The following is a 144,179-nucleotide window of genomic DNA, read 5'->3' as shown; positions in this document are numbered from 1 at the left end:
TGCCTTTTTTTGAAGTATTTTTATTTATTGTTTAGAATCTATTAAGAATAGTAACTCAAATCCATTTCCTACTAAAATATGTTTAAATTAAATATACTTGATTAAAAATGTCAATTTTATTTATGACGTAGATCTATTAGATTCATTAGATTGTTTATTTAAAACTATATTATTATTTTATTATAATTATCAAATATTTAATATTCTAAATGGTAATTTTTAATTATTAAAATTATAAACGTACCAGATGAGGTGGCACATATGTTTCCAGAATAACTGGTGTAATTTTTTTTTACATTTAACTCATTAGTATTATAAACTATATGTTTCTACGTTTTTAATAGATTAAAAAGTAAAAGGCAAATACGTCTAAAAGTGATCCGTCCGTTAGACACACTTAAGCGTCTTTATATGATAGCGCTGTTAACGTTTTAATCGTTAAACATAGTCTGTAATTGGATATTTATGTATATAAATATACTCTATTTAATTACTCTTTTTTCAGGAATATAATAAATAAAATACAATCATGATAATAATTGTTGTACCAGTACACAGTAATTATCACGAGACATTTATTTCCATGTGTATTATTCGCCTTTTATTAATAGATGATAAAAATAATGAAATGATAGAAATACAAAAATAATGAAATGCTGTAGAATTTCAAAATACATTAAGATTTCACAGAAATACAAAGAAAACCGAGAACCTATAAAAATACAAAGGCATTAAGTAGCTACAGAGTCGTTTTTGACTAAATGTTTTTTAGAAAATGTTATTTGTTAAATGTATTTTTCCATCATAAGCATTTAATTAAAAAATATTCTTAAAAAAATATTTAGTTCATTTTTTTTTTCAAATACTTTAATTTTCGTAATAATCTACAAAATAATATTCCCGTTTCTAAAAATATACTCTGGAGATGTAACGGAAGAATATATTCGTTCATTACATAACTTCCCCTAACTCATAAATATGATATTATCATTTTATAGTATTTAATTACTTATTACTTTTTCACCATGAAACAGCTGATTAATCGTACGCCATTATGATTTCTCCCGACAAATATAATCGTGATAATAATATAATTAATCACAGTGACTTAGTTTATAATTGATTTTAAAAACCTTTCAATGAATTGATTTTTGGTAAGATTTGTAATTTAAAGGGTCTTTACACAAATAATTTGAAGATCCAGTTAAATTCTCAGTTTCTTTTTTGAAAGGTTCCAACCCATGTTTGTGTATATTATTTTTGAAAATTAGATATGTGTTTTATAAACTGTCATTGTATAATTATAATAATATAGTTATGTAGCCAAGAGTTACGGGGGCTCGGCTCCGCCCATCAACAAAAATATTAATCACTAAAATGAAGTGATGATAAAAAATAAGCCCAAACAATTATTTTACTATGCCCCTCCTATAATCCTAGATAGAACACTATAATAATATGTCAATACTAATGTAAAGCCTTCGCGGCAACCAACATGACGAGATGATATCAAGCAGTTGTCATTAATAACACTCGTGGCAACGACGAAAGCAACTATGTGTCATTAATAAACGTAGTTTTTTAGAAGAATAGAATGTAGGGGTTCACGACTATGCCAGGATGAATATGATTCTGTTACTTGGGTCAACGTCAATTGATGGAGAAAAGCTCGAACAGATACATAGAGCAATAGGAAGGAATTTTAAATTGCATAGGCGGAAGGTCACGTTCTCGTTATTTGCTATTATGTAATCTAAGCATGTCATATTCATTTGACTTATACATACTGACTAGTGTATCCAATATTTTTAATAATAACCAATAATAATTGTTGGAACTAGTGTGTAATTATATTTGATTAATTATTTATGTCTACACGTAATGCATATCAGTCTTACTAAAACCATTTAATTTGTTAACCTACCCTAAAACATTACTTTTGTAATTATATAACAAATATAAAATTTATACGGTAACTATAATTTAATTACTTATTACTCATTAAAGTTTTTCTCTATTTATCATAACATTTAAATGGTAGAAAAACTGTCCTATTAAACATCAATAGAAACTATGAACTGAAACCGTTTTGTTTGTTTACGGTTTCAATTTTTTAAACAGATTTTGAGTATTACGTGGTTTTAGGTTGGGTTTCGGTTAGAAATTATCATATCTGAACACATATACCATAAATCAATCAATATAACGGTTTGATAAATGAATGCCTCGGCTGATTTTAAGTGATATTAAATAAAATAAATTCATTTTCACTTGCGTCATTTCGTTTTAAATTTCCATAATGAACATTACAATGATTTACAATAGTAAAGAATATCCAATCCATTGACTATGATGAAGAAATTTTGTATCTAGTTCATATTTTACAACCTAGGGTGGATAAATCTACTGTAAACCGTAATTTATCCTGGTAGCTATGTTTTTGGAGCCTTCATATTTTATTTTGATCTGGTTTAAGAATGATTAAGAATCCAAAACAATTAAATAAAAGTATGCTAAACCATGCGATTTATTTTAACAATAATTATTTAAAATATCTCTAGAAGCAATAAACAACAAATAAAGCAATTAGGTTTATTTTTAAACGTTAACACTTGATCAAGGAAACCTCTTCTAATATTCCTTGGTAAGAAAAAAATCACCTAATCAACATATATCCAACTAGATCACCTAATGATCTAGTAATAAACATATATTTTTCCATTATTTTATTTTATTTTAAATTGAAGTTTTATGCAGTTTAAGTTTATATTCCGTAGCAAAATAGCTTTCTTGTATTTGTACTTTTTAAAATTACATCCAAGTATCAAGCATATTGTACTTGTAAAATAATATGATGCAGTCCATGCAGCTGTCGTATTGTATAAAGAAGACAATTCCTATGTGTATAGTATAACAATTTTCTTTTTTTCTGAAGAACTTTTGAAGAGGCAAAAGGAAGCGCAGAATAATTGATTAAACGAACATTATTTTCGCATTTATCACACGATTCTGGCCTTTCAAATGATAGTAAAGAGGGTTTCTCGCAAAGGAAGCGAGATGAATCGTTAAAAATTTTTGTCTGGAATTCTCGCGTACTAAACTGCGCCTATTATAGCCAGTGCACGTAAAAGATATAAAATAGTGTGTCAGATCAATGTGTTAATAAATCAATTTGAAATTAAAGAAAACAATGCAAGTCTTACTCCACCGGAACTCAAGAATAAAATAATAATGATACTATATTCTATAAAAATATAAATAGTTTAAGAATTAAACTTATTAGATCCCAAACACTAGTAATAATAAAGTATACATTTTATAGTGTAATAGTTCATATTTATTTCATATAAGTGTATTAAAAGTATACTTATTTACTTTAATATTAATACCAATAAAATAAAAAAACAAAAGATATTAATAAAAGTTTTTGAGGTATATCTCGTAAAACATTTAAACATAAAGAAGATTCTCATATACATCTATGAATATAAATCCTCGCATATTCATAAAAATAAAGTTACACAAAAATATGTTTGTTAAAAAACATATTTTATGCATAAATTTATTTTACCCTATAAGGTTCATCTACAAAATAATAACAATTATTTCCATAACTAATAAGTGAAGTATAAGTAAATTAATTTTTAATAAATTTAAGTTAATAAAATAATAGGCCTGTAAAAAATACTTTGAAAATATAATTTAAACACAAATACAGAAACTTTGTTGAAAATTATTTAAAATACTTAAAAATATTTTTATATTTGATGCGTGAAGCCGTGAAGATATTAATGTTACTATAATGTGCTTATTTTTTTTTGTATCTGTCACTTATTTTCAGCTCTTACTAGACCGATTTTTTTTAACGTTACGTCAAAAGATCACGAATTGTATCTAGTTGAAGATATTAATCTCATTAGTTAACATAATTTTCCTCATTCTCTGTAAGAGTATGAAATTCTCCAAAAAATTACGATTTTGAAATTTTTAAAACTATTTTTCATAAAACTGTCATAACTTTTAGAAGAATGAACAAATTAAAACAATTTTTTTTATATTAACACCTTAAACATTTTTCTTGCATTTCATAAAATTTTGACTCGTTAAATACGGCAGCCATTTGGCTTCCGTAGATTTTTGTTAAGTGTGACTATTTACTTTTATACAGAGGGGGTTGACTTTTGAAAATGTTCCAGAAATATTCAGTCTTTTAAAGATATTTTAAAAATAAGTTTTTGTTACTTACAATAGGTAAAAAAAAATTTGTCCTTTACGACTTATCTTCTATATGTAAACAGTCTCTGATGTTAGACAAAAAATATTATTTTGGTGTAAAAATCATCGCTTTTCAAGTTGTTATTTTTCCTTTCATTTAGAATAAATTTTTTTGAAAATCTAACCATTTACCTGCCCACAAGGAAAAAAATTACATATAAATTGAAATAATACACGTTTATTTTATAAGAGTGTTAACTTTTTTTTTGTAAATGGCAACATACATATTTGACTAGCTTATAATATAAAATGTTCTAATTAGAAAAATGACGGATAAGGCTTTATCTTATTATATATCTTAACCAGACAAATGGGAATCCTGTTACTTTTTCACCATAATAAACATATATAATGAAAATGCAAATTGTTAATAAATTAAATTATTTATTTAATGTTAACAAGCTAGGCCTATTTATTCATTATATATGTATGTCAGTGTATGTTACATTAAACAATACATATATTATCTAATAGAAGAAATATAATATAAACGATTGCATTAATTAAGTTCAAATTAAATTTAATAGCTAAATGCGAGGTCCTAATTAGCATTTGGTATTAAACGCTTGTTTACAAATAAATATAATATATTATATAAAAAAAAAATTACTCCACCAACTCTTAACCCAGATAGTTGATGCATCACAACTGCCTGGTTACAACACACTGAAATGTATTATATTTTATAAAACGTCTGTTTTTCATGGAATTGAGTTCCCGCGCCGCTCGATACAACAAAACCCCTTTTTCGTTAACAGCTGATCGTTTATTGGATATTTGATAAGCAAAGGCGCGACCATAACATTCCATGAGCAATAACAAAAATAATTTAAAATAAACATTTCAACTTTTACTACAAACCTTAACAAAAGCATAATAAATATTAAATAAAATTATTATAAACATATATGATATTATATATGTTTAAATTTTAAGATTCCAACAAAATAGCTAAACAAATAGAATTATTGTGATTGCCAGTGAAATCTAAGAGGAAAAAGGACATAATGAATATAAGCTTATCTCATTACGAGAATAATAATTTGATCGCAGTTAGGGCACTTATATTTTCCTGGACTTAGGTATTCCGAAGACGCGTGTGAAACATTATAATTATTAATCAAGACGGGAATAGCCATTCTAATAGCACAATGTTTATTATTGCAAATAGTTATGTATAAATATGTGATATTTTAATATTTCATTGCAGCTAAATAAACTACCGATTGACCTTTATCTACAAATCATATTAGTAGCGCTTCTTCCGATTTAGAAAAAGTGAAATAATGAATGAATTGCCCAAAAAAATATTTTAGCTTCGATGCGAAACTGAGAAGGTATTAATTTTACTATAATGTGTTTTTTATTTTTTATGTCTGTTACAATTTTTTTTTAGCTCACATTGGACCGACTTTTTTCTTGTGCAAATTGCTGCCGTAGTTAAAAAACATGCTATTTTTATGTTAAAATATTTTATTTTTTTTTGTTTATTTTAAAATATCTTACGTGGATTTTTCATAGTAATGAGTCAACCAATTTTTATAAAATTTACATGAGCCCAACTTACATTAAACATAAATTTAAACTTATTATGTCTCACTTATGTCAAGAAAAAAAGCTGTATTAAATTTTTAACTAGTTTAAATTTTCATTTTTAGCTACAAATTCATGTAATACACAATGGTTACATTTAATATATTGCATACTTCTACACTCGGAAACAAAGTTCGAACCCCACCCGTCAAAATAACTTTTATGAATTTTTTTTAAATTTTTTTTTGAAGTGAAAATAAAATTCCAAATTCATTTGATTTTTATCTCATTTAGATTGTATAACTTTATTGAATATCAAGAACATGACCACTGCAGTCTCCCTTTATGAAAAGGAATTTTTTATTCATATTAAAATATTTTACTATATGATTTTTCTTTTTGGCTTTCATTCATTTTTCTTATCTCATTCTCACTTGAGAATTTTTTTATGCAATACGTCTAATGTTCACAACTAGTGTCTAATTAAATATATTACCTTGCTTGCTTTTGGAATAATTCACCAATTTCTTAAAATTAAACACTATCTATAGATATGCATAGAAGCGTTCTTATGATAATGATTTTAATCACTGTCAGATATCATCTATACTTGTCCCAACTATGCTACGACCCCACTATGCTACCATTATTTGTTATATAATTTAAGACTAGTTTTTAATGTTATAATGATGACATTTAACACCTTACATCTTAAGATCCTAATATAATGTACAGTGCAATATGCCTGTCCATTGATAATTTTAAACTATTAAATCTCTTTTGCGAGACGGCACGTATTCGCAAATAATAATGGGATTTTTACTTCATTGTGTATCATCCCCTTATATCTCTTGAACGTGTGTAACATTATTTAAACTAATATGAGTATAGTCACGCACTTAGGGTTTACCCTACATTTTTTAAATCCCAGAATGGGTTGGTATTATCCGCACCGTGTAACATGCACAGGTTGACTTTTTTTTTTGGGGGAGGGGGGATAGCGATTTACTGACATGATTTTATTATTATATAACAAATTATTATTATTTAACGTTTTAGAAATAGTTTACTTTTGTTGCAGGAGTTAACAATATAATAAGAGAATTATGGAGTAGATCTTTATCCATGACATATATTGTATACGAGTATGATAAATGCATTCATACTTATAATAAATATATTGTCGGGAGTAATATTAAATGTGATAACGATGCTTCTGGGTTTTTAAACTTAAATTCCAGTAACCTTTGAAGGATATTCATTATTTTTTATACAACATTAAAGCCGTTACCGGCATCGTATTAATAAATATTACCAAAATCAGCAGCAAAGTAATGGACTGACTGAAGATTTCAGTTCAAGTAAATTGGAAAGCTGCAAAGATTTCAATCGATGACAATCAACGGGTTACTGAAGAAAAGACTGGGGAAAGAGGGAATATAGGATTAATAAAAGCATAAGGCAAATGCACGATAAACTACATAATTAAAAAAAAAATTAATTCTCTACTTCTACCCGATAATGTTCCAACATTCCACGTACATATTCTTTCATTGTATCTATCATTCTCCCTTATACAGGAGTCCAGCCTAGAAGTGAGTGACGATATCCCTTAAACCGTTGACACTACAAGCGTTGGGTAGGCCTGTACATATGACTGATTGAACAGCTACCACACAAGTTGTCCATCTGGTATCAAACACTTTATTTTTTAAACCTTCGCCATCTCTAACTACTTATTAACTATCACCTATTTTCCCCGTGTACATTCAAAATGGAACAATGTGCCTAAGTTCTAGTCAGGACTCCTCTTTCTTTTTACAAAATTTTACATAAACTGTCAACCTGACTCAACTTTATTAATTGCCTCTTACGACTGACAGAAGGAAGTTTTCTTCAGGGATATACCCAATTCTTTATAGAATGAATAAAACAATAGAAAATATTTTTTAATTGAAATGTATTAAAAAAATTACCTCTACGCACATTTAGAAAAATAATATTGATTAAGTACAATTTTGAATTATTGAATACTGATTTTATTTTAAATAAATGTTTTCTTAATATTATTAACCTTTAAAGTACAGATTAATGCTGTGTGGAAAATTGAAATATGACGTCATTAGTGTATACGAAAGTAAAATTATAGTAACCATGTTTACCTTTGATGTTAAAGCTGACTAAATAAATAATATTTCTACTAGCTCCATAAAAAGAGTCCGCCGATACTCTTTCCGTACTGCGGTAAGCGATATGGTAACTCAATAATTTTAAACAAACCATAAAACTCGTTTTATACAATTTTGTAACGAACAATATTATTTTTATTTATCTAAATTATAAACATTTAAAAATATCTTCAGTGTTTATTTTATTTTAAGGTTATACATGGCAGTTATTCGATAATGGATATAAGGATATAAAGTATAGTCAATTTCAAATATTCATATCTTAATAGTTTATTACTTATTTAATCCAAACGATGAATTGAATGGGTTTTTATAACGCATAAATATTTATCTAGGTGTTACCATACGAACAACAAAAGAAGAAAAAACAATGAGAGATTAAGTTGAACACGTAAATCCTTACCTTAAAAAACTCATGAACACGTCATTGTTATATTAATATATCTATAAAGTATATAGAAATAAAATTTTAATTCTATATTTGAACATTGAATAACTTTTCTTAAAAATTGTAATACTACAAAGTTGCAATTTTCAATAACTATTAAAAAAGTAACACATATTATAATTAACGTTTCTAATACTGTTATATGATAAGTTTTATAAAATTACTATCGTCTGTTTCATTAAAATGTTAATTCAAAATAATAATTCAAGTAGTATATTAAGAGTAGCTGTGATGTTATTTTTATTGCAAGCTAATCGTGGTGATTCACTTAATACTGGATACAAAGATAACCAACTAAAGTGTGTTGAAAATGTTAAGCTTTAAAAATATTCTTATTTATTATACTCTTTGAACTATATGCAAATATCTAGATAAGAAATACATCATCCAAATTTTAAATATAATAAAGCATTTTATAAAAATTTAAGTAATTATACTGTTATTCAAGAAATTATGAGTACGTTGTATGATTTCGAAGGTGTTGAAATAGGTTCTTTGTGGTTATTAAACATTTAATTAGGCATAGTTTGTCGCCACTTTAAGAAATTCCATCAATCGTGTGAGTATTTAAACACTCATCTTAGAGATACTCATTATTATGTAATAGATGCATTAAAATATGAGGCTTCATCTATGAAATGTAATAACGAAGAAAATAAAATTGATGTATATGAAGATGAATTAATACAATTATATATATATATATATATATATATAATTACATGTTTTTTATCATGTTTTTTTTAGATAATTATCTAATACAACGTGAAAGTTAATTGTGAAGTAATTTAAAAGTACTATGCTGCAATTGCATGAAAATTACGAAAATGCACATAAAATTAATTGGAAGAAAAACCAATTTAAAGGTATTCAAATATACTACGAGTTAGTTTTTAGCCTGTTAAAAGTCTTAATGTTAAAAGTAACATGAAATCATTTCTTATACGTTAAAAAACAAAAAAATCAATCTATTAAGAAAGATTTGATTAATATATGATTAGTCATACTTATTGATTTTGGGAAGTTCTTACATTTAAGTGACGATGATTTTGTTTATAAGATAAAAGAAAAACAATTGAAAAACAGAAAGACATTGATGATCACTTACTCAAATCATATTTAAATACTTTATGTTGCAATTGAGGGTGCAATGCATTAGAAGAAATGAAATTGGATGGCAAAGAATTCTGCTTTAAAAAATCCAACCAAACTCAAACAGTTCACAACGTAACAAAGTTGAATACTGTTAACTATTATAGTTTAAACGCTGCTGAAAATTTTATTATTGATATAATAAAATTATTTGTAAATGTTTGTTTAAATTATTTAAACCATTTAAAATAGTATTCATTCAATATAACTATAAATTTTTATATTATTTATTAATAAAAGCAAAAGAAAAATAGATATTTGCATAATATTAAACTTTTAATTATTATAAGTAATTTTTTAGCTTCGATGCTAAAAAGGTATTAATTTTACTATGATGTGTTTTTTGTTGTTTTTCATTTTTTTTTTGAAGATCCATGAGGTATTGACCTATCATTTTGTATATAATTTTTTATAAATATTACTCTTTACATGCCCACAGGGAGAATTCAAAATGACATCTTTTTTACAAAAAAAGTTAACTTTGAAAGTGTTCCAGAAATACTGACTCTTTTTTATATATCTTAAATTAAAGCTAATGTAATATAATTTATTATGGAAAAAAAATTTCAGACTTCATTTTGTCTTTACGGTAAAAATCACTGTTTTTCAAGTTGCTATTTTTCCTTAATTTGACATAATTTTTTGAAAAATAATTAAATCATAATAACTCTAGACTAGTTATAAAAGACTAGTATAGATAAAATTATTTAAATTTTTTTCCGAAAAAGTGTTGTATAAAGTTATTCAAATTTTATAGACGTTCGTCATAGAAGTGACGAAATACACAACTACTTCATTATTATATAATAAAAATTGATCACTTGTGGCTAATATTATTTAAAATTAAAACTATATTAAAATATTAATTTAAAACTAAAAAATATTTAACTCAAAAAGTCGCAAAAAAACGTAGTATATCTGTAACGTTAATATGTATTTAGCGTTGATAATCTTTAACATTGTTCCCAAATACGTATTCCTGATTTTTAGTAATTTTTTTTTTTTTGACTTAAATATTTTTTATTTTTAAATTAATTTTGTTAATATAATTTTAATTTTCATTATTTCATTATTTTTTGTAATTTCTCCATAAGATTTACAATATTGAATTTTTGAATATCAGTTTTATGCTAACAAGTAAGTTTGATTATTATAATTAACACTATAAATTATTAAATATTTATTCATATAGCGTACTTAGAAGTAAAAGAATTATTAAACAGGATATAATTAAGGGGATAGGAATTGATTTTACTTTAGAGATATTTTACCAATATCATAACATTTTACACTATGTACAGATTTGAATCAAGCATTTATTATGACAATGCTTTACAAACTATCAGATATCGTCTATACTTATCCCAACTATGCCACTTCCTCACTGAACCGCGGCCCCATTTTGCTACTGTTTTATTTTAAAATTCCATCTATGAATATTACATATCCACACAAAATAAGCTCAACTTACCCAATACTTCTCGAAAATATGCATAAAAAATTTATCACCTTAAACTTGAAAACCACAATAGTAAATTACAGTTTACTAAAACCAAGATAATGTAATTATCAAAAAAAAACCAAGAATACGTATTTCAACAACTAGCATCAAACACAAATTGTCATTGTTTTTCAACCTTAGTATAAAAGTTCACAATAAATTTTGAAACTATCTAACGGTAAAACATATTCATCATGTATTTCTCTTCCAAACTTCAATTTTAAATTATAAAAACAATAAAAAATTTGTTAAGTCGATAATGATATTAACTCATTATTATTATAAGACATTAAAAATTCTGTTAAAATTTATACATCATAAAAAAACCTTATATTAGACAATGTAAAAGGTGTTGCTAATGGGTCATTTATGATATTCGTAACAATAAATTTTATGAAATAAAAAGATTTAGTTTAATAGTAGAATTTAAATTATTGATCTTACTGAAAAGATAAAATACGTTGTTCTTGAAAATCATAGTAGAAAATAATTAGAAAGAAGTAGTATAGAAAACATTAAAAATATCAATATCATTGTTAACAATCGTTGTATCCAGTAAAAGAGATTAAGATAGAACATTTTTCTGTTATAACTTTTTTGGACGAATGTCCAAAAATATTTAGTACTATTTTTTATGAAATATTGCATTTTAATTATATAATTTTTATAACTAGTTATAATTGGTTTCTTACATTCATCTATAAAATGAAATAAATTAATATAATCGAAAAAATTATTATATTTCTTGTAAATAAATTGGGGATTTTTTCAAATCCTAACCAGCTGGTACACTAGCGCAGAGGCACTAAAAGTAATTTGGTCACACATTTTGAATTGTTCGGGTATTTTAAATAGACTATTTACAAATTTAATATCTAAGAGTAATTTTTTAAAAGATGTATAAAGTAACCCGAAAAATAATATAGACGAAGGGGGAAATCGAGCAATTATAAAATTGTAAAAATTTTGATAAATTTTTTGTTAACAAACAAAAAAAAAACATAGAAGTCAGGTTTAAAAAAAAATATATAAAATATTAATAACCAGGAACTTAATCATTTCCTATGGCTGAAAATTTATTTATACAAAATCACATCATTAAAACTATAAAATTTATTAGAAGTGTAAATAATTCTTAAGAGCTTAATATAATAGAAGCAATAGAAATGTATAAAAATAAGAATAATTTAATTAATTGGGATCATTGCGAAATTCATTATTAAACTTGTATAAACTGTCAAAGTGTGACAAACGACTAGATGACAACATCACAAAATGATAACGACACTTTGTGATGAGACAACTAGGGGTATATAAGGGAGTATTTTTCGGTACGGGTATTCGTATGTGCTGATGTTATGATTAACTATATGAAAATATATAAAATAAAATGAAAATATATTTTCATATGGTCTGTTGTAACGATTAAAAAGATGAAGTAGTATAGTATCCTGAAATATATATACGTAAATTTATAGTAATTTATACATATATTTTAGTTTTAAATTAATAATTGGAATATATTTTTTAATTTTTAATATTAGTCACAAATGATAGATTAATATTATTTTGAAAAAAAATTATTATAATCATGTTTCTTTGGTGCAAAAATATTTATAATTTCATAGTATATGATAGAATAAAAAACGATTAACTACATCGTATATGTCAGAGTAGTTAAAATTAAAGCAGAAGAATATGAGTCGCCTATACTTGTAACAATTTTGATATATCACAATTATTGAGCTCATGAATTAATCATAATGAGTTGGAGATATATTAAATTGTTCATATTTTAGTGAAATATTAAGTGCGGGTTGATTTTTATTAATAGATACTAATTACTCAGGGTCACAGGAGACTAGAATATGGATTAGACAAGATTAAATCAAGAGATTAATATTTTTGAGATGACATACTAATATATATGTGTTAAAGATTATTAACAAGTTAAATCAATACAAATTTATTTTGATTTCAAATATAGTCTAAACCAATTAAGATAATTACAATATTTAGGAAAAACGATTTTTTTTAGAAAAACGGAAGTTTAATTTGTCCAAGTCCATTAAAATTTAGTATATAGAAAGAAAAATGAAAAGTTCACTTACATTTTTTATTGCGTCAACAATAATAAATCTTATCTAGTATTTACATAGATAAGCAAAGAAAAATGAGATTATAACACGAAGGATACGTGGGTACACTTAATTCACCGCTAGAGTACGACACATAGTTGCTAATTTATAAACCTTGCTATTAATTTTAAATCAATTTGCATGTTATAAAATTATCAACATATTATTTCTATGTTAAAATAACCCGATTATTACAATTCAATTGTCGATTTTATATTGCTACAATTACCAGGCAAATATATTATTTATTTAATGAAACCCTAAAAACAGTAAATTATACATATAGTAACTTCAACAATAATATTAACACATAATTTAAAAATTTATTTTCATTTCAATTAAAAATTCAAATTCAATAAATTCATTTCAAAAATGATAACTTACTATTAAGAGGACAATTTATAATATAATTTTTAATGCTAAAAAGTCTAGTAGGTTTTGAAGTTTATTTGCTTCAAGAGACGATCAATTTTGTTGTTATTAGCTTATATATAAATGATATAACGCATACTTACGTCCTAATTCTAGTGAAAGAATTTTTAGAAAATGACAAATTTTTTTTTATTTTTATCTAGATAAATTTTTCTATGAATATCTTTATTATTTTTTGTTATCTAGTACCAACACTGTTCACCAATGACTATATAAGTCATAAAAATACGATAAACTGTACACAATATCATGTTGTAAACCAGTAGTACTTATCAATTTACGACCCAATAAACATGCTGTGTTTTAAAAATAAATACATACTGTTTTCGATCTTCTCTAAACTGTATACAGGTGTAACTCTTTAAAAATCGAATTATATAAAAATAATTACTAAACAAAAAATTATTTTTCAATTAAATAAATGTGATGATATCAAAAAATTGGTGCATTTGATTATTAAAATTTGATAGTTTAGGGTACAAGAGATGGTAGTAAAAAAATTAATTTGTTTGGTAAAACAGCTAAACAAAGAACCATTATTGATAAACTGATATAATAAACTAAAATAATGATTAGTTCTAATATTTTCGAAGGTATTTCGTAAGATATAGGAATCACTCTGTATAACTGGGACAACCAAAAGAGATAATTATAAATATTATTTACTGATATTATATGTTTCAAATATATTTTTAACATACGGAATATAAACTATAGTTTATATTCCGTATAGTTTCCAGTCATATTATTAAATAAAGGTCACGCAATCGGGGCGCATCAATTGAACAATAATTTAACATGTTTAAAAATCAGTTTCGGTTATGTGTTCATTTAAAGTTTTATTGCATACATGCTTTTATTCAATCAAAATGTCGGGTTCCGTTATGGTGTATTATTAAGTACATTTCTTTATTACAATATCTCTATTAGTTAATTTTGCTGGAACACTAGTTAATTAGTGAACAACATTTGTAGATTGTTAAACTTATGATCATTCACATTTGACATATATTAAAAATATTTAAAATCCAAATATACAAGTATCAATAAATAATACTAAAAAATGAACAAGGATGGACTTTAACTAGTTAATAAACTAAAAATTAAACTTAATTTAAGTTAAATAACTTTTTTTTTTTTGGTGAATATAAATTTCAATTTAATTACTTAATTTTTAACCCGAATAACATATTCAATTTAAGCATATCAAATAAATTAAAAAACTTTATACTTTTAACTTTTTTATAGTTACTTTTATCTCAACTACGTTAAAAAGTATACATAAGTTAGCTTATAACTCAACGTAGTACTCTCAAAATTAACTCATCTATAACGAGCTAAAAAATGTGTTAACTTGACCAGAATTGCAAAAGAAAAAGTACTTAATCGCTGTAAATTTCATAGTAATAACACTTATGTCGTGGCATATATAATTTTAGTAATTCGTATACGTTTGTTTTCCATTGAAATAGTTTAAAAGTTGATACATTTACAGTTGTACTGCTCATTTGTATTAAAGAACTTCAAGAGACATTTTGTTTAATTAAATTTAACCTCATTATTCATCTTTGAGTAACAACATATTATTATAAAATAATGTTTCTCGACAAATATTTTTTGTACCTAAATTTTATTCATAGCTTTTAAATGAAATTTAATTTTTACAAAACTAAAGTATTAAGTTTTTTTTTTGTTTGTAATAAAAGAAAGAAAACAGTTCTGATATAATTTTATCTCATTATTTTTAAATTATAATTGCGCATTTTTCTAAAGAACCTTTCAAAGTTATACTTTCACAAATAATCTACTAATGCTAATGTACTTAATGATACAAACTATATGTATTGTAATAATTTATTGTTATTTATAACTCATATCTTTCTGAGAACTATCACAAATAGTCGCATATTACGAAGAAAAATTATCACATAAAATATTGCTTCACGTTTTTCATCAAATTATATAATAGGTATGCCAAGCCTTTCTTAATCCTAGAAATATATATAAAGAGCAAACTACTGTGAGCTTAATGTCGTTCGGTCTAAGATACATCTACGTATTATATACTGAGGTAAAATGAATTGATTAATTGCCAAGCCGTAGTTAGTAAAGGTGGACGTGGCAGTTCATAGTTATCCAGCGTGCAAAATCCCAAAGACGTTTCTAAATTGGATAAAGATTGATGTGAATCAGGCAACGACTTGTGTTAGAAATAAAAAATTAAAGTAAATCTTCTCATACGACCAAGACAAAGTAAAACAGCAACGCATAAGCCCTATTAACTCTCTGATGGGAAAAACCTGAATAGAATAAAACAATATTTGATCTAATTTATTATGAATCATTTCAGCTGTGATGTTTAGTCGAAAGCATAGTAAGTTTTACGTGACTTAAATTTCTAATTAAATTCCCTGGAAAATATGAGATAATAAAAGTTCTCTATTTTTTTTTTTTTTTTGAAAAATTTAATAAGCTTTAAAAATAATACTATTTTTTTATCTCTATTATGGATATATTATTGACTCTTTCGTGAATTAAATGATTTGAAATTTTATATCTTGGAACATTTATTCCAATAATTTTAATGTTATAACAAAGTTAGCACGAATAAAAATTGAAACTAATTAAAGTATAATTATGCATTAAGTATAAATCCTTCCTCATTTTGAGACATAATGAGGTTCTAAGTATGAGCTTAATAATTATTGTTATAAGCATGAACAAGTTCAATATCAATTACTTTTTTCCCAAATACCTAAACATTCGTTTTAAATACCATTACGTAACAGTCGAACTTGTAAATATTTTCATGTAAGTGTCGTTATTAGATCATTGAAAAGTAATTTTATTTTTACTTTGTTATCTAAACTCAGTTTCACTAAAATTGATTTAATAGTGATATAGCTCTAACTTACACATTTTTAATCATAAGAGAATTTTTATTTGGTCATTTTGTTACTTCAAAAATCATCACTGACATTCCTTTACCTATTGTACTAAATAAAATTATATGTTTTTTTTTTCTATGACCTAGACATTTACAAAGGTTTTATTTAATAAGTATAATTAATCTATTTTAAAATAGTTATTGATGTACTTAAATTACTGTTGAATGTTAATCAAAATAGAACTATTATTGTTACTTATATCGATTGCTATGTCTAAAAACCTTGAGTATAAATGTTCAATATACTAAATAAATAAACGAAAAAAGAATATGATAATTAAAACAGCCTCTAACTATTGAATCTGATGACAGTTAATTGAAAATCAATTTATTAAAGTAGTTTTTTTAAAATTGAAACTATAGACGCAATTTCAAGAAAACTTTTAGAGGGTCTCTCTATATATAATTTACCCTTCGTTGAGTATATATTTTTAACTATATACAATAGTATATTAATTACTATGATATGAATTGTTAATATCGATCAAAATTTCTCTTAAGTAGCATTATTCGACACAATGAAATCAAAATTTGGGTTAAATTAATATAAATAAGAAGACCACGTATTAGTAAAACGTGTTTTTCATGAGGGTGTCGTAATATTTTTTGATAATTGTATTTAAATTTAACATTTTCAAGAAACTTAAATTACTCGACAGATTTCTTTGGCACACATTTTTTAAACATTTAAGTAAACTAATTCAATAAATTATTTTTGTTTATTCGGCAGTTAAAGTTCATACCGGCATTCGAAATCAAAACGACTTAAAAACATTCGAGCTCAATCAGTAACTGATCGTATAGTAAGCTAATAAAGTGGTGGCATATTTTTTTGCCATCGTATATTATAAAAAGTATATTCACTCGCCTACAGATATGAGTTGCATGAAAAATATTTGAAAACAAAACTTTGTGTAGCACAAAAAGTTTTCAGCATCGAATACGATGAGTTTTTAATGCGATAACACACTATGGCGAGAGAACGTGTAATATTGCGTTTATATCTCGGCTTTAAAGGGTAAGAAGTACATAATTCATTTGAATAAATATCACGGGTGACGACTTTAATACTAGCGCGATTTTATTTCATTCTACTCGAATACATAAAAGTATTGTACGTGTGTTATAAACAGCACAAAAAGTTAGCTCATATTATCATTATTATTGTTATATTTTGTTTTCGGTGTATGACGATCACGCCTACGTGTGTAAAATTCGATTGCCGCCGTCTTTTTGCACTTTCTACGTTTTATATTTTTTTATCGGTTTCTGTGTATAATTTATTGACTAGAAAGGAAAAAAACGATCAGACGAAAACATTTCAACGGCTTTAAGCTTAAAGAAAAACTCCTAACTGAGTTCGTTGGTACGCACAGTATTATCCGCTGACGGTAGACGTTTGAACGTTTCACTTAGAGTCTTAAAGGATTGCACTTTTTCTTTTTTTCTTCGCTTCGATCGCCTGTTTTATTGAGTACTAAGTTAGAACTCGATAAAACTGTATTAGAGCTTTGTTTATGTGCCATTACTACGCGCCTATTTTATTATATTTCTCATGAAATCTTTGGGAAATCTATTTGCTTTAAATTCTACTATATTTATTTTACATTTTTTGTAATTCGTTGTGCAAGATCAACAGAAGATTTAAAGGACCTTCATCTCTGAACACTAAATATAAATATTATGTTACCAATATTTTGTTGTCAGACAAAAAGATGTTTTTTTTCAGATAAAAACATAGTTTCTTTTTAAAGCAAACATTCTAAGAATTCTATGACTTAATAAATGCATTTCTCATGGTAGGCGCTTGAATATCTCCAATAGTGTTTCACAAAGAAACATAACATAAGTTTTGTCTTTCCAGTTTAGAAGTGAGCTTTTCTATGTAGTTACTCAGGTTTGTATATGGCGTGATATATTTTGAAAGGTATCTAATTTTGAACAAAAACGTATGTTGTTACAAACATTGTGTAGTTTTTAATTTTTTTAATTTTAATTAAAAATTTTAAACATCGTTTTTATATTTAATATAATAGTGATAAGTTACATCCTGAGAACGTATTTTTTTAATTACACTACAATCCGATTATAATAATTCAGTAATTTCACATGAAAAAGAGTCGCCTTCATTAATGTGCCTAGGCACAAATATTTTTATTGCAGTTATATCCAATTTTTTTAGTTCGCCTTTTCGGTAAGGTTGTTTTAATTATTATTACACTAGTAGTTATACATGCAATTATTTATTTACATTTTTATTTATTATGAATTGTATGAAATTGAACTACAATATGATGATATACTATTTAAGATGACATAATCATTAAGTTCACATTTTTGTGTGCAAAAACACGTCGTCAATTTTAGTCGTCACTCTGAAACATATGAAAATTACAATGACTTTTCTAAGATAACCGTGGAATGCTTAACTAGGGAACTTAGTGTTTTGTGAAATTACCTAAATCCTTTCTTGTACACGTCACTATGATACCACTATAGTACATCTAATAGAGACCTAATACTTCTATGTAAAATGATTGAAAATCTATGTTTATTTTAAGTTCATATTATTTATATTGTTAACCTCACTCAATGTGAATACATACACGTCTATGGTGCAAAGTTACATAGCATTCTGATTGTGATATATTTCTTTCAAAGTTCATTTAAAAACGCATACTTACAATAAAAATGTTCTGAAACTTTGATAATGAAATCAGACGTTACAGTGATATTGACACATTTTTATGCACACTTTGTACGATATCCGAAAATTTTAAATAAAAATTTGGGTAGAACTTTTTCTGTATGAAATGAAAAATAACAAGTCTTCAAAAGAGTCGAATGTGTGTATAATCTGGCCATGTTGTGTTTAGGCCCCGAAAATTACGTCCGGTATTACGACCTTTTTTTTTCTTCTTTTTGTGTTCTCAAAGCTATAACGCCTTTTTAATGGTAACGTTTTTACAGTTTCTTGCCCTTTTATAACATCATTGGGTTCCTTCAACCGTACTTGAACATTTTTCTACATAAAACGAAAATACATTGTTATACTGGATTACAGCCATTCTACGCTGGCTATCCAACCTTATAATGCATTATTGCACTTAATATACAAGCCAACTAAATAATACGCACATTTCGAAGAATATGCTCCATTTGACTCATTGCTTTTACATTTCCCGATATTTTTGCAATTAGATAAGATATTTGAGCAAAGAAAAAAAAACGGGGTTAAAATTATACCTACTAAGTACACTGAATAAAAAACGATTATATAATACAATTTATACATATAAAATGTGATTATTTTAACACTAGCCACTCGATTTCTCTTGAGATAACAATAATTAAGCTAAAAAAAAAATATTTGGTACTTTTTAGTTTTCATATAATTATTGATTTTACAGTTATTAATTCATCCCTTATACCTTATACGGGTGTAAACTTCATTATTATAAATGACAATATATCAAGCTTATAAAATAAAAAATGGTCTAATTAAGATAATAACTGGTCGGCAATAACTTATTAGTCATTATATTGAAAATTATTGTCATTTTAAAATATAGATTAAGGGCGAGGTAAGAGGATATGACAATATTTATCATTAGTAATTTCTCGGCCTTACCTTTCTTCTTGCCTAAGTATATAAATGCTAAAAACTTGTAAAGCACTGATCCAAATGTTGTTATCAATCAGTCATTTTCTTAATAAGATCATTTTCTATTTTATAAGCTAATTTAATATATATGTTGTCGAAAAAAAAAATAATTATAATACTCTTATAAAGTATAAGGAATAAATTAAAAAAGTCATTAACAGGGCTCGGAACTTTATGCAATTATAATTTATTTTTTAAACCTTTAAGCCGATATCCATAAGGCCGACAAAATTAGGGGTGACAACATAAAAAACTAATAGTATATTTAGATAAAATATAAAAAAATATTAATATAATATAGTGTAGCATATTATGTTAACATACTGCAAAATTTAGGTAATAACTGTAATTTTGAATTCTATATAGTTATAAACGTTAAATAATGTGACTTTATTCATCGAAAAAAATATTGATCTAAAAAGTTTCTGTTTTCAATGTTTGGTTGTTTATACCCTATTAGTAATGTTTTTCAAGATGTCTCAAACTATATTATTTATATTTTTCCATAACCAGATAAACAATACAGTAATCGATCACATTTCACCAGATGCCCAGTCAACAAGCGGCTTAAACACACAACGTCTAAAGTTGTTTTTATAATTTCTATTATACAGCTTAAAAGCATATAACAATAGCAACGTAATTCAGCAAACGTCTGAAGGGGTGGTGAGTTGATGTTTAAAAATGAATTTCGACGTCTGGACGCGCAATTATTATGTCACGCGAAATAAAAATACACAAAATTTGATCACGCCGTCACGAATCGTAAATGTCAAACTATATTTCCGAAACATTTACTCGCCTTTTCTCTACAAAAACAACACAACTTGTTTAAATTTTATTATCCTCCATCAGCCATCTCGCCCGATTCGAATTAAATGCATGTCTTTTGTCATTTAATTTGGACTGTGTAATAGACTTAAAATATTTGAGAAATGTAAAAAGACAAATTACCATAACGAATTTCGTCACGCCCCAGTAATATCTGGATATTTTTAAATATCTTTTCTACCCTACCTTTATTGACATAGGGCGTCTATTAAAATAATAAAAAAATTTTCCAAAGCCAAAATGGTGTAGAAACCTCCTCCGGGGAAGTTCCCACCAGGATGATCTCCATTGTTAAATGTTACTACAAGATCTAGAAAATATTTATTAAGTTCAAATAAACATTACATATGTATAAATGATATTTTTTTAATAATCATGCAACATCGAGTGAAAAGTTAAACAATCTAATATACTCTTAGTACAATCAATAGTTATAATTTAATATTTTATTTAAACCTTTTATCAATATAACAATGTTATAAGAGACTGGACTCTGCAGTCATTTTTTCTTTACTGTAATAATTGTCAGAGTAACGAAATTAAAGTCAATTATTTTAATACAATTTAAAATAAATACTTACTATATATTATTTAGTTTAATTTAAAATGTTGCGTTGTTAAACTTACGTTTTCTATTTACATACACGAGTGAACTTGCACAAAATTAATTAAATTTTACTGTTAAAAGTTATATTTAATAACTCAAATAAAAATACATCGCATTTCTTTGATAGAAGCTAAAAGAGTACTAAGCTGTTGATGACATTTCAATTTCAAACTAAAAAGTTTTTTGCATAAATTAATAATAACCTTGTTATTAATAACTTAGATAATCTTATTAATAATAAAATTAATTTATTATTATATTGCATATCAGTATTAATGGATGTTATTTAGTGAACACAAAAAGAAAATACTTAATTTATCGATATTTTCATGAAGTAATAAATCAAAAATGCACACTTTACATACTCTTTATTTATTTTTATGATCGTACATCTACTATAGTAAACTCTAATAAATAGATTTATCAGTATAAACCGTTGTGAAAAAATCACAATAACTTAACCAATATAAAGTATTCAAATTTCTTTTCGGAGTCATTTGTATTGTTTCAGCAAAACAGATCTAAGTAACAACTCTTATAACTTTTAATACAACTAACATTTTGTAGTAATTTGTTCAAAAATAATTTATGCATTCGTAGACTACGTTAATGTCCTAAAAATTTTCTAGTAAACTGTTTTTGTTTAAGTTAACTGATAATAATTATCAGTCTACAGAAGAAAAAAGATGTAACTATTTGTGTAATTAAATTTAAATAATTTACTCTGTTTTTACTTCTGAGAATATAAATTTTATTGAATTTTACAGAGTTATTGTTTTATAAGATAAGCGTAATTACAGTATCAACAATTTTCATGGTTATTTTTATGGCGGTATGATTTTATTTTATGAAAGTACACAAAACGTGTACTTTCGAAGCAAAATGTGTCTGTTATCGCACAAGTTCATAGAGTTCTTAAAATTGTAATAACTACAGCGCAAAACTCTCTCTAAATATGATACGTGTACGTCCATCTATATGAATGAGCGTTAGTTTTCTTTTAATTGGTTTAGTAGCAAATGAAGTGTTTCGTTAACTTTTAATTATAAACATTTTCAAGTTTCACGACGACCAACCCTTTTTATCGTTTACTAAGGGTGGCTCACTAAATCCCTTTTATTCTCAAACTTTTGCGATTCTTGACTCTCTAAATGAATGTATACATACATTTTAAAGAACTGTAAAATACTTAAAAATATAGTTATATTGTTTTAGTTTCAGATTTTGTTTGACTATTATTATTTTGGGTAACCCGGGGTACACAAAAAGTTGAACTCTGTGTACCGAACCCAATTTAGCCTTTTTCAAATAATAATTAAATTTAAGACATTTTATACTAAAAAAATCTTTTATTGTTTATTATTTATAAAATATTTATTTATGTATTTAAATAAATATTAACATAATTGTATGTAATAAAATATTGCCGTTAATAATTTCATATATGTACAAATCTATTCTGCTGGACATGTTTTGATAGCAATTAGTTTAAATTTTAATATTATTGTTTTGAATTTTGAGTAAAATATTTTTCAAGTATACTTATAAATAATAAAAAAAGTTCGTAAATAATTTTAGTATTTCCATACTACTGTAAAATTAATTTATCCATTTTAATTTATTGTTTATGAATTAATTGCATTAAATTAAGAAAATATAAATGATTTCTAATTATGATAAATACACTTGGGTAAAAATAATATTGTCCCATAACACCCCAAGCAGCATATTTCTAAAATTATTTCTATTCAGTGAAATAATTTAATTAGCCTTACTGCAAAAAAGAAAGGCTTTATTTTCTTACTTCACTAAGCTTTGTGTATTTAAAACGCCATAACACTTTTTCCCCTCATTTGGCCGTTTATAATTAAAACACCATTGGATTTAGAAAATTACCGAGGACAAATGTTGAAGAAAACCCAAAAATAATAATTAAAAATCAGAAATTTTTTATCATGAAATTCGTTGAATATATTATAAAAGTACTAAAATCCTGTTTTAATTACAGAACTATAAAGTTTCGATTTTATTAAATTGTAAATACCAAAAATAAAATCCAAACATATTATTTCTTTATTTAAATACTTCCAATAAGTATCATTATCCTAACTGACAAAGGTTACATAGTTAAGTCAATTATTCGTTTTGGACTATGATTGTATAAACTATATAATCAGATGAATTGTTCAGTACTACAATTACTTGATCTATAGTTCGATCTTAGTTGAACATTGAATTATTAAACACAACGATGATAACGCAGTCGCCAAAATATGAAGTTGATATAATAAATTAATGTCTGAACAATTGTCCGTTAAATTGTCAGCAAACTTTTGAAATTTCATATCACTTGGCAAGAAGTCATCTACAAAACGTGTGCCACCATTGTCGGCCATCGCCGCAAACGGGTATATGGTAGTTTACTGACCAATCAGTTAGACTGATCAACACCGCGTGCCATACGTCATGGTACAATGTCCAGCAAGTGCCGCGCGATCGACTACGACCGGCCGCAAATATATGTTGAGTCTTCTTTGCGTCGTCGAGGATGCACGCCACCGGCTCCGGATGTGTCGCTCGACCGGACACGACGAACCGATACGGCACCAGCGCATCGTCACTATCGATACTGATCCAACTTTTGACGTCCGAATACCATGCCGGACAGCGCGTCGTCAATGCCAGCGAAAGTGCAGCGAACATTATTATTGAATGCGTTCGTCTTATCGGTTTCTTTTTAAAAAAACAATCTGTCGTTGCTCATTAATAATAAACCACCTCTACAATCTAAACCATTGCCGACTACATTATTGCGACGTAATTCGTGTCAAACAAAACTCATTTACTGAATATTCATTTACATAAATATTAAACTTGATTTAAATAAGAAACAATTTTTTAATGAATGAGTTAATTGAGTAACACTAATAAAAAACAAGTTTTATTTACTTATCAGTTATCTTAGTCAAATAAAAATAAATAAAATATTTTAGCCCACTTGAAATATTATTATCAATTTCTGATAACAATGAATGCGTCATTTAATAATACCAGTGTTACATAATTATACCTATTCACTTTATTCAGAAGCCATATAATAAAAATGTTATTGCTTGTCTTGATATTATACACAACATATTTTAAATATTTTTAATAAAACAATAACGGATATTTTAGTAAAAAATTTACTACGGACGTCTTTTACAACCATTGTGTTTTTAGATTTTTTGTATTTCCCTATTATTTTATGGATTTTTTCTAAATGACATTTAAATAGTTCACTTTCTGATTAGAGAACTTAGAATAAATTTATTTCAATTACAATATGATTCATAAAAATGTAATTTTTCAATATATTTTAACTATAATGCATTAAAACAAAGTAAAATAATCAATTCAAATATAGTTGTTATGTTCACAGAAATCTATTATTTTCATAGAATTTGTACAAAAAAATAACACAGAAAAGGTGAAAAAACAGATAAAATATTTTTTTGTTCTTAAAACAATAACTATGTTTTTTTATGACTTGAAATGAAAATGTAATAAAATGTTGACTTTAATCTCCATGAACTTTAAAACTGACCAACGTTATTATTGTTCATATTTAATGATTTATTAAATTATTATCATTAAATAACAAAGTATATATATCCTATTTTCAACCCTTAAGTTTAATTTAATATTGTAATTCTTATAAGTTATCTTTATGGTACAGAGTATTTAATTTATACTATTAAAAGTAAAACATTTTATTAAAATTAAAAATTATTACTATTATTTAATTATAAAGCAATAATAAAAAACAAAAAAAAAAAAACATGAAATTTATCTAATGACAATTTTTATATTTAGTTATTTATGATGGTGTTTTATTATAAGATTTTTTTACAATTTATAATTTTAATTAACAAATAGGACATAAAATATTCGGAAATGCATTTTATATCATAAGTAATTAATTTATAAAAAAATACCTAAATTTCATAAATTAGAAATATATTTTATGAAAATTAAACAACAAACATTATAGTGTATCATTTATAGGAACAAAAATATTTAATTTTTAAACAAAAAAATTGATAAATTAACTAATTGGTGTATTAATTAATATTAAATGATAATAATAGGAACAGTTAGTGTGATGTTTTTCTTTATAATTACTAATTCTCTTCTCACGAACACATCGCACAACTATTTATCAAAAAACTCAGAATTACCAATTATTTTAATTGATTTATTTTTATTTTCATTAACGAAAGCATATAACGCATGATAGTCCAGAACATGAGACTAGTAAATAGACACTAGTAATTAGTCGTGGACAGACACAGCAGAAATTATTAAACAACATGTTTAAAGTTAATTAAAAACAAATGTATATTAAATACCTAATTATATTTATGTTTATTAACGTTATACCCCTTCTTGGAACTAACATTATTTATGAACATATTCTTAAATATGTATACAATTTATTAAATTAAATTTTAAAGTAATTTTTATGAATAAATTATACTACTGAGTATATAAAATTATGTGTAGTTTATAATTATTACAAATCGTTTTACATTTATATGGGTTTGTTTTTTAAAATAAATTTAAACTTGTTCTTTAAGATCATATTACCAGATGAAGAGGTTAAATAAAATCGAAAGCGTTCAGTCAAATTACGTGGTATTTTATTATACTTACGACAAACATAGTTCTTAATTCATTAATTATCGATATATAGATGAATTATGTAATTAACGTTGGAATGGCGTGTATGTATCATTGCAACTGTGTTATACACAGTGTTTAGTGATCAGCATAATTTAGTGTTGCCGCAGGCTAAGACGGCGATGAGTATAGGCAAAAAACGTAGCTATTCGTTCCGAAATGAGTTTTATGACCCCAACGAGATATTCTATAACCCGTTCGCTTAGGTTATAAAAATTAATAAAATATTTATATATTATTCATATTAGATACATGAATTGCTAAAGTAAAATATTTTCTACGGGTTCTATTAAACTTACGGCACACCAACAGCGCTCAACAGAGAACTGTTTGTCAACAATACTCGATTTCGTTTCTCATTTGGCAATTAAATGTTTAGAGTTATTAATATGCACACAATTGTAATGGAGAGGAAATAGAGTTTTTTATGAATGAAATTTCAAGGCCCCTACTTTCATCTCGATTGCACTATGGAATGAATAGAATTAATAAAATTTGTTTTTCTTTTTATATGAATTTATAAATAAATTTATAAAATACGTTTAAAAAATAATTATAAAATAAAATCTACAACACATATTATTATTATAGTCTTCGTATAGTATTGTAATTTACATTGGCGACGTCATTATAAACTTAATTCTAAAAATCATAAAATATTTAAATAATTTTAGGTTTTTAAAAAAATTAATTGTTGTATAGAACATAATATAATAACACAGTATAGTAAATTGATAAATTTTTAATCAGAAATATCTTGAATTAATTAGTATAAGTTAAAATATCAAATACAGATTTGTTTTAAGTAAAAGTATTTTATTAAAAAAAAATAAAAAGCAATTTGTTTTTCTTAATTTTAAAATTAAAAGAAAATAAATCATTGGATTTAAAATAAAATAATATTACAAATTTGGTATACACCATAATTTATCTACAAGAAATTTAAAGAAAGTAAAGAAAAATAAAATTAGCCAATTATTATATAAATTAAATAATTAATTAGTTGTGTTTGTGTTTATGTAACAAATTAAAATTCTCTTTGGAGTTGGCACAATATTTTATTGAATTTTTTTTTTTTTCATTTTATAATGAATTCGATAAGTTGGTACTTTGGTTTGAATGTTGATTCACCTCCAACACCTCCTTTAAGAGTGCCTCTGGATTAATTATTCAATTAACATATTTTATTTACTAAAAATAACAGAGAATTTATTATAGAAAATATTAATAGGAATTAAGTTTGAAAAAATACTTGTAATATTTATTAATTATAAAAAAAACAATTTTTATTTGCCAATTTAAAATTGTAAAGTTGAATTATTTTTATTTGTCAATCATTGAAATTTTTTCAATTCATATTGTTATTGTTAGGACTTTTTCTGAATACTTCTTGTGTTTATGACCACTAGAGTGTATTTGATTACAACAATTTAAATCTACTAAATATAAATTGTAAATTGATATTCTTGAATTCCATACATTTTTACAAAGTGTTTAATAGGCTCTGAATCTTATTAATTTTATATAAATATCTACAATCAAATAAAAAATGATCTAATGGGCTTTTGTTAAAAATGTTAAATATTTTATAGTTTTTTAATTAACATTAACCTTATTTAACTCGTTAACCAAATAACTTTGAGAATATTTTATCTTTGTTAATATTTTTCAGCTTTAAACAATGGTTATTTTATAAAATTGTTGATCAAGAATATGAGGGGTCGGCCTGGCCAAGTGGGTGGGTAGAATTGTATGTTTCGGTTCACGGGGTCCCGGGTTCGATTCCCAGGGCGCCAACAAGATTTTTCTTGTGATTTTTTCATAGATGTTGTCTGGTCTCTGTGATAATTGAGCCACCACTTCTGTAACATGTTCAAAAAATAGTAGGATGTAAAACTGATTATTATTATTCATCAAGAGTAGTAAGAGTATTAAGATTCATTAAGAGTACTTTGTTAAACATTTTTCTTAATTATTAAAAAAAGTAAAATGTAGTTTATTTATAGATAAAATGTTTAATTATCTATTTAATCTCGTTTATTTAATAATTAAAATAAATTACTTATTGAAATAATGTATAAGTAAATATACGTTTTATTATTCCAAATAATAAGCGTTTTGTGTAAAATGGTACTATTTTATATTCAAATTATTAATTTACACTTTATTAAATCTATAGTAGAACACATATATAATATATGATGTATTCATCTTTGCGGATTTTAAATTACTACAATTGGGGTATAGTTATATGTATCACCTGAGACGATCAAAATATAAAGTAATAATAATCCTTATAATCTTTATGTGTGTCATTTGTTTGCCCGTAATTTTATCCAAAGACACAGATTGCTCGTTAATAACCTACATAATATTTCTAATCAAGAAGTAATATTTTGCGTTTTGGTGGTAATCTAGAATTATAATATATTTGGCAGTAAAATATACCCGACAGTTGGGCCGCTTTTCTGATAACATTTCATATTGTTGTGTCTTTTTAATTAGAAGAAAGTATTACTTGAGTCATACCCCGAAACTATCTAAAAAGAGATTGCGTCGTCAATAAAACTTTTTCTATGTCGTTTTATTCATCTCATTTGGTGATTCATTTTTTTACTTTTGAAATTGCTGCAGATAACGCATTTTAAATACTTAGTAAACCCATTAATGTGAACTCTCTGCTCTAAATAGCTATTAGTCATTGGAGATAATACTATCAGCATGTTGGTTCTATAAGCATTTGCTAGTATATACCCTTAATAATAATAATAATACAAATATTTACTTGAAGAATTGTTAATTAGTTATTTTAATACTCGGATTTTTGTAACAACTTTATTTTAAATTAGATGATAGAATTTTAATTGTATTATGCAAGAACCTAATTGCAGAAATAACTAATTCTAACATAATAATTTTAAGTTTTAACCACCTCAAAAAAAAGTTATGTAATACGTATAATTATTCCTATTGTAAAAAAACTATAGTAATGTTTTGATCGAAAATCTTATCACAAAAATTTAACGAAGTAGTGTCATCAGCACATATTTTAAATACTTTCACTCTCATTAGTGTTCTATTTTTATAGGCTACACGAAACTTAAACAATGTAATCGCATGTATAGTTTATTGATCTTTGTCTCTATGATTTTTCTGTGCCAAAGGAAAGTTAATGACATGTCAAATATGTATAATTCAGAAACACTTTTTTGAAATCATGCCACTTTAGATTTGATAAAGTGGTGATAAAACTTTTTTTTTTTTGCTTTGCAAATTTATATGATTACCATTATTTCTTAAACACCAGAGTAATTTATGACTACAACGAACATTACACGTCGCGTTTTGTAGAAATAATATAAAATAAAAAACTTTTAAAGATAAAGTCTTATTTAATAAAATAACACTTAATAGATAAGGTTATTGTTTTATTCATAAACAGATCTGTATTATATATTGGCTTGCGCAGGAATTTAAGTTGAGGGTAGGAAAACTTCTACCAACCAATGCCTTTCTTAAACTGTCCATATTTTATGGAAGAATTAAGTAACTTGTTATGGATTTAGCTTTGTACACCCATTTTTTAAATTAATATTTAAAATGTTATGCAAAAATGTATAATAATCCTTCTTTAAATTCTAAGGAAGTTGACATTTCATCTATTGAATATCAATTAATAACGGCACGATTCAAATAATTTCGACTAGTCAAGAGCAAAAAAAAACATTCTATGTTGTTTCTGATGCAGTATCACCGATCACTAATAATAATTAGGGCACTCGCACAAACTCCAAAAGGGGTCAATGGTTGGTAATGTACGCCATATAAATCGATCATTAAAAATAATAAAAATATTAATGAATTTATACTTAAGACTTTATAAATTTTAAGACTTAATAATCTATTTAAGTCGTGTTAGGTTTAAATGTGTAATGTTGATAAAACATAATAAGCTAAATAATAATTTTTATTTAGTAGAATTGGTCATAAAAGTTATCAAATATTTGATATGTACAATAAACGAACCTGCCAAGATATTGATATCCCAACAAAAAAGTTACCCAACAATGAACAACCTGGTTAGGTAAGGAATAGGCCACTATTCATTTTTTTGAAGAATGAATTTTAGAAATTAAGAGCAAATAGAAAGTCATGTAATTTTTGAAAAATGGGTAACGATATTACAATTTTTAAAAATGTTTGCTCTATCAATTATTATTGATTTTAGCGCTATTGCTTGTATGCACTTTTTTGGTAACATTATATTTGCCAAGTCGTACAATATAAATTACTGTATTGTTCAGTTGTATTATAATAATTGTACCAACAAAAAAGTGATAACAGTTATTTTTAAAATATTTTTGTAGTATCATACAACCTCGTGATTTTTAATTTATTTAAACAAACTTAGAAATTATCCAAATTTAATTTCTCCAAACTAAATTAAAAAATTTAACAATAATTAACAGCTTAGACATATTATCGTTTAAGGCATAACAACTCACTCATACATAAAAACCCAACTCATTCTTTGATCGAAATGAGTTAGCTACACTTTTGAACTAACAATTAAATTAATTTTAATTTTTTAATTAAACCGATTACTTCTCTGAAAAATTAGAAAAATGAGATGTCAAGTGTTGTGCTTTAAAGGGCGATATATTAACGTGACTGTGGATTGATTTATTTTGAATATTGTAGCAGTTTGGCTTTTTAATTTGTTGAAAAGGATCTATAGTAAATTTTTGAGGAATAAAAATTTAGTTAATATTTTTTAATTTTTTTTTTTAGATAATTTTAGCTAAAGTAGTATTATGATGTCTCCTAAAGCCAATAATAGTTACTTAAACTCGGGGATGTTATATGTGGTAACATTTCCGAGTTTAAATAAACAATTCTTCTTCTTTATCTTGATTAGAATATTTGCTTCACGAAATCAAATCAAGTAATAAATATAAGTAACCACAGAGCTCTTTCATTGTTCATTTGACACATATTTTGATTATTTATGTTATGTTAAATTCGTTTATCATTGAGATTAAAATGTGTTATTAAAATATTGTTTTTGCATACATTCATCATTTTTATAGTTTTATTCAATATTTGATAAAGTTATTTTCGTCTGGACAAAATATTTATCTCTATTAATTTATGATATTAAATTAGTAAAATTAATATTGTATTTTATAAAAGTATATGATTTTAATTCAAAGTGTTATAATCATCAATACGAATTTGTTGTTATATTATTATAAAAAAATTTACAAAAATACAAAATATAAGTGTTAGAGCAAGGGGTATGTGAAGTATACTACCCCACACGAGGTACTTTGATGGTCGCCGCAATTATTACATATTACATAGAATGAAACAATTGTCTCGACATACTGTGTGATTTGTTCGTAAATATGATAATATCATGATGATACTACAATGAGACAGTTCAAAAGCATAGTAATTATATAACCGGTCAGGGTAATTTCGTTAACATTATTACTCTGATATTATTTCGGCCAGCCTACCATACGGTTAAATTTATAGTACTATTAACTCATTAGTATTAAGTATCGGTGTTACTAAAGTTGCCGGCGTTCTTGAGCGTGTTTACATCTGAACCGGGTCTGCCGTCAGTAGATGGCGCTAGAGTCAACAAAGCAATTCTATACGGTGGTTTTTGTAGTGTGTGTGTGTGTGTGTGTATTGGTGTGTGCGCGCGCGAACGGGTACACTGGCCGAGCCGGCACCGGCGAAATTACCAGCAGACTAGTGTTCAGTCGCGAGCCAGAACACGGGCCACTGCTTGCCCATCGCTCACGCCGTGCTCGCGTATTTTATTTCAAAATTGTTTTAGAAATATTTAATAATAATATTACCATAATTGTTGTTACACGTTCAATACCCGTGTGTATTTTAAACTGATAATTTATAGTGTAATATATTTATTTTTTATCGCCTGTCGAGTAGTGAATACCGTTGACGATTGTTTACATCCCATCGCATTTTGGTGTCGTTTTTCGCTTTTGGTTATATTTTTGCTATCGACAAAAATGACTCACACGCATATGATTTGATAAAATTCATGATAATAATTGGTATACACATTCGGTAGACGACACACTGCCGCCGTTACGTCATACGTGACGACAAAAATAATTGTATAAATTAGCAAAACTTTTAAGGAATCCCTTCAATCTCTGCCAACATGGACGTATTACCGAGTGGGAACATATTCAGAGAGTTGCAGGACATACACGATACTGGCTACTTTTCTGCTCACGTATCATTAGAGGATCATTGGCAACAGGTAAAGAAAAAAAGTCTTAATTTTAAACTATTTTCGAAAAATGTTAATGTAAAAAATTTGATAAGTGAACAATTGATCACTTTCATGTGTCGGATACTGTATAACACAAAATTTTGTTGGTTAAATTTGATGATGAGTTTAGAATTTCCCTTTCAAATCCGTTAAAATAACATAGTCCAGAAAACGTTGTTTCTTATCAAGTTCATTTTTTGGCGCCCAACTGTATGACCGACTGGCAGTGTTGCTACAGTAGCAATATCACGTGTGTCGTACCTCTACCTACACCTATAATCACCGACTTAATGATTATCTTGCATTTTGTAGAACAAATTTTTTGTAATTAGGAACACTTAAATTTGGCTATTACTTAGTATGATCACTTTATTTATTTTTTGCTTTCTAGTGAACGATTACTTTAGTTGATAATAAGTAAAAGCGACAAAACTATTTTAACTCAATGGTTTATTTTTATATAACTATGTATATAATTAATTATTAAAATATTTAAGCACTTTTATCTCATTTATTTTTTTATATTGTTCGATGATCTCTATATTTTAAGTAAAGTTACTACTTTATCTTAGAAATCGTTTCTACTATGTTTTATAACAAGTGGGATAGGTGATTTTTACCCACTAAGAAATATTAGATGGGGTCTCAAATGCAAAAATAATGATTGTCTAGGTTTATTTTAACAAAAAAAAAAATGTTTAAATATGTTTAACACACATTTTTGATCTTTTATGATTTATAAGATAATGAAAAATATAAAACATATTGTAATACGTTCAAGGAGCTCACCGGGAAAATCCCGTTTTATCGGTAAGTCTATCCGCATTCATATTAGTCAATTAATTAATTCTTTTTTTGACTGCGATCATCAAATATGAAAAGAAAATCAGTAACAATTATGCCAGCATTTGAGACTTTAATGTATTAAAAGCGTCTCATTAAAATATTATCAATCAATAAAAAAAGCTCACAAAAATTGCTATTACTTAAAAAAAAATCCTTAAAAAATATTCATTAACACATTAGTATTGATTGAAATACTTTCAATATATGACAGATTACTAAACAGTAAAAACTACATAGGGCTATTTTAATTTTTCCGGTCTCCCTTTTTTACTGTAAATCATCCTATACGATTTATTATGTGAAACTATAGGCGGTGTTCATTCCACCGTTAACGTTATCAGGACCACAACCAGTCATGCAAAGTAATAATAATAATTGCACACACAAGTACAAAAAAATATTATGTCGAACAAATAGAACATAAACAAATGAGAGTAGAAAAATGTAAGTTGTTCACCTCATTGTAAATATCCACTAGGCATAAATTGTATTTATCTGTTATTTTTATTATATATCATAGACAATATTAAGCAATACAAATGCCATATAGTTATCCAAATAAAATTAAAAAAATGAATTTTACATTCATAGATACTCTCATACAGTCAATTTGTAAATTATTTTTGCATTTTATATGTGGGGGATACGTTTGTTTAAGAATTTTATTATTTAATTTGTTTCATTGAGATTTCCTTTAAAGGGGTAATATATTCTCGTAGAATAAAAATAAACTTGAAAATTTAGTATTTTACTTGCAAATAATATATATTTTTAATGTTTCTTTAGATTTTATGATTACGATAACCTAATAAAAAAATGTGTGTCTGGAGGAATGCTAGCTTTATATTTTTATTATTATTACTATAAAGTAATGCTGTGACATCTGACACCGTCGTAGACTTTAGACGACCGTCAGTGGTTGAAGGTGCAATGTAAAAAACTGATAACAATCATTGCCGGCGCATTATATCCAACAACCGTTTTCTCTAGAACACTCGCTGTATAAAAACGTTATCGCCGTATGAAGTATACGATAGCGCGTATCAGCGTGGGTGTGATGATTATACATATACTATTTAAATAGTGTGTATGTTTTGCACTTGTACGACCGTTAACGTGATGAACTCTTTGATTTTAATACATTTATTAAATTATATATGCGCTACCTTCGGATGGCGTATAACTTTATATTTTATTACAATAGTAATCATCTAACTACGTTACTAGGGAAAAGATAACTGGGTGAAACGCGCACCTGTTGTGGTTCCACTCTAACCGACTGATTGGGGGAACGGGGTGTATTGATTTTTGTCTGTTAATAGCATTTTGATTGTGCTTTGGCCACTTGGTGTATTCTATATTTTCGAATTAACTCTTAATGATTGAACCATTTAAGTGTAAACCAAATTTATTGCTTTTCTGCGCTTTTAATGTAAAAATATTGGGGTAAAACCAGCAATTATAGTTATTATGTGCCTTTTTCTTTCGAATTCTGTGCACTTTCACGGCAATGTACAAATATAATGTTTTCCCCTTCGCTCATTTTGCCTCGGTAGACGATAATTTGATAAATGACAAATATACGCCACGATGTGTTCGAAATCCTCGAGAAAATATATAACACATTCGGTTCATTTCCGCAATTGTCAGAAACTCATCGTACGCTCTCCGCGTTTGTCGAAAAATCTCAGCTCCGTGTACCCAACACGTACTTTACAACCCTGTAACGTAATTATCATTAACGATGACGCGACCAACTGTTTTTCCACTCGACGGAAAAAATCTTTTACTTTAAACGCAACTGTGTACTTAAAATTAAATTTACATAAAATTATCATTGAATAACGGAACACATTTTCGTCTCGCGGAGTATTGGAGCGAACAAATAGGCAGGTTCACTATTATATTGCCGAGTACTATTATTACTAATTTCATTGTCGAATCGTTAGAAACACATTAGTTAATGATACATACGCGTTATGTTCATCGGCGGCCTATCGCCGTGCGTTTAATGAATGACATTATTCAGGTGTTGTGAACGCCGCATTCCTTCAATGGAAATCATATATTGGATCCTAACGACGATGCTGAGACTTTTAAAGGGGTTCGACTGGCGTCGTCGCATACGCTTCAATATAAATAATGTGTACTATGCAGATCGCACATTCATATGTTAAAATAATAGCTGTCGATATTTACAAGTGAAACATTTGTCAGAGAGTGCATTTAAAATAGTTTGAAACGCCTACAATCAAACTGGAAAGTTGTTATTATAACGTGCAAAAATAATCATAGGAATAACTATTACGTTACAATCTGTACATTTTATTTTCGATTTATAAGATTTTCTCCGATTGAAAATCATTTAAATACGAATAAATAGTTATTCATTTACAAACGTTATTTATGTGCTGTTACAATCAGAGTCGTATTTAGTTGGGAGTTCAGAGACGCCCCGAAAATTCTTATAGGCGAATGTCAATATTAAAAACCTACAAATATTGTATAATGTTATATGTTATTGTACAGTATATGTTATTATAGTGCATATATTATGATGTTCTATATTAATGAAGGGGCGATTCTAAAGGAATTCGAGGGCGCCGAAATCATTTAGCCATCCACAACAAAATATCGAATAAAATCCTGGTTACTATACGTTGGCCTTTTACCGCAATCGAGTGTACTTGGTGCATGTGCTAAATACTTTTTACAACAGTTAATTTTTATTTTGTAGTCAATCGTAACGCGATAATTATATCGTCATAGTGTATTATTATGTTATGTGTACATGTATAAACGTAACATCAAAACCCATGCTGAACACACGGTCGGTGCGTGAGAGTTGGCAAAAACGACGGGAGCCGAACCTTTAAGGGGTGGAGGAGTAGGTGGTGACGATCGATGGTGGTGTAGCAGTGCCGCCGGTCGACACTGGGTCACAAAATTCGGTCTAGCCAAGTGCTCGCTGGCCTTATAACACGGCGCGGTCGATTCAATTTCATCATTATTATTAATAACACTAGTAGGGTTAGCTTTATTACACTCCTACGCGGCAATAACGGTAGTAAAGTACACTGTGACCACCATTGCAATAGCTCCCGTACCTTATCTCGCCGCGGTCTTGTGTAATAGCAATTTTAGGGTAAACAATAGTAACAATAACAGTAAGTGTAAGCTCTGCACGGAGGCTACGCCACAGCCGCTCTTCTCGCGTGTTCGGGACAATCATTGCCGTCATTAATAACAAAACGTTTTGGCGACTTACAATAAATAAATAAGTATAATAAATATCGCCTTCTGCGGCCTATACGTCGCTCGGGGCACCCTTTTCCGCACGCGGATATCGCATTCACTAACTGGGCCGTAGCCGCCACTATTTTTCTAATTTTCCACTCGTACATGTATATACGCAAGTATTGTGTATCTCTGTGCATTATTTTCGGTAAAGATTTAAACCGTCCCGTTTTCGCCATCGCGGTATGCGTTTGCATTCGTATTGTTGTCGTCGTCGTCACCCCTACCATCAGCTTTAGAACTTAAATGGCTCGCCTAGAATATTATCACGTGGGAACCATACATCATCCGCGTGACAAAGTGATAAATGGTTGTATGCAGTACGTTTATATGAACGCTCGCCAGGGATAAATCGCCGGTAGCTCGATTGTATTGTGTTTGTATAGTGCACAGAGAAGACGACAGGTGGGGGCGCAGGTGGTAGTAGTGACGGTTTCGGTTGTATGCGTGTAGACCGATCGGCGGAAAACCGGTAAATGTCTTTCATTCTCTACCGTTTTGAGTCTCTTAGCGGTGCACTTTATGTGTACCACAAAACGGAGCCATTTGTCTGCCGCTCCGGTCGACTGTACGAGGAGGTGACGAAAAACGAAGGGACAAACGGGTAAATTCGTTCGCAGGCCGTTTGTCAACATTCAACGTGTCCTTAGCGCATTTGATATTGTTGATGAAGAGAAAATGTTTCCATTGCTAAAAGTTTGACTTGTAAAAAAAGACCTTGTAAATAACCGGATGAATATTTTTTCATCCCCTTGCCAAAACTCATTACGGTTTTTTGCATCTGATATCCTGCCAACAACGAAAATATTTAATAAATACACAAAGTTATTTTTTATTTTTTTTTTGCATCTAAAAGGTCTAGAATTTCAGATTTTTTTGGTTTACCATCTTTGATTATGAACTTTATTTATATATTTTATAACGCAGTCTTTCACTGTCTAGTAAAACCGCCGGCTATTAAGATTTATCGATTATTACGTTCTTATAGTACAAGAATAATTTTATATTATTAAATGCTGAACAAAATTCGTCGTTTCCGTTTCTTCCGATCAGCCCACATATTGTGTACTTAAAGTATTATTTGAAATTTACTCGGTGTATGATCCTTTTACGAAGGATTTCGTCGTACGCTCATATCGCAGCAACTGTTTTATTGAGAACGAACAGATCTTAACCGAGACTTTGTAGTCTTTCTCGGATTATCTTAGGAAAACGATTGGGCTGTCTGGCGTTGACCCTTTTTATCCAGCTTTTGGAACACGCACTGGTTTTTGTGTAAATTCAGCGTACGCTAACATTTATAAGTCTGCGTGTTGCTGCGAAAGAGAATGTCTTTTAAACTTACGGTTTTCTTAGGGAAAACGGAAGAGTAATTGACGGCATTAGAGTGGCCACTTGAAAAGGTTGAAAACCAGAATAATAAATGATAAGTAATGTAGCAGAATGTGCAAGCACTTTTGACGCGTTCCTAAAACGAAAGAGACGAGATAGTACATCTTCCTTATTTTTATTAAATAAAGCAGATTGTATACACACACGCGCGTTATAATATGCGCTATTTGCATTATCGTTGACTTAACCTCCGCTTAGATCTGTTAAATGTCATTTATATAAATGTTTAAAAAGCGCCACGTATAAAAAAAAAAAACGTTCACGGTTAAAATGCGTTATTTTTGGTACAAGGATAAAAACACACGCAAAACGCGAATCGTTGACCTCTCTTTTTCCATCAAACGTTTAAATTAGTATATTTTATTTATAAGGGTTGAATTCGTTGCTCTAATTCAGTGTTCATTTAATTTGTTTACTAAACAATTATATTAATATCGTTTAATGATTTCAGTCTGGCATTATGTTTCTCTAAAATCCGACAAGTTGTATCTCTTCCTCCAACGTTCCGTGTTATCAAGCATTTCTAATTACAATAGCCATACGATAATAATTTTATTTCCATAACGTTAAAACATTTCTTTAATCTATTATGTGATACAATTATAATATTATTATATGGACGCGTTAAGAAATACATTCGTTTTCATAATTACGTTATAACTTTTGATTGCTACACCCGCTTAGTTGTATATTGACAAATATTNAAAACGCGAATCGTTGACCTCTCTTTTTCCATCAAACGTTTAAATTAGTATATTTTATTCATAAGGGTTGAATTCGTTGCTCTAATTCAGTGTTCATTTAATTTGTTTACTAAACAATTATATTAATATCGTTCAATGATTTCAGTCTGGCATTATGTTTCTCTAAAATCCGACAAGTTGTATCTCTTCCTCCAACGTTCCGTGTTATCCAGCATTTCTAATTACGATAGCCATACGATAATAATTTTATTTCCACAACGTTAAAACATTTCTTTAATCTATTATGTGATACAATTATAATATTATTATATGGGCGCGTTAAGAAATACATTCGTTTTCATAATTACGTTATAACTTTTGATTGCTACACCCGCTTAGTTGTATATTGACAAATATTTAATTATTCTGAGCGTTAAAATAGTCTTTTCGTATTTTCAAGAGTGTAATTTATAAATTCGTATTTAAATGAATTATTCCAAGTGCTTTAAAAACATTTTAAACGACAAAATTGAATATATATTAAATCTTTAAAAATTAGTAATGTGAACTAATTATTTTAATACCGTGTTTGCCTTCGAAATTTTTCGATACACATAATTTCAAGAATTTAGTGGTTTCGAAATTCCATGGAAAAGTAATTTGATAATATTGTTGTTGGTAGTTTCTGCGATTAGTATAAATCGTTTAGTAACAATAATATTCGTTATTTAGGACAACTTTACGGTTAACGCGATTGTTATATTAGAGCGAAATAATTGGAGGTAGCACACTAGATTTGGATTTAATGCAATTATTGCAGTGAAACAATATTGTTGGTTATTGCCATTGGACCTTCTACAATAGAGGAATCGGCGGTATTAAGTACAGCAGTTTTCGAAAACATTGTATGAGCGCATTGCCATGTGCGCGAAACTCGTTTACGAGCGCGTTTAAATAATAGCGTTGGTTTTTTGTTATTCTAGGCCATATTGATTATGAATTTATTTCAAGCGCCTCCTTTTCTATTGCTAAACAATAAATCAATCTGTGAGCGGATCGCAGTCGGAGATTAATCTCGAGAATGTCGTTAAACGGTTTCGATAATACAACAAAACACAAGTGAACTTATTTTGAAAGTAAACTCTTGCGGTTCTTCGGTACCCTTTCTCTTTCTATCTCTCTCGTGTTTCTGGCGGTCAATCGCGTCACCGTGCCGATCCTATCAGCCTGGTCGTCTCGTTGTAATAATAAGTCATTATTAGATATTAACAAAATTATGATCTTCGGCTTTAATGTGCGGTTCTTTAAAAACAAAGCTGTTATCCGACGCACTGGGTACGTGTTCGCCGTTTAATGGAATTCTGTCGGTATTATACGACTGACTCATCAACGAGATAACCTCGTGGCTTCCCGAAAATTTTTTTCATTTAATATCGTATTACAAATGGGCGACAGCGATCCAATCTAATGGTTTCATTGTACAACGTAATGAAAATACAAAATATTTCGTTTTTCTTTCCTGTTTCTAAAAAAAATATTACAGACCGTTATTAAAATTTTCAATTGAATTTTTTTGCAAAAATTGTTTATTTATTTCTCAAATAACTTATTCTCGTGTAACAATTTTAAGTCAAGAACGAATTTGTTAAACTGCACTTACTTAATTCCATTTATTTCAATACTCAAACATCAATAAATATGTGTTTTTATGCAACTGTTAACATTTGTGGTACATAGTTTACTTTTGATTTTATTAATAAGAGGGGAAAATATTTTAAATAAATTAAATTGAAAACGATGGGATATAATATATTGCAGAAAAACAAATAATATCTGCAGGCTTAATATTATGCATCGACGAGTTGATTACGTAACACAGTTTATGTCTTCATCGCGTTGTACTTCAACTGTGCAACGTTTATTAACTAATAGAATTTAGATAAAATCGATTTAATTATTTTATGCCAGAATCTTTGCGTATCATTCAAATCCTAGTGCATTGTTATCTTTTAATTGAAAACCAAACACTGTTAAAATGAAATAGAATCATTTTGTAGGCATTAGCAAAATATCAAGTAGTAATTTTTTTTAGTGTGTCGTGACAAAGAGCAACAAACGAGACCTCTGTTTGGAATCTATTTCGCATGAAGCTACTGACAGTATTTGTTTAAGCCATCTGCTATTTTCAATGCCCTATAATAATAAAAATTATTTGAATCGTCCAGAATTATGTAAATCAGTCGCATGATATTATATAACAGCATTAGTTACTCACATTGTGCAACATAAACATGACACATAAAAATGTACACACAGTTTCAGAAGATTGTACCGCGACGATGTAAATTATCAGTTTCGTCTGAGAAACAATTATAGACGATGCCGTTCAGCCAATGTGTTATTATGTATAATTGATTATTCTGTGAGATTGGTCTCGTCTCGTTTGGTCTAATGATCTACAGTTCATGCCACTGCACAAAACTCGTGGTGGTCCCCTTTAATCTGTATTATAGTCTCATCGTAAACGTTTATGAGCGCATATAAAAAATGTCAACGACAACCAACAGTAGTGTTTGATATGATTGGTCTGGAGGAAACGTCCGGCGACATTAATTTCAATCAAAAACGCTATCGAGACGAGATAATTGTGTCATCATTGCTCGGCGGCTCTCCTCAATTGAGTACGGCTACGAACATAATAATAGTACATGTGTTTATGTGACGATCGTATAATCAGAATAATATCAAGTAAAGATATATTAGTCATGCGGTAATTATTGTCGAGCTATACAAATTGTAAAACTGGCGTACGCCTTCGATCAAGCGGTAACTGCATAGTCTTACAAGTGGCTACAATTATTTTATAATTATATTGTTTTACAGTTCTATTAGAAGCTAATGAATGCATTAAAAGTTAACCGTGAAACATTTATTTTTAATTTTCCTGTCCGTTAGACTTGTTCTATTTTGAGTTTCGGGAGTTATTCAAAAAGGTCAGCGAGAGCGAATCACGTGCACCGACAAAAGGGTTTTAAAAATATGTAAGTTTTAAAAACGTTGACCTTTTGTGTCGCGTGACAGTTACAAAATCAAAACAAAACGAATAAGGGTTTATCATACTGTATTTGTTTGAAAAACCATGAAATGGAATAAACGATTATTACTACACGAGTCGATGACAGTAATAATAGAGACATGTAACCCAATAAAAATAATTTAATATTTATTCAAGTTCATATATTTATTTAAATTATTTTTTAATAGTTGTGTTTTTAGCTTCGTTCATCTAATTTTTAACGAGTGTTACTTTGGAAAATTCTTGATGGTTAATTAAAGCAAAACTATAGCAAAAAATAACTAATTACTCAAGGCGAATTAAAAATGTTCTAAGTATTTGGTTTACTTGGTATGCCATAGTAATATTGCATATTACAAATTATAAATACCTATTTGTAAGTTCTCTGTTGTCAGCTACTCATCGATTTGTTTAAACACAAACTGGAGAAAAATAAGAGAGTTATCATTTATGTCTACCGTCTCTTTCGGTAAAAAATGTTGTTAGAAAATAAGGTAATCAACCTTTAATATTCATTATTTTTGTATGTTGAAAATAAATGAATAATTTATTTGACATAGAAACACAGACAGAATTTTTTCCATATGAGTGACAAATCAAATAAAGTGGAAGTAATGAGCTATTTTTTGCTTTTGTAAAAAACGCAAATTTCAGCCACACATTGTTTCATATCACTCTGACATGCTGCAACTACTCCATTGCATGTACTGTTTTTTTACCTTAGCATGTTGTGTATAAAAATAACTGGCAGTGATGGTTATGTACTTTGACTACGACTACAGCGTTATAATATATATTATTAATATTGTGTATAGTAGCCATGATGAAAATATAACGCACCAACTATATTGTGTATCTTGATCCGCGGCCTATTCAAGGAAACATGAACCGCAGCGGAGTGAGGAGATTTTTTTCTTTTCAGCTCGATCGGCGCACGTATATTAATATTTCACGGTGTCCAAAAAGTGAAAAAGTAAAATATTATGTATACGGTCACATATTATGCTGCACTGTGTTGGCGTTTCGTACCTACACACATTATTATTATTATTATTATTATGATCATCGTTTGCTCATGTAAGCATACCGTCACGACGGCAGCGGAAGATGCGACATTACATCCGAGTATAGTGGCATTTTTTTCCCCTTTCTCTCTCTCTCTCTCGAGTGTTTGGTTATAAATAAAATTAAAAGATCATAGACCTGTACGTATTTCGCCGAAGAATGCGACCGCGATGGATAAAATATAACGTGTAACTCATAATGGCGTGAACTTAAAAAACAACAATACCCTATATGTACATAAGGTATTGTATGCAGCGCCCCTGCTATACGACACAACTATGTGTCTTACCTATTTCATTATTACTTATTTATTGTTATAATAATATTATTATTATGATCATTTTTTTATGCGTGCCACGCGCTTCTTTCCTTCGACATAATGTTAAAAAAACTCTCCTGTTGTTTTCTCGTACGGGCTATACACAACGACGGTCGCTCGCGCATAATAATATAATGTACTACACCTTCTCTTATTAACCCGACGACGGTGTGTCTATTATTTTACATAGTACATTTGGAAGTATTGTAATACAACGTGTAAAACCTTGTGTTGTAGTGTACAATATCAAACGAGCCGAATCACTACACTAATTCTTTTGATTGATTGAACCGAACTAGTGATGCGGTTGCAAGACATCGGAGAGAAACAGCGTTTTATATCTAGCGCATTGTGTTTTAATACTCTCAAATTCAAAAAAAGCATGCATTCAAAAGGGTTTGAATCATATTTTTAGTAAAAAAAAAAAATTGATATTCTGTGAGTCTACCGTGATAATGCCAATCGACTTAAATATCGCTCATAATTTTATCAAAGTAAATTTGGACAAAATACTTCTGGTAAATTCTACCTTACTAGCAAAAGTTTTAATTAGCTTTATGAAAATTCTCTCTCTGTATAGGTATGTTGTGCTTTCATGATAATTTCTATTGGACGGGGCTATGTACTTGTAACATTATTATCGTTGTTGTATTCTAACACAATAAGATTCATCGAAATTCTACGTGGAGGGCAATTGTGACGATCATTTGACTATTTGAAGTCTTAATGGCCAAAACAACTACGCTGGTGGTCTTTTTCTTATCAATAAATATTACATTATTATCAATACTGGACACCTTGAGCTGTTTTTCTTTAAATTGTAGCTATTAAACAATCGCGGATACACTTATACTTTTAGACATTTCCACGAATGAATGGCCGTATTAAGCTGACGCGCATGTCGTGTACTCATTGAGAAATCGTTTAATAATAGTTCTATATTAATTCTTGACGGGCTTGCACATTTTTTCTTACTATTAAACGCGTGCGCTGCAATTATTCGACGAATAAACCGTTTGTTCGTTACAATTTAAGTACTTTACTGCAAACACACAAACGAACAGTTGGTGTTGTACAAATTAAAAAAATAAAGTTGTATTACTGACTCAACGAGAGACTGTGGAGTAGTGTTTTTATATTAAGTAATACAAAAAAAGTAGTGTTATAGTTGTATCTCGAATAGGTAAAACCATTTATATATAAGCGCTGTAATAAGATCACGTTTCTGAAACTTGTAATATTGTTTTCTCTCTTTAGTCTCATTATTCAAAACAATTGAAAAAGTATTAATTGATTTAAACGTCTCTAAGTATGGTTTATAAAAATCATGTGTTATTAAAACTATTAACTGTAATCGGCTTAGTTCAAAAAATATTTTATGTTGTACTGAAGGAACCTTGTAGGTGGTACTCGTTTAACATTATAACTTGCATGTATTACTAAGTATAGTAATAACTTTAGTGTATAGCCAACTATTATAACGTTAGATTAGTATAATTTGTGAATTGGGTGTGCTATAGGTGTTGGAAGTGTAAATCGTGTATAAACTGAGATATTGTTTTTATTTCCAATAATAACGTCGTGACGCCTTTTTAATGCCGTGCCACTGAAAAAATGTGTTGAAAAACAATTGATCTTTCGTCAAATTCTACGAATGGTTTGCTACGTTATACGTTATGAATTTCCAATTAGTATTTTAAAAAGTATTTCAATTGACGTTCTGGGTACCGTATTTTTACTGAAATATTATTAAATATCATTTTTATTATATCATGATAGTATTGTTTAAGTGAACGGTAAATATAGTTTAGTTGTGCTTATAAAATGATTATAAGGGTCATCGGCTAAGGGTCCGTAAAGGTCCATGGAAACTGATCCTCTTTTTTTTTTCCAGTAGCTATTATCGATACTATTCTTTGAGAATCGCTGTGATGGTTTGTGTAATAAAAAATTTCACTCGTTTTACAGTGGATAAATGGAAATATTTTAAGAGTCGAGCGTGTATTTCGGGGTGATCAGAAGTGGGAGACCAGACGTTGTTATGTCTCGGTCTCCTCTCGCACTCTTTAGTGTTGGCTATGTATATTTAAATGTAATAAATGTGTATACACACTCACACACATACACACACACTCACACACATACACATACACACACACTCACACACACACACACTCACACACACACACACATACACACACACACACACCATGGCGTGGGTATTGCCGGCAGACCCCCAGCGAACGCGTTTACTGCACGCACGTCAGTCGCATCCATCCAGCCGGCGACCAGATGTTGCCTCGCGCCAAAAACTGCCACCGACGGTCTATTTCCGTACACACTACAAGTTATACACATTGCACGCATACACACCGGAAGTGAACGTGGCGGGGAATTTATTTAAATTACACGGGGTACAAGAGGGTACAAACGTCCTATCCACACTGACGCCTATGGGGTACGGAATAATAAACTGTTATCATCGATGTGAATAGTCGTGTGTGTACAGACACGCACGCCACTCGCTCTTCAAACTTCGTACGCCGACTAAAAAATGCATTTCTCGTTCCAACACAATAATACTCAACAAACGTCTAAAAATACCATCGCGTACGATATTATTAATGTGGACGATTTCTTATACGGGACGTACACGCGCTGTCAGTGTCTAAACAACGCATACCAAATTTGCGTTTATACTTTTATTTTCTTCGTATAAATAGTTACGTTTTTTAAGCGATTGCCTATGAAGTTTGTATGCAAAACAAAAAGGTTTCTTAATGGTGGTTTTAATTACATTTGAGATTAGACCGCATAGCGATAACCGACAAAAGAAAGTTGTAACGTGTCTGTGACGTTACATAAATACACATTTATTTGATATACACTACAAAGGATTTGATTTGGCTTTCTTCCCTTAACGTTAAGCGTACACTATACGCAATGCCTACAGTTAATTTTTACACATTCGGTCGATATACCATATCGTCGACTTAAGTCGTTAAAAACATTAAGGTTGTAAAGTAAAACTTGCTGAGATAAAACAGCGGTGTACAGTTTTCTCTGAAGCTTTTTTATTAGTCAAAGATAAGGACTGAATACACGGTTGCGTTCAGGTTTTAATAATAATAATAATCACTTTTGATATTTAGTGAGTTTATGCGAGTTAATTTTTTATTATGGTTTGAATTTTCGCTTCTTTATTTGCTCGTGTTACAGAATAAATACGTTCTAGTAATAACTGCAGTGAAAAAAGTGACGTTTTCTTTACACGTCATCTTTTTTTTTTTTTTGACAACGCCGGCCAATTCAATAATAACTTTTGCCTGTCAGACAGCGTTGTGTGAACTCGGTGATAATATTATTATTAGTTGTACATTACCGGAGAAACCAATTCTTTTGTAGGTGTATAGTCTTATCGGCCGTTGTATAAAGCCATCACTAGAATTAGAAGTGTGTGTGTGTGTGTAATCAAATTGTCGCTCAAGTTTTACTTAGGTCGTTGTATATATACTACGTGCATTATATGAAGCAGCCTCTGTCTTTTCTTCTGTCCGCCGATCCTGTCTCGTTCGGGCGTTTTGTATTACTAGCAGGAAATTAGATCGGATGAGTGTTCATTGGTGCCGCCGCCATCGCCGTCGAGGGTGAGCCTTATTGAGTTACCGAGTTATGGTCGGATGGATTCGGTATTCGCGCCCTCATATACATAGATACAAGCGCGACGATGACGACGACATCGTATATAGTAAATGTGTTAGTGTAAAAGCAAAGTAGTAAGATCGTATACGGTGCAACGTTTATATACATAGAAGATACACACTTGGGGCTTGTGTGCTTTCTGGTGGAAAGGAGAAGACAGGGATGCATGAATAAGCCTACACGGCCCATAATTGTTTTAAAACCTTTGAACAGTTATATTGTAGGAAGTTTTGGATGACAGTATACAACAATGACTTTCCTCGTCACCTAAATTACCGACTTGAAATTATTGTTCACTATTATTCTAAAACACATTAGGTAAAAAACAAAGTACTACAGGTGTCATATAAATAAAAAAAATTAAGTCAACTTAATTTAATTAAATTTATAGGTTTACAAGTCTTTATAAATCAACTAATTTCAGGATAACACCGACTCTTTATATATAGTTTATCTAAATATATGTTTTTTTTTACTAAATATGGCAAATGTCTGTAATATGAAGTATGGATTTCTGTAACTATTGTACAAGTACAAACTAATAAAAATGTCATCATAAACATAACAAGTTTGTATTCACAGAGTATATCATCACCAATTTTTTAAAAATAATTTTTGTAGTTTTGAATTACGTTAAAAACATTTTTTTTTTTTTATTATTTATCTCTCGTAAAAAAAAAAAATTCAAAATTGCTATTTTCTAGTCCTTTCGTAGGTACAATTGACTGGTGTATGTATACTTTGCCCGCGCTATATATATATACACCTTATGTATTAAAGTGCTTGTAACTCAATAAGTACTTATTCTAAAGTTACTATCGACCCATCAATTCTTTTTATAAGAGTTGGCTGTTTCAAAAAAAAAATTATTTAATTTTTTTCCTATTAGAAACAAATAATAAAAGTATAATTTTAGAGCAGTTCTAAATTGTAAAAATTGTTAAAAAAAAAAAGTACTGCAAGATATTCGTTGGATCAATAGTTATTAAATATGTCTAAACATGATGGGACACTCTGTATACTTATAATACTAATCTGTTTCGTAAAGCTTCTTTTTGATGGAAATTTTTATCTCTGAAAATAATGAAATCTCTATACATAAATATTTATATACATATTCGTTTATAGTAAAGTATACTCGTGGAAGTATTTTTTAAATATAATTTTATTGAATTTCCTTTATTTGAGTTATATTCAACTAATAAAAACAATTTGAATAGCTATTCTTAGTCTTGTAAATTTTATTAGTAATCAATAATGTCTAAGTATTTTTTTTTTTTTGTATGACCTTTATATATCTAACACTTGAAACGATGCGAGATTTTGCACGTAAGTTCCGCTTTTTTATTTTGTAGACCATTACGGTTACCTTATACTAATAAATCATAGTCTCCGCGACAACGGGCGGCCGTTAAAAACTCACCAATTACTCTCAAGAGAGCTGTTGGCTGGTGCTGTCCGTTTACTGCCGTTTTCCGCGCGTGCATATAAGAAGCTACGAGTTTTGGGCACCTAGCTCAAGCTGGGGGGCAAATAAGAAGGGGCAAATAAATTACACGTGTTCTTTACTCTGTAAAAAGTACTATAATAGGTAATATGCGTGTATATAAAATGTATGAGACAAATTTAAACTCCTACGTTTTTTATAGTGGTTATTTCTTTTTTTTGGCTAAGCAGTTATGTTGCACTTTTCTCGTATCTATGTTGTAGATCGTTATAGCGACCTGTTTGTTACTGTTCGCCATTGTATTTTAAGTAATAAAAGAAAAAAATCTTTAACGTTAATTTTGTATTTTTATTCAAATCGATAAATTTTAAAATGTCTTCATCGGAACACTGCAAAGACATGTGCAACCCTTTAGAATGCGCATCAGTTTCTGACAATGAAGCCTGTGCGCTGAAAACTCTTTATAACCGGATACTGGACGACGAGGGACCTTGTGAGATGGCGGCTGTCAACTGTGGCACCAAGAAGCTCGTGCCACCTTCGCCGGTTACTGCGCAGACATTTGACCGAGCAAACATGTGTTCCAAAGAACCATCAGTGTTGAAAAGGTTTGACTCTAACATAACACTACTGTTAAACAGCCGCGAAAAGAACGACGAGAAACTGCCAACTCTACCTGGCGATCCATTGCTGTTTAAACGTTGCGAGCAAACGCCTGCCGGGTCTGTAAACGCATCTGTGTTCGGGTTGGACATCGAGAGAGCCGTACTAGGTACGCCGGCTGAAATTAATCAGCTGCTGGAAGCTGCCAATGAGTTAGTTATGGCCGAAGCTTTGTGTAAGCACAGCGGAGCTGTCCGGGCCGCCGAACACGCTGCTAGAGCTCAGCCCGAGTCAAAATATGCCGAGGATGCAGCTCGTATTGGCGCCAAGACGTTCAACGCGGCCGTCTCTGGTGGTAAAAAACCGGGCACCAAGTTCATTGGCGAAACTCCTATCGAAGTAGTTGGTTATGTGGGGTGTACTAAGCCTCCATCAAATAAATCAGAAAATTTTTAAAATTTTCACAATAAAAAATTATTTTTAACTATATGCAGTTTTAATTCACCTTAAATAGTACTTACGAACAGATAGATAATACTTACAAAAAAATGTATAATCATTATGTTTCATTCGAGTATAACGTTTCACACGGTTCACATAAAAATGTTAGGTAGATATAATTGTGGGATTCAAATTATTGTACGTCAACTGCTTTCGTTTTTACAGTAAACATAATACTCGCTTTAAAACGGATCTCGTGCACAGTGTTTCAGTTGAAGTTATCTATAGAATAATGATAGGTTAACAACTTAAAAAAGTATAGAATGGACATTAAATTATATTTAAACCGAAATTAAAATGACTGTTAAATCGCCGAATATTATTGTTGCGACAAAAGTATTATTTGATTTTCACGTTGATTATTTTTATGCAAAATTATTATAATATTGTTCAGTATTTTTTCATTCGTTTTATAATTTTTGCTTTTAATATTTACAATGAAAATCATATTGTCATAGAACGGATGGTCCGAGCAGGTTCTAAACACGTTAATTACACTATGTCGGAAAAATTGTCCCAATGAAATAATTATTGTTTTTTACTTGGATCCTTGAAGCGTATCGTTGCATAACATTATTTTATGAGAACTCCAGCAATGTCTCCAGTATATTACTGTAAACAATTATAGTTATTTTATGACATTTGAATGGTGTATGGCAAAACAAAAAACGCACATGCAGCTGTAATAACATACAGATTTGACTATCAAATAACTAGGTGAACAATGCAACTGCGAAATATGTGTAAGAGCGCGCGCTTTGGACTAGTGAATCGAAATTAATGACGAATACGTCAACTGTGAAATGTTTATAGAACACACTTGAAACTGTCCGTCGCCTGATGCTTTTTTTTTCAATTTTTATTCAGTTAATTCAAAATTTACATTTTTATTTAATTTAATCGCTCGTTTAAACGGAAGTATGCATGCTTATACACGGTTATTCAGCGCTGTTTTCTCGGATTTACTGCATTCGACCCGTTTATTATATGTTTTCCCGTACACGTGTGAGAATATATTCTTTATCGCACATTTTAATTTCAAGTAAAAGAAAATTAGGACACGTATCTTTCCAGACATTTCGTAAAATATTTTCTCTCGTCTTCGAAATTTTTTATCGTTGGCGACTCGTAGCAAGTTATTCTCAACGACGTATTTTCTTTAAATGTAAAAATAACATTTTACATAAAACGCATATTATTATTAATCACTAGCCATCGCGTTGATTACACAACTTGTGTTGACGAAAACACGAGAAGTGGTTAGACGCAAGTCATTTTCCCTTCGAATTAGGAGACTATAAAATTTTTTAAATTGGTTCCATTAAACATAAAAAGTGTTGGGTTCAATATTAATATTTTTCACCGATTAACTTGTGTTCCTATACACATAGAATGATTACATAACAGGTGGCATTAAATACGACGATGTGTATACATATATAACGGCGCGAGCTCGAGTATCATTACACTGTACAACATTTTGTCGTCAGTTTTCATAATGATAACAATTATCTTCTCTTCGGCGCACTTTTTCGGGAGCGCCGTCGATAATAACAATAATTTTCAATTATTTACCATCGTAGCGCGCAGGGGCCACAATTACTTACTATAATAATATTATTATGCATAGATAGGCACTTTCCCAGTACAGTGCATATTATTATTACAAACGAAACAAAGTAACGTATTAGTTGTATTGGTTTGCCGCTAAATGCATTGCCTAATAACAAACGTCCGTATAATTCGTTTACGTGTAGGATTTATCGGTCCTCATACGTATGTGTTCAGTATGAGTGAGGTGGTCGGTAGTGGAGCGGTGAAAACCGGCGAGCACATTAACCCCTGGCAGCGAAAACACGTTAGATCTCATGTTGTCGTTTTTCGTTTACCTCGAGAACTCCACGGGCGGCCTTATTACCGAGTAACCCCAAAACTTACTCTGACGTGTATTTTTATAAGTAATATGAAATAATAAAAAGCTTCTCGAGCTGCTTAAGAGAGTTATTAGAATTTCTCATTGCGTTGTCGTGCGCTTTTCAATCCTGTTTTGGATATTAATATTTTTTAACTCTTGACGGCCCAATTTTTTTTCGGTAATCGCTCATTAAAAGTCATTATTGTTATCGGGGGTACTCGAGTTCAATCGTAAACATTATCAAGAGATTATAAGGAATTCTACATTAATTTTTAATAATTAGGCGATACCGAACATGAACGAGTAGGTATTATAATGTTTGTTCGGTTTCACAATATTGTTATCATGTAATCCTTTAGCGTCTCGGCGGCTATAGCGTTCACTATCAATGTTATTATTAATTTCAATATAGCATAGAATAATAATTAACTTTATGGTGCCCGAGTGTCTTATTTATCTAGCACCGAACGAATTAACGCTATTTTTTAAGTTCCGTGTAATTTTTGTTATTTCCTAATTACTTCAAGATAGGGCGGATAACCTATAGTTGGTAAAACTATATAAGTGAATGTTACTTTTCATTTTATGTAGTGCGCATTAGAATTATAATATGATCATTAATGTATTAAAGAATGAAAACGATTTTTTTTTTTTTCAAGAACAACACACTTGCTCCGTTAATGTATAAAAAATTAATGCGTACAATTCTCGGCACTCATTTCAAAACCAAACCCTTACATATTTATTTGGAGTAGTGTAATACTAGTTTGTTCATCATTTATTTATAACATGTTTTTAAAATTTGTTTGGTTTAACAATGCTGTGTGCCATTCTTTTACCATTCAGCTTATTCGACACAAATTTTTTCAAACAATATAGTTGATGATATTTTAAATACAGTGACAAATGAAGGCAGTTAATTAAAATCCATAAGAATATTTAAAGTTATTTACTGGTAGTGACTAAAACGTTAATAAATCGAATAAAAATATATATGTAGAAAATCTTTGCATTACAAATTACCGTTTAATACATTTATATTCCATGTGATATTTTTTTAGTATTAGTGGTGGGTAGCATAATTGTCATGCTTCATGAATAACGTATTTTTATCGAATGTATCAAGAACAGGTTAAACGGGACTGATAATCGCTTATGTGTATACCTGTATGGATTACACAGAAAGAAACCCTTGGATAAGCTTAACACGTGCTTGTGTGATATTGTTTTGATCCTGAGTTTCGACTTAGTGCTCATATAAGCTGTCGGATTAGAGTGACTGCCAACTTATTGTTATTTACCAGAAACGGGGGTTATTCAAACAAGTCTTTTCGTTTCTGTAATATGCACTTCCAACTGGAGGCAGTCATAAAGGGTGCACGATAAATATTATTTTCATTTGATGCTTTTGTATATGCATTCCAAATGTTTGAAATCGACTAAAATAGCAATACATATTGTACTATTTAAAGACGAAATAAATAAAACGCCTACATGATATATCAAATTAAATCATTTTATTCATGTTGTTTAGTGTTTCCGTTTCAGTTTGAAACTTTTGAACTTAACGTAGTCGTTATAAAGTACACTTAACAGATATTGAATGTTTATTGATGGTCTTGGCTTATATTAAATTCGGTTTTAACTCGTTTTAAAATACTCGAGGGACCACTTTATGGTAAAAAGTTATCAAATGTTTTTGATATTTTATTTTTAAATAAATATTTTTCCACTTAATGTGATATTGTGTATTTGAATTCCTATCTTTCCTTAGTTTCATCAAAATTTGTTATTGTTATTAAAACTTGAACGCTTCATTATTATTGTGATTTGTTATAAACTGTAATAATAACAAAAACACGCGATAATTCACCAAATAATAAAATAAAAGTGTTAATCTTAATTGTTGCTATATAAGCTACTAAACAAATAGAAATAATTACATTTGTATATTTAAAAAAATTCGCAAAACGTCTCTGTGTGCTCAAATGAATTTTTAGTGTTGAGCAAAGACATTGATATTTTGATACAATATCGACATCAGGAAAAGAGTTCGATATCAAAATTGAAATTTAATGGTTTGATACAACGTTATATTCAAATATCATAACACAAAGTATTTTTTTTTATAAATTTTCAATTTAATGTCACTATGGCAAAATATTATACTCTCCTTTAGTAAAATAATTTCAATTGTTTATCTGAACTCATTTGAATAATTCATTAGCTTTATATTAAAAAATGCGTTACATTATTGTTTTATATTAAATATATATATGAATAAAATTTCTAAAAGCTTAAGATGAAAACTATTGGTAACTATCACTTTAAAATTTAAAAAAGATTTTGAGCCTTTTCACGACTTGAAAGTTGTTAGAAAAACTATGTTTTTAACATAACGATATCGTTCAAATCCAACAAATATCGATGTGCGAAATGAAATCGTTGCTCATCACTAATAATTTTATCTCTGATTAATAAATAGTATTTGCATGTGTGGAAAAATAGCTGTTCATTTAAATTATTACTCGTGACATTTGCTGTACAATAGAACATTTTGGAGTTGTCAAAATTTTGACCAGTGTTGTTTTTGGAATTATTTCATTTACAAGAGGATCGATGTAGGATAAAGATCATATATGATCTATACTCAAATGTATCTTGTGCACAAGATCAATGGACTAGGATATTGCTGCAATAAAGACTACTATGAATAATGTTATCATGGATCATGACATGTATCTATGCTATATGCTGGTTGTTAATCGCGTGTCAATTTTAATTTCCAACTTTGCTCCTCTGATCAGCATTAATGGGATGAAACAACACGGACTCGTGTACTGGGAACATCGCTTTATGAGGGAAACCACTGTCCCAACATTGCCAAACACAATAATAAATCCCTTTGGCCCAGAAACGTCCTAGCTACCACAAAAGTAACCCTACCGCGACGCGTTATCACATTAGATTTGTAGCTTTCCCCTACCAATCACTCCCCGCAAACGTATATTCCTTCGTCTTACGTTACTTGCTTAGGGGGAAAAAAAGACAATAAATCACAATCATGCCGCTCCATTGGTTGGTATGCTATGTACAACGAAATCAAAGGTTCTACAATCGGTGACATTAGATGTATTTGTTTTTTGTTCTATATTGGAGAGTTATCTGTACGTTTCCATCGAAACCTATAGCGAATAAGTATAGGTAACGCTATGCAATTTTCAAAGCTCAAACAAAATCGAATATATATCAGATAAGAGCTTTGCAATCGACGTTCGAATATTAATAGCTTTATTTTTTACATAAAAATACAGTGTAGATGTAAACACCGTTTAGTTTTCTTTTTTTTTTTTGACATTACAAAATCATATTCTCTATAATATCAAAAAAATTTGGTTGTATTGTTCACAGTGTTTTGGTTAATATTCGTGATTAAGCTGACTTGTGTAGACATTTTTTGTGTATTTTGTACTTACAGTTTACACATAAATTATAACGCTATCATGACTTATATATTTTTTATTTTATTCTAAACATAAAACTTAATATAACTTTTATAGTTATAGTTTTAAGTCAAATTTATATAGATATTTTTATACTTTGTAAAACAACGTTTATATGAAAAATCAAAATTAGATTGAATTACTTCTAAAATTCTATCGATAATCGATGAGCTAAAACTTAAAAAGGCCACATGCTATTATTAATTGCCATTGTATAATAAGGAATTTGGTTATCAAAAAGAGATTAATTATAGTTTAATGAAAGTATATTAATTTTAATTTTTTGAATTGATTGTGAAAGAATGATCTAATAGTTGAATAGTCCAATTCATTGACCCAGTATTTTTCAAAGAAATTATTTTAATTCAACTCTAAAGATTGCATAGCTTATCTATTAATGTTTTTATTCAATAAATATCTAAGTAAAACAATAATATAATTTTTTTTTACATTTTAACTGAAACTATTTTTGTCTTTATTATTAAAAATGATAAAATATTATTATTATAATTTTAGATCTCCAAACTTTTAATACATTTAAAATTAATAATATTAAAAAATACAGGAATGTAAAAATTTAGTTTTGTTTGTTTATAGTAAACAATATCTAATAAAGTAGATTATGATAACTATGTTGAATTTCGAACTTTGAACAAAAAACGGCTAATTACAATTTTGTTATGTGATAGGGTCAAATGATTCATCATGTAGGAAATAAACTAACTATATAGAAGACGAAAGACCAAGTTGAAGCAAATTATGAGCTATATTAATATAGTCGTTATACTGATGTACTGTATGATTTCACTCAATATTATAGTTTGGACTTTTAGTTAAATATATCAATTAGGAAATTAGTGTTTTATGTGTAATTCCAATGGTACAATTTGCTATATCATATAATAAAATGTATACATTTCAATATAAATTTTAGATAATTGAACATGTTAGAAAACATTATTTACATAGAATTTTCCAATCAAAAAGGCCATAAACTACATTTTAGTAAATTGAAAATAGAGGTGTATGTTGTTGAATTTAAATCGTTAAGCAGCGAGAGTTATTTTTAAAAAAACTTAATTATAAAAATAAAAATACGATAATCCGCTCTTTTTTATAGAAAATTGTCATTTTGACATTTAAATATTCTTAACTCATTTTCGACAATAATGTCATATAAACCTTTTTATTTATAAGCATCAACTTCACCATGATAATTATGCATATATAATTGTTAAAAAGCATTATATTTTTAAACATTCCATTTTTGTAATGTTCTATTTTCAAAATATAAAACTGAAATATCAATTTTTTAGCACGATATTAGTATTAATTTTTTTCTTTTTTTGTACCTTTTTACGTTAACAACTTAAATGGCGTACTAATGACAGACGTGTGTTACTCTTGAAAAGTTCAATTTAGACAATATAGGAAATATGTTTTTGAACACGTTATAGTGTAGTGTATATCATTACTAGGAAAACGTGACATTTTAAGATATCTGAAACATCGCACAAGTGAATAAGAATAAATAAAAAGTGAAAATGTTAAAGCTCATACATTTCTATAAAAAAGTTATAAAAATAACTGCTATAAATCAAAAATTGACAATATATTGATGAACTAGAATTTTTTTTAAATATAATAGGGCAAATGAAATCATTACGTTCAAAAGTTCAGAGCGTGTGTCATGTAATATAATATATTTAATACTAAGTAAACTAACTTTTATATTTGTCGAACAAAGGGAAACTATACATTATTACGGATTCCGGTGTTTTCATATGTGATTTTTAACACAAAATTCCTAAAATTCAAAATATCAATTCCACAGGACTTATCCAATTAAAATGCAGTCTTTACAATAATATTTATATGTATACGTATAGAAAAAAGTCGTGTGGCGATTGTACTTTGTTTGGTCTACAGATTACATTTACTTCGACAAAAACTCTCATTCAAACATTGCGTTCTCAAGGGGCAGCCGCGGGTATGTTTTAGATCTACTGCTTCAGTGTATGTGTGGTGGCATAGAGACATCATTGTTTACCGATTGTTACCTTGGGGAAGCCATTGTCGTCATTCGCAAGCCTCAGACTATTCCAATCAAATAAATTTATATTAAATTTACTCTTCCGTTTATACGATTGCATACAGCCAAAGGCTACAGTAACGTCAGCAGACTGTAATGAAAAAAAAAAACAAAACGGTTATCGGGAAATAGCTGTTGTCTATATATTAAATATTACTTGGTGAATTTGGCTTTTTGAATCTTATGGTATGTATGGTTTTTAAGAAAATAGATTGCACACTAATTTAGCTTTAACTACGTCGTCGATTTTGTGTTCAATGATTTTTTTTATGGTTCTTGAAATACTTAGTCATACTCCACGCAAAGTTAAAAAAAAAATCATTTCAATGATAAGACTGTTTACTGTGGCTAAGCATAAAATGTAACTTGGCAGTATAATCTCATAATTTATTTTTAACGCGGTGTATCATATCGTTTCAAAAAATTTTCTGTGAAAAATCATCAATATTACACAAACAATAACTATGTACTGTAAAAACTACGACAAGAAGATTACGTTGTATTATTCCTATTTTCTAGTGTTTTGTTGATTACGAACTCGTCTACTCATTAAAGTTTTTTGTCTGTACACAAGTGTCTTTTGACGATACAGTATAATATTTTCATTCATTATAATCCATATCTCTCGTGTCGCCACGCATTGCTACAGGTTTATATTAGAATATTTATAAGATAATATCATGTATGTTGCATACTCACAGCTAACACGAATTGAGCGTTTTATGTCTTAATGATACTTCAGTGGTATGCCGTGTACTTATTGCAATGCCTACGCGACTATAAAAGCTTCTTATTCTAGATTAATAATAATGTTTGTTTTTATAATACACGACAAACAAATTGTTTTACAATCGGCCCAATTTCTCTATTGTTTAAAAAGTATTTAGCAATTTTGTTTGCAAGTAAAATGTGGTTAGACTCTTTTATGTAAATAAATTGTCGTCTTAATTACATATACTGTATTCGAAAAATACATACTCGCTGCTTTTATGAAGTAAACGATGATTTTTTAATAAAAATTCTATTTGTTTGTTACAGGTAAATGAACAAAAGAAATTGTTTGTAAGAAGATTGTTTTTAGATACTAATCGGATAAAGTATAATAGTGTACTTTTAAAATGAACGGAGGTATTTCATTTTTCCATGTTATAAAATCCTTTAATAATGAACAAAATGATTTTGAAATACAGCAATAAGCATGTTATTCGGATTGTTAACACAGTAAACTCTGTTTCTTCATTCTTGAAGTTCGTAATTCTTCTTGTATATTGGCTCTTTTGTTAAAACATCCTGCTTCTCCAACATAATAGTTCAAGTATAATAAAACATAGGCGTACTAATATTAATTACTATGTTGGCTAGTTTTTGCGTATATTATCAATTTATATTTAAACGCCATTTGAACGCAGTAAAGTTTTCAAATTTAATGAACAGGCGAACAAAAAGTTTTTGGCACGAGTCACTTAAAAGCTCACATAACTTACTCGCGGTTTTTTCTTTTAATACTTCAATCGCTTATAGATAATTGAAACCGAAATCCTGCCAGGAAATTGCATGCACCTAGACTTCCCAAAAACCAGTCAACCGTCACATTGCTCTTTGCCATAGCAATGCATTACCACTATAACCCGTGAGATGCTTTCTACATCCTTTTTGCTTTTCACCTTTCGACGATCCTCAGAAAAGAACGACGCCGAGAGCAAAAAATGTTTCTCGAAAGGTTCACTTTACATTTGGTTAACTCATTTCTAAAAATTTCGTTTATTTAACATTCTTTAGAAAATAACTTGCTGTCGTTTAATTTTTGGCAAATACACGAAGGGATTGCTGTGACGAGAACGTTTAAAACCCACCAAGGGACGCTAACGAGTAAGATACCGGAAGCAGCCAATAAACTTTACATTAGCATTCATTTATACTGTCAACGTCGACGTTGCCACTTCTATTAAAAAAATTTTGGTTGCAGTTCATTCGTGGACGCAGTGTGATATGCATGCGGCATATCGGAAATGTATACCTATTGTATAATAACAACGTTCCTGAGCGGTTCCGGACAATATGATTATTTCTAAGGTCACATTCCGCTAATGTAATTATTCCGTGTCATGTAAATAGCACTGCTGCTGGTATATCAAACTGGTAGTGTATTAATAATAATAATAATATATTTAATATATGGGTGCACCACCCGAGGAGTATTTCACGGTCAGCCGTTCGTAGTGACTATGTGCATTTTTATCATGCGCACTAATTGGTCATATGACAAAGCATTCTTGCAAAGATCCATAGCTATTGTACGCTCTTTGTTTTTTGTAATAGTAGAAAATTTGGTTATGCTTTTGGTGTGTATTTAGACATATATTTTACTTGCGTATTAATATTATTATAAAACATATATACTTACTAAAATATGTACTCACAAAAGGTTATCTCTACTGTAGTTTTTAAATATAAAGCGGTGTTTAAAAATCAGAAATTTTCTACTTATAAATGTTAACAAATTGAAATGTTAAACGACAATATTCAACGTTTTATTAAAATAAAACTAAGTTCTCTAGTGAAAATTGTTTCAGTTATTTAAGGGGTTATATTGAACTATATGTTAACAAAATAATAGCTTAATAGTTACAAAAATATTTTTACATTTACTGTTATATCTAAGAAATTTAAAACATTGAAGAAAATTAAAGGTAAATAGCTAAACAAGTGGGATTGCATGTAACGAATTCATATGTTTACACTTAGTAGATATTTGTATAATTTATTTATATTTAATGTCTTTTATTAAAAATATTGCTCCAAAATTTAAAGGATTATTTGAAATTCAAAATATCGGTTTGATTAAAGGATTTTTAATTATTTTTTTGTTAATGAACTAAATTTGTATTCACTGATTATAAATTCACCAGTTTATATTTACTAACAAAGTGATGTATGCAAGTATATTGTAACGTGTGAGAATATTAATGATATTTTCTTAAATCTGATGATCATGAACAGCTTTAATTAAAATTGAAGTATTAAAAAAAAAGCGATTGTTTATCATAACGTATTCCCTGCGTTTAAATAACTTATAAGAACGTGCAAGATGAATAAATAAGAAAAACTTTTTTTCTTAATTTTGTGTTGGAAAAAATAAAATTTATTCCTTGGCAAAGGTACGTAATCCTTAACACACAGTTATGGGTTTAAAAAAGTTGGGTTGGTATGATAAACTACCAAATTCTGGTGCATATTTTCGATGGAAAATTTCTGAATAAAGTTAATTATACATGCACATGGCGCACACAGTTCAAAGGTTTTTTTTTTTTGTCATGAATAATTGTCTGATTATTATAATAAAAACAAATACAAAACAAACTTTGTCACCACAATCTGTTGATAATACTTCAAGATATCTTTAAAACTTTGTTTCGTGCCAATAACAATAAGTTTTGTGAACACAGTAATAGTGTAAAAAAACATAAATCTAAACCATACTGCGGTGTATCATTAATTTAAGTATGGCTGAAATACATCATAAATTAATACTTGAGTATTTCGAAAGTAATACTTTAAGGTAAATATAGCTAATGGAAACAACAAAGCAATAGCGTTCTTTTAACTAAAATGTTATCAATTAGCATACTATTTGAATTAAAAAAATAAAAACTATAAATTCAATGCTCCCCAAACGATTGTCGGAAATATCTGCACTATAGAGAGCCGCCCTCATTAGAGACATATTCCATTCAGTTAACAAACGTAAATCTGTCTAACTTTATCCGCATTGCAGCGCTTTATTAATCGTATTAAAAAAGATAAAAATGTTTAATTTGATCCAATCCTTATTGAAGCTACAGTTATTATTTTTATAATTGTAGTATATTTTTTCAATTTGATTTAAAAAAACGTTATTATGTTCTGTCTATTATATTGTAATAAAAAAAAATTAAACTAAGTAATCGCGATGTATCATTCAATCATTTATATGCTTAAGGGGTCACGTGAAATTGGGTTTAGAATGAAATAGATTGTCTCACACCACCCATGTTGGATTTTACGGTAATTGTATATGCGGGATTTTCGATTTCCCTACTCTATTTTATGTACATTATATCTCTTACGCGACCATCGTTTTTGTAATTTAATTACGATTCATTTTTGTAACGAGAAAAGTTTTCATTTGAAATGATGTCTCACGTGGGTAGATGTTGAATAGGGCAATTGCACTGTGGATGAGAAGGTTAATCAACAGCATAATACGCAATGCTGGTGTGTATGCTACAGATATAAATTTTGTTTTGGAGTCTCACTGAAATTATTGTCAAATAGATTGACTTTACCAATGAATGATCAGTTAAACATTTTTTATCTTTTAAAGTTATTTATAAATTTGTATTTTGATGCCACACTTATAAAGTTAGTAAATTTTTGTCATCTCCAAAATTCTGTATAACGATAATGTAAAAATATTTAAAACTAGCCAACACAAAAATTTTAATTTATTATTAAAAATTGGCATTTCCTATTGAATGGACAGCTGAGGATATTGTGTTAAAAATTGTAATTTTGCAGTAGCGCTTAATTTAGATATTTTATTTATTCAAAAATCTACTAACAACTAATTGTTACAATTGGATTAGACTGTTTTTTAGTTAAAAACTCAGTTATCGAACACCATTCGTTCACTGGCAGTGTTCGTTTACTTGTTATGTTACCCTAGTACTGCTATTATGTTGACAGTCATACTTTCAGTAAGTGTTTAGCGCTTAGGATGGTAACATTGTTTCCGAAATACGTATACGCGATTTTTAGTCATTTTTGTGGCTTTTTAAGTTATAGTTATCTTATACTTTTAAATTAATATTTTCAATATATTTTTAATTTCAACTAACTCCTTTATTCAATTTAAATTCTGTTAATTTAGGATAACTCCACAATGTAACAATATTAATTATCAGTTATAGTAACATTGAAAATGTTCACTTTCTGTTCATATGCATCCACCTACTACTTGTATGCGCCACGACACTTGACGTTAAATATATTACGATGAGTACGTAATCGACGGTGACGTCACATCTTTGTACATCAATGAAAGTAAATAATTTATTAAGAGGTCAGCACGATTGCTGTGGTTGAAGTCTATGCTGCGATATTATTATACATCATAAAGAGTTAAAATATATATATATATATATATGTCCGATTTAGCCTCGGCAATTTGCCGAATAGTTGAATATGAATACTCTACGATCTATTACAGATGTGCAGCACGCGCTCGGCCAATTAATAGGCAATGCCACCATCGGTCACTATTAAAACATACATTACATCAAAGATTTTTTAATTGCAATCGCCGTTATTCATACATAACATTTGCGAGTACAAATATATTTACTATATATGTTTAGGTTATTACTGTGCAAAACGAGACTTGTTTGGAGATAACGCAAAGAGCTTCGTTAACAAAAACGAGAAAAACAAACAGAATTGCAAATTGGAAATCCGAATGTTCATTCTCTCTCTTAGCTTTTATCACACCATTAAAACAATTTTTTCATCCCTTTCGCAAAAAAGCCATAGTTTTTTAAGTAGTATACGCCCTGTAGCCGAGTTTAAAAAAATCGTTAGGGAAGGATAATGAAATTACATGCAAAACGAGCTACGTAGTAGGGTTTAGCACGAATTGAAATGTTTTTTTTATTGTTATTATTCCGGTTTTTTTACTTTTTTATTACGCATGATGAACAATATTACTGACAGCAACGACTGATATGTTCACATTTGTTGAATACATCACCTGTTTGCTGTTCAAATAAATAAATTTGTACCATTTAACGATATAAATGGTATATATTCATAAATGCGGATAAATTCCCTGGGTGCTGCTACAATTAAGAATCGCCACTACTTCAAACACTGCAGTAACAGCCATCAGCTTTTCCTCAGTACCTTGTGCCAATTTTGTTCATATTTTTTATTTTGTTCAGCCATTAACTTTCATAATTCCTATGGAAATGTTTTGACAGTATTAAACACAGCTCTTGGCGTTTGTTATAAAATGTATTCTCACGAGACAGTTCTAGTGAAATTGATTAAAATAAGAAATTTCATTATGTGATATAACTCGTACAGTGACACTATAATACAATTGCTGTATTTTAATAACTTTAAAAGTACATTTTATTAACTATTACGTTAATATAAAATGTAATATGGTCGGTTTTTAAACAGCAATACAGCGTCTAAAATTTATCATATTCTTATAATTTAATTAGTTCTGTGTGCACAATAGGTTACTCTATTGAGCATAAAACGTTTTTCTAGAATTCCTGATTCTAAGTGATTTTAAAGGCTGAATACTTAATAGTTAATCAAATTTCATTAGATGTTTGTCTTTTGTTTCGCGTATGTTATTTTCATAGTTTGTTTTACTAAAAAATGTCGATTACTTATGTAATTTTGAGCACTTTAAATAAAATAAAATATCTTATTTTTCAAGTTAAAGAATGCCTTTAAAAGTTAACTCAATTTTTATTTTTTCACCAAAATTATACATTTTTATTTAATGTAGTCGAATACATTGTAAATAAATAAAGAACCGTTAGATGATCTACTCTTTTTCACCAGAGTATATATTTTTGTTATATTTATTACGCTCTTATTTCCATAATATTATTTAAGTGGTCCACTGAAGTATATTAAACTCGTTTTTAAACTTTGGACGGCGCTCAGTAGAAACGCCGCCATTCATACTTTAATGGGGCGTTTCCGCGTTATGTTTTATTGCTTTATTCTTGAATGAGCATACACCCCAATAACATTGCGATCTTTAGACTTATATATCAACATAATTATAACGTTATATTCGTACATTTATGTTACACTGCGAATGTCACATCGTACGGGCCATGTGTACGTTTATTAGACTGTAAGAAGGCATAATGTGGTAAGCATACACCACCACCTTCGGTATCGATGCTTTTGAGGACAGTGTCAGCGGATGTACGTCATTAAATATTTGTCATTCTATGTTGATTTTTACTTAACGAAATGACCCTTCTGCCTTTCAACAATGACGTTTAAGGGTCTAAAACGAACGACTCCTCAGACGTCACACTATTGTACACAGTATACATTACTCTGTGTATTGGCAGTTGTGTGTTAGTGACACGACGATCTCATCATGAAAATAACACCCGTTATACTGTAACAAGTTCTATCAGACATTTGAGGTAAATTAAAAGAGGAAATAATCACAAACATTTTATTAGGTTATCTGAATTCGGACCAAAAAAAATGCACCTAAATATTTTGCTTATTTTGTAAAAATTCGAAACTTTGTTATAATATAAAAAAAATGATTACATATGTGACAAATTTCTTGTATTTCATTCTTTGTATTTTTATTTATAATTAAATATATTTTTGTCCACTAGTCATTTGAAACGTGTTTAATTTTCGAGGATTTAAATATTCAAACTACTACAGAATATAATCCAAATCGCTGTTATTCCACCCTAATTGTGAGTAGATTTATACAACCTATAATCTGATTAATCCATTGCTACTGCCGTTTTTGAATAGGGAAGCCGCCAGTGTTATAAATTCCATGTACAAAAATATGTTTTTTTAATTTTATTAATCATGTCATGCTTTCAAGTGCGTGATGTATGATGTTTTTTTTTTTTTTTTTAAGTATAATCAAATGAATTGACTGTATTTTGTCGATTGTTCAACAGCTGTGTAAATTAGACGTTTCGCATTAATTTTTTTGGTTCCAGTACTTTTCTAGGAATTCTATTGAATTAATCCAGGCGATATCGATTAAATTAATTGTACTGCAAAACGATTGCAAAACAAATTATATTCTGTTCGCATAATACATGCCAATTAAATTGTATTGGATGTCCATATGTTGATTGGCATGACTACAAGCCTGTAAGTGCACTCCATGTTATTTTTTTCATTATCAACCGAATTGCTAAAAATAATACTGAAAGTATTACACTTTTACCGCACGTTTGACCATAATAAAAATTCATGCGGCCTGATGACGTGCAAATATTGGTTTTTAAACGTTAAAATCAATTCGGAATTTTATAGAGTAGGTATATCACATATTATATCACGTGTACGTGTTTACTTGCCTGTCTCTTTCGTTCTATTTTTTGTCTCCTCTGTTCTATACCTCGGGAGTAAAAAATCCATTTTAGGATCGGTCCAATATTCAATATTTACTCTTTATTCTGGTTACCTCGACACAATTATAACCGTTATACTGATTAAAAAAGTCAAAACGTTTTTTACTTATGTCACGTCGGATGGATTTCTACTAAACAAACTGTATAAAGTTTCTTGGATATTGTATTTTTCCATTCGTGTAAGTTTTACTTAACTTTTTTTTCATGTGCAAATCGTCACGATTTCGTTAGTATTTTGTTAGGATGTGTTGAGTATAGCAATAAAACACCGATACAGCAAATTAGACTTTTGCAGTTTATTTCATCAAAGACGAGACCGCAAAAGGTAAATTAATTTTTTCCCGTCTATTATTAATTACACCATGGTTTGTTAGCGGTTTATAGCTTTAATGTAATTACCAAGTTTTTTTGCCGTACTTAGATATTCTTAATTTTTTAATTTTAATAAAACTTCTTTTGAAAATGGTACTTGGTTTTTTTCCTGGTATAAACCTGTAAGATAATTTTTGTATATTCTTAAATGTTCTACTTGGTAGCTATTCATCTATACATGTAATTTTCTTTATTAAGGGTTGAAAACCACATACCGTATTTGACCGACTAAAAATTTGTAATTTTATAATAAGGGGAAATGTAAACGATGAGGTAATTGTAAATTAATTTTTTCTACTAAATTATTTATCAAATATATTTTAGATTGAGATTTTATGATCCATATATATGTTTCTATCATATAAAAAGTGAGTTTGAAATAAAAACTTATGCAATTTTCTAAAAAATATATTTAAAATTTCCCCATTTTTACATATAGAACCATACACATCAACCGTATTATGGTCTTATGATAAAATTGCATAAAACTACTTATATTATACTTATTGGTTTTGTGCGTGTATACTGTGGTACTCGGAATCATATCTATTAGATAATATGCTTGTAGCTATTTAAAATTTTATTTGCCTATAAAATCTTTTTACGCGTATTTTCTGGAATAGATGATCATATATTTCTAAATTTTGTATCCTTAGTATAAATACAACTGAAGCTTAACAACCTATTCTCCTTCTCATGCTACGGTCTTATTAAATTATTGAATGGAATATAAATAAAATACTTCTGTTTCATAAAAAGTACATTATTCGTATTTAAATTCGAGTTAAATTATATTTTAGTTGTAATTTTCATATAACTCTTTGATAAAAGTCGTATAAATTCGATTTTCTTGATATTTAACAAAACGACGTATTTTAGTTTATTTGGGTGTTATTTAACTATAAAGATGATAAAAAATGTAAGATATTGGAAGTAAAATTATAAATGTGTTTTTGACTAGGATTTCTTTAACCAATCTCATTAATAGATATTTCTGTAATGATTTTAGCTTAACTAATAGATTTAATCGGGTAAATTGTAACTATTCACTTTACTCTATCCACTATGCTGGATCTAATTTTTTTTTTAATTAGACTATTATAACTTTATTATTGAGATCAATGATTGATCGTACTTTTTTTTATTTTTTCTTGATTTTTTTTAGTTGATATATAATAGTTATTTACATCATATTTGTTTTAGATGTCGGATTGGGTTATTTGAAATTGTTTTGGTGCTAAGTTGGGGCAACATTTATTTATGACATTTACATATTGAGACATAAACACTATTAACTTTACCCATACTTCTCCCACTTAAAAAATAATATTAAATACTTTACATCAATTCATTTATTTTTATTTTGTCTTCAACGATTTTTTGTACGAGTAAAATGTTAATATGTTATGGTTGAATACTTTGTATTCCTTGGCAAATATCTAGTAAATTTTTATGCTTGTGCTGAGACTGAAATAGCATCTAAAAATTAATTTTATGGCGTTAAATGGAAAAACTGTACATTTTAATTATAACTATATACGTACATTTACAATGATACGATGACTGTTGTTTGTCCATCCATTATATCTTTATTGAAACCTTCACTTCTTCTCAGCAAAATTATTATTGGTACTCACGTACGTTTGGTGTACTCGTATTTTCCCTTCGTTGTTATCATTGTTCACCCGCCTGTCGTCTCTGTTAATTTGCACTTTAATTGTTGTGTCATCGGCACACGCTTTTCATGTGCACACCGAGTAGTTAATTTATATTGAACCAACGTTTTTGCAGCACCCAGTCTTCAAATATTGCTGGGCTCTAAATATAATCAGGTCAACGAACAGAGAACATGAAAAGTGTATAAAAAAGCACATGACGTCGAAATGAATAAAACAAACCAGTAGCATCTGATGTGTGTGTGTATGTATAATTTTTTTCTTCAGTGGTTTTTAGTTTATATAGACGAAGGACAATCACTTAACAAACACCATTGACGCCTCTAGAACCACAATTACTCACAACCGCAGTAGTTTTAATTCTTTTAAGTAACCCAACCATCCCTCATGGTCCGAACAACGATCGTAAAATTCTTATTACATACGTGTGCGCATTCATGACCACTTGCTGCTGTCTATAGAATTAACGTATAAGCTTGTTTATTAAGAAAACGCACTTAACATGTCTCGCCAGTCACCACATAATTTGATGATAGTTACTCGTACTTTGTTCACTACCCACGTTCTGAACATTACCGTTTATATTAGTAAGGAAGTCAGCTAAATTTCTGAATCCATGGCAATATATTATTGATATTTTAAATTTAATCTCTTTTTACAGAGGTTTTAGCTTTCATGTAGCAGTGATCTGTATTATATTTGAGTTTTCCTCGAAATTAAGTATTGAAATTTATTTTGTTTTATTTTTTAGCAATAACATATTTTAAGGTTGTTGTATTATTAAATCATTAAAATGATAAATTCAGCTGGTCTATAATCATTTTTGGGTTAATTATTAAGTTCAATCTGTCAACTTTCAAAACTATAAAATATTCCTTATAATATATGAATTTAAAAGATCCAAATTATTATTTTTTAACAGTTTAATCCACTTAATTTTTATTATTTTTATTTTATAATGAATTTTGATTCCTGTATAATTTTCATTAATATGATTGGTTTCTGATTCCTACATCGATGAAAAATCTTCATTAATTAATCTTCAAGGTAGGATAAAAAAAAGTGGTATTTTTGATTTCACATACAGCAATATATATATAATGTCAGAATTTAAAAGGATTCCGATGGATAATGTTGTTATAGAGAGAGAGGATGAATTTAATGAAAGTCATGTTTGGTATTTGTGGGTGATTTCGATACGTCCACCGACCTTTGGACACGATATTTTCGAATTAGATTTCATTCGATGATATTAGATAAGACCGTCGTTCATTTTTATATATGTGTATACAAGTGTCAAGAAGATATACTTTTATTCCTCATAACTGTGTTTTATGTATTTTTTAGGCTCTTTTATCATTTTTGTTTTCCTATTCAACAAAAAATAATCTAAAAAGCAAAGTTACCACTGCTACCACAAACGCAAACTTCTTAAGAACGAATAGGTCTTTAATTGCTATCGAAACCGTTTCGGAAAGTACTACTGAATAGTTAATATACTTTATGAGTTTGGGAAAAACTGCTTGGAAAGTTTGTTGTGAGGGTAGACACGTACAGAGCCTATCTGCAAAAACGATTCGAAGAGAGTTTTGTTTGTATAAATTATAGCAATTAAAGTCATCAGGTGCATAATAAACTACTCTTGTTCTGAAGCAAATCGTTTAGTACTAGACCCCGTAAAGGAAGTATAGTAGATAAATGTGATACAATGAATTTTTTTTCTTAAATTATAAATTTGCTCAGCAAATAAAAAAATGACTGAAGAAAAAGAAAAATAGAAAAAAAATATTATTGATGTAAAAGAATATACTAAAAAGTTCAAGGATTATATGTGACTAAAAAAATCAAAAATGATTTTTTTAATATTTTATTTATTTTGCGATTAATTGAGTAGTTTATGATAAACCGATCACTCTGTATAGTCGTTTTAACGATGTTATTTTAAAAAAGTTGGCCATAAACAGGCAAATCTATCTATGTATAATATTCTAAGTAAACAAACAATCTTATCTTGTTTGTTGTTTATCCTGAAGCGTAAGTATTTTGTTGTACGCGACAATAAACCACAGTGTCTGTGGGAAAAATGTTGTAGAATTTTTCCGTTTTGTACAGATGTTGTTGGTGTAGCAAGAAACGCATTTTCTTAACGAAAACTTACCATATGCCTTGGGGAGAAAGCATATTAGCTGTTGTATAAGACTAAGATGAGTGAATATGGAAGTAAAGGTGCATGATGGAGAAGGATAAAAAGCTGCTGCGGCAAGTAGATATAATAAGATATATATATATGTGTGTGTGTGTGTGTGTGTGTATAGGCTGTTGTTTATCATGTATTTATATACATATATTTACGTCGCAAAGTGATTGCTCGTCATGAATCATTTAGCAGGCGTCTCGCCGACATCCTACACTTGGTCATGTTTATATATTTTATAAGCTTTTTTCTCTAACCTCCTAACATTTCTTCGCCACATACGTTAGCACCGCACATATTATGCACACTTACGGGATAGATGTGTTCTACTTACATATTACGCATACATGAGCTTCGTGCAGTACCAGATAGCCGACAAACATTTATCAAGTTAGACCTATTCACCACAATAAACTGGGCCCAGAATTTCATTTATCTGCCGCGATCCTAAACAATACCACTTTGGATCGAACTCGGCGTTTTCACTGTTAACAAATACACACACAGCAATACTAGCTGTAATTTCTCCACAAGAAATCGACTGGCCTTCATTCAAGGCAATAGATGATCAATCACTAGAGAAAAGTTGTTCGAGATTAAATACCTCTACTCAGTTTCACATGTAAAGGATATTGGAGCTTAGTTGTTAAAATCAAGCGCAGTTACTATTGTGCGAATTATTTGTAATAGGGTAATTACACATTTTAAATACACCGTCTATATAATATATTTATATGAGTTCTCGCGTTTATAAACATTGAAAAACTTTATTAGAGGTCGTTAAATGTTTATGAGCTGTATTAAATTGCATTTTCCTGTAGACGAATGTCCATAGGTTTGTCATATTATATTTTTCATATCGTCACTAAACATGACCTACTTTAATAGAATTTTAAAATTCCATTAAAGTAGGAATAAAATATTAATTGATACTCTATTCTGTATTATTAAAAAATTAGTTTTTATTTGTTCATTGAAAATTTATTGACATTTGAATAGGTTTTATTATCTATTTGATAAAAAAAAAAATCGTTTATCATTAAGTAGGAGATTTAATACGAAATATAGTTTTATAATAGTTCTATAATAAATAGGATATATTGCACTTAGTTAAAAATATAAAGATAGTTACACATTTTAATTTTAACTGATTATAATTTCAATTAACTCGATTGCTTAATTAGCATTTATAAAGCAAAAAAAAAAACACGAACAAATGTATGTAAATTAATTTACTTGTTATTAATTAATACCTTTGCAAATATCATAGAAACCTACGTTGGTTGATAGTCACTTATTAGCTAAATGTATCACACGCGAAACTAATTTTAATAATACTGACTAATTGTTTTGTCTCTTGTTGAACATTATGTATTCAATACATTACTAATGAACCATTATGCTAACCAATTAAATACAAACTGAGTAAAATTAAGAATACCTAATAATATTATCTTGATGGTCTTCGTTTTAAGGCTTTAAACAAAACTAATTTTATAAATTAGATAACATAACTTATGACATGTTATGATAAAAATGGTATTTTTAATTAACCATCTTATAATGGGAGCAATTTTTACTACAATCTCTTATACATTTATCTGATAAAAAACGTTGTATGTGGTTGAAATACGATTAGGGTTTAATATGTTTACACCATTCATATGACTTAACGTTCACATATTTCATATTATATTATTAAGTTCATGCCATATTTGATAAAGGTACGACGTTTTTTTAATTGAATGGGGGCATAAGAGCGAGTTTTATCTTCTAAAGCTCATGAAAAAGGTTAAAGAACGCGGCATGAGTGCAGATTTTTGTTCATATCTACTTTAAGCAAAATAAAAATCCCTGTGTCTCTGCATATATATATTTTCGTCCTTGACACTTGTCATTATTTTAGTGTTATTGTGTTATACTTGGGTAGGTTCGGTGAAAAAAGAGGAAGGTAAAACATCTTGAAATAATAATTTGATTTACTCCGATTCTCCTACATATACAATTTAATGTCGTTTGTCCTTGTATGACTTCCAGAGAATAATCTTATGAATTATAACCAATGCAAAGTTCTCATAGGTAGTTGTTTCTATGTATTAATATGAATCATACGTGTAAGAGATGGAAAGAGAATTAGAAAATTGTACACGAAACGCGGAAAACGGTATGAGGAAAAATGGTTGTAGTGAGTCACTCACAGCTACTCATTAATAGAAAACCTTCTGACGTACACTGAATAATCAGTTATGAGTCAGTAAAGAACCATAACAATTTTTTTCGCTCACATTTGAATTATTTAGTTGTTCATTTAGACAATTTTTTGCGTTGAAGTTATTTGTTATAATATTATTTATGATCGATTGTGAAATAAATGAAAAGTGTAAATATTAGTTATATTACTAGTATTAAATATAAAAATGTATGTTGGAAAAAGCACCATTAGTAATGTATTTCCTTTTGAAATTTTTTCGTGTATTGTAGTTTACTCTCTCGGGAAAACTTTTTCCGTCGTATATTTTCTACATTTACTGCCATTCGGTAAAAGTTTCAACTTTGCTCGATAAAGTTTCTATTGTCAAAAATTCGACATAAAGGCTAGTAGTGGTGTGTAGACAACATCATGTCATATAAATCCAATTGCAAATGGGTATGAAACAACGAAGATGAAAAATCTAGGTACAAAGTGTGACATAAAAAAAATGATTGTTATTCGATTAAAGATCACGATCCAAGTGTACTTCGGAAAGCTAAATAGTTTATATAAATTCATGGGTGTCACTATTATATTCTACACGTCTGACACTCCAATTTATGTAAATTAGTGTGATAATAACAGTATTAAATAAAATATTTAGTATTCTTATACTACGTAAAAAAAAAAAAAAAAAAAAAAAAAATTCATAATATTTTTTTTTAACTAATTATAGAAAAATAGTATTACAACGATTGATATGAACTAAAATAATTTCATGGTCCGTGTAAATGGATTAATAGGGGGAATTTGAAGTTTAGAATAATTTTATGAGATTTTGCCCCCGTGACGCCTTGTAATAAAATAAGGTCTTGTCATCTAAAATGCCATAGAGTAGGCTATATGGTAGAAAACTATAAAAAATATATTCGCGATACTGTAGTAAAACTTTTTATTTATTAAGTTCATGCTTTGAATTTGCAGCTTTTGCTATATAACATAAAAAGACAACATGCGTGTGATATAATGATACATAATAAAAGAGAGTTTTATTTTGCAACAAAAACAAAAGTGTTGGTAATAATTATAAAAAAATCTTAAAATTTCTTTAATTTTGATCATTTTTTCGATTACAAGTAAAATGCAATTCATTCTTTCTTACTTTAAGCACTTTGTACCGTATTAAGAATGTCGAAGAAAACGCTTAAGTTGAATAGTTAATAAAATTAATTCCCCTGCATAATGTGTTCGTTGAAATTAATTCGAATAGTATGATTATAATTAATCTTCGCCTAACACAAGCGCAATAATAGTGCATAATGTATGTAACATAATGTAGTCCCAGTGATGGTGGTGAAATGATAAACGGCACTTTATAGGAAATGTTTATATATGCATAATATTATAACGATGTAAGTGTGAACCGTTTTGTAATAAATATCTCGGTCGCTGAATGCATATTATGTGTACAGATTTATAATGGTTAAAAAAAGACACGTATTATACTGTAGATTAAATGGCGCTACACATCAATTCGGTGTCTTTTTACTAAGTCATAATAATACATTTGAAATATAAACGATTTAGAATGTATTTTTAATCATTTTTTTAATATTCCAGATAAATTTTTATGATTCTATCTTAGAATCAATGACACAGATATTGCGTTTCACTAAATAATGCAACTGTATGAAAGCATAAAATTCCAATTGAGTAATAAAACTATCATGTTATTGAGTAAATAAATGCATCAAATACCTTGTGATGTTGAATAGCCAATAAAATTATTCTGATTTTTATATATTTATTTAACATAGTTAAAAATGTATTTTAATGGAAAAAAATCTAAATGGTACTAATGAAAAAAACTACTACTAAATATAAAGTATTTCTGTGCAGTTTTGAATTTTATATTTTTTTTTATAACTTTCTTAATGAGATAATTATCTATTTTATAAGTTAATTATTATGTATGTTACCATTTAAAAACATAAAGCTGACACCCCTTTAAATTAAAGAGAATGTTTCTAAGATATAATTAATAGCTAATAAATTAAAAATACATGTAAATAAAAGAAATCAACAAATTTTTTCCCAAAATTGTATTTATGCGTGTGGTTCATTATTAGGAACCCATCACTCTGTTCAACTGAATTTCATCGCTACTCTGTAGGTAAGCAATTGGTGTTTAAAAGTCGTCGTGAAAGAAGAACACTGCAATGGATGTTATTTTTATCTACAATACTGCTAAAAGGGTTTTACACAGCCCTATTATTTTTTTGCATATCTAGTCTTTTTTTAAACGTGTACATAATAATAAACTAATACATTGAGAGCCAACCGTCTGGTCGGCGTCTGGTCGTCTTGCGTGTCTAACTCACCAGCACACGTCGAAAGGCGTCCGGGTGGCGTCGCCGGTTAAACAACGGCGTCTGTGGGGTGTATATGGCAAAAATGCGAATGACCTTTTTACTGTTTTTTCTTTTTTATAATACGATAAATGAATACGTATGAATGTTTTTTTACTATTGTCGACATCGTTGTCACTCATGAAACGTGTGGGATAATTATAGTATTATGAATAATTCAACGTAGTGTATTCAAATATAAAATGTAATAATATCCACGTATACGTTCATATACGGTGTGTGTGTGTATAAACTGTCATATAAAAGTCCGTTTGGGAGTTATGAACTGACCATGGGCTTTTGCTTACCACGATAATAAAATGATGATAAAATAATGTGATCTTGACCTTTGGAACCGTTGGATTTATGGACTTAATTTATTAATGTTATTAGTATTTGCGTGGTATGTGAATGACCTTTTACAAAAGTTAAAAAGTAAATAATTAATAAAAGTTATTTCAACCCTTTACTTTGTAGAGGTGAAATCGCTATAATGTCGGTTATACATTAATTGGTTTTTAATATTATATCATGTAATTAAATTTATAAAGTAATTTAAAAAAATAAACATAACATTTTATCGGTTGAATTATATTCTCAGAAACTTTTATATTTAAAACTATGTATTTTTCTACGCTGATTTTTTATTTTTCGATTACGCGATCAGCAACCACTAATAAATAGCACCATTTGTCTTAAACCTATATGATTTGTGTTCATCTACTAAAAATATAGTTCGGATATTTAATGTTCATCTCAATTTTATAATTACATGTACAGATGAAATATGAAACAACCCTAAATCCTAAAAACAAGTCTTATAAAAGTATTTATTTTATTGTTTAAGTGTTATAAAACACAAATTGTTCAATTAATATTAAATCATAATAAGTATACTAATTACAATGAAATATAGTTTTATGCATATTGAAATTATTGAAAAATAATAACAGTAACACATTTCTTCAGGCCATAATTGTAACGTTAAACTAATGTTACTACATCTCGCATCTTATACAACATCACTAAGCACTACATTTAATTTTAGTAATATTGTATTTTTTCATTACTTAAAGTTTTAGAAATGTTGCCATTTGACGTTACTTAGATTAATAGTACATTGTAGTTTTAATTAAATTTATTTTAACATGGTCTTTAATTTCCAATAGCATATTTATTTTCAATTTGTTACTTTCAAATCGAGTTCAATAGAATCTTTTTTTTCTTATTGTATACTAATTGTAGCTAGAATTAAACGGGCAATTTAAGTTACTTGCCAATGAAATAATTTTCAACAGTTTGAAGCATAATACCTATTACATCGATTTTATACATTAATTTATGGCTTTTTATTAAAGTATACTGTTAGAGATTGCAAAGACCACTGTTGTAAACGACTGGAAAATTCAATCAACTAGTGCAAGTGAGAGCTAAAAAGTTAATCTTGAAAAACATTTTAACAAGTGCTGTTTATATACTATAAATTCAATTACTTTTCTTGGGTAATAGTCGTTTACGCAATCGGTTAAATCGCAAATTGTTAACCTTTTAATTTTTTTTCAAAACAATTTATACTACTTAAAACGATCTACTTAATTAGATAAAATTATATAAAAAAACTAAATTAGTGTTTTAAGTATTAATAAAAAATTACAAACATTTTTAATAAAGCAATTTTTATATGAAAAATATTAAATTTAATCTCATACTCCCAGAAGAGTTGAAAATTTTCCAATTCTTAGGTAATAATTAGGATCAAAAATTATATGACTTTATAAATTTTTTTTAAGACACTTTAGAACGTCTCAATCTTATCTAACTTTGTTGTAGGTTTATATTGTACCAGATAGTATAGAAATACTTTTTGTTTAGGGGGGGAATAAACCATCCAAATCCCCCCCAAAGCTATAACATTTGTAACATCACATTACTAAGTTCACAAATCAATTAATAAAAATTTGGTTATATTAACTTTTTAAATAACAAATAATACTGAATATATTACAGTAATACCATAATAAATTGTTACGATTTCAAAAAATGGCATCAAGTTATTTAATTATTTGTCAAAATGTAAACAAATTCAGCATTTGAAATTTGATCTTAGTCGGACAAGGAGAATTAATGTAGCAGTAATGTACAAAATAATACATATACATGCAAAGCAATAGCCATTATTTAAAAAAAAATGTATAAATAATTTGTTATAATGATAAATGATAGTCTATTTTTTATATTATTGATAATAAAGTATTTTTTGTTTAATAATAATAAACTTATTAAGAACTTGTTGTATAATTAACGAAGGCAAAATAAATATTTATACATTTTAAACAACTTTAAAGCTTTGCTTTAAATTGTTCACTATTTTTACAAAAATATATCTCAGGTTAAGTTGGAAAGTAGGTAATTTTTCTAGAATCCAAGGAATTTGTATAAATATATGAAAATTGATTTTTTTTTCATGAATTTCTTTTGTGTTGTTAATGGAATTGAGCATCTTGAATTCAAAAAATCGCGAAAGACTTTTGTCAACTTATCTTGTATACTTCACTTTTAAAATATTAAAGTGATTTTATATTTAACATTAAAATATGCTAGGATATTTTACCTTAAATTTATCTTTTAGACCAGAAAATAACTCGAATAATTTAAAGTAAAATAATCTATCTCCAAAAGAAGTAGCATACAGATTAAATTTTTAAATCAGAATCACTTTAATAATGATATATATATATATACATAAAACTGATTTTTGGTCAAAAATGTATAATTCAATTACTGAAACTTTAGTAGAAAACATATAGAAAAAAGAAAAAAATAAATTATTTCCGAGTATTTTATGATGTATCACCAAAACTATTCCCTGTGGTTTTGTTGATCGCCGTCACGTCGTTGTAGTAAGTGTATGCAATTCATCTGCTATCGTATTTTGATTTAAAATTCTGTAATTTTAAGTAGATTGTAGTAACTTGCACAATTCATAAAGCGAAAAGACAAAACAAACACAAGCGCATAACCAATGAAGCAAAAGTGAAATTTATTATTAAACATAAATTTATAATAAAACTCAATGAAATTTACACAACGTTATATTATATAATTTTTTATTTTTTCCTTAAAGTAGTAGTCTTTGCGTTTTTATTAAAATCAATATGAGTTGTAAAACAGTCTTGTTATTCAAATAATCGTTCAGCAGTGATAAAAAATCATTTTGTTTAATTTTGTTTTTATGACAAGTAAAAAAATGTTTATTTTAAAATGAAGTATATTTAAGGAACTATAGAAACTAATTAGACTATAAAAGGAACTTTTTGGAGATTATTTTAGTTATAACGTGGATGAACAATCTCAATTTTTTTTTGTAGTTCTAAGGAACCTATATTAAATATTTGTTAGCATCAAATACCTAATATTCTACCAAAACCGTCAGCCTTTAGTGACAGTAAATAGTTATTAAGATTCTAAAATAATTGAAGGGTAACTATCTTAATATTATAATAACAATAGATTTTTAATGTAAAATGTGTTTTGACTTTTGTAGTAAGTAAATTGAGTACATTACATTTATATCATTGAATCGTAAACGTTAATAAATAAATGCATCAGAAATAATTGGAAACAACAGAAATTTGTCACGATATTTATAACTTTAGATAGTAATTGCGTTTGAATAAGATCAATACATTTTTATTCCCTCATCGTTTCCTATCACTAATAATATGTTTGAGCATCAATTAAGACTTTTGTTCACTATAAGTATTCATACCGCATTATGCACACAATTGTCAAAAAAATTAGAGTTAATCTGTAAACTATATTTAAGTAATATAAAGTTTGAATTTTGGACGAATCAATCAATTTTTTTAACAGTAACTCAGCTTATATTAATTAATTGTGTACATAATATCAAAAGTCGCTATCTCTCAATTACTACAAATAAATAAAAGTTTTTATAATTTAATCAAATTATTTTGTATTTATAAGAGGAAAATCGTTTGTTTTTATTTTTGGAAGCTTTATTTATAATAAATATGCTAATGATTCATAGTTAATCGTAATTAATATGTCTGACAACCATTTAGTAAGAATAAACCCTTAACTATTTACTGACAAGTACTATACTACATCACGCTAATTATGCATACATATATGCACAATTATTACATACTATTGTTTGAAATAATATACCAATGTGACTGTATGTTACCACTATTCCGTTTCAATGAGCGATCGTCGACTGTTTGCTGTTCGGCGACTGTAAAACAACCAAGTCAAACAAACCATACACGCGATCCTTTGTTGTTTAAACAAATTGATTAATTATCCGATTATATACACACCGTTTTAATTCAATAAGAGTGCAAAAAAAAAATACTATCTATTCCAAATCGATACGTGGTATTAGCGCTTTTATTCAGAATGAAATGGATTTAATATATTGTTATTATCATAGGAAGATTATTTATATATATTAAACATTCGCTAATCGCATTAACGAAACGACCCCTATCCAATATTTTCTGATCTGTAAACTTAAAACTTTCTCTAGCTGACCAATATAGGCCACTGTGGTGGGTATAGTTGAACATCGTTCCAACGATCGTAAATCTTTGACGAGGGGAGGAAAACAGGAAGTATATATGAGGAAAACTAAGTTGGACAACGGGTCTCCGCAGAGGTACTGTGGTAAAGGGACACGTGGTGAGAAAGTGCGTCACAAAGGTTTACTTAATCCCTCGCGGTTATTCTGGACATTTTGGCTTTAATTACCTATTTGGCTCAGGCAAAATGGTGAATACTCGTTATTTGTTCAGAATAGTTTTAAATGACGGCATGTTTACTTCTGTGGAGGAAATTTCTTCACGAAAATAGGGACGTGCTATCAAAAAAAATTAGTAATTATGTAGAAAAAAAAAAAATTGGTTGGAAAATGTATAGTNGCAATAACCGCCTCTTTAAGATCAGTAGAATACTCTTTAACTTTCGGCATTTTAGTTAGAAGGTTCCGCACAATGTAAACAAACGGCAACACACAGCCAAACAAAATAATCACAAAATAAAATAGGTGTTAGCGCTAACAAATATACCTGTCAAAATACTTTTGAGCGCTAAATTTAGAAAAAACGGACCTTTTAACCTGTGCCCACATCGTCAGGGTTTTTTCCAAAAGATAACAGCTGCACCCTGCTGTGCTCTACCCTAGAAAATAGTCTGCTACTTATTATCTTGCAGGCTACGCCTTCTAATGGCCTAAACTAATTTGTCAAAATACTTTTGAGCGCTACTGTAGTTGATACGCCGAAAGAAATTACACATTTTGTTATCATTGGAAGTTTTGGATTTTAAGTGTACATAAATTAAAAAATAATAATGTCAGCCAGCAAAGTAGTGAGTGTTACCATTAATTTTTATTTTGGCTACGGCGTGGAATACTAATACACCTTGTGTTTTTAATGTACTTTTTAGTTTTTACGTCGTGTACAATTAACACGAATGTTTATCTTTTTTCAGGTAATTATTATTAATTATTCATTGTGACAGAAGACTGATGTTTAAATTAAGAAAAATTGTTTATAACACTTGGTGGTAACGTATTTACTCTTGAAATTTATAATTTTTATTATTTAGATAAATTATATAATACTTTAGCAACACCTCTTTATTATTTAATAAATTTAATGTTTTGTGGACGAAGACCATAACACTCGCTAGAAGTTTTAATAGAATTGTCCCCTAATATTGAATATACACTGAAATATCAATTTGAGTCGTTTTATCTGATGAATTTATAAAAATATCTTTTTTATACATCATATAAACAAAAAATGTCTGTTTCAAAACTTAAGTAATTTGTATAATAGTATATTATAACTTAGATTTATTTAATTTTGTTATTGAAATGACTAGGTCTTTATACATATTTTATCAAAATATTCCAATTTATTATAAGTCAACTGTTCTTTAAATGAAAACTTACATTCGCAGTAGTTTCCTCATCAACAGCTCATTTTTCCACATTGTTAAACGCTCCTTCGTTTATCAGTTGATTATAATTTTAGTCGATTTAGTATAAATTCGGTTATAATTTAGCTTCATCTTCCAGAATATGATTCATTCTTTATATTTAAAACTCTTTCCTTTTTCTCAACTACGTAGCTACTCTTATGTTTTAGTATGGTTTTCGTTAACCAGCTTCCCGTAGCGACGTCGCGAATCAGCAAAAATACTATCCGTCACACTCAATGGTTTCCCAAAAGAATAATATTATCATAATGGCCGGTAATTTGTATAAACTGACGTTACGTGATCCAACATTTTGTTAAAGAAAAGATTTACATGAATGACGTGCCAAACAATGAAAGATATAAGAAAGTTCAATGTAGTTTTTGAACCGAAAAAGTGCTTGTAAAAAGATGTAGATAGAAGGAAATCAGAAAAAGCATTCGCGTGTGTCTATCTTCCTTTACCTGTTAGGAGTCTACTCGCCTTCTATCTCTATATACTGTACACCGTCCTTTAATGGAAGCTGTAGCCAAAGGATTAATTAATGACCGACTAAAAAGGGATCGTTTTTGTCCGAAAACCCGCATTGTTGACTTGTTCTCTTTTTGGCTTGTATACGCTCAAAATTATTATGCAACCTTAGCTATTGGTATTATTTAAATTACAAAACTGCTCGAAGCTCGTATTAATATATTGTGTGCGTTTTTTATGATTCATTGGAATGAATTATTAGGCCAAAAGTTGTTTCAAGTCAGTTTTACAGCCTATGTATTAATAGTGCTAGGATAATTTTCAGTGGCGGATTTACAGACATCGATATTTTTGTACTATTTAATATGTAGGGTTAACAATCTGCTATGTATTCCAAGTAAACGCAGGTAATATGTAGTGAATAATATATTTTGCACGTTTATTATTGTATTGTTTTCACAGTTGTTTTGATCACATTCGTGTGTATCTAGAGCACTGCTTAATCAACTGTTTTATAAATAAGGACCTTGAGATCTCGTGTAAAAAATTCAGTTGGATTTTTATATTAACGGAGTATAGAAAAAAAGAATACTAGGATTTACAACTATCAGTGGTAGTTACTGCAGCAGTTTAAAAGAATGACACANTGTAAAAAATTCAGTTGGATTTTTATTAACGGAGTATAGAAAAAAAGAATACTAGGATTTACAACTATCAGTGGTAGTTACTGCAGCAGTTTAAAAGAATGACACAGTCGTTAGTGGTAATTTACTATTTAGTAACCGTCCACCGACTTCCGCGTTTTACTTCCTTTTTGGCTTCCTTCCAGCCATTTTATTTCCAACAGTGGAGCAATTCTTTCAAGTAAATCGGTATCATGTGATTTTATAATCTCATAATCATTAAACTTTACCTTAGTATTTAGAAAGCAGTAAATTTCAATTGTATGCTAAAACTACAGTAGTACAATGAGTTCATTATCACACCAATATTTTCCTATTGAATCCTATGATACAGCAAATCCTTAAATAAAATTGAGGTTTTTCTATTCGATATTTTCGATTCCTATTTATGAAAGAAGTCTGATTTCTGCATTATTAAGCCTATTGTCTTATTTAACAAATTATTTTATCACATATTGACTACTGTCATAAGAGTTTTACAGCTTTTATTTTTCTCTACAATCTATATGTTATTGTCGATTTATTTAACAATCAATCGCATCCAGTGTTTTTACCTCGGTGTTTTAAACTTACTCGCACTTGACTACGACATTTTTGTATGTGTGTCAGTGACGAAAATAACTACAACAATTGAGGCCTGTGGTCAAGTGCAAACTGCATTGACTTTCACGTTCATACGTCTAAAAGGTAGCTTGCAATATCCTAATAACGTCATGATTGTTGGATATACGTATACTTTTCATCTGCGTTCACTTTTTAAAAGAACATACTAACAAATACCAGCAGAACAACATTTAGTCTAAATATAATACCATCTAGAGTGGTACAACGTGTACACAGGATAAACAAGGGGCCGATAGACATTTTTGTCTATATAAATTTGAATAAAGTATTTAATTACATTTAATATTAATATATTTTATAAATATAAAATCTACCTTCCTCTAAATTACTATATGGGTAAAAAAATTAAGTAAATTCATGAAAAAAATTCATTTTATTTTAATTAATTTTATATAATACGTTAATTAATTAATTTATATAAATTTTATATAAATAGACGCCAATGTAAATTAATGAGATTAATTTTCTAAAAAAAAATCGATTAATATTTTTTAGAATATATCATAAGATTTTTCAGAAAATTATTTTAATCATTAATTCTTATCTATAAATTTATTCTCGTTTTATATGAATTGAACTCGCCGTTTTAATAAAAAAATAGTAGTAGTTAATATATTAATTAGTACAGTTAAATATTAACTTAAGTCTTTGTGTTCAATAAAATTTAACACCATCTTAATGTTGTTAAAACAACTCCTAATCTGGATTATGATGGTGTCGTTTTTGCCTGCTGCTGTACTATTGGTTTATCATAATAAAATTTGCGGGTCTAACGATAAATCCACTACATCACTCCCAGAAATTTTTTACTTAGTAAGGAAAGTTGCATGAACTCTAATCTAGTTTACTATTAAGCACGTTCGCAAACTAGGCTACTAACGTATGATGTGTACTCACTTCAGAGAAATTTCGATGACAATCTATACGTACAATGTGAACGCGCATTGCACGTACATAAACGTTTTAAACCATTTTTGATTCACTAGACCGAGATAAAATAGAAAAGTGTCAAGAACTGTACACAATAGGTGATTTGCTGGTGTTTGTCATGAGCTGTATGTAAGTTGACAATTGCTATTGTGTAATTTTTCATGTAAATCTTTATTGATTTAAAAAATAAATACTATAAATAAGGGTCACCGTAGTGAGATCTGAAATGGTGAGGGTTAAATTAACTGATGTAATTTATTATTATATTATACAATATATTTTATAATAATACCTTACACGTTATTGTTATGCTCTGTGAAATACCATATACAGGTCATTGTGGTTTGTTAAACCTGTTACTTTTAATTGCCATAATATCGTTTATTATGTCCTTGATGTGAATTCCAATTTATTTTAAATAATTTTTCTCAGAAAGTCGGTCATGTAATATATTATATTAATTATAAAAAAAAAAACAATTACTCCAAATTTTTGTGTTAAATACTTGATAATCAATGTTTTCTCCGAGTCTAAGTATTAGTCGTTTGTGTTTATATTTAAAATATTTTAATAATACGTCGATTCGTAGCACAATTAAATTTATTACTGGAGTTTAACTTAAATAATTTAAAACGACCTTTGCATAATATTTACAACCTTTCTGAGTTTTGTACTTGAAATTTAATTTTTGAAAATTTTATTATTGTTGTACTTTTAAATTGGCACGAGTTTCAGATTAAAACTACCTAATTTTGTTTTATATCAATCACAATTAATTACAATAAGTATTGAAATTATTTCACCAAATATTCATTATGTGGCCTTTTAAAAATTCTAAATTTTATTTGAATTACTGTTAATGTAAATACTTTTATAAATCAATTTTAATTAATAAAAATAAGTTTTAACATCACAGTTCATAAAACTAATTGAGTAGAACAAATTAATTATAACATTTTTTTAATATACAGCAGGTGTTTAAGACTCGGCCAATGTTATTTATAACAGTTGGAGATGAAATAACGACTAATTATTAAGATTAGCTATTCAATTTGTCTTTCAAATGTAGTACAACTATTCAATAATATCTGAGTAAGACCTCTAACTAAACTATCGCACATGAATTTTTTCCCTCGTGCTACTGCAATTACGTTTGACATCTGCTGACTATTTGAAACATGACAATGAGTATTATCGAACCCCAGTATATGTATCCAATATACTCCCCAATAAGAAAATGTATAAGCGCTGTGCTACCCTAAAGTTTAGTCGATCAAATCCCATTAATTTCTCTTTCAGATCTTTTACCATTCGGTCGACATACGCGCACTGTGTGTGTGCTTCTTTATCCGGCTATGACACCAAAGGTCACGTTGTCGACTAGATCGAAGTGGCCATATCGAGTGCGACAATTCATCCGTAGTCTGTGCTCTTGGTGGTCGAATCAAATATAAAAAGCTAACTTGGGGTGATTCGACCGTTGTATAGTGCAATCTCGCACACATACAATAGAGGTTCTCCTGGTGTTACACAAAGAATGCATTAAAAACTTCTGGCGCATTATAGTGGTGAGAAAGGTGGGACGGTCGGAGTTAAATAAATTTACTAGTGAAACTGTAGACGTGGTTCAGAATAGGCGGTCTTCTTTACTCGCCTTCTACTTTCAACGGCAAAGAAAGAACCGAAACGAGTGCCTGGGGTTTTATTTTTATTACTTGACCCCCCAACCCTTCACTTTTTTTCGTTATTTATTTATTTACTTTTATCTTTAAAGCCATTCGTTTTCGTTGGGGACATATCACCCATTACAACCTCAGGGCTCGTTATTTCTATTATTAAGTTTAGGTGCTACAGGAAATTTCATTTTTCTCTCGGAAAAAAATTGAGCTCACACGAATCTCGAGTTAGATACTCAAGAGAACGATAACTTTATTTGTACTTGCAGCATAGTGGCTATTTGTAGTATATAAAGAGGCTAGTATGTCGATGAACACGACTCCGCCTCTCAGGGACTCATTCATCAGTTTTCTCTATGCTCTGTATATACCAGAAATATTTCATACCGCAAAACAAAATTTTACCATTAACGTTACATTTGTCTTGTATAAATAAAAATACAATACGGACAGTATACTCAAAGAAATAATAATAATATAATAATTTGAATTACTCCAATAACTTTCTGAAGTCATAGAAATAAATAAATCTTACATTTTAGGTTACAGAAATTTAATCATCCTTATCGTGTGTTTGTCTCTTTTAAATTAAAACATTTTAGGATATTATTAATCGTTTAAACGAAATTTCATGGCAAATAAATTATATTAGTTGTTGAATTATGATTAAGACTTTTGAAAAGAGTCTATCCATTGTGAGATATAGGAAGAGTATTGGATAGAGATAGATGGAAAGGCATTCTAGACCCTTATGGCCTGGGAAGAAGAAGAATTGAATTAAGAAAATTTAATCCGCATTTGCTAGCAGAATATTTTGTAATTATTATTACTTACCTGCTTATGAAACATTTATTTTTCTATTTATCAATTTAGATGAATTTTTTACTAGATGCGATTATTTTAACAAACATTACAGTTTTTTTATAGTCATTTTTACACATATTTAAATAAAGTTTATAATGATTGATAATATATACACGTCATATCCGCCGGAATTTATTCAGGTTTATGGAAGTGAGTAATATTACTGGTAAGCAGTTTTGTTTTCTGCTATAACTGTGCAAAAGTACCATATAAACCAAATTATTCAAACACACGAATACAAAGAAATGATAACGGATAGCTGTAAAAAGATATGAATAATTGATATGGTAAAAATAAACGTCGTAAAAAAATGCCAGAATGTTAGATTGCTTCATTGTTATAAAATTTAAAAACCGGAAACGTGCAGTTGATTAGATATTTTTTTATACTATTTAAGTAAGACTTGTATCATATACTGTCTTACAATTACTTCTGCAAGACACGAAGGAGTTGATAATAATAACTTTTAACACATTGAATGCACATTGTGCTGTTGTTTGCTAACCACTTAACAGCAGAAGACCATGACGTCATACCCGTCTAAACCAGTATTTGCTGATGATGTTATTAATTTATTTCATTTCGTGTGCTATACGTGCACCAGAGCTGTGGTTTTATCGAGTAAAGTTCTTGGTATCTTTTATTAGTGGTAGGTGAACTACTATTGCCATTGACACAATATTACACACATTACAGACGATAAAACAGTTTATTGTACAAACACAATTATCTCCATACAAATACTTGAAACGGTATTAAATTATTACATTACGATTTAAATCCCAATTTAGTATATTAGGCATGGAATATACTGCGTTCGTTATAAAACCATATTATGCAAGTATAATTTTGAAAAGTGTTGCTAGATGTTTTGAGTTAAAAAAAAAAAAAATGCTTTCGTAAATTAAACACTAATTTTTAAATATGCGGGACCATAGTACAAGTTCAACCTTTTTAATGTCACGCATTTAAAATACACTAACTCGCATTTACCATTTTGTCGGCAATAGAGGTTAATTAAACAGAATCCATTGGATGCTGTCGACGCTACAAGTTCTTAGTAAACAGCAATTAATAATGGAACGAAGACTTCTGATGTTGTTTTTGCGAGTCAAAAGCTAATTCTGTACATTAATTTCATTATATCAAATCCGGTGCGTTATTGCAATCTCTAATCGTCGGACTTTAGCGACATTATCAGGTTAAAAAATTACAAGTGCATAGAAATATTTACTGTTGGAATTTTTATACAGTTGCATTTGTTCAATGATCCGTACGCCGCGTTACCTGTAAAAATCACGTTTTTACCAGTGTTACATGAGTATCGCCCAGCTGATATTTTTTACAACAAGACCTATTACGTCATTGCCGTTCTAGGAATAAATGTGCGAAATTGAATATCAGATTTTTCATTAAAATAACCCAACCGATTCGTAATTTGATTTCCACAAACAACAGTTTGGTTATACAAAAAAAATTACAAAATTAATCGGTGTTTTTGAATAGTGTCGACTTGGCCATATATATGTTGTGATTCGTCAGAATGTGACGACCAAATCGTTACTAATATTTACCTTATGTAAAACGTAAACAAACCCGTCGAGTACGTAAGAGAGTTCTTACGAGCCGATCAAAGACGACTTAAAAAACAAAAATTATTAATAACCACTGTTACGGAGAATGTTTATGCTTTTGTTTTGTTTACAAGCCAATGATTTTTATAATGAATTCTCGTAAACACTTGAAATTTCGTAAAGCACAGTGTTATTGGTGTGCGTTATTAAAAACTTATAACTTTTTCGTAAACAATTAACAAGTACTATAAATATCAATTAATAATTCGTTTTGATGGAAATTTTTATTCCTACGAAAGAAACGTATAAAAGTCCGAGGTGCCCAAAGAAAAGCGTACAATTATTTTTGGGATCGATTTTTTTAACAAAATGAGTACAACTCGCCCCTCCTACACACCGTTGTCGTCGTCGCCGGTACACAAAAATAATATTATTATAATATATCGTCCGTAGTCAGCTGGCCATGCCCGTTGGGTATGCACCTCGAAATATTATTGCATAATTTATGTTTGTGATTTACGACGCTTTGCCGGTCCCTCCGGTCAACCGGTCAACAACTCGGATTAGGTTTACCCGGCACTGGACTCTCATCGGGGTGCACTGGGAATGTCTGAACTGTCCCTTTCGGCGGTGTTCAAAGTTTCCTGCGGTAACGGCCGTTACCCGTCCACAGCCTTTTGCACCGCATATACCTCCAACAACGGGTTACTGTCCGTATACGACCACCACATCGAGAGTCATACTATATTATTATTTGGAAACACCGTAACGGGATGACCCGAATAGTTTCGTCGTATAATAACGTGTATTTTACTATCGTTGCGGTCGGGAAATATTCGTGAGGACGACTGTTCCTGTCCCTTCAACAGGTTGCTGCTAATAGCGTTCACTAGCTGGTTAGGTTGTGTTTAATAGTATGTGATCACCTCAAACGTGGCATTCATTATCGTTGTCTTGTTATCCCACTGCTCTAAAAAAATCACTTATGAAAAATGGCTTATTGCCGATCAGTTATTCGTCAATGTCTTAGTTCGCCCAAATATACTCGTGTCGCTTATTTTTTTGTTGAAATTTAAAACTTAACTATTACACACGTAACTTTGTGTAAGATAATTGTGAAACGTTTTTATGCAAATTTTTCTATGCACCTATTATATTATTCAAGGTAAAAATAATTTCATTATAACTGTATTCATATTATGCTTACATTCTGTCGTAAAAAATTGTGTACAATTGATAAATTTAAATTGGTAAAATACCCACTACGACGTTAAATGAAAAAACTTGCGGACTATCGCATCGCTAATTAATTAATTTATTATTTATACGAACAATTACTGAGATAGATCGTCGAACAATAGCGGTGCGATGGGAAAAATATTATAATTAAAACTCATTGTAGCAAAAAAAAATTCGCGTATATTTTTTACTCGATTTCATGATGATATTTTAGTATGTTCTGTAAATATTTATTCCGGCGCCGAAGAAAATTAATGAGAAAACACACTTTCCGTAAACTTCAACAAATAAGTATTAGGTGTCTCAAGTGTAATAACTAGTAGTTATATTCATAAAACTCGAAATTTAATTAATGACAAATCCGCGGGACTTAACCAAACAGCGGAAATACGATGAAAACATTATGCCGAAAAAGAAGTTTTTTCTATTTTTTTCTCGTGACCAATTAACTAGTAATGCGAATATGAAGTATACGTCGGAATAATTTTGTTAATCCAAATTAATTGTCGGAAAATGTTTAGTGAAATATTGAGATGATAAAACGTCGGGACAGAATACTTTTATTGGTTCAGCGTACTTTGGGGAAATTCTTCGTCGCAGACACATGTGTTCCCAACACAAACGAGAATAAATTACAACACTAAAAATAGACAGAGTAGTCGATCATAATGCATCGACTCGAGGGAAAAATTCTGAAGCCAATAATATTTGTACCACAACAATAACGTGTACAACGTTGTCGACGTTGGTTTGTACGTGTGCGGCGAACTAGGACAACCGGCACACATATTTTAAACGCACTTGGACTGCAGTGGCGCGGTGAATTGCGCCGCAATGGTTAACAATATATAATAATAATAATAATAATAATAATGTGACGATTCCGCAAGCCGGTTTACTCGGGTGAAATCTTCCGACATGGTCATTTCCATGTATAGAAGCGTCGCTTTCCAACGTACTCGCCGCTGCTGGCACCGTCGCGTCGGCTCTTTGCGTCCATATAATATTATTCTATTGGCACGACCTCCGACAACAATAAACAGCTTCATAAAATAGTGCAACGTTTGGCGCGTGCTCTTCCTTTGCACTTAATAACTATATTATCCGGATCAACACTTGCTCGATCGCCCACTCGGCCGCATGGACCTACACTTGAAAACTATTGCGTCCTTTGTGCTAAACGTTATCGTTGTCGTCGCCAGTCGAAACCACAATGTCCTACGGTCAATGCATATTCTGAAATTCTTATCGACACGGTCAGTGTCTTCCCACTGTCCAATAATCGCGATTTGTTGAGAGGAGGTCTGATGGTATTTACGTTTGGAATCGCGTATTCAACTCGACTGACTTCTGAGTTCATCGGAATTTATGCAATAGCACATACGAGAACGTTGTTAGATCACGAAGCTTTTAGGTACGCGCAAAGAGCACTTTGTAGTCGTCAAAACGCGTGTTCTCTGTGTAGTTACTAAGTATTTAGCATTTACCGAGTTATTAAGCGTAAACACTACACGCACGGCCGACCGTGTTCTTAAAGAGTAGTTTTTTAGTAAAAACCAAGAGAACGCATTGCTAGTCTAATTTTTTTTTACGCTTATTTAACGATACAACATTTTTTTCCTTTTTTTTTTTTTTTTTAATGTAAACAATTAAAATTTATTTCCGAAAATATATATTTCTAAATGTGTACATTAAAAATCATAAAATAAACATTGCGATACTCTAATTGTTTTGTTTGCGTCGCATTTTTGTTTTTTACGATAAAATTATTAATTGGCATAAAATATTTTTAACATATAATTCTACTGTAAAAGTTTATTTATCAAACAGCCCACATTGTACAGCCAATTTCGAACGTCGAAATTTCAAACGTTTAATGATTATATTTATGTTCTACTAAATATGTAAAGTATTCACAATCAAGTTGTTTGTTAAACTTACAATTTAACGCAATGTTAATTGTATAAGAATTGTTATTGCAAAATAAATTCATTACAAATGTTCAACATACTTGTCATAAGTTATGACTTTGCGGAAATTTTACAAATACTCAGGAACTTCATAAACATTGCTATTAAGATGTAATTTTGTTAAAGGCGAAACACATATTTGTCAATGGACGCGATGGTAAAACTGTGTATTATGTTGTGCGTATGCTAATGAATGTTTTGCTGCGTACACGTGCGCTTCGAAAATATTTTCAGTAATTAAAATCAGAATACAATAGGTAGGCTATTAAAAAAAAAATGTAATTAACCGTCGAACAATTGAACTGTGTGAGCTGTTTTAGGAAAAAAAAAAACAGCCCGAATTTACGGTTGTACGCCGCAGCTTAAAAGAGTAATTACATCTCTGGTTCGGTTTCCTATTGTTCCGAGTATTGTTTTCTGGTGAGACTGCAAAATTTATCGTCGGCCGTAGTCTTCTGTGCGCCCCGCCGACCCTTTCTCCTTATCCCTTGTCGTTTTGACGGAGGTTCTTGGTCGCAAACCCCTCAGCCTCTCGCACACGCATCCTTTGGAAACATATCGGCGGCTTTGGAACACCTACTCGACAGTCGAGTGGAGGCCGTCAAACGAATCGGCGGCAAAGCGTAGAAAAACGGACGATCGGTGGAAAGCGCAGAGGAATTGCTGCACAAAATCATCAGTCTACCTCATTGTTGAGCACAAGTGTGCAGTGTGGTCAGTGTGTACGTGGACAAAAAAATATCGACGCTCCGGATTTAAGCAGAAGTTGTGGTGTGAATTTTTATCGTAAACGAGATTTCTATATTCTTATTCCACTGACGCTGTTCTTTGCTCCTCGCTGCTTCCCCTCAGTTGACCAATCCACCGGACATCACGTACACTTGAACGACGCGCATTAAAACTACGTGTAATCGTCGCATATTGATTTGGTCGCAGTGTGTATTATTCCAATAATAGTGTTCGTATTAATTGTAAAAATGTAAGTAACGCGGGTGCGACTTACATCAATGTTACTCCGCCTGTTTGCCGAGCGCGTGATAGAAATTTTACAACTAAAGTGCACTAACATTGTACGACTTCCATAGGTGAAAAATTATAGTTGGCGAAAACAAATAAATGCGATTTTATCAACGAATAATTCATTATTTCTAATTAGTTTTACGAAAATTCTATGAAAATTATTCAGGTGTTGGTGTTTAATATTCTACACGTATCGATTCAAAAAGTATATTAAAATGAAGGGGTTGGCCTTACCAAAAATAATAAAAAAAATGTTCTCGCTAACAACAGCTTATGATAAAGTATAGGGTAACGAAACACAGGTTACTCTTTTAATAGCCACTCGTTAGACCCTCTTATGCACTCGGTATATCTGAAAATTATAATTAATTTCAGATTATAATTAAAAGAAAATCTTTTTTTCAGTTTCATATATTTCTCGATTCAATAATTATAAATAATTATTTAAGTTCGTTTTTGAAACTTTATTATGGCGTCAACTGTAAATGATAACATACATATTTAACTAGCTTATAAAATAAAAAATGATTTGAATAAGACTGGTCCATGACTTGTTTTGACCTATTATTTCGGAAGTTATAACTATTTTAAAAAATCGAGTGAAGGTGAAGTGTGGTTTATGTTATATTTACAATAACTAAAATTTTTTTTTATTTCAAAAATTATTTTCGACTAGAATCTTTCTTAATTAGATTATTTTTCATTTTATTATCTAGTAAAATATGCGTGTGGCCATTTAAAAAACGACATCCTTATACAAGAGATGAATTAATTAATAAATCGAGAAATATATAAAACTAAAAAATATCATAAAAAATTGTCTAATCATAATTACTGTTTTAGGAGAAATCGAGTGGCTAATATGTAAAGAGTCCCTCTGATTACAGAAACTTTTTATAATTCCCCGTAAATAACTACTAATCAGGATATAGCTAATGAAATAGAAGATGATGTCGCTTTTGGAATCATCAATCAATTTCATAAAATTAAACACTATGTACAGATTTGCATCGAAGCGTTTCTTATAATAGTGATTTTAATCACTGTCAGTTATCATCTATACTTGTCTCAACTATGCCACGTCCCCACTGTACCACAACTCCACTGTTTTTTAATAAAACTCTACATAAAAAAATATAAAGGTTTTAACAAATATTTTTGCGTGTTTGATATAATCAAAAATTTCATCTTTAAAAGACAAACATGTACTGTAGAAATACGTATTTCATTTTAAGTTAAAAAATGTTCACAATAAAAATAATTTTATTTTTTAATTTTAAATAATCAATAGTCAAAGTTTGTAGAACCGGTAGTATTTGCTTTGGTTTGTAAATAATTAAATATTTATACTAACTATATGTATAATAAGTATTTTCAACGATAGCTAAAATTCGATTAGGTTAGTGTTTTGTCTACATATTTTGTCAATATACAAGTGTCCCAACAGGTACTAATATCTCCAACAAGTTTTCATTAAGCAGATATTTTACGTTAATTTTTTTTCTATAATGTGTACCGCGTTAAAAGCATAAATTTTTTTTTGAGATTTCAAAATAGCTATTTTTTAGCTCTGTTTTTACTAAACATTTCGATGAACCGTCAATATTTTAATGATAAGTACTTATTGAGTTACGAGCAATTAAATACATAAAATGGATATGTAGCGCGATTAGAAATATGCATCAGTACGAGCTGTACCCGCTCTATCCATTCAATGTATTAAAATGCTTGTAGCTCAATAAGAACTTATTCTAAATTTGTTATCAACCCATTAAAATTGTTTGTAAGAAAAGGGCAAAATAATGGCTATTTTGATAAAATTAAAACATAAGGAAATTTATCTATGTAATATTCTTATTAAAGACTAATTTAAAAAAAATATGCTTTTAACATAATCCAAAATTGTAAAAATGATTGAAAAAAAAAGAATGCAAAATATTTACTGGATCAAACGTTATTGAAGAAATCAGTACCTGAGGGGACACTATATACGCGATTAAGCATTTATCTTCGAGCTTTTCATTTTTGCTGTTAGCTATTATTTTTCTTTTTTTTTCATTAGACTAGCGTTGTACTTAAGTAAGCTTTTATTAGATTTTTTTCTACTGTTGCGAGAAGATGAAAAAAAAACTTTCAAGACGTAACAAAGTGATTCGAGTGGCAGAAGACTCTTAGCATTAACTTAGACTAAAAGAAATATTCTCCGTTGGACCAATTTGTAGTAGAAACTGCTGTAAAAATAAATAATAACCAATTTTTTGCAAAAAGTATTAAAAACTGTCTACTCTTGTTCAATAATGATAATACCAATTACTTTTTATAGAATATAATTGATATTTTTATAAGCCAGCTTACTATAATTGTACTAAAATAGACTTAAATTAATTATTTACTGACGTTAATTTTAAAAGCAAGCGATTACGAGTTTTTATATTGCAAAAGTAAATTTATACAGCAGCAAAGCTTTCATACAAAATATTTATATTGTTTCATCTTGGAATATTTTTATACATATACAATGTTTTATTTGAAAAAATATAGCTAAAACATTTTACAATACACGAACACTTCGAAAATTCTCATTTTTATCTATATCATTTCTTTGAAGCACTTTTTATAGCTGTTTAAATGTTTGTTTTCGCGAATTGAATGCAGACTACTTTAGGAAGTATAAAAATATTACTTTTTTAAAAACAACAATAAAAATTGTAAATTTGATGCGCTGAAAAATAATTTTTTTTTTTTGTTCACGTTTAATTATTTTTAGACCTGCAATACATTATTACTATTTGTAATATTATTGTCATCAAAACCGATTTTTTATACAAAATTTCTTGAAAGTTTTAGATTAGTATATAAAATTAGGTCTTCTCTAAATTTCCATTCGTAGATACCGAGAAAATAAAAAGAAGCAGAAATAAATTGAATGTAAATAACAGGACATGAAAATTCCATTAAAAAAAACCTCTAATAGTCGAGTGTTGACCGTCACGCTTTCAATGACTTAAAAAAAGCTACTTCAATTATTTGTATGCTTTTATAAAAAAAATACAATTAACCATACCGTCCTAGCGTAAATTTAGAATTTTCTATATAATATTAATGAGATTGCGCATAGTTCTCCATAAAACCCTTTTATGATTTTTATCGTCATGAAATTTCGATTTTCTTACTTTGCTTTTTTCGTTCGCATCCCTTGTATCTTACGTTGTCACGTGTTGAAGTCGTGTACACTTATTTAATTACTTAAAATATTTCATCAAGATTTCGGCTATCATTAAACCGAATAGCATGTAACGTGCGTAAGTTACTCGAACGAGTATTTTTGCATGCATTAAAAAACTCCGGTACACGTTTGTGTTTTATCAAGAATTGTTGGCGAAAAATAACTAACAAGGCGTACACCTACACTTGTAGTGAAACTTTACGACGGATGGAATAATCTTCGCCGCGGATCTCGATTTTGATACTTCCCGGAGGATTTGTCGGCCGCACTCAAAAAGTTGCAATTGATTTCCGCAATTCCCCGGGTTTTTATGTTTTCTATTGGTTCCTTCCGGCACGCTCGATAGTAATAATAGTAAAAATTACATCCACACAACATAGACCGTACAAACCAATGCGGACGACGCGCATAGCCCCTTTTATACGTCATCGCGGGGTGGACGGTCACGACTTACACGTTTCCTTTATTGCCCCGGAACATGGTACTTGTAATAGTCGAGGGAAAAAAAGGAAAACAGAGCCGAGATGGAAAACATTGTTTTTTGTACAGATTTTACGAAGACTGGGATGCAAAGCAAATATAATAGCGCATCCTGGTTTTATTGGATCGGAACAGAACGAACGATGAAAAGAGAGTCAGTGTGTTATCGTGTCACAAACACCATAAATAGCCATTCTATTTATCTCGGTCCCTTCCTCCGAGCCCGATAGCTTTTATATTCCAGGCCGGTGTGGTAAATGTAAATGTTACTGAGGTGTTCGCCTTATTATGCGACGTCTAGTAATGTAACCGGCGCCAAACCAAGTGTACATAAAATATTTAGGAAACAATCAACACAATGAAAAGTCAAAAATAAAGGAACTTTTATTACATTTGTAAAACTTTTTACCGTAGGTATGTATTACAATGGAAGCGACATTCTTCATACATATTAATAACGTGCTAGGTGTATGAATGCCAAGTATCTGCCAGAAGACGTTGGATTTCCATTTGTCTAGTGCGCAGGAGTTACGATTAGTTTTATTAAAGTACTTGACTTTGTAATTTAATTTTAAAATGCCTTATGTAAAAGCTCGGCTTTTTTTTTTTTTAACTCTGATTATGTGATCTTTTACCTGCAGTCATCGCTTAGAACTACACCGTTGATTTGTGGGACGTGCGTTGCAGTTCTGATATTCCTGTAAACAGTTTTGCTAAAACGATTTGTGGTTCGGTAACTCGTGCGGTTCAAGCCAACTGATACTCATTAAGACTGACCCCTGAACGTCGTCCTTTCCGGATCTCACCTTAATTTCCCTCGACCCGAAACACAAACAAACGTATTATTAGACAGCCTCGAGCAAGTTGACGGAATGCCTCCAGCCCAATCGACCCTTACGACTACAGCTCTTTCTATTCCTTTCGCGTCCACATCTTCAAGTAATTGGCAGGTCGAGCACTGCCGGAAACATTTCAATTAGAGAAACAGTCAGACATAGAATATTGAGAACAACCGCTGTTGGAATTCTTGTTTGAAGTCTTATGTCTAATCTCATTTCCGGTCAATAGTAAACTGATTAATAATTTCCTACGGTATAACGTTAAATAATGAATTCCGCGACTACTAACTGTATTCCAAGTTAATTATTAATTATGTATTTTTCAATGAGTAAATCCATTTCAGTTTACGTTAAAATAATGCATAAAAATTTGATATGAGCCGAACAATCATATTTAATGACAATTATCAAAGTGTTGTTGGAACCACTCAAACGATTCATGCTCAATGAATACATTAAATGTAATGATTCTTAGAATACTTAATCTAAATCTTATCTACCTATATAAGCACATTCATATTTATTATCTTAAATACACATGATCTTCGCTAAAGGGCATTTAGATTAAATTTTGTTGTCATATTTGCACCATAGCGGTGTTAAATTGCTTCGGAATGGCCTCTGTCATCATCTGACCCTTTAAATCCCCTCGTCCGGATTAATATTTATCACAGTCGTGCGTGACAGATGATTCCTACGTGACACTCCTGAACAAAAGAATAGAAAATTAATAATAATAATTGGGATCCTAAAACGGCGTTGATGTATTCCGGAATTACGTATAGTGACGACGGTATGATTACTGCACTTTCTGTGTTCATACGGAATTTTATGATAAGCTAGTGAAAATTAAAATGGCGTCCGAATATAGAGAAAAAATAGGAGCTGACATAGACGAAAAATAAAAAAGCAGTGTACATAATGTTGTGGCCATTTAGCGATGGGCTTGAGAGACTTTTTAGAACCCATTCAGGTAAATTGTGTCTGACACACAACCTTCGGATGACGTTTATGTAATTGTTAGGTAGGCACTTTTTTGCCGTCACATTAACGAGGAGAAAAAAAGAAGTTATTACTAGACATGCGTCCTTGCGGCCGGAAAAAAGAACAATGAGGAAAACACTCATGTAAAACGTCATGCATGAAATTATCCGTAACTTTTCGCATTTGGGTCATGGCAGAAAAATAAACAACAACAACAATAATAATATTTTTTAGTAATTTTATAAAAATTTGTTCTTACTAGGGAAAAAAATGAACGTATTTTCCTGGTTTGATTAGTAACTGTTTTTGTATTTTTAACCTCTTGTAGTTTTTTTTTTTTATCGTTTAACCTACTTAATAATTTATTTTAAATCAATATATAATATCTTAGAAAATTAAGTTGAGGAGAAAATTAAGATGTGTAAGATGACTGGAAATTGACGTGACTTTTTTGCAACTTATTGCCAACACAAAAATGTTAGACATTATTGTTTAATTTTATAGAATAAATCAATTGATAAATATAAATAAAAAATTATGTTTAAGTATATGTATAAAACTATTATACCGAATGCTGAAATAATAAACAAACACGTGTGTTTTATTTAGTTATCGAAAGGACTGTTTCGAAACAATGTTCACATCCCTAAACTATTTAAGTATTTAAAAACATCAAAGTAAAACTATACCTTGTTATTTTTACAAAAAGAACACCCTTTTAGATTTTAGAGTGTATATCGATTGAAGTATTTTAAGAGCGAGTCTGAAGTTACAAAGTACAATAAAACAATCTAACTTTTAACTCAACCTTCTGGATTTGTAGGATTTATAGGGTTTTGGGTTGTAAAAGATTGCGGTAAAAAGTAAAAAAATAAATGATTATATTATGATTACTTTTAACAAAAATTTTTAAGTTGTGAAATGCTGCTTACTACAAAATATTTAATCATAATAAAAAATACTACTAAATATCCACCTTACAATTAATAGATAAAAATTTATGACGCCAATTTATTTGTTTATTGAGGTGTCGTTGCTTTAAAAAAAAAAATGTTTTGGTAAAATTTTAGAACAATAAGACTGAGCTGTAGTTTTAATATGTCCTCGTGAGTTAATGAATTAGGTTTATATCAACTGATTCTATAAGAATCGGTATATTGAATACGATTCTAAGAATCGTATAAAAGACAGAAACCACTAAGTTTTATGTTTAGTGTAAAACTTGATTCATGCCTAAGGCAATGTCGTTTATATTATTTTATAATGTAATTGAATTGTTCGCAAAAGATTTCTGGCTCAAAGCCACTAGAAAAAAAATTAATTTTTATTTATTGTATGCATGTTTAACAATTATTCATCGGTTTCGCTGTAAAAAAAGCAATAATCGTGCATATAATTCCGTACTGACGATTTGTATTTGTCATTCTTGCGTCTGGATTTTGAATTCTCAAAAGCTATGTTTTTAAGGACAATGATAATAATTGACTATCATCACAAGAGGGGGTTGTCTTCGTAACTACAGTTGAAAATGTACTAATACCATAATCGTGTTTATCGAAGAGAGCTTTTACCATTCATGTTGTCTCGATGGCTATCTACACCTGTATCCGTTTCGGAACGACTCTCTAGTCGACGTTTGCAACGACTCTGGTTCGATGTTTGTTGATGACATTTTTGACATTGCGTACCATTATGAAGTTATCTACGGTGAAAATGTCATCTCTTCAGTGCCGAAACACGTCACCATCAGCCCATCGAGGCTTATCGCTAATACGATACAATTTTCTCGTTTGCGAATGTAATGTACCAGCTAAATAGAACCGCATATATATACACCGTTATGCGCAAGCATCGTCGCAATGATTACTATGCGGTTATTTTTTATTTGCCAGCTTTGAGACGGCGTCACAGTAAAATGTGTTGTCCCTGTTTACCACACGCGTGGACCATAAAACAGTTAGTGTCGCGTATTGCTGGCTTAGTTTAGTACGCTGTGATAATTATTTCTAGGAGTTGTGTATCTTTGAAATACAATAGTTTTTTTAGAAAACCGTTTTCAAATCGCAAATAATGAACAACACTCGAATGCAATATCTACATATTTTCAACGCCGGACGTGCGTTATCGTCGACATCTTCAATTGGATTCACTTAATGTGAATTCTTCTGAAGAGCCGTTTACTATTTTTATGAGTTTTGAAATTTTCTGGACAATACGTATTTTTGTGTGACTTATTTATGCGTAGGTTGAACTACTTTTCCAGTAAATACAAGACTCTTGTTAAATATGTGACAAAACAACGTGGCAGTGCAATTGATTAGTCTTTTATGTTTTGTCTTTTGTTTTGTTTTTCAATTTAAAAAAACGTTAATTGTCTTAATTGTTTTCTTTGGCTACCTGCGGATGTATAACAAGAGACTAACGCTGTTCTTCGCGTATACTTATGAAATGATTTCTATTCTTTTGTTAAAAAAATAACGTTCATTAAGTCAAATTGCGAGAAATAAAAAGTTCACATGATACGCGTCCACTGCATTGATGTGTGATTTTGTTGGGTTGTATAGGAAACAAATTATTATATTTAACAATATGCGTAATGCGGTTCCACTGCAATTGTTTGTTGTGTTTCGTGTAAAAGTATATTTTCTGACAACAATAACGTTCGATGATGATAATTTGGTTGTTTTTTTTGGACGTTTCAGTCAAGTAACCACGAGGAAAAATACTGTCTCGCGCATATAGGTGCACGATATGTGTTACGTGGTATACATGACGATATTACTCGAGCACGAAATAGGTAAAGGACATTTCTGTATTTTGTGTGTCAACTTTGGCATCGTTATAACAATGCGTTTATGATGAAACAATATAGCCAAGAGTTTAGGATTCCATGAGAAATTTTCAATGGTATTCTGTAGGTTCATAAAATTAATAATATAATCGGATAGTCTGGGCGGTCTATGTGCGGAATGTCGTCATCTGAAATTGGAAGAGTATTGTGTGTTTCGAGACAATATGTTTTATATGAAAAATAATGATCCAGTTTCGGTAACCATTGTAAACGAATACAGTACAAGTTTTTTTAATGAAAAGTAAAAAAAAAAGATTTTTCATGAGATTATAATAATTTAAGACATTTACGTTGGGTCGTTTGGAAACTTTTAGCATCTCGAAATGCCGCAGGAAGTAAAAACAGCGTGTCTAGCCCCAAAAGCATTGAATTACGTTCTCTTTCAATGTAGTAATGAAAAAAATACTATGCACGAAATATCGTCGTTTAAAGCAAGAAAGTTGTAAATTGCGTTTTTTTTAGCCTATTACTGTATGGTATTGTACAAATACATCAACCGCTGGAACATGTACACAAAACGCATTGATTGCGTTGTACGTTACCGATAATTCCGATACGCGCGTGCACTGAGTTTTAAAATCTACACTGAATAATTATCGTTGCACGTTACAATGTTTTCTAACTTAATTTCATTTAAAAATGAAATCATTTTTTTCTGCGATCAATGCATTGAGATATCAGTTGCGAATTTCTATAGTCCATTGGTCCCTGTGTTGTTATTATTATTACTCGAACAGAATAAAAGGCTTCGATTGTCGCAACATTCCTCTCTGACGTTACCCTTTCCATTATAGATAAAGTTTTACTAAATGATTGCGTGTTATCATATTTTGCTTATCTTAATTTTATTATCGTTCGTGTGGGATTGTTGGTATTCGATTATGTAATAATAGTGTAATACATGTCTGTACGTTCAGCTTTTATCGGAACGACGCCTCGACATATTCCTATGAGGGCGCTGAGGGAATTTATTTACTTGTAGTGTTATTCAACTCATATGTATATTTATATGCACCTGCCTCTCTACATAATTTCAAAACACACCGACATTTGAGAGTCGTATAATCCTCTTCCTTTGCACAAATACCACCGTCATCATATAAATCCTATGATCCTGCCGGTAACCACATCAAGAGCTTGTGTAATATACACTAGTTATACGACATGATGTATCACACGGTCATTCGCTTACGCGGTGGTAATAAAGGTTAGTTATGCATAATTTTACACAAAAATGGCATAGGGATTATTTGGACGGACTTATTAGTCGAGTAGAAATCTAAAAACATTAAAGTTTACATACAAAACAGTTCTCGATGATGAAAAGACCAAACGCGGTTTAATGCGGCGAGGACTTTACGTGGCACATTTCATATTATAACAGCCACAGTATCTGTTTATAAATCATAACCTCAACTTTTATACATTGCACTGCCGTTGTTATTATACGACGTACACAATACACGAATAGCTTATCATCAGGACCCCTCGGAACACAACTACAAAGAGTCAACCATTGGCCAAAATGTGGTCAATTAACTACGCTTGCGTGTGTGTTTGTTGCCTTTGAACAAGTGCTCATGTTTCAGTTATAACACATTGCCCACACGCACATGAGACCCATTTTATTATTTGCCGACATTCTCACACCGTTTGATGAATGTTGTTTACTTTGGCTTCCAGTCACGGACCAAACTTTGCGGCTCATAATAAAATTGAAATTATTTCACTATACCGATGAAGTTCGTTTTAATATTTAATAAAGTGGTATTAATCTACTTACTAGATTATTATATATAACATATCCTAATTAACAACAAAATGAATTTCTTTAGATACGTGTTATAAATGGTTCGCGTGAAATTACCATTTAATGAATATTAAGTAGTTGCTGTTGTCTTAAACTGATTACATATTTTTTTGTTGAAGTGTAATATGATAAATTTAAAATTTATTGAGAAAACTACAAATATTACTGTGTCTGTTTCATATATTCTACTTATTACGCCGAATGCTGTTTGATTTGTTGAAACAAATCTATATTTGTAAAACCCCATATAATTATTAAATTCTATCCTGTAATTTGTTTTTGAATACTTCAGATACAATTATAAAAAATGCATATCAAATTTCAAATAAGACATTTTTCAAAATACGAAACTACTACATATGTTTCTCTTAATTCTAAATTGATTAATAAAAATTGAAACTAATACTGTATACATATTTAACATTTTTTTTTCTCTGTTACAGGTAATATCATATTCCAAGTTGTTGACGTAAAGTTTTGGCATTTGAATAGAACTAAAAAACTGGTAAATTGTTTAAAAATCATGTTTAAAAAAGTAATTAAAAGAAATACATTTTTGGTAATACATTTTTTTGTTTTTAATAAAACCAAGGTTTAATATTTCCATTTGCATTTTTAAAATCACGTACCATTCGATATTTGGTTAGTGATTATTCCTTGATTTGCATATAGAATTGGTTTTGACCGCTGTTTGACACAATGAGTTCGTTAAGACTTTTGCTGATTTCATTTCTCACTTCATTTGTATATTAGATAATACTAACAATGGTCGCCACAATTAACCCAAGTCTGAAGTTAAAAAATATTCCTGACAAAACATACACTTATTTTTAACTGAAAATTGTAGTACACTACCTGACAGAATAATGGAGCAACCGAGTACCTCTTGTATGTATTGTGATGATAATAGTAATATCAATGGATATTCCTTCCACGTCCAGTAACTGAAATGGATATTTCTGGTAGTTTCACTTAACCAAAAGCTTTTTATTATTATTTTAAAGCCTTTTTTTTTTTTTTGAATAAATTTACACCTCTGAGAATTAAGTATATAAATCCGTATAATACATATAAGCATATAAATCTGCCAGCACTGTTTGAAATATTTGGCGTATGTCAACCGAAGAATTCGAAGTAGCGCTCTATGACCCCTGACTTCTCCCTCTTCTCTTTTGGATGAATACAAAATTACACTTGAATACGTGATGGACCAAATCCATGCCCAAACTATATAAAAAAAAGGCCAGATTACGATTAAACTCGCACTTGTAGTCGTGAATATTGTCAAAAGTTAAGTGATATGTAGGTTTTTGTCACCACCAGACTTTTAATCGAAGAGTTTGTTGAGATTTAAGATTTTCAACCATTTCTTACATAGGAATGAAGTTGTTAATGAATATCGTCCGACAGAATAAATTAGAGTTGGCGACGATGAACTAGGCGCCATGAAAAAATCCTACACGCCGAGTTCATGTTTAAACCATTGCAATTAAGCTCATGCTTAAAACAAAAGTCTACACGAGTCACGTTCCTAAATTACACTACTAAAGTATAACATAATTTTATGAATGAAGTAATTATTTATTAACCACCTTAAACTTTTTTTTTTTTAATATATTTTACTCGATATAATATGTTGAGTTTTATCGAGAAAATATACACAATTCTATAATATGTGCAAGTGTTCCAATACTGAATTAAACACTCAAAATGTGAACGATAACTACAAACTGATAATTACCACGTTGAAGTTATAAGAATAAATATCATAAGATAAGACGTTAGGTATCAAGTGTTCTTATGAATATGCTTTATACATTTTTCACATTAGTGTCTTTAGTAAGATTAAGCATTAACAGTGGAAAAAAAATTAAATATTATCTCATATCTAGAAAATATAACGAAGCTTTTGTGGGTTTTCAAATGCACCAAACATTATTTCTACATTTAAAATGCAATTAAATAATCTTCTAACTGTAATGATAAATACTCGATGTTACTTTAATTGCACGACTTAATTGAATACTTAAATACTGATTTTAATCTATAGAGTTTATTTATATTTGGCACAAAAAGAAATATGTATCACATTCAGTTAATTTGCAATTCATTTCTTTTTTAATTTTGTTAAAAATAGTACTTGAATTATGCGCTGTGCTTCTTTGTATTACATAGAGTTGGCTGATAATACTTTTTTGTTTTCTCTTTAGTTCTTTAAATATTAAATTAACGTATACATATATCGAACATTTGTTATAAACGCTTAAACCGTACTCATATAAAATCAATTATCCTTTGTCCATACAAAATTCACTGTAATCATGTCTTTATTATATAGTTATCCTTACATAGTGTATTTGTAAAATATTGTATAAAAAGTTAAAAATAAAAATTTGTGACCATTTCGTGTGCTGACAGAAAACATTTCAGAGGAACTCTATAAAAAAAAATTCTATAGAGTTAATGAAAAGTATATATACTTTTTAGTACATCGAAAAGTAACGTATTATTTTGTGAATAATCCTAATGTGTGTTTTTTGCATATGTTAAATAAAAAAAATTATTTTAATTAAAGTACTTTAAATAATTAGTGCTTAAATAAAAATAAAAATGAAAGTGAATGACGACACCCACTTTCATTTTATTTATAAACAATATTTTCGTTGAATTTTTTATCTTACTAACTTTATGAATCAAAGAGAATTACTAAATCAGATTTATTATAATCTAATTAATCATCAAATATTTTTACTTCTTATTGTTTGAGGTTCAGGAGTGGGTATTAACCATATATTGATAATTATTGTTAATTTTCTCTAAATGTGTGTAATATTTTAATTTACTGAACATTTATAGACCTATGAAATGATCGTAAATTTTTTTTAGATATTTCATGACGACTATAGGTGATAATTGATATTTGATTACTTTTTCGGTACTTGTAAAGTTGTAAACAAAACTCGTTTAGTCTTCATGTTCATATACTCATTTATATCGTTTTTTTTTCATCTTAAAGTTTTACCTCGCTTGTTCGTAAATCGATTTTTTCACCGTTTTCCTATAATGGCGGCGTACTTGGAATTTTTTTCCTTTTTATTAACAATGCGCCCTGAATACATTATTATATTTTCCGGCATAGTATTTTCGACTCTACTAAGTCACAACGTTAAACGGTCACGTTGATAATTTCAGAACATCAATGGCGCGCATTGTTCCTGGCAAACAAAACAGTAGAAGTGTAAATAATAAAACGCGACACACACTTGATTTGATGCGATTTGGGGTGGTTTTGTTTTTCTAAGCTAGTTTATTCAATACAAATTCAAATGCTACTTTTACAATAAAATATTCAACGGACGACCTTTAACGACGTTGCCATTGGAAACAAGCTGCTGCGAAATGTCATAACGGTATTCTGTTGCCGCATTTAAATAACACAATACAGATGTCGTGCGGTTGTTCCTAATGATATTATTGTGTTTCTATTTAAATAGAACATCAAACTAACCACCGTTAAAGTGTACCATAATATCATGTAGCTGCTAGAATTTTGCTGAAATAATTTTAGCCAACACACTATTGGTGAGAACAATATTATCCAGGTTGTTGATTTGCATTATTATTATTCGAAATGTTATAGTAAAGAATTTTTTCTGTTTTCCTTCTTAGACTCTTCTTATAATGTGGTATACAAAAAACGATATGAACTGTTAAGAGCCAACTTTGTATTTTGGATTCACATACGATGTCAATAGGAAAAAAACAATCTTATGAATAAAATAATAGTTTTAATGTTGGCAGGTGTTTTATTTCAGTTTTTCAGGACTTATTCCAGTTTTCGGGATTTTCAAAGAAAGATACTGATGATCGCGTTAAAAATAAACACAGTGGAAGGACTCCATACTGGATAATCGGTCATTACAAAAAAAAACATTGAGTTTTCATTCTAGCCATAAGATCTGAGATTCATTTGAATGAAATTCAACCATTAAAATTAACTCTGAAAACTTTCTTTGGACAATTTTTTTTTATCACGTTCGATCTATTGGGAGTAGTTTTAAGTGAATAAGAATAGAACACGTGTCTAGATTCCCGGACAATAATTGAGAAGACTGAGATGGAGTCGCTCTCCGATAGAGTTTTTGTCGACGCGAAAAACTTTTAAATTAAATCCGCCGAGTCACGGACCCTACAAACTGTGCAGACCGCCAAGTAACCCTCTTTTTTTCTCGTCTGCACCTTGATATCTGTCTCTCTACACTATGCCGCCTTTTCTTTTAGTTACAGTTTCGAATGGAACTATGCGTGCATTTCTTATTTTCTACTGAAAACGAATTCTGATAAATACTTTTCTTTATTTCACTCTCATTCAGTTTAACGTAATTAAATTTCAATATTTTCGTTATTATTTTTTCCTCGTCGTTCGAAGTCATGACCGGTATTGTTTAAATAAAAGTATTTGTTCTGCCGACCGCTGTCGTTTTTTTTTTGCTACCTCCTACCCAGTTCAAAAGTGTCTCTTGGTGCCATTAAAATTATTCGACTCCTCTTATAGCAATAATGCAATATAAAGTTGTATGGCGTTGGGCTTTAAGGATATTGAGCACGTTCCACAGCAGCAGCCACGTTGCGCTATATAAGTACGGACCGGAATGTTTTACTATCATCCACACGACTATAACGAATGGGCGAAAGATGCCAATACAACGCCAACAATGTTGAAAGTTCATTTTATTTCCAGATGTCGGAAAACGCATTTGTGATATTACACGAGCAATATGTACGCACAGCCGTATGAATTAATTAAATACCGACGTAACTGTCGCGTGTGTGAAATATTTCATCAATTAGATTATGTCATCGACAGAAATTACAACCGAATTGTCAATATATTTTTAATCTAAGAATTTTATGGATGATTAATATTTTTTTTAATTGCATAGTTTTGACATTATTGAAAACGGATTACGTACAATTTTGTACCATTCATTTACACTTAACTCATTTCCATCATACAAATTCAATAACAATTATTTTCCTATGATAACATTTTATTAAATATGATAATAATAAGCGTTTTATTGTAGTGTGCAATTTAAAATTTAATTAAAACAAAAATATGTTCTAGGTTGTTGTCGTTGTTGTTTTTTTTTTTTTACTTGATAAAAAATAACAATTTTTTTTAACATTGAATAACTTTACTTGCGATAATTACTAAATTGGAGTCTTAACCTTAGAAAAAACAATTATCAATAGTAAAAATGTTCGGTCTGCGATTAAAGTAACATGAGATAAATTAATTTTGAAACTAATAGATGTGAGTATCCTTGCTTTGAAAATATACAGAATTTATATTATTTTTCATAACTCACTGTTTTCGCCGTTGAACGTTTAAAATTTGTTATTTGAACGACTATGTTAATTTATTGACTATCTATATAATATTGTAAACAATGGGAAAATAAAATTTACAGTCTGCGCTTTGTTTGTTTAATACTTTTGAAATTACTAGAAGCTCAATGAATTAGTAGAGAGCCTGCGCGTTCAAAAAACATCAATTTTTTTTAGTGGTATACAAATAACAAAAGGAAAAATGTATTTTTTATTTTACCTAGGTCATATATTATCACGATCCCTGTAAAACGAGTTTGAATGTTGTAGTTAGTTAAAAAACTGATAATATTATATTAAACTGTATAACACTGTTTTTTCTGGTTTACTAATAAAAAGTTATGTTCACGGTGGGAGTCGTTTGGTTGGGTTCTAATGGGTTTTGGTAAAATTTGCCGTTACTAAGAGTTGCGGAACACTGCAGCAGTCTTTGCCAGCAAATTGGAAAACAATGTCAGTTATTCACCCCCCCGTACTCCGAATAGTAGTTTGAAACTTTAAAATCTCTCTGGCTGCAGATTCGTTGCCGCACAATAGGACGAGGACAAAAAGATATTCACGCTTTTTACCTCGATTCGCCCCGCCGTAGGTATTACGAGACTACAACAGTAACACTCTCTTTAATACAACAATGACCTGGATAACAAATATATCGTACACGAGCTTTGCACGAAAACATAAACTTTGTCATTTTTGTTTAATTTTAACTTGCACTATTATGAATCTTAACACATCGGATGTTTGATGTAGCGACGACACAATAAAAGTTCAAAGGTTTAGTGCTTCTTAAAACCCCCTGGAAAGAAATTAAATAAATAATTAATTTATGCGGTGCGTTTCGTTAACACGGGTTTAATGCGCATTAACATAATTCCAGAACCTCAAGTATACAATAAGTACACAGTAAGAGAACTTGTCGTCTGCGCTTTATCGTATTGCGGAAAATTTTAAATGCAATTAAGATCTGCTTATGAAATTTGTAAACATGGTTTTAATTCTATAATTATTATTGAAAAACTGAATGGATTAAATTTTGTTCGGTAAACAAAAAATTTCTAATCGGTTGTTAACAAATCAAATATTTTGCTCAACATAAAAAATTAGATGACCTCGGATCCTTTAATTTAAGAAATAAATCAATCAGTCAACACCCTTAAAGGAAGTGTAGTGCTCGTTCATCAACTTCATAATGCACATTGTTAATGACTTGAAGTACAACCATGACTGTGCTGATGTTTTTTCATATCAATGTTGTAATCAATTATTATGCGTCTGTTCTTTTTATTATTGTTTTGTCATAGAGAGAGAGAACAGTTTCCTCAAGGAAATCCCCTAAAATAAATTCACCCAAATGTCATTAATAATAATGTAGAGGGTGTAATTAAAACACGTTACTCGCAACGATCTAAATTCTATACGGAGCGGGTCGGTGACGATATTGCTTGGAACGTTGTTTTTAATTGTCTTTTCCGAAATGTTACTTCATGGTAATGTTCTCCTAACGGCAAGTAGTCCTACTCCATGAGTTCATAAGCCGCCCCCTTTCTTCACTCTGTCGTACGAAAACGGCACATAATCATTTATATGTGATTATAGCGTAAGTGTACAACATTTTAGCGGGTAATGACTAATAAAATACAAATATTTTATGTTATACTCGTGCAAGATGATTCATTATATTTCAAACGGTATCGTTTAACGGGCTCAGAAGAAAAAATGTTGGAGAAATTTAAGAAATAAAACGTTGCCAATGAAATATGCCTCCCAAAGGATTTTCACCAGTTCCAGTCAAACGGCGTCGGCGGTCTCTTTTGTTTTATACCTTCGCATGCAAAGACTACAGCTAAATAAATATCTTCTCTTTCGTTTTTGTAAGATTGCTGACCGTATACACTTGAATATCTTTAGTGATAATTATTTTGCACCAATGGATTTACAGACAAAAAATGGTCTATGTAAGTGACTACCTGAGTTCTGACCGTCGGTAAATTATTGTTTTATTTCATTTTTTTGCCATAGCTAACTGGAGTTTGGATTATTTTTAGAGTGAAGCGAGGTAAAAAGGAACTCGTGTTACACCTAATTTATGTAACGCTCTGGGGACTCCACGTCGTCTACTGCAGTGGTGAAAATATTTCGAAATAAACATGTATGCCGCGCGTGCCGTCGCCTTTTTATAAAAGAAAATCCCTAAAGGTTATACAGGCCGTATACTATATCAGTGAGCTTTGCGCATTTCGCAATTCTACTTAACTGAATTTTTGTTGTGCTAGAAAATACAACGAGTATTAAAAATGAGCTGTTCGTTGCATTCCGTCGTTATTCAGTAAATGTCTAGCAAGAGAAGTTCATTTCGTTCTAATGAATTGCACTAGTTGATTAGTTAAAAAAAAAAATGTATACGATTATTGAAAAATAAAATAATAATTTAACGTGTTGCATGTTTATGTTTTCAAATTAATTATTAAAATTTTATAGTCAAAAAAAGAAACGATGAAACTCAACCCATAATCTGGCACATTGCCATTGGTCGAAGTTTTGAATTTTAGGTACAAATTTAAACTTTTATATCCTCAGATTTTTCTCTCATCCGCTCTTTACGTGTGCATTTGGTTGTGTAGTATTAGTATTGAAATCAAATTAATCCGCATAAATAATATTCTGATATTTTTTACTGTCGTTTGGTTTGTTTTTGCTTATTTTTGTATTATACTTGCATAAATCCGTTTATATAGCAGATGTGTGTTTCAATATTTATGGATAGAGGTACTATACGTTAACTTTATATGTGATCAATATTCGCCAAAAAGTCACTTCTCGTCACAATGACGTGTAAGGACGTGTAGCATGAATTGTTCGTAAAAGAAGTTAGGGAAGGAAGAGAAGGTACGTTTAAGAGATATGGTTAAATCGTTGACTTTTTCAGCTGTTGTAGTCGTGCTTGTGTGCGTGTATGTGAGTTCGGTAGGATTGTGGGTCGAGTCTCGCGTGTGCGAAAAAAAGAAGGTTGGCTGCTGGGCTTGATATCGATCCGACGACGCTTTCTGCGCCTCCTCTTCCCCTTGCACAGTCACAACAGCCGTCGCTTAAGTCCACTGGCATGCTTAAAACTACCCAATCACTCGTGTACCGCATGTTCTATGATACTTGAGCAATTTTTTTCTGAAAAATAGATATTTAAAAATGCTTTAGAATGCCTTAGGTACTAAAATATTAAGTTTTAATATTAAATCCTAGGTCGATAGTGAAATTTCTTTAGTTTCAAATCTTAATGAATTTTCGAACAATAATAATTGGATGATTAGAATTTATCTATCAATTTGTTTGTCAAGTAATACTCTCTCGATTTAATTATTTTCGTAGTTTTTCCATTGAAAAAACGCATTTCGTAACAAGTGCCAAAAAAATGTTTGAAATATAACCGTAATAAACAAAATATTTTATTTGAAAAATACATTAAAAGTAGTAAGGAATCACCAACTATTATGTTATTAGTAATCTTGGCGAGTTTATTGTAAGCAAATTATACATCAACAAGTTACCTCAAAATAATCTTTAAAATAATTACTAATATTTTAATTATTCTTTTAGTTTGTATTCTTGTGTATATTTATCATGAATTTTTTTTCACTTATTTTTTGCATTCGTTAACTTGTTGTTATAGCAGTATCGAAGAAATAATATTTGTAACGAGTGTTAGATGGCGGACTGTTGCCCCCGAAAGTTTAATTCAGCGCACGCCGAGTGTGATGGAGCGAACCCTTCTCCGTCTACGTCTATTTTATTCTTTTAATAACATTTTGCTCGGGTTATGCGCAAAAGTTTTTCGTCATTGCTTTTCGGATTAGAGTTTGACCAAACCCGGCCGAAACGTTCATAAAATAATTGCAATTATTTACAATTTATCGTTACAGTGTTAATACAATAGAAATGTTTACGTTGACGTCGCAACCGTTACGATTTAAATCACTTTGATATCAAGTGCTGTCTACCTTATATTTAAAATCATGTAATTCTGTCCAATAACGTTTCGTGGTTGTTAACAGTTAAAAAAATTTAACTGTACTCACTCTTTGGTGTAACTTCTTTTTGTTTTCAAAACATTCTTATCATTTGGCGCGTTGTTGTTTTATAATCTGAAAATTTATGTTGAACATGTAAACGGCGGTGAATTTTAAATTAAAAATCAAAGAAATAAATTACTCGTTCACAAATGGTACGATTATAGTTTAAACTGTTTCCGGGTGCCCATTTTTATAGTAAAGTTTCATGATAGTCACAGTATAAAGAAAACTTTCATGAACTTAATTGACGGTGTAAATTAAGCATTTCATTATTGAAAAACTCGAATATTCTTGAAACTATTATCGCTCGAGGCTTATTCGCTCAATACCAATTAAGCGTCTATTAAGTTTTTTTATTTTCGCAATTATTTGAAATAGTTTTAACGTTAACGCGATATTCTTATTGGGCTTGAATTTAGATTTATTGCGGTTTCCATTAATGAGTGAACGATGGTCGCTTTAAAGAAATAGTAATAAATAAAGCCATTGCGTTTTTGCCCATTTCTATGAGCCACAGTGCCGGCAAGGTGGTATATTGCCTATATGGCACGCCGTGCACTCGACACAAAGTGTGGGCACTGGACGACTATGTTTTTGCACATAAATTGCAAACAACCGCTGCCCGGGTGTTTTATAATATATTACAGCTATTCCTTCCTCTTCAATTTGTTCCTTTTATTTATTTCTATGGTGCCGATCTTATTATTACGACCTTTCGCTTTGGCACACGGTGTTTTTACACAGACCATTGGTTTTCGATAATAATATTACATATATATAAGCAGCCGCTTAATGTCCGAGTCATTTAAGCTGGTTGCTATTTGTTGGCCACGCTGTGCATTTCGGCAGAAGAATTTTATGGTTTATACTTCGCGTGGATGAGCAGCGGTAGGGTGTTCACGGCCGACCGGACCTCACCTTCTGTCAGTTCTCGCCTTACGTGTCTTGTCCAAAGTAATGGCTGCGACTTAATTCAGGTTTGATGGGTCGTTAAATTTTAAAGATAATTGATCGAGTCGGAACAGTAGTGTTTGTTTATTAAAAACTGAAATACGCAAATGAGAAATATACTCGCTTGGTTCCCTACCTACCCCTTACGGCGGTTTACTTATGCGTGCTGTTTAGTTAATTATCGTAGTGTGTTCACGAGTGTACCTATTTCACAGGCTAGCGAAAATATAATAACCACTTGACCATTGTAGTAGTATACACACACATGTGCTCGCCCGAGTCCTTATTTCCTTTCGTTTCACTCGACCTTAGCTCTTCAACATTTTAACTTGTAAAAACGTTTTTGACACCATTCCTAACGATTTTCCCGGCATTTTGTCATGTTCGTTGTGAATTAAACGTCGTTGCCACGCCGTGATACGTACAGGTTTTCTACTAATAAAGTAGATTGTAGTGTTAAGAGCTTCGATTTATCTAATACGTTCGAGGGTCGAGCGCATTATAAACGTATCTGTTTGTCTGGGATTTATTGAATCCTTTTGAATTGATAAACAATACTAATACAATGGAACTGAACAATACTTGAACGTGATATGCAATTAATTTAAAAGCAGACATGTTATATTTTGCAATAACGCACACGAAATATTAGTTTTCAGGCATCATCGCGTACACTTGATAGTTAGTACATTCAATGAGCAATGTGGACCTTTGTCTATATCTATATTCCCCTAATTACTATTCGTCCGTTTCAAATAGGTTTTATCATCAAATGTACGTTTTTGCGCAGTCCATTGAATACCATACTACTGTTGTGTACATTTGTTTGCCTATCGATGTGTCAGTATAAAGACTAACAATACTTTACAATTAACTGGGTAATGTAGTATCAAATGAATTGAGTACCAATCAATAATAAAAATATATGTTTTATATTTCACTGAACATTATGCCTTTTTGAATATCCATTATGAATACTTGATATGTGTGTCGTTTATTATTGTATTAAACAATTTGTACGGATTTACTGTGATCGATTCTAAATATTTTTTGGTATATTTAAATGCAACTAAAAGATAAAAATAATATTGAAACGTTTCTCTTCCGTTCAGTTAGCAGGTGCACCGTTTGATAAAATCTCGGGTTCTTAATTCAGCAAAACGCAACGCTTATATTTGCTCGAGCAAAAGTTTTAAATGCAAAGTGACGTCTAAAAAGTAAGCACTCCAAAAATTCATTCAATACGTAATTATATTATATACTACTACTGAATTGCAATTGAATAATTCAAAAAACCGTTTTGCGGTAGGCAGATGGAGCCTGTGGCTATGGCGTATTGTCCAAGGCGTTGAGTTGTTCAAAGTTTCGCGTTTTGCATAAACCGACTCGAGTTTCCACGGAATAAATACCGAATCGAGCAGAGGAAGTGTCCAATATAAATAATTAAAAGCGAAGTTGTGCGTGACGTGATGAATGAATGCAGATGCGGAAGTAGAAGAAAATAGTTGTGTTATAAAATAACGTTACCTAACGAGGTGACGAATCCGCGTTATATCATTGTCATTGTTTAAAAATTAAGTAAAATTGAACGACACTTAATCGATTACCTGCGCCTGTCGTTATTTTCATTTGGTCCGCGATAGCTCTTGTCGGAAGTCATTAGGACGACGAGCTGTGGAGAAGTGCGAAGAAAGAAAATTAAACATTCTCGTGTAATTTATTAACTCTAAGTAAATTGTGACAAATTGTCTTGTAGTCTGTTGGTGCTGTTCAATTTGGTTTGATAATAACGAAGTACGTACCGGCAATTAGTGGAAGAGCGTTACCAGAATAAATAACTCATTTCTCTTCATAAAACGAAAATGTCGGCGGTCTATCAATATTCATTCAAACTTTGGTCTCTCACAATTAAAAACGTGACCTGCAGAGTTGTCCCTACAATAAAACTGCACATTGTATTATAATCGGCTTTACACTCCTAGAAGAGTAGTAGTCAAGTAGACCTACGGGAGAACGGACCAGACCTATGATATTTATAATATTATGTTATATTTGCAAAGGGCGAATAGTCAGGTTTTCTTCTAGAGCATTCAATACGTGTTTGAGTTGAACGTTCAATCGCATTATTTTGCACTGTCAAAAGTGAGTAGGGGACGTATGCTAATTACTCTATTATTATTAACTCTGTTAAACGTTGATACAATTATCATAAAACTGTTCACTACTTTATAAAAAGTATTTTTAATTGAAAAAATAGTTCAGCCACGTATCAAATATCTAAAAAAAACATTAAACGTATTATTCAGCATGAAAATCAATAAACTACTATCGGATATCTAACAAATGATTATTAATAATGTTACTAGCTTTTTATAGTATCGTAACAATGCTCGTTTATCGATTTAAAGTGTGTTTACACTAACACATAATGTTGAATCGGCATGATTTCGAAAATCGGCCAAACCATTTATGGGCGGTCGTTAAAAGCTTGCGCGACCTACTTTAGGGGAAATCAAAAAGGGTCCGACAGTGTGCGTACAGTTACCGAAATATTGTTATACATTTTTTTACCAGTAATCTCAATCTAATTTCTTTTAATAATTCTTTTTTATTTTTTCGTATCCAATAATTCGTGTTTGTTCGATAAAAATAAACCATATATGCATATTTTAAAATGCTAACAATAAACGTAATTGTAAATTATATTGGAATCATTGCAAACGCCGACTTGAAGACTTTTACTGATTATGACGATAGTGTTATTGAATTGATCGCGTAACCTGATTTCAACCATACCTTGGTTACGGTAAAGTAGTAGCTGTAGTGCATGTGACAGTAATATCTGTAAATGGGAGCAGGGAAAGCTCGTGAGAAGATGAACGGGTCGGAACGGTGGAAAGGCCTCGTGGATCGATACGCTGGCAAACGACGGCGATGCACGCGTTACGACTACTCGCCGCCCCCTCTTTTGCCTATCTGGTATTTCGCCACAAAACTCCACCCCTCCCCTCTATCGTATTTCCCTCACGTGCGTACCACAAATTCCATTAATGGAATACCTAGCGGCCTCCAACACGCTCGAATAAATGTGACGCGATGTCAATGGACGTCTGGTACGGTGCCTCCGGCGACGGTTTTATGCATAGACCTAATACTATGTATTAGCTGTAATTATATGGGCTCAGGTTTTGTTTGAATTAATTAACTTACCAAAGTGTAAATTGTCAGTTTGGTTTTATATTTAAAGATTTTTAATTCTATTTTTCTATTATGAACATTTTCGCATAAATTTTTCAAAGTTTTATTAGTTTTTTACCCGTTCTTGACGATTATTCTTGATAAACGAATATTGTCACCGTACGATTGCGCTCCTCAGATTTCCTCGAAACTCGTTAACCAGTAGTTTTATTTGTTGTTCATTTTAATAAAACCGCTTCTATCTTTAAAACTACTTACCCCTTTAATGTTTTAGATTGCAATTTGTTTCGTTGCAGTAATAAAAAATAAATTCTTAGTCGTCTCATGTACTAAGAACAACATAAACACCATACAGTGTTGCTATTTATAAAAATACGTACTCGGTGTATTTTCTTTACAACGTAATCAAAACTAAACTAATAAACTCATAAACAATTTCTTTTGAGTTCTCGATGAAGAATTGAGTGTATTTAATACTCCTAGAATAAAACACGTTTTAACTAACTTAAAAACACCGTGGTGCCAATTATTTTTATATTGGATATTTTCAAGTTGTCCTTTATCATTAAAATTACTGCCTTTATAAAAGAATCGTTTCAGAATAATAATAACAATAATCATGCAATAATAATTACGTTGTTCATGAATTTATTTGGCCCCGTGTTAATTATTTTACATTATTTCGATGGTAATTATAATTTAAGCATCATTATTGTACGAACGGCGTCTCTTGTAGGCAATATCGATACACAGGCGGCAATCGTCAACGACGAGCTAAGTCCACAACGCGGCGCGTTCTCGACTTGGGTTTTTTTTTTATTATTTTCATCCCTTTAATCAAGTTTTAATCTTTTTAAAATATTTTATTTAATTATTTTTAAGAGTTTTCTATACTTTCCTTTAGATGATGTCTCGTGTCCGCTACAAAATTAATTTGACGACAAATGTTTTGCAGTTGAAATATCAAAAAAAATAAACGTTTGGATTTATTTTTACCTTGTTAAAATAAACATTATAAACCAGATTTGTAAGATTTTCCAAACCTCATAAATATCATTTTTGTTCTATACGTTAACAGAATACATTTATAAAAATATACAGAACGTCTAAGATCTAACAACGATCTGTCCTGGCAGAACTTTGGCTAGAGGAGAATCCAAATTTGTCGGTCATAGTACAAGAAGCCGACGAACGTCACAAACTTTTAGTACAATTATTATTTTGTTCTATTTTTTTAACAATTATTGCCTTCTTACACTTCGTTAAAACAAATCTTTTATTTCTTGTCTATAATATAAAATTAAGTTATAAATAAAAAAATTTTTATTTATTTTTAGCAATTTTTTAAAAAAGTTTTAATGGGTCGATAGCAGTTTTAGAACAAGTACTTATTAAGTTACAATTATTTATATACATATCCACTCAATATATTAAAATGCTTATAACTTTCAATAATTGAAGATTTGACAAAAGTAAAAATTAATGTTTTATTTTTTTTCTCTAATAAGAAAAAAATAAAAGTAATGCTATAAATATAATATAAAAAGGCAATAACTGTTGACAAAATTACAACGAAATGATAATGAGACTTAATATTATACTATGTTCATAAATTAATATTGTTAAACTATTAAACTAAACGGAGATTATTTCCCTTGGCTAGTACATAAAACTCTTAAATAGGCCTTTCCGAGTGTATCAAAAATTCCAACCTATTCAATGTTTACAATACAAAAGTTATGCTTTACATAACGTATTATTAATTATTTTTTTTCTAGTTTTTAATTAAAACTTTCCGTTGGTACACTTAAATTTCTGCATATAGCCTTAAACAAAAGTGTCAGCTACTGAGTCATTAGAACCTCTGGAAAACTGCTTAGTCGTTCAATTGTTAGATAATACAAAACAAAATATTCACCTAAATTATGTGGAGATAAAACGCGTGGGCGGTTACGCATCAATTGATAGCAAATTCAACATTCATGGTATAATGTATTATCTATTTATAAATTTAACAATAAAATATGAAAGGATGGCATGGGGTGAAGTAAATTGAGTGACTGGTGCCAGCCAAGCGTGTTGGAGTCCGTACGGTTTAGAGGTTTGTTTTGGCGCCACTACCAGAGAGAATCTTCTACGCGCGTTTGTAAACGGGTGGCGCCCCCCCCCCCCCCTTTTTTTTTGTTAAGGAAAAAAATTTGTAGATGNTAAACGGGTGGCGCCCCCCCCCCCTTTGTTATTCGGTAAAGGAACATTAGCTGAATGTGCACGGGCTTCTATTGTTGACCACATCGAAAAAAGTGCTCCGTAATTAGGGAACTCGAGCCTTTTCTGTAATTCATCTTCACCTCCAAATTTTATACACTCAACAACACCACCTAGACTTCCAAACTACCAAGCCATTTTTGCTTCAGTTATACGCTAACAACATGGCTTATTTATTGAACATAACAATTAAAATAGGATATAGCTCTGAATGATTCGACTAAAATTTGTTATTGAAGTTAGTTTTGATATTAAATTGTTAAATCTGAATTTATATGTAGACCACAATTAAATGTTTAAAATACAATATGTTGTAAAAATACATATTAGTGGTTCTTGTTACATGCATTGAATTTCATATGTTATAAAGTTTTCTAATTTAAATAAACTAAAAATTTACATTGAAAAAAAACGTGGAATAATCATAAATAAATTGTTAATCTTTGTGAATATAAGTAATACTATATTTATTTGTTTTTTAATAATTTATCGAAATTTGTACATTTTTACGATGAATTAGATAAATGACAATTGTTTTGCGCTAATAAACTTTGGCGTTGTTATTATGTTAAGTGATTGCAAATTTTATTTTTTTTAATTGAAAATCAAAATTCAAGAATAAAATAAATTTTAGAAAAATTACGTTTTGTTAAATATTATAGTGAATTTTTATTTTTATTTAACATAAATATTCAATTGTGATTATTTTAAGATTTTTGTGTGATTTGTATTGTTTATAATACGTTATATTTTTTTCAAATATTAATCGCTTTTAAAATTCCAAACAAAAATATAGTGAAAAGCATTATTGCATTACGTAGCTAAACCACGTGATTTCTGGTGATCAATAGGATAATTTAAATTTAACGTGATTTTTAATTCCGCGTAAATATTGAAACTTTTACTTATTATGTCACAACTTTCACATAAAATATTATGTATTTATTCTTTATGTTCATTTTTATATTCTAAGTATATGACATGAGGCTTATGACATTGAAAAATCAACATTGTTCTAATAAACGTTAACGTTTTGATAATGTTTAAAACATGTCAAACTCGTTGTACTATTTTACTAATAAGTACAGTATTTTATAATATCTAAATTTGTATAACAGGGTAGTAATTTGCCTGAGAAAATTTTTTCGGGATCCTGAATTTAATTAAAAATAAATAAATATTTTTATATTACAATGCATATAATGGAACTAAGACACCTCACCCCTTAGAACTTTGTCCATTACCATTGGTGTTTTGAGGTTTCAATTTTTAAAAACTTTACAGAATGTACGTTACATTCTGTAAAATACGCAAGTTTATGCTCTTATATCGTTAAACACAAAAAGATATATTATTTCCCTTCCATTTTGTATACTAAACATGTAATTATTATTGCTATTTTTATTTTTTATGAATTCTCCCTTAACACTATAGAAACTGAATGAAAAAGGTCATAGCTACCTTCGATTTTGAATTCAAAAACCTTTGATAGAGCGTATACCCTATGTTTTGTTGACAAAAACACCACTGTTGTAAGGGTCAACACACAAATATAATTATTAATTTATTTATTTGTTTGCTATAAAAAATGTAGTTTGTCAAAATAAAAATTTCTTTAACAAAGAAAACCTAGTACAAACCATATTAAAAAAAAACAATTTCATTTTTACGTGACGTTAAATTTAAGAGCATCTTGTAAAGTATTTTTTCTCGGTTGTAGATATTATAAAAAAATATATTACATCGCTTTTGTTGCGATCATTATGTTACTAAGTTAAGGTGTATTTCCTCTTGTCTGAAGCCGGTTCGCATAATATTACCATATTGTCGTTCTAAAGGTATCGTTATCACATTGGATTAACATAATAATTATACTTGTATAGTACTTATGTCATTTAAGAAAATAGCTTTATAGTCTGCGTTGCCACTTTAAGAGAATTATTTTAATTCCATATACTTATATCTCATTTAATATTCATTTGCCGACGGCCTTTTAAGAGACGATTGTTTTCTAGTTATCGGGTTGATACTCCCCTGCAAATTAGATGAAATCGTCTCTAAAAGCTCGGCACATTTTCCTTGCCCTAATTAGAAAAAAAAAACATTGGGGTGATGGACAAGTTGATTTTTTTTTTTAAGTAATAAAAACACAACACTAGAAAATATATACTCGTTCAAGAGCCCTTTGCTTATCCTCCCACTCCGACCCATCGCCAATTTCAGTTGTCGAATGTAAACCCGATTGACATCGAGCAAATTTAAAGTTTCCACCGAGCTTTTGTCGTCAGCACAAAAACAAAGGACAACTAGTCTAGAGGATCGCACGTGATCTGAATAACGACAATAAAAACACAAACACACGCAATGCAAAGATAGAGGGGGCAGTTCGTGCAACGAATACCGAAAATCCAATGCATGGCTTCGTGGACAAGAGGTAGTATCGAATTTCTGAGAAAGTATCGGATCACACTACGTTAGCCTCGAACGCTGAGATTGTGTTTGTGACGGCATATTCATTTGTTAACAACGAGGACTTTGGTCATTTTGTAACTATTCTAATACTGTTGTTTTCGTTTATCCCGAATTACTCACGTGAAACAAAATTCTCTGTCGTTCGCCTATCTCACCGTGGCCAGCTGCTGCGTTTGGGTATTATCGGCCCGTGATTTATTTGCCATTGGACAAAACGGCCGTCACCAGGCGGATTGGCAGCCTTTATAATAAAATATGGATTCAATTTCAAGTCGTAATCGAGCACGAACAGATTCGCGGCCGTAATGGCCAAGTAAAGGGGAGATTGATGCGTCAAAATACCCCCTCTCCTTCGAGTCGATTTGTTTTCGGCGAAAAAAGTAAATGAAACAAGTATTGCGAAACTACACGACGGTGTCATTCCTCCGGTTGGGTCCGTTCTGATCAAATGCCAACAGTGCAGGTTTTGGTATTATTCGCATGTTTTAATGCGATACGCTTAACGATAAGAATTTCTCCGGAGTAAAATAATGCCCTAACAATTATAATTGTATTGCTTTATTATTTATACGGTTTGTTATCATAAACAATATGATATTCGTTATTTTAGGGTATTGATTGAGTGTTTTTAAGTGTTTATTTTCGAACCCGATCGTGCTTAATATTAGTCGTTCCTATTCAGAACATACGTCGCGTACATACTGATAAGTGTACATTGTGTATACATTTTAAAAATAACGATGCGCATCTGCAGTCTCTCGTGTGTGGCAAAAACAGATTTGGATAGAAGATTAATAATAAGAGAAAGGGTGAATAATAGTGGTTGGGTTTCTGCACGCTGTTTGTTTACTTTTTCTCTGAACGTCTTAAGTTATTCAACAAGCGTAGAACATAGAGTTCGCGGCTCGTTAAGACTCAACAAAAAACCATTATGTATAAATGTACGTTATCAATACACAACAACAAAATTCCTATGAGCTCTGTACATTTGTATGCACTTTTTTGTTTCTTATACAGAATGTTGAATCGACAGAGAAGCATTTGACAGTTTCCTTTTAATTGAGTTCGAATATAGTTGATCGTCTCAGTAGAAGGGAAGTTTAGTAAAGCGAAATAATACAGAGTCAACTACAATGTTAATTCTGTTTAACGGAACTCTCTCCTCGCGCTGTGAACTCAAAGCAATTATTTATTTTTTATTCATTATAATTGTTGCTTTTTCTAAGTAAAAAACATTACTATCTCATCAACGAAAAAACTATTGTTTAATTAAAAAATTCAAGTACATTAACAGTAAAGGAATGAATGACAAATTAAGACTTTTGACAGTTGTTAGTTTCGTTCAATTTTAAACATCGTAACGTAATATATAATTCAATACAGTCATAATTCAGTATAACTGTATTTTCTTTATTGTTGTCAGGTTTATGAAACCCTTTCCGTTAATCTTTACAGTATTGATCGTTTTGACGGAATACTTTAAAAATTATGTAAATAAAAAAATTGACATTAATAAGTTTTAAATGAAAATAATCTGACATTTCAATTTTTTAAGTAATTTTAACATAATTGATATAAGATACCTTTGAAAACTTATCCTAATATACAACAATAGAGAGAAACGTGACAAAGGTGGAAACAAGATCTATAACGAAAATAATTTTTATAAAGAAAAATAAATACAAATTTTCTTAATGATGTCATTTAAGTACATTCACATTATTTTAGTTTAATAACAATGTTTATTGTTATTACACAACTAATACAAAATAAAACATTTCATAATAAGCAGTTTATATTTTTAGCCTGATTATAAATACGATAATTATAGTTTATAACATTTAAGGCATAATTTTTTTTACATTATTACTAACTTTCTATGTTAATTTTTTAGACTTGTTACGAGATGGAACGTTACCTGAAAGAAGAACCAATGGTTTCATCACCAACGCGATCAGAATCACCATGGTTAACAACTTGGTCAACAAGAGTTGAAGTTGAAGTGGGCTTGGATTGTGCTAGTAGTATGACTTCTAGCAGTAGTTCACCATCGACGTGTTGGTCAGGATTCGCAACACCTCCTCCTAGTCCCCCGGACGAAACGGAATTACCTCCACCGCCTCCTGCAATACCTATAAAGTCTGCGTCTTCATCGTCACCATCGTCTTCATTGTCATCTACTCTATCGGTTTCTTCTTCAAATTCGGTCAGTTCCGTGCAGACCTTTTCATCTACTGCCGGTAACACTACAACTAGTGGGACAACTTCTACTGGTACCACCACTGCCGGTCTTCTTAAAGTGACTGTTGCTCCGGCCACTTTAAGCAACACCCGGACAGCCGTTAATGTGACGGCATCCGATCCTCCTGTACCAGTAGTGTCAATTGCAGCATACCATCCTCGGCTACATTTATCCCCAGATGCATCTAAAAAGATACATAAATGCAAATACCCCGGCTGTGAAAAAGTTTATACAAAAAGTTCGCATTTGAAAGCACATCTCAGAACGCACACTGGTAAGTAATCCAGATCTTTTTTAAAATAAATAATATAGCTCGTTTTAAACCAAAAAACAAAGATTAAAATTTTATCGATTGGCAGAATCTGAACTACGATGTCTCATTAACTCGGAATATCGTATGGGTTTATTTAAAAACAGAAACGTGTAGGTAGAACAGGGACTTTTTTAAGAAGACCATTTCAATCCAATTGGGAGTTAACATTTATTACACAAAGCTTTTGGGGTTTTCACGAACAAGTTGTTTATTTGTACCTTACCGGCTGCATATATAATTTAGTTTAAGCGTCGGCGTCCCGAGCTACAAGGTTGTTGCAAGGCAACGAATAGATACCGACCCTTGTGTGTAGTAGGTAAATGTCTACTATCTACGTATCTTCATACACCTAGTCAGCATTCTTTTTACTCCACTGTAAAAACGCTAGAGACAGCTTTCTTTGTAATTTAAATCTTTCCAGTGTTGGGTATACCTATTACTACCGAATGCGGTTGAAATCCCAGGTGATTTTCAATCCTCTTTTTATGGAGACTGTACAGTTAGTATTGAATGTGTGTCTAGGATAAGCAAACAGCTTATTTCCCCGTTTAACAATGTAGATTGTAATAAAAAAAGTAACCCAGTTTTAATTAAATACACTTATGTGTTATAAATAATTGAGTTATTAACATTCATGAGTTATAATAATAATAATATGGTTTTTATAAATAATAAGTTTTTTAATTTAATACATGGTTATAATTTAATTTTGCAGTTTTATAAACTAAGGTTCTTTGTAATCATTTTTGTACTGGTTATAGACTTAAAACGTAATCAGTGGCGTGCACGTTTTGATTACTTTAAACATTACTTAGTTAAAATAAATGCATTTTGAGCATATTACAGTTAGTATACATAGTGAAGGATACCATGGAGACATTTCCAGAGGTGAAATATTATACTTGGCGCATGTAACATATCTGATAGAATGTTTTAAGTGAGATGTACACAGGACAAAAATAAAAACGTTCAGTTGTCTAAACCGCTTAGCGGTATCGCTCAGTTGAAGTGGACATTAGATTAAGAGCAGCTTCAAAGCTTCACTGGTGCACATCATTAAGCTAAAATCCTTTGAACTTAAAGTGTTTCGAGCTTTTTCGAGACACACGCTAAGTAAAATGAACGCTATCTTGGAGATTTCAAACACCTAATACTGTTCTTTTCCGTCTAATTAAACAACTCAGTGGAACAGTACGTCATGTGTATCATTGGATTTTACAATGAACTTAACATTAATGTAAACATGACAATTGTATACGATTAATGTAATGTTTTTTTTTGTTCCCGACAGATTAATGAATCTAGTAATCAACTCTTTAAAATATTAACAACAATTGTTTTTTACCGTAGTTTTATAAATCATCACATAAAGTGTACTTCGTTTTTCCCCATACAAATATGATTTATTTTGAAATAGTTTCATTTTTAACTCGATACGTATTTTACGTTTTTATTTTTAATTTTGGTGATAAGTTTTCCCATTTTAATCGAAGATTCCAATAAAAACAAATTCCTAAAAGCTGATCGACGATTTTCGTAAAAATGACATCACTTTATTTTTACTATACACTTGCTTTTATTTATTCGTTGCGAGTAGAACGTTTCGAAAGTAATTGAGAATATTTCAATACATTATATAATGTATTATATTATAAATATTTAGTGTGTTATCGATTTGCCTCTCGAGTCGCATTGCTACTGTAACAGTGAAAAGTCGACGAACTTTGACGATCATTCTTTATACTGCCCACGTGTTATGTTTACTATTAAAAAACCATCTGTTATAGTTTGAAAAATACCTCTTATTCGAGTTTTTAAAACACCCTCGCGTATATTTTGTTTTATAATTTACAGTAATGTTTTATTTAACCCTTTAACAGATAGCCATGAAACATAGTATATATTTTAATAAAATGCTGTAGAAAGCTATGCATTCGAAGCATTTTATTGCTGAATAATGAAATTTTAATTAAAGAACCGCGTGCATTTAAAAACATAAAAATAAAAAACATTTTTCTACGGTGCAACATTAAATCGGTCGTTATCTGTAGTACACGAATATGACGGTCAGCTGTTTATGTTTCCGTTCCATGTAATATCTAAGTCGAAATGGTTGCCCGGCTAAGTTTCTTTGTAACTCCGGTCGTTATCATTATTTTCATTTTTCCTTTTGCCCATGACTCGCTCGTTGTCGTCAAAAGTAATAAACAGACGCAAGTTTACTAGCGAATTATGTCAAATGCGGTTTTTGAGGTTAACGCAGATAAAAGGTATTAGTGGAAAAACAAAAGACGCATTTTACCGTTAATATGATGGTAATTAGACAATGAGGCAACGAGACGATAAAGAGACGGTGGTATTATTGTCATTTGCTCACGCCAAGTTCTAACGGCCGTTAAGAGTATCTGCACTACCGAAAACCATTACTTGTCTCCAACATTCCCTTTGTCTCGATCAGCACGCTTAAATAATCGCCAAAATGCTTTCTCGATGACAGCGGCCGTAATATTTGTCAATTTGTATAACTTAAAACGAGTACGTTATTGCATTTCGTAAGAAAATTTATACTTTCAACTGTCATTAATAATTTCATTAAAGCATATTAAAACTTGAGTGCGGAAAAAAGTATATATTATTACCGCAATACAACAGACTTACCGTCTTTATCGCAAAAAGCTACGAGGTAGAAATATTTATCTTCTGACAACGTGAAATAAGTAATAACGCAATGAACGTTTGTTAATTTGGATTTGGATGAATAGTTACAAGTTTAAAAGACGGTCATAAGCTTTGGCATTGTTTTTAGAGAAAACAAATTAACAACAAGAAGCTGAGGATTTTGAAAACAATTTGTTCAACCTTATTTAATAAAAACATGGTTGAGTAGTGGGCGTGTTTTTATGTTTTGCTGACTATTCGTTCAGAGTGTCTTTTAGTTTCACGGTAAAACCGTTTGGTGGTTTTTGTGGACTTGGAGATTAAATTCCAATACCGTTAAAAAAACACTGTAAACATTGAAAACAACTAAAAAAAAGTTTTGTTTTCAATATTTTATAAAAAACTAAAATTTAAAACTAATATATATCCTTTGGAAATACAATCGGGGACTAAAAATATAATCATACGACTATTAATATAAAAAGGTTCGTTGTTTGCATGACTCAAAAATTAATCTATCGTGAATTATTTGAATACACAGCGAACTGATTCTATCTATTTATTACATGTATAGATATGTATTACATGTTACGATTACAAATTGCAAAGTTGTCAATCGCCTCTGATATAAAGGCACGTGAATTACGATTTAAGAATGCATTTTTTGTCAACTTATTCCCACGTGCGTGGTCCGGTTTTATTAAACTTAGATTGCTTAACCGAACAATATTCAGATCCCGGAGGACTTATAAACCCATTTGATATTATCTTTCAAATGTTTTATAGTATTGAGTTGAAAGTTCAAGTATTTCGTTACAGTTTTAAGAAACTTTGTACTGCTTTTAAAATACTAAAATTTCAAAGGTGTGTTCTGATTAACGAAAATTAATTGAGACAATCACAAAGATATTCAAAATAATATATTTTCTTATCTCATGAACTATGTATTTTTTATATAACGCCAGTGTAGATTGGCAAAATGTGATAATATTATTTAGTGATGACGTCACTAGGTGATTAGATCACTATAAGGGAGTTTTTTCGGTCAGCGTGTCAGTATGTGTTTAGCGTTGATAATAGAAATGTTGATACTGAAAGAAGTAATTTTTTTTGGCTTTTTGAGTTAAATATTTTTAATAATTTTAATTTTGTTTTAATTTTAAATATGTATTGTCCTGTTTATTTCTGTCAAAAAATTAATTCAATATTAAATGTACACTTGTGTTGAACAAAAATTTTAAACAAACAAAACTGTGACAATAATTTTAGCTTCGATGCGAAGCGGAGAAGGTATTAATTTTACTATGATGTTTATTTTTTTTTTTTTTATGTCTGTTGCCACTTTTTCTCAGCTCTCACTGGACCGATTTCTTTCAAAAATACGTCAAAAGATCACAAATCGTATCTAGTTGAAGACATAATCCTTAAAAATTGAAAAAAAATTCCCTCGTTTCCCGCAAATGGGGGAAATATCCAAAAAAATTACAAATTTAAAAATCGCTAATTTTCGAAATTTTTTCACTTTTTTTTCTTAAAACTTCTATAACTTTTTGAAAAATCAACAAATCAACATAATTTTTTTTCATACTAAAACCTTAGATATTTACCTTTCATTTGATATCATTTTTTTGAAAATCTATCACTTAACCTGCTCATTAGGGGGGATTTAAAATAGCAACTTTTTTACAAAAATTAACTTTTTCAACTTAATTTTTGAAAATGTTCCGGAAATACTGCGTCCTTCAAACATATATCAAATTAAAGCTTATTTTATGTACTATAAAATGAAAAAAAAAATTTGTACCGACGACCTATCTTCTATGCGCAAATGGCTACCACATTCAAAAATATGCTATTTTAACAAATTTTTTTTTTTAATTAAACACTATCTATAGATTTTCATCAAAGCGTTTTTTATGATAGTGATTTTAATCACTGTCAGATATCAACTATACTGGACCCAACTATGCCACGACCCCACTGTGCCGCCACCCCACTGTGCTGGGTTGTTTTTTTCGATAATCTTCTAAAACAAATAATAATTTTTAATTTTATTTCAAGATTTTTAATAAAACAAAAAAAAAATTACAAATACGTTTGGCACGTAAATCATACCTAGTAATTTCTCATAATCGATTTAAATAATTTGTATTATACAAGAGAAGATATAAAAACATTGACTAAAATTTTTTATTATTCCTGGTTGAAATTGATATACTCAAAATGCACATAGAAACAATTGAATTTATCAGCCACCTTATTGATCTGAATTCTGACTCTCTTCTATAAACCACAATATCTATCGCCTTTTGTTGTATCATAATAATATTTTTCGCTCGAACTAAAATCATATGAATATTTTATTATTTTTACATTGGTATTGTTGGTATCTGGCACCTGTCATAGTAACCTGTAATAGATTTGTATGTTAACGTGAAAAATCTGTTTATTTTTTTTATGATCATCGGGGATTTTTTTATCATAGTTATATATAAATATACATATGATCCCAGATGATTTGAATGAATATTTTAAAATGAGTTTTGTGGTTTAGCCCAACTATTTTGCTACATTCATACGCTAGCAAATTTTTCTCTTTGATATATACTTTCATTTTTATATATCTCATTAAACTACTTATAAAATGGCTGAAAATCGTTTGTGATATTATGATTTTACAGGGAAATAACAATATAGCTCAATGTTTTAACACAAATATTTTATAAAAATGTATTTTATTTTATTAGAATTTAAATGTGTATTTTTATTTGAAAACTTCTCAATTAAACAGTAATATAAATAAAATATCAATTATGAATATTGACAGTAAATTTTAATTATTTTGTGAAGTTGATAAATTTGAATGTTGAAAATCATGATTTAATACAAAATGAGTTGCAAAAAGTGTATTGATACTTTTAAATGTACAAGTAGTAATGCAATAATAATTTATTTTTAATTATGGCTATATAAAGAAGGCATATATTTTTAACTTTTAATGTACTTGCCACATATGTATTTTTTTTTTTAAACCTCAATTTTTACGATCGGTTGAGGTACAAATAACTTGAAAATACTTGGACATTGTACAATTAAAAAACGATAAAAAAATGTGCCACAAAAGTTTTTACAATATACAAAATTATTTCATAAATGTGTTTTTTTATGTAATAAATTGTTATTATTGCCAGAAGATATTTTTTATGGAATGAAACCGGAAATTCGTTTTTTTTCTATCATTCATATTTTTACCATCTTGACATTTTCCAAGTATCTGTTTAGATTTTAACGTTAACCACGACTCTGATAAATTAATTTCCTTGTACATGCCCCGAAGTACCACTTACTTCACATAGTACCATTAACGTAAGTAAAATAGCTCAGTTCTAAATATAATTTAATTTTAACAAATCATTTTCGACTCAAAGTCTTCTGACGTACTTACCGACCCATCAAAGCATTTTTCTTTCAGCTTTAATTACACTGTTGCTATGGTATCAAAGTTTGTGTAATCCTAATAATCATGATGTTGCATTTAATTATCTTTCAGCTAATTTCGTTTCATTGTTATTTTCTGCGTAAAAATAAATCTAATTAGTTTTAAAACACTATTAGTGTATTGCACTTTTTTGTTTTGTGAAAAAAGTTCCATTAAGTGAGTTGGCGCTATGGCTTAGTATGCGGTTGTAGTTATGAACTGTTGGCCGAGGTTTTATTAAGAGAGCTGTCAACATAATCCCATTTTGAAACCCCGTCGGCCATGTCAGATTCGTCTAATTAAAGTACCGGTGTCGTTGTGCGATGACCAATGGATGGTTAAAAAACGACGGAGAGTTTTAGGTACGCCGAAATGAGGATTAGCCACAAACCCGTTAGAACATTGAGCGATGGCGGTAACGTCACTCTATTGTAGTGACATTTTGATTGACGACAGAAGAACGACGGTCAACTGTCATTTTTCATTCGCCGACACTGTCATTGTTTCCATCTAGTTCACATACATACAATGTGTGTGCACTTACCTAGAAACTTTTTCGTGCCGAACGACTAACCCGTTCCTTCGTGTGTCGGCGTTAGGCCTTTGCGAGTATCCGCAGGTTTTTCTCGGCCATAACTGAATGCAAAATAATGACCTTCATCGGTCACAGTACTGTGTAAGAGCAAAGCTGCCATAGTGACCACTATTTGCATTCAGGTATATTATCGCGTTTATATTTGTGTGTCCAAAGCCCGTCGTAAATCACAGTGTTATTAGAATGGGGTTATCCGGCAGTCGATCACTTTAAAATATTCAAACAACTATGGTGACTTTCATTGTGTATGTGAACTCCGTTGTGTTTAATTTGTATAGAATAATTGACATGCAAAGCGATTTATTGCAAAACTTTCGACCGGATGAGTTTGTGTAATTGCCTACGGTAAACTCGAATAAGTCATAGCTGATGCAGGTCATCGTTCATAAACAAAACCCATTATAAGCCCATACCTATGACGCGCTTTAATTTTTCTCGTTTCCCGAATTTTCCGGAATAACATACTTGTGAGTTACTGTCGAAAACGAGCACTTTCTAAAGCGTGTGCTTTCTTGTAACTACGGGCAATAAACATTTATGGAAACAAACATGGCACGTTATAAGCGATAAGCTGGAAAACGTACAACAAAAGCGGAGTAACACTTTACATCGTAATAATTTATACAATATTATGTAAACATTTTTCATAGGCAGAAAATATTCAATATACATTGACACGGCGGTAATAGTGCAACAAGCCCGTTGCGGGTAAAGAACCAACGAAAACGTTCATCTCATGTTTAATGGATTTTTATTTCGTGCGATATTAAAACCCTTTCTATCATTTGACTTGGTAATGGAATTTCTAAGAGCAGTCGACTAGGGCCTACATGTTCAAACCGTCTCACCGAGTGCATGACATACCTTTAAGACGGCATTCCATTTTTTTTTTTTTTTATTAAGTGAGCTCGGTCATCTTCCCGAATCTATTTGCAAAAGTAATACGCCGTATTTCCGATGGAAACGGCATGTGCTCATTCGTACAATATGTCTGCCCGTAAATTCTGCCAAAGTGTTTTAGCATTACTTCATCCGGATCATTACTTATTGTTCGATAGGCTCATTGTACACAAATGCGCCGCAAATCAGTTAGAGACGTTTTGCGGGGGCGTTAAAACATTATTTTCGTACCACAAATATATTAAACAGATGTCACATGTCATAATTGTTCTTAGAACACGCAAAGCTCTTTCGAGTGTTCGTGAAGTTACGACTGAGGTATCCACTGTGAGTGTATTGATCGAAACTTGTAATATTAATACACAGTGTGACGTTTCAATTAATAATTAGACCAGTCGAATCGATATAATCAACGTGCGTATTACTATTTATATTTGCCTATAAAACACTTTTAACAGGCGAATATTTTATGTCTTTCTAGTGTATGTTGAAATGGACGGTTGTAAAGTTAACGGATTAGATAGCCAACAAAATGTCTCTAATGTAGAGTTGTAAATAACGAGGAATAAAATAGACAAACATCGGGTATTCGTAATCGATGGGTAATTTTATGGAATACAAAATCACAACCGCAAGTGTTATAGAAAGGTATCCCTTTTTATGTCGATATAGTTATTACAGAGGTAAAAGATACGTAATAAAAAATTGTTTAAAGAACCTAGTTTGTGACAATAGAACATTATGTTTATTGGCTACTCGTAATAATTCAAAAAGTTATTCTATGTAATCATAAATACCAACATTAAAGTACAAAATGACGGTAAACTCAAAAAGTACCAATAAAGTAAATTCAAACATTCTTATATTAATGTTTAATTCTTGAATTTTATTAATTTTACAATACAGTTATATTCCAATAAATTATTTTACTGCTGAAATTTTTCCATTATATTAAAAATAAAAATGTTTTAATTTCGTAGCGTAAAAATTGAGAATTTCAATTTAATCAAATTTATCTTTTACTGGCTCCCACCTGTATTTGATTAATCTTTTGTCAGTTATTATTAGTTTAAAAAATAACTAACAAAACCTTTTTGTCATTTTATTTTGAAAATAAAGCTCCTGTCAAGTTTCTTCTGAATGTTTCTTAAAATTAACTATTATAACAGTTTAAAAATAATTACGAGGTCGCTTTTTCAGTAAAAATAGTTACCCAATAAAGTTGCCACAAGTTATAAATTGTTTTTTTGTAAAAAGTTTTTGTACTCGGCTTTTCATTATATTCTCATTGATTAGGTTTATTATTCCATATCGGATAGTTAGCAACCATAAATGATTTTTATCAACTCCAAAAAAAAAATTATTTTCAATAATTAAAACGTTATTAAAAGAGATGACCATTGTCTCTGTAATTGCATATTTGTTCAGTAAACTCGAGTTTAATATCAAAATTCAATCATTGAATATTCACTGCAAATAAAAACGAATCATTTATATTTTCATGATATATTTATTCGTCAATATTTTATTGGTTTTTTTTTTTTTTATAATTTAAATTTGCTCTTGTCTGTATACTTTTATAAATCTTCATTCAACCCACCTTTATCCGCCGGCAACCCTTTCATTTTTACCGTATTAAACACTAACCCAGTAATTACTAATCCCTTTTTCGTGTCGCCATGATATCGTACCTACCTCGCTTTGACCTACCACTGAGCACTGTAATTAATGGGCACGAAGACGACAAGGTAAAGTACTCGCGAAAAAATCCCAAAGGATACCCCGTCTCACTCCAGTTCAAATCTCTTATTTTTATACCGTTTGTCCTTGAAGTGATTTTCATCGTGATTGATCGTCCAACGGTCGTAGTTTTGTTGACGACGCAGACAGCTAATATAAAAAAAAAGAACAACAACACGAATGGCGACAATCAATACGCGTGTTTTTTATACATCGCAAGATATTTTTTGCGTTTTTTTTTTTTGTAGCCTTTTCGCAAGACTATAGTTTTTCCGATTTATCTTCAATGTTCTCTTGTTTCTGCCAGGGTGAAATGAGGGAGGATCATATTTGATACCGACGAACGTGGCTTTAAGAGTTATGGCGTTTGCCACCGCCACTGCCGCGAATGTATATTATTTGCGGGCAAAATAGCATAAGGCGAGTCACAAAAGCCCTCTGCGGGGCTTAGTGTGCTCACGAATATTTACACGCTAGTGTATCCGAAACCGGCTTAGAGATGTCCAAAAGTAATTTATGTTAATAACATTTACACTCGGGCGTATCATTTAAAGAGCTTAAATAATAATAGGCTTTCGAGAACAGCGGTTTTGTTGTAGAGGTGGTGGTGGGCGCAACTAGAAAGTGTTCAATTATGCGATTCTGCTAATACCTTCGTACCACTCGATTTTTGTCGTTTCAATATTATCGATTACACGATTGTCTCCGCAATCGACCTGCCCATACCGTGAAAGTGTACGCGTTACAACACATACATTATGTGTACTTTCGTATGTATGTGAGCGCTTGTTTAATGCCTGATGACAAATTGCCGAGTCTTCCCCGAGGGTTCTTTAAAACCGATGCTGCGCTACTGTCTAATGTTCAAAAACAGATCACGTTCCTCAGGCTGCCGGTGTATAGGCGCACGCCGTCTTGAATTCAGATTAGATAAGGGAGCGTGAAAAAAAGCTACTCGGGAATTTTGCCCAGCTCGATAATTTACTCGAGGGTGTGTAAATAATGCAATACAAATAAAACATCTATGCATTTTTTACAAAGATTTATTTGACCAATAACTTATGACGATACTTTAATAATTGTCCTCTCGCTAAGAACACTGTGCTAAAATAATATTTACAAACGGTCTGCGCTTCAATTTATTATAATCGTAAACAAATTTTAACTGATCCTATTGAATTCATACCGAACAACGCGCGATCGCTTTCAATCAGTCAAACTGATTTTTCAATCTCTGTGTTAAACACTGTGCTATCACATAGTGTAGTCATCGAAATATATGTATTGATTTTTAACAACGGGATAAGGATTCGTTGCTGGTTCGTAGCCAAGAGATGACCGAAAAAAGGTCACATGAACTCATCAGACTTAAACAGTCCTTTAGATATCTGTAAAAAGGTGAAGTAAAAAAAATTATTCTTTTTTATGTTACACGTGCAGGTTATACAGAGAAAAAAGTTATGAAAATACGAAATCAAACGTTTTTACCGGAGAAAATATACGTGGTTATTTATAATGAATCCAATTTTTAATTGCCAAATAAATAAATATTGAATATAGTTTTAACATTACAGTGAGTACAACATAAAAGTAAACTTGTAACATGGATTTTCTGAGCAATAGCAGAGTATTATTTCATTATATTCTATTATCTGTGTCAACCTGGATTGTAATAGTCAACAATAAATATTTGCAACAATAAGTTTATTTTAAGTGAAGAATTAAAAATAGAGTTGATTTAATTTGGCTTAAAAGAAAAATTTTGATTACTTTTTATAAAATAGTTTTTATTTTGTAATAAACTTTAATAATAATAAGATCATTGAATGCGACAAAGGCAATAATGCAGCATAATACACAACAATACACAATTAACAAGGTAGTTCAGATAAACTAAAAATTATTTAATTCAAGCCATAAGTATAAAGGCAAAAAAAAATATTTAAATATATATATTGTCTTACAAATATAAGTTCCGTAAATACCAAAATGTTAATTTAAGAAAAAATTCATGTTAGTATTTTTTATTTTGTTTAATTTTTATCATTTGCTAGTCTGTTTGATTTATTAAAAAGCATAACGTATTAGTAACTTTTTTGATGAGGAATACAATAAAATAATTATAAAAGTGTTAATTTTTGGTATTACATGAATAAAAGTTACTTTTATGATATTAATTCGTTTATATATATATATATATTAAAAAAGAAGTAATTTTTATGACATTGCTTAATAATTATAACTTGTCTATAAATAGGCTATTATGATGAAACACAATACATAATTTTATAATACAAAATATTTTACATTAAATATTATAATATAAAATAAAACATTATTTTACAAATTGTCAAAATTAAAATTATTTTATTTTTTCAAAAACTAATATCGTTTTATTAAACTTGGAATTAAAAAATAATGATTGTACTACATTCACGACGATCATGAATATACTAACAAGTTATAACCAAAATAAAATAAACTCACTGTGTCATCTGAATGTACTACGTGAAATAAACTTTCCAAGTAAAAGTAATGATAATAATTTAAAAACTATTAAAATACAATGCCGCTACTTTTGGAAAAAAACTGACATACTAAACAAGACCGCCGCATTTTAGATAAATGTGCGATTATTAGACAATAACACCGTATCTGTAAAAATAATTACGGCGTTATTGCTTAATTTATGACAACTTTTGTGACAGTTTTTCGGAAATTATTAACATTTTTAAATGTTTACTGAGGATGAGATGTGGTGTATGTTATTTTTATCAGGACGCATTACTCTGCCGCGGTACCCCTCCCACAAAGGTATAAAAATATTCATAAATCCTAAACTACTGATTGAAAACCTGTTATTGACCAGTTATTTTCTTAGTTGGGTCGTTTTCTATTATACGAACTAGTTAAATATGCATGTTGCAATTAAAAAATATAAACCTTTAGAGCTATGATGGATTGAATAATATTTAATCAGACGAAAATCAAAAAATAAATAGAAATTTATAATCCAAAAAAAAATAAAAATGCTCTAAATTATAAATATATTAGAAAAAAAAACGTAGAAATTATTGTAGACGAAGGCATAAAGTAATATGTTTGTTGACACTTGGGCTTAAAAATATTTTCGACTGTCTAGAAATATTAGTTTACTTCATCTTAATCTGAAAGATTGCCTAATAGTTATAAATTTATTTAATTTTAACATTATCAGACTTTTATGGGTTATGGTTAATTATAATTTGTGTGGAAAGTCTTACGCCTGAATTTTTCAAATTTAAAACTATAATCTCTATTTTATAATTAGTAAAACTGCCTTTATAAGTAATTCCCATATCTTATTGTAGAAAATTATTCGATGATAATAGTTAATTAGTAGCTCAAATTTGGCCCGTGTTTTTATTGACTACGCTGTTGATTATTTGCCAGATTACTTTTCAGACTTTAGTCTAATTGAGATGTTGAAAATTAAAGTATCCCGAATAACGTAAATGCTCATTCTAAATTTTTTTTTAATTAAAGATAATGGCTCGCAGATTGTTTGAGTAGAGATTAGAGGGTAGAATCACTGTACATACATTATTGGCTTTTATTTCACCTAAGCCGGTGTTAGACGAAGTCATGTTGGCATCTGTCGGCTAGCGCTATTCGGACAGTTTAAATCTAAAAAGTTATAATGGAAAAAGTTTTCTTTAACGTGCGTTTCGCACACTCGAATTTAATAAATAATGTCATTAACCAATCAAGCCATCCGAAAAGGAAATATTCGATCTTATAAATTCATATTCACGTTTATTATTTTTATTATAGAATATTGATTATAAGTAATCCGCCATGTAAGGGGTGGGGAATAGGAGAGGAAGTAAAGTTGTGCAATATTCCTTTTAGAAATCTTAATCGTTGGTTGCCGAACTCGCTCTCGAAGAAAAAATTCTATCTGACACGTGCTCCAATAAGTATGTCAGCTCTAGATACTTTTTAAGTGGATTGCTGTGTATTTTTTCTAGAATTTTCCAATAGTCCAAGCTACGGATTGCACTTAAACCACCGGCTGATAATTTCTACAAATTAAGTGGAGCAATATTAGTTACTATTATTTCGAGCTTAGTAGAAATTGGCAAATCCGCATCAATTTATAAAAACGATAAGAAAACAATTCTATTTTATAGTTTTAATTGGTACGTTCGTCGTTGCCGATAATTAATTGAAATATTTTAACTCGTTCTGTAAAATGAAACATCAACGTTTTCGTGTAATTGTTTTCGAAACAGGACTTACAATTTTTATTTGTATTTTACTAGGTTAAATTATTTATTATATGACTGGTCAGTTATCGACGTTATTTTCATTAAACTAGTTTAATCCGTTTCAAAAAAATAAATAATGAGTATTTTTCGCTATTATTATTATTATTTGTCATTTTGCTACATTAAGATATGGATTCTTCTTATACCTCGAGTGTTCTAGGTATAATATCTGCTCAGCTTTTATTGGCAGTTTCGGACCCCTTACAGTCATTATTGATGTACTCTACTAAATTACAATTCATTCGCTCACCCCGAGTGTGGCGTAGTATTTCTGAGTTTTCCTAATGTTCAAAATATATTCAACTTTACCCTTCTCTGTGCGCACTGCACCGGGTAATTCTCCTTCGTTCAAGTAAGTATATTGTCAACGTGGTGCAAACTCCGAGTCGGTTATCACCGCTCACCAGGGACACCCACCTAAATTGTTAGGACTAGGACGCCCCAATGTTTTGATAAAGACACTCAACGAAGGTCGTTTTCTCGGCTTACGACCACAATCCTTCTTAGAAATGGGAGAGAACAAACAAAAACACTTAACTGTTTAATGCAACGCGCTTGTTGCACTATTATTATTATTATTATCGTTATTATTATTATTATTATTATTATTGTATTACAACGCCAGCTTTACACCAAAGGGAAATCCTAATGTATCAGGTCCCAATTCAGAAAGTAGAATCAAAAGAATATTTTAACGGCCTCCAGTGATTTCTATGATATCGTACCGTATATTTAACTAAGAATTTCGAAATGATTTATGTGTGCAGGATCGGCATGATACCGTTAGTAAATAAATAAATAAATGTGCTCGCGGATGCAAGTCTTGTAAATCTTTCAAAAATATATAACAAAGGAAAAATTATTACATTAAGCGTACAATGTGCGTTTTTCGGGGGACTACTGTCAAGATTATCATTTAAGCTAAGCACACGAGATCGTTGTTTGGATTTTACTCGAGACTTTGAGATTACGCTTATTAAAGTGTGAAAGACTAAAATAGTTTAAGCATTTTTCCACGAAAAAATCCACACAAGTTTTTATGGGGTGTTTTCATATAAAAACCTTCAAAATTAACGAATCGAACTGTTTAAAAACGACGCGCTGTAATTAATATTAACAGATAAATATTCAATGAATACAGTCTTTCATTCATCATTGTTTTTCACTTTTATTATTGTACCTGAACATTGAAATAAAATTTGTTGGGAAATATTTTACTTAGATTTGTGTTGCCATCGCCTGTTTCTATTCTTAGAGGGATTAGCGACTGCTATTTCGACGAATGCTGTTCTCTAAAAAGTTACGAGAGAAAAAGCATTGGCCCTCTTCCGAATTAAACTTTTTTTACTTACTTACGTTTATAAATGTATGATTATTGAACTCAAACTCGACTTCTCCGTTGTACGCGTTTCATTCGATATTATACATTAAACTATGTACCTTCTTCTGGTTCGGATTAAACTCACGAATGAAACATACAAAAGAAAAATCGTAGTCACATACGACTTCTGGTCGCAGTACACAATAACCCTTACTGTAGGGGAACACAGTGAATATATTAATAATAACAATAAAATAACCACTATTCGGTTATGACGTGATATATATGTAAAATACTCTTACTCTAATATTGCATTCATGTGTATGTACGGAGTAATGAAAATTCTTCAATTTAGATATTTTTCTTTAAATTAAAAATGATGTTTTTTACTGCGCTGTTTAATGCCATTTTAAGTAGCGTGTGTCGCTATTCACTATTTCTTTACTGATGTTTTTTAGTTCGAAATGTAATGGAAAAAAATATTTGCATTCGATCGAAATGGCCTATTTATATCTCAATATGTTTTACACGGAGTTTATTGTTAACCAATCACCCTGTCTGGGTCTATAACTATAAGTTCTTATTTCCTATGTTTTTGTTTGTCCACAGGCGAAAAACCGTATAAATGCGAATGGGTCGGTTGCGGCTGGAGCTTTGCCCGGTCGGACGAGCTGACCCGCCATTACCGCAAGCACACTGGCGCCAAACCGTTCAAATGCCGCCACTGCGAGCGGTGTTTCTCCAGATCCGACCATTTGGCTCTGCACAAGAAACGGCACTTTACTTAAATAAGCGCCTACACGCACACACGCCCAAAAACACATTCGCATACATAGATGCAATCGCATTAAATTCCATCGATGCCGTATGGTGTATCAGAATACACACACCGATTCAGCACGAACAGACCTTAGCCAGTTTATTATTTTCAAAGTTTAAATAAATGTTCGTAAAACTTTTAAAAGCTTCACCGCCGTCGCCATGGTCAGAACTAACGGATAACTTCGGATCTTACTGAAAAAAGCGAGGTGTTTTTTTTTTTTATTATTATTAAATAAAAACTATAAATTATTATATATAATTATTATGTATATTAAGTTTATACTTATTTTGTTACCAGTAACGCGCTTTCGAGGCTCGTACACTTTTTATGATGTATGTACATTATAATTGATTACATACAATACCAAAGTAATAAACTTTATATTATTAAATTTAAATATAATGTAATTATTATTGAAAATTTACAAAAACATTTTTATCATCGTTTGTACATAGTAATATAATTGCCGCAGTTTCTTATAATCTAATTTATTATTAAATGATATGAATTTCGATGATTCAAATTACTATTATAATAACCTAAGTATAATTTTAGTCATAAGCCAATGTAATAAAACAAATAGACTCCGGAGCCTAATGATCAAAATCGTTAATAAACAATATTGTTGTTTTTAATATTTATTAATATATTCCAGGTGTGTGTGAACACGTTTTATTATTACTATCATAATTATTAATAATATTAAAATAAAGAAAACGATTAAAATTTATGTAATTATATTGTGGGTTGGGTTCTTAGTACAAGATTTTGTATGAGTTCACATACAATGTTTTTTGTATTATATGTAGTAAGTTTTGTAAATAATAAATCATTCTAGTTGTAATTCTTTATTGTATTAGACGAATATACTGTATTTAAAAATTCGTGCATTCATAGAACTGATGTATTAGATCCGTTTGCAATTAAATGTTCGTCCAGCCGCAGTAGAACGTACTGCCTTCTATCAAAATCGGCGGTCTGCATTTTTCGCTTTTCCTCTTATTTTTTTAGGAAAAACTTTCCTATACAGTGCTTTTATTACAACTATTATTTTTTGTTTTGATAGCATTATTATTTTTTAAATCGTTGATGATATTGGTTTTTTGGACTATTAAATTTTTATCCATATTACTTCATAATATGCGCATTTTCTCGTCTCGGCTTTCAATTAATTACCAATGTTTAACAACCTAATAAGCTTCATAGTAAATCTCTTATGCGTAAGCAAAAGGCACTGCCATTAAACAAACTACCAAGTAAATATAAAAATATCGAATTATGATCAACTAGCAGTACATTTTTAAAAATTAATGATATTAATTATATCAAATTAAATACAACTAAATATAGTGTATGTAATATTTAACTTTGTACCTACATTTTTACTCTACAAAACGGGGCCAGTAATAAAATTATGCGTAACTTGTTATTTTTAATGTATTCTACTTATTTATTTCAAATTTTATTTATTTATTTATTTTGTTGCAAAGTTAATATTTTATTTTATCCATTTATGGGTTTGATATTATTTAATATTTACTAAATATTATATTTATTTTATTTTATCATTGATATAGTATTGTTATAGATTATTAAATACAATTATCTACCATTATTTTTATCATTATTATTATTATCATCATTATTATTGTTTAATGCTTATAGATATTGCACCATAGACCCCATAATTGTTGCCAGTTTTATTATAAATTTAAAAAAAAACACCTGAAAAGTGTTTTTTTTTTTAAATTATTATTTTTGTTATTGTTATTAGAATATTGTGTGTTTTACTGCTATTTTAGAATAATAACTAGTACTAAATGGTATTTAGTTTAATTAGATACTTTATTTTGATTTGTTCAAAAACTATGCGGTTAGTAATTCGTAGAGTTATCTTATGCTGTTCCCCGAATTTAAATTATTTTTATAAAATTACATATTTATAATTTTATATAATTAATGAATTAAACATTTTTTTGTTAGATAATTATTACTACTACTAAAAATTAATTGTTGTGCAGTAAAATAAATAAATGTAATTTAGCTATTATTAATGTTGATTTTGGAAAATAAATTGTTTATATTAGTCAAACATGAAATTAAAAACAAAAATTAAGATAAAATATCAAATTAATTATAAATTAAGCAGACTTTTTGTGATGAAGCTTTCTAAACGAAAAACTGTAAATAAAAATATTTAAAATTCTTTAACGACTGGAATTTATAATTACTATAAACTATTTAACAATTTTGCTTACATACCACATAATTTAACCATGTGTTTAACTTTCATTATCTTATATTTATTTTACCAATTATTTGAAATGATATGATGTGATTGTAACTTACTGTATAATTCAACAACCGGCAGTACTTGTTTTAATGATTTTATAATCGAGTAAAATGTTTACTGTAAATGTTTTAAATTTCGAGTTTATTTATTTTCCTATTTTATTTGAATTCTTTAAAATTTCGTACAAAGTAAGAGTATTATTAGTATTTTAAGAATATTGTTTTCAACAAAGCTACATTCAATATTTATGAACAATGTATTATAACGTTTATTATTTGGTTTTGATATGACGACGGTTAACAATGTATTGTTCTTCGTCAGATGAAATATCTGTAAACATGTATTATAATAATTATACATATAGCATTATCATTATTTCATTGAAAATTTTCCCGGCTTAAACTTTGTAAATTTTAAGACTTAATTATTACTACGACGGCGATAAAACATTGTTATCGATCGTCATCTTTAAAATAAAAAAATAAAATATTGAACTAAAAAAAAATTGTTTTGTTTGCTTTAGTATTATTTAAACTGATTTCATGATTTTCTTTTCACCTCAACATTTTATATTCTATTTTACTCGATAGATTTAAACAGAAAAGCAGTTGTTGTAAACATAAAATACATAACACGATTTAAATTACTGAAAAACAACGATTTTTGATAATAGAAAATATTTTAAAGCTTATGAAATATGACATTTAAAACGCATTTAAATAAATTTTACTCCTAATATTCTATTTACTTTTATTAGACTTCATAAACAAAATATTAAACTTACAAAAAGTTAAATAAATATCGAGTTTAAATAGATTATAAATAGTTTTTCAGTACATGTTAAATTTTTCTAATTAAAACATCATTTGAGTAACTCAATAAGTATCTGTAATGATTTCATTATGAGTTGTCAATTGCAAGCGTAAGAGAAATATTTCTGTACTTAGGTCATCACATGACCTTTGTTGAGTTTTGAATTGCGTCACTCGTACAAGACGTGTCGATACTCATTTGAAAATGATATCACAAAGGGGTTGAAATGTACAGAAATAGTGATAAAACCGTCAACGTTCAGTTACAACGGTTTGCACAGTTAATATCACAAAAACATGCGAGCTTCGTAACATTTAGGTTATTGGGGTGTAATCATTGTGGATGTCTCGACTTAACGGAGCCACACAATTTCCCATTGTTACTAAGTCCTCCTCCTTTTCTGCCGCGAACAATAATTAAGTCTTACTTTGCTTTGTTAAAACCATACACTTTCTCTCGCGGTATTTTATCAATATGCATAACTACGTTAATTTACTCAAATATTGTAAATTATGACATTATTTTGTTGTGTATAAAAAAAACGGGTGGATCACTTATTTCGCAGAATCTATAGGGCTGGGTATATGTATGAATATTAAAAAATTGTTTCTAATTTAAAAAGAACTTTTTAGGTAGCTGAAACCTACCTCACTATACTTAATCTTCGTTTTTCACTCGACGGTATGGCTAGTAACATAAATTTATTTCATACTAATATATTAGTGTTACTTTTATTTTATCTGTGATTACTTATTTAGATTAAATTTAAGACCTTCAATATTATACAGATAGTTTTCGGTCAATCAATAATCAATGAAATAGAATGTAATTTAATATTTTTTTAATGTTCAAATTGGTTGTTCAAAGTTTTATATTTGTAAAATATTATATTATATTATCTTTGGATGATGTGTCTGAAAGCAAATAAAAATTTAAGTAATTGCTCTATGATACATTAAACTTCAAATACAACCGTATTTAAAAGTTTGAAAATACAAAAAGTAAAATTTATTTTAAATTAATTGAACTTATAAGAGAATTTAGACTAATCCTTGCACAATACGGCAAGTAATATTTCATTAAATAATACTATTCTAGTAAATGCAGTATAACATTTGTTTCCAATTTAAATTCATTTTCTTTCATTAAATAAAATCAACGGTTAATTGATATCTGATCCAAAATTACAATAACAAAAATTTGGAATTCAAATGTCTTGAAAATAGTTTGTCATATATTTTTTATATAATACAGTTAATTTACGACAAATTTTTAAATACTCTATTGACAATCTCATTATAAAAAACTATAAAACTCTATTTTTAATAAAATAGATTAAACTGTGTTGTATTTGAAAATATCTGACAATTTTTTCATAGATTAATGTTTATAAATGTTTTACTCGAAATACGTGGTCAATCACTTTAGCATTCACTTTATATGTTAATACAGTAAAAAATAATGTCTTCGCCGAACAAACTATAAACATGTTCTATAATGAATCACAATGATTTGTAATAAGCAATGGTTTATGTAAAATCCAACATGTCATCTGATCTTTGTCTTTTTCCTCGCCCTTATCCTAACTACTTGGATACAGCTACTCTTCCTATCCTTTCAACAAGTCATCAGATATTTCATAAATAAAACATAATAATAAAGATATCATTTGCATTATTTCTTTATTTTAGTGATCAAATTCATCTCAACAATATTGAACAGTACATTTTATTAAACATTTACATATGAACATTTAATAAAATATGCGACTTGTAGAATTGTATATTTAAATAAATGTATGTATATTTATTTTCATTTTTCTCTTGTAAAATCTTCTTGGTGATAATATTAATTCGTTAATTTTTCTCAGATATTATCATAATTTTTGCACATGAACTCTATCATACTTTTAGATGAGATTCAACTATGTAAGTTTAGTTTTTCAAATTTTAGTCTCAACCTAATATAAATATTAATGCTTTCATGAAATGATATACATCTCGGAACCTTTTCATCCTCGTTATTGTTATTATTGCAGTATTCAAATAAAATATAAATAAACTTTTCAGACCAATGAAGAAATTTTCTTTCCTCTATACATTTTCTTCCATCAACTACCATCCCTATGAATGCATCTACTTACGCGTTTTATGTGCATCCAATATGAACATGTTCGTAGGTATATTTTGCATTTTATAGAGGGTAAGTATATTTTTTATATGGGCACATGTTTGTTTGCATAATATTGAAAAATATCGACTTATGGAAGATGATAACATAGTAAAGTCATGAATTCAGAAGTCATATTTAAATTTTAATGTAAATAAAACTTAAACATGTTGACTTCTTTTAATATTTTCTGTGTTTTTACCAATTTTTATAATAGTGTAAACTAGCACAAAATGTTGATTGGATTATAAATAATTAAAAATTACTGGTTAAATTATTTTAGGCTGAATACATATAATAAAAAACAACAAATTTTATAGATGTTATAGAAGTTTTATTTAGAAATTCCATATTTCAGAATTATAATTAATCTTTTGTATCACAAACACAAATATAATTTCAGTTTCAATACAAAAAGTAAGTATGTAATAATTTTACCATGATTTTACCATTTTACCATGATTTATTTATTTATTTTTTTATGACGGTTTCTACTTTTCCTCTCTCTGGACCGATTTTTTCAAAAATACATCAAAAGAGCAATTTCTTATTGTAGATATTACCCTCAAAAATTAAAAAAAAAATCTTTGATCTACGATGATAGTGGAAATCACTCAAAGCATTAAGATTTTTAAAATAGATAAATTTCAACATTTATTTAACTTCTCTTTATAAAAGTATAATACATTTTTAATTTGGATTATAACAAT

The 144,179-nt window shown here is 29.6% G+C and overlaps 1 protein-coding gene across 5 annotated transcripts; it reads left to right on the top strand.

The window, feature by feature from the left end:
• Positions 1–32,166: 32,166 nt before the first annotated feature.
• Positions 32,167–141,000, top strand: LOC126906159 (Krueppel-like factor 6). 5 transcript variants are annotated; one of them, XM_050686491.1, is made up of 4 exons: positions 32,640–32,743; positions 101,917–101,978; positions 121,709–122,330; positions 137,981–141,000. In XM_050686491.1, the coding sequence occupies exons 3-4, from the start codon at positions 121,721–121,723 to the stop codon at positions 138,157–138,159; spliced, it is 789 nt and encodes a 262-aa protein (XP_050542448.1). In that variant the 5' UTR covers positions 32,640–32,743; positions 101,917–101,978; positions 121,709–121,720; the 3' UTR covers positions 138,160–141,000. The 5 variants fall into 5 exon arrangements, with proteins under 5 accessions (XP_050542445.1, XP_050542448.1, XP_050542446.1 ...); XM_050686489.1 differs by lacking the exon at positions 32,640–32,743 and adding an exon at positions 58,300–58,324; XM_050686490.1 differs by lacking the exon at positions 32,640–32,743 and adding an exon at positions 83,044–83,065.
• Positions 141,001–144,179: the final 3,179 nt, after the last annotated feature.

The sequence above is a fragment of the Daktulosphaira vitifoliae genome, unplaced genomic scaffold (genome assembly GCF_025091365.1).
Source record: "Daktulosphaira vitifoliae isolate Bord-2020 unplaced genomic scaffold, ASM2509136v1 Scaffold_4, whole genome shotgun sequence".
In the NCBI taxonomy this organism is placed as follows: domain Eukaryota; kingdom Metazoa; phylum Arthropoda; class Insecta; order Hemiptera; family Phylloxeridae; genus Daktulosphaira; species Daktulosphaira vitifoliae.
This window is presented reverse-complemented; position numbering and strand designations above follow the sequence as displayed.

Bases quoted from the DNA above. Each gene is read 5' to 3' on its own strand.
- LOC126906159 (XM_050686486.1), top strand. From the start codon at position 100,828: ATGATGTATCACACGGTCATTCGCTTACGCGGTGGTAATAAAG. The intron at 100,871-101,916 runs GTTAGTTATGCA...TCTCTGTTACAG, and splicing joins CTTACGCGGTGGTAATAAAG to GTAATATCATATTCCAAGTT. The intron at 101,979-121,708 runs GTAAATTGTTTA...TTAATTTTTTAG, and splicing joins TGAATAGAACTAAAAAACTG to ACTTGTTACGAGATGGAACG.